This window comes from Dipodomys spectabilis, unplaced genomic scaffold (assembly GCF_019054845.1).
Source record: "Dipodomys spectabilis isolate Male_0828 unplaced genomic scaffold, ASM1905484v1 ptg000157l, whole genome shotgun sequence".
Lineage (NCBI taxonomy): Eukaryota > Metazoa > Chordata > Mammalia > Rodentia > Heteromyidae > Dipodomys > Dipodomys spectabilis.
Window position 1 is genome coordinate 4,810,707 of NW_024870834.1, and position 144,179 is coordinate 4,954,885.

The 144,179-nt window shown below is 42.4% G+C and overlaps 4 protein-coding genes across 5 annotated transcripts; 3 read left to right on the plus strand and 1 right to left on the minus strand.

Moving 5' to 3' along the window:
- Nucleotides 1-7,932: 7,932 nt before the first annotated feature.
- On the plus strand, nucleotides 7,933-17,768 carry Serpina6 (serpin family A member 6). The gene is made up of 5 exons (XM_042692773.1): nucleotides 7,933-7,987; nucleotides 11,168-11,797; nucleotides 14,054-14,324; nucleotides 15,669-15,816; nucleotides 17,514-17,768. Exons 2-5 carry the CDS (start codon nucleotides 11,185-11,187, stop codon nucleotides 17,697-17,699), a joined length of 1,218 nt encoding a protein of 405 aa, XP_042548707.1. The 5' UTR covers nucleotides 7,933-7,987; nucleotides 11,168-11,184; the 3' UTR covers nucleotides 17,700-17,768.
- A 6,221-nt stretch (nucleotides 17,769-23,989) lies between these two features.
- Serpina10 (serpin family A member 10) lies at nucleotides 23,990-33,175 on the plus strand. 2 transcript variants are annotated; one of them, XM_042692719.1, is made up of 5 exons: nucleotides 23,990-24,043; nucleotides 25,244-26,010; nucleotides 27,387-27,660; nucleotides 29,767-29,917; nucleotides 31,495-33,175. In XM_042692719.1, the coding sequence occupies exons 2-5, from the start codon at nucleotides 25,290-25,292 to the stop codon at nucleotides 31,684-31,686; spliced, it is 1,338 nt and encodes a 445-aa protein (XP_042548653.1). In that variant the 5' UTR covers nucleotides 23,990-24,043; nucleotides 25,244-25,289; the 3' UTR covers nucleotides 31,687-33,175. The 2 variants fall into 2 exon arrangements, with proteins under 2 accessions (XP_042548653.1, XP_042548652.1); XM_042692718.1 differs by having other exon boundaries at nucleotides 24,001-24,043; nucleotides 25,240-26,010.
- Nucleotides 33,176-33,713: 538 nt separating this feature from the next.
- Ppp4r4 (protein phosphatase 4 regulatory subunit 4) lies at nucleotides 33,714-109,380 on the minus strand. The gene is made up of 25 exons (XM_042692638.1): nucleotides 109,258-109,380; nucleotides 108,029-108,102; nucleotides 81,231-81,333; nucleotides 69,543-69,690; nucleotides 68,865-68,938; nucleotides 66,989-67,095; nucleotides 66,541-66,648; nucleotides 63,250-63,371; nucleotides 61,347-61,469; nucleotides 59,741-59,910; nucleotides 59,235-59,354; nucleotides 55,519-55,596; nucleotides 54,680-54,763; nucleotides 53,438-53,620; nucleotides 52,121-52,226; nucleotides 49,686-49,833; nucleotides 45,800-45,944; nucleotides 43,418-43,459; nucleotides 43,247-43,321; nucleotides 41,937-42,006; nucleotides 41,446-41,526; nucleotides 40,639-40,732; nucleotides 38,688-38,758; nucleotides 36,366-36,510; nucleotides 33,714-34,677 (listed from the first exon to the last, which is right to left on the minus strand). The coding sequence occupies exons 1-25, from the start codon at nucleotides 109,378-109,380 to the stop codon at nucleotides 34,659-34,661; spliced, it is 2,613 nt and encodes an 870-aa protein (XP_042548572.1). The 3' UTR covers nucleotides 33,714-34,658.
- A 31,095-nt stretch (nucleotides 109,381-140,475) lies between these two features.
- Nucleotides 140,476-142,091, plus strand: LOC122118738 (interferon alpha-inducible protein 27-like protein 2A). Its single transcript, XM_042692664.1, has 4 exons — nucleotides 140,476-140,574; nucleotides 140,655-140,684; nucleotides 141,328-141,489; nucleotides 141,934-142,091. The coding sequence occupies exons 1-4, from the start codon at nucleotides 140,568-140,570 to the stop codon at nucleotides 142,074-142,076; spliced, it is 342 nt and encodes a 113-aa protein (XP_042548598.1). The 5' UTR covers nucleotides 140,476-140,567; the 3' UTR covers nucleotides 142,077-142,091.
- The last annotated feature ends 2,088 nt before the right edge of the window (nucleotides 142,092-144,179 follow it).

A 144,179-nucleotide genomic window follows, 5' to 3' on the forward strand; every position in this document is an offset into this window, starting at 1 on the left:
AAATTCTAAACTAGTAATGGGGAGAAACAGTTAAACATAGGGAAAACATTAATGAATTTAAGACTAAAAACCAATGCAAAGAATAAATAAGAGAAAAAGTGGATTCTCTGAAAAAGTAATTAAGTTTAATAAGTCTTTAGCTCCTTTGATGAAATACAGGAGAAAAGAGACTCAAATAAAAAAGTTAGAAGTGAAAAGGGAGCTATCACAATGTATTAAAAACAAAAAACAATGGCTCATGAGGAAATATTTTGAAAACCTATAATCAAGTAAGCTGGTCAGTATAGAAGATATAGATTGATATTTAGGTAAGTTGACTCACCAAAACTGAACCAAGAGGTACAAGCTATAACAAGTAAAAAAAAAAAAAAAATGGAAGCAATAATAAAGAAAATGTCTAGACAAAATAGACTAGACCTTCAAAGAACTAACACAAATACTCCTCAAACTTTTCCACAAAATAGAAAAAGGTCATTCCATCCACGGACGATCATACCCAGAGTCCTTCTGAGCAAAAGGCTGGACTACAGGGGAGAAAAATTCAACAACCAGTTACAGTCAAATACCCTGGAAACTCATTCTATTGAAGGGTTAAAGTTTTGAGGCAGTGACCACTTGTTGCTTGTTTCTAACAGATCAACACGTGGTGGTAATCCAAACACCTGGTTGGTTGTGTGCCTTTATAAGACCTGCAAATCCTTAGCTCAGGGCTCTCCTCTTAGGCTCCGCTGTGTCGGGGTGTAGGACGAGGCCTGAGCTGCAGCCAATCTAAATAAAATCTGGCTTTTGCATTTCAGAATGTCTGACACTCAGTGGTCTTCTTGGTGGGGTCCTGTGACTTGGGCACAACATATTAGTGGGGGCTCGTCCGGAATCCCTCCAAAGACCGCCCCCAAGACTTCAGACTCCAAAGGTAAAACAACGCTGTCAAATTTGTCTTGTCCTGTCGTCTGTCTGTCCGTTTTACTTTTGTTTTCCTTTGTGAGGATGGCTGCTCCGATTCGTTTTGTGTAAAGGGTTGTCGAAGTGGACACACTTGCGCGACAACCCTGGAGGAACTGGGAGACATCCCAGATCCTCTTGGGGGGGGGGGCGGTTCTTGGAACCCCACCATGAGAATTGTGGGGCATGGGTCAGTTCAATGTTGGGCCGGAACTGACCAAGAGGGCCTCCTAACTGAGGCCCAACTCGACCACTGTGGGTCCACTCCTTCTGCTGTGGGGCATGGGTGTGGAACCCCACCGTGACAGGAGTCAGTGGACCAATTCGGGAAATCTCCACTTCATAAGCTTTTTTTTGTAACTGTCAGGCCTTTGTGTGTTTTGTTTGTACTGTTTATTGTTTTTTGGACTGTACGACTGATGGGACTGGAAACCATGGGCACCACTCCAGCTAGCCCCCTAGACTTACAAAAAGAAACTGAGAAAGAGGAAAAGAAAAGGTACCCCTCGGTTTTTCAGGGAGATAATTTGGAAGAAGAAATATTTCCTCCCCCATACTCCCCTTCCCAGGTTCCTTTTGCAGAACCTGAGAATGATCAAGAGGAGGAAGGGAGCTATAGAACCCTGGGCACCTGCCCTTAAAGTTTCTGGAGGGCCAGTCACTCGACAATGCTGTGGCATCAACCCCCCTTCTAATGCAGCTGTTTTTCCCTTACGTGCCGTAGGTCCTGTGGATGCAGATGGTCAATAGCAACTCCAATATTGGCCATTTTCTACCAGTGATCTATACAATTGGTGCACCCAAAATGCCCCTTTTTCTGAGAAACCCCAAGATTTAATTCGTTTGCTTGAAACTATTCTCTTTACTCATCAGCCCACTTGGGATGATTGTAGTCAGTTTTACAGGTCCTTTTTACCACCAAAGAGAGAGACTGTATCTGAGAGGCAGCCCGGAAACATATCCCTGGCCCCACAGGAGCGCCCATCACGGATCCTGCCCTGATCGCTGCCTATTTTCCTGAGATCCAACCAACATGGGACTACAATACGGTTGAAGGTAGAGAGCGACTCCTTGTCTACCACCAGGCTCTGTTGGCAGGTCTCAAGGTGGCAGCTCACCGATCTACTAAAATAACCAAAGTTTATGATGTTAAACAGGGAGGAAGTGAAAGTCCGGCAGCATATCTTGAGCGGCTCATGGAAGCTTTTAGTCATATTGACCCTATATGATCTTGAGACCCAGGAGTCGGCTCAGATGATTATGTTTGCCTGTATAAATCAAGCTGCACCAGACATAAAGCAAAAGTTGCAGGCTCTAGACAGACTTGGTGAAAAGTCTATTAGAGATCTAGTAGGCACGGCAGAAAAGGTTTACAATAAGAGAGAGACAGAGAAGCAAAGACAGGAAAGGAAGGACAGAGAAATTGAGCATGAAAAGAGAGACCGGGCCAAGGAAAAGAGGCCAGACTTGTTGGACTCACCACTATTGCATGCTGAGCATACCTGGTTCACAGACGGCAGCAGTTTCATTCGAGAGGGAAAAAGGTACGCGGGCGCAGCAGTCACCATGGACACTGAGATAGTTGGGCAGAAGCACTCCCCCAGGGAACGTCTGCACAAAGAGCAGAACTAGTGGCACTAACAAAAACCCTACAGATGGGAAAAGGGAAGAGACTAAACATTTACACGGACAGTCGGTATGCTTTTGCCACCGTGCATGTCCATGCAACCATTTACCAAGAGAGGGGGCTGCTGACAGCTGAGGGAAAGGCTATTAAAAACAAACAAGAAATTTTAAGCCTCATCCGGGCCTTATGGGAACCAGCAAATATTGCCATTATGCACTGCCCTGGCCATCAAAAGGTAAATAACTTGGCCAATCAGGCAGCTAAGGAGGCGGCCCTCCAGCCCAGAGCAGAAGTACTGACTCCAGTAGACCCAGGGCCATGAGCTTTGCCTCCTGAGCCTCAGTACTCCCAAGAAGACTTGGAGTGGATAAAGAAAATTCCCATGGCCTATAAACCCTCAGACAGAGAAGGAAATAAAGACTGATGGAAAACTGGTGAGGGGAAACTTACCTTGCCACAAAGCCTGGGCAAGGGGATTCTTAAAAGAATCCATCAGGTCTCTCACATGGGAACCCGAAGAATGCAGGACTTGCTCTGACACACGTAGAAGTAAAAATTAGGCAAGGAAATCAAAATTAAAAATTGTAAAGCCTGTCAGCTCACCAATGCCCCCAATCAACTGGTTACAAAAGGAGCTCGCCTCCATGGAGATAGGCCAGGTGTGTATTGGGAAGTAGGCTTCACAGAAATTAAAACTGGAAAATTTGCTAGTTTTTGTAGCCATCTTTTCAGGATGGGTTGAAGCCTACCCAACAAAGCATGAGACCGTGAACATTGTGGCAAAGAAGATCCTGGAAGAAATTCTACCCAGGTATGGCTTCCCATCCACCATCGGGTCAGACAATGGACCGGCCTTCGACTCCAAAGTAAGTCAGGGAATAGCCGCTGCACTGGGGACAGACTGGAAATTGCACTGTGCTTTTAGACCCCAGAGTTCAGGGCAGGTAGAAAGAATGAATCAGACTCTAAAAGAGACCTTAACTAAATTGGCCTTGGAGACTGGCGCAGACTGGGTATCACTCCTTCCTTTTGCCCTGTTTAGAGTAAGAAATTCACCCTATCAGCTTGGCTTTACTCTTTTTGAAATAATATATGGACACCCTCCACCCGTTATCCCTAGCCTTCAGACTGAATTGCTTGCTGATTTGGATGATACTGAATTTCTGTGTAAGCTTGACTATTTACAGCTGGTACATAAGAGTATGTGGCCCCAGCTTAGAGCATTATATGATTCTGCTTCTATTCCTACCCCCCATTTGTTTAAACCAGAAGACTGGGTGTTTGTTCGAAGGCACAACTTGAAATCTCTGGAACCACGGTGGAAGGGAACTTACATGGTGCTACTGGCTACACCTACTGCCCTTAATGTGGATGGCATTGCTGCTTGGATCCACTGCTCCCACGCCAGACCGGCTGACCCCTGGATGACCATGGGGAAACATGGGAAGTCTCCAAGCATCCTACCCAACCACTCCGCATACGCCTCAAGAAAAGAAAAATGAACTGATTGTTATTGGTATTGTTTATGGCTAAGGTCAGAGAGGGACTAGAAGAACCCGTTCAAGATCGAAAGCTGTTGGAGTTTAGTTTGGGGCCAGAGCCACAAGATTGTGTCTCAGAACCATAAGTCAAGGGGGGGAATGAAGGGTTAAAGTTTTGAGGCAGTGACCACTTGTTGCTTGTTTCTAGCAGAGTAACACATGGTGGTAATCCAAACACCTGGTTGGTTGTATACCTTTATAAGACCTGAAAATCTTTAGCTTGGGGCTCTCCTCCTAGGCTCCGCTGTGTCGGAGTGTAAGATGAGGCCTGAGCTGCAGCCCGTTTAAATGTCAGAGTGTAGGATGAGGCCCAAGCTGCAGTCCGTCTAAATAAAACCTGGCTTTTGCATTTCAGAACATCTGACTCTCAGTGGTCTTCTTGGTGGGGTCCTGCGACTTGGGGACAACACTATGAAGTCAGCATTACCAGACAGAGATGTACCAAGAGAATTATAAACCAATTATAAGTGACAAATATGTTTGCAAAAACTCCCAATAAAATTCTTACAAAAATATCCTATACTGGGGCTGGGAAGGTGGCTCAGTGGTAGAGCACTTGCCTTGCATGCCTGAGGCCCTGGGTTCGATTCCTCAGCACCACATAAGAAAAAGAAAAAAGCCAGAAGTGACGCTGTGGCTCAAGTGGTAGAGCGCTAGCCTTGAGCTGAAGAGCTGAGGGACAGTGCCCAGGCCCAGAGTTCAGGCCCCACGACTGGACTATATATATATATATATATATATATATATATATATATATATCCTATACTATGACTAAGTCAGTTTCATTCTAAGAATGCAAGAATTATTCTATATAGGCAAAGCAATAAATGTAATACATCACATAAACAAAACCAAGAACAAATCCCGCATGATTATCTCAATTCATATAGAAAAGTCTTCTGACACAATTCAACATCCTTTTATGATAAAAGTTCTGAAGAAATTAGGAATAGAAGGGGTACACTATAAAACATCTATAGCTAACATGATACTAAATGAGGAAAAGTTGAAGTCTTTTCCTCTAAAGTCAGTAACAAGACAAAGATGCCCACTCTCTTCATTCTTCTTCAATATAGTACTAGAGTTGCTACAGAACAATAAGGCAGGAGAAATAAATTAAAGGGATTCAAATAGAGAAAACGGAAATCAAATTACCCCTATTTGCTGATGACATGATTCTGTACTTAAGTGTCTGTCCCTGCAGACTCCATCTAATACCTCTACAATAAAAAGTATAAAATCTTGAAGTAATTAGTATCTGCACAACAAAAGAAGCAGTCACCAGAACCCAAAAACAACCCACAGAAAGGGAGAAAATTTTCAACAACTATTTAACACAAGTATTATTATCCAGAACATACCAAAAATTCAATAAATTAAACCACAAAAGAATAAATAATCCAATTTAAGTGGGCAAACAAACTGCACAGATAATTCTCACAAGAAGAAATAAAAATAGCTAATAAAAATATGAAGAAATGTTCGACATCTTTAGCCACAAAGGAAATGAGATTCCATCCCATCTGACTCAGAATGCCAGCCATCAAAACAACAAATAATAAATACTGATGACAATGGAGAGGGAGAGAGAGAGCGCATATGGAAAATGGAAAATATGGAATAAGTGGTATGCCAATTCTAGTTAGACAATAATTACAACAAATGTAAATTGGTTAATTTTGCCAATTAAAAGACAAAGATCTTCATTTGTGTATAGTAAAACTAAATCCAACAAAATATTATGTAACATACTCTTCAAACAAAAAGGCCCAGATAGCTTAGAAATAAAAGGAAGCAAGGGTAAACAAAATAACCAGGAAAATAATGTCAATATCAGATAAAATATACTTCAAGACTAAAGGGTGCCATATGAAACAAAAATATAAGAGATATAAGGACCCCACAGAGGTAAAAATGATCAAAAGTTTGTATGATTTAGCAAAGTCTCAAAGAAAATCAACCAATCACTGACAGAGGAAGAAATAAATGAACAATTGTGGTTATAATTCTTTAAAATATTTGTCACTGAAAACTACAATTTCAAGTAAAATAATTTAGGTATGAAGAATTGAATAAAATAATCTCAAGTTATTATATATATGCATACATGAGTATTGACATGTATATATTAAACAGGGACTATCCCCTGAAATTTTTATGTGTGTATGCTGGTATGGGGACTTGAATTCAGAGCCTGGGTGATGTCCTTGGGCTTTTTGATCAAGGCTAGCACTCTACTATTTGAACCACATCTCTACTTCTGGTATTTTGTTGGAGATAAGAGTCTCAGAGACTTTTTGACGGGGCTGCCTTTGAACCATGATCCTCAGATCTTAGCCTCCTGAGTAGCTAGGATTATAGGCAGGAGCTATAGGTGACCAGCGAGATGAAATATTTTAATTGGAATATTTTTATAACTATAATACAAACATTTATCTCAAGAGATTGTAGAAAAATAAAATAAAACTAAGATTTAAAAGATTAGTAATAAAACTATAAAAAGTAGTACTAAAACTATAAGCTGGGTCTTTGAAAGATTACAACTGATCTCCAAAGTAAGATATCAAAGAAAGAAGAGAAAGTAGCAAATAAGATATAGAAATAAAGAAGGGAAACTCACTGATATAAATAATAATTGAAATGTTATAATGAAGAGCAGTATAGATACTTCATCAGCATTTAATCTGAAAATCTAGATTAAATAAATCATTAACTAAGAACTCCAAAATTGGCTTAAACCTTAGAAAACTTGAAAAGACCATGAAGTGTTAACAGTGCTCACCAGCTGTGGGTCCTGCTCCACCTCTTCCCATGGAAACAGCTGTCACCATGGTTGAGAAAGAGGACTCTGCCAACCAGTGAACAGTACCAGACTCTGGCTTCTGTGATCATTCCATCCAGGGGACCATCATACCCAGAGTCCTTCCAGGCAAAAGGTTGGACTACAGGGGAGAAAAATTCAACTACCAGTTACAGTCAAATACCCTGGAGTTTCAATGGACACCTTTGTAGCCTCAATAGACAAAATAAAGAAAACAGAATTGATCAAGAAAAGAAACAAAAGAAAGGGAGCAGTCTAGTAACTAATTTGATAGCCCTGAAATAAGGCAGGCCTGAAGCCCTTTCTACATTTTGGAACTCTCATTCAAGAAACCAAATAAACACTTTTATGCATTTATTCATTTTTTGCTTTAGAATACCGTGTCTATTTGCAGCAACAGACGCCATGAATAAATGGTGGGGAAGGGCAGTGTGTTACGTTCGGAGTTGGGTGGTCTTGGATTTGACCCTGAAGATTGGTTTAGTTAATGCACCCCAGTTTCCTTATCTAGAGAAGAGCGAGGGTAACAGTCCACTCATAAAATCAGGGGAAGCTCTTGGCTGGTATAACCCCATGTCTGTCTCTCCTACCAGACTAAGCCCAGCAACCCCTGAGGGCAGGACCTCACCTGCATTGTCCCCTTCCAGAGATAAGCACTTGGTTTTCCACAAAACAAGCAAATGATATGTATTTTGCTTCTTATCAAGGGCATAGGTGACTTCTCTGCCAGCTAGCAAGGAGCAAACACAAGCACAATTTTTATTAAAAAGTAACTCATATATCTAGCTGGATAGAGCTAATGAAAAGGAAAAACTTTCAGAGAAAAGTTAGTTTGCTTTATTTACTCATATTTGGGGGGGGGAATTCCCATTAGTTAATGATTGGGGTTGGGGACCACTGAATGATGAAGGACACTGTCCCTTTGTAACCATTAACCAGCAAGGAAGTAGGCAAACAAGATTTAGCAGGGGCATCCCAGCCTACTTACTGTACACAGGCTGGGATCCCAAGCAGCAGGACCAAGCCAGTGAGAAGACCCTCAGTCCACTCAGAACGGTGAGTGACTTCTCTGTGCCCCATACCCCCTGCCCCTGCACCTGCTGGCTCTCCAGAACAAAGCTCTGACTGCAACTGGCTGACTTGTTTGCTTTTTCCAATGGAGTGCTGAGCATTGGGGCAGCCAGCAGTGATAAGAGGTAACCCCGGGGAGCTCTTCCCAGGTCCTGGGGTCTGCAGGGTACCAGCTGGAGTTTTGATTTCCCCTGATCTTCTGCACTGCAGAGGGCTGGGCCTGAGGGCTGAAGCTGAATTCCAGCCTCTTGCACTGCAAGGCTGAAGCTCCTAAGCTCTGCCAGACCAGGGCAGGCGAGGCTGAGAGCTGACTTAGACTGGGCAGCAACCTGAGGCCACCCAGAGGGCTGCATACCTGGCACAGGACAGGGGTCCTGCATACTCCTCTGCCACAGATTCTTGGGGTGACCTGGGACAAGGATGATGCATTTAGAATACACTCTGTGTGCATCCTACCACATGTCCACATGTTCTGAGGCCTAGAGTTCTGTAGAACCCATGGGTTAGAAAGAATAAACACAGGGCTAGGAAGGTGCCTTAGTGGTAGAGTGCTCGCCTAGCATGCACGAAGCCCTGGGTTTGATTCCTCAGTACCAGATAAACAGAAAAGGCTGGAAGTAGCACTGTGGCTCAAGTGATAGAGTGCTAGCCTTGAGCAAAAGAAGCTCAGGGCCAGTGCCCAGGCCCTGAGTTCAAGCCCCAGGACTGGCAAAAAAAAAAAAAAAAGTAAACGCAGATAATCACTCCATAAGTTACCTCAGGCAGGAGGGACCAAGAGCCAGGAGGACATTCCTAAAATGAAACACACGAATAATATTGAGACTGTTTTTTCCTTCGGCTGGCTCTCTAGAGCTAGGCCTGGGTTGTTCCACCTCATTGCTATCTGTTTCTCATCAGTACCAGGGGTCCCAGATGACCTGGGAAGGGAGGCCTTAGCCCAACGGCAGTGCGCCTGGTACCACAGCAGTCTTATGAGGCAGAGGGATTTGATTCCCACCTTGGAAGATAACACAAGGGGGAGGCTGGGATCCGGCCTCTGATCTCCCAAGAGATAGAAGGAAGGAAAGGGGGGCCCAACTTGGTCTTGGCCTTATGTCACTTGGGGTCCTTGTTCAAGAGAGAATTACAGACACATGTGGCAGTGACCAGAGCTGAAACAAAGATGATCCTGGTTGTGACACAAGCAGAGGCAGAGAGGACAGAAGAAAGACGGCTGCAGGCAGTGGTGAAGCCCTTGAGTCTCAAAGACCAAGAGGTGGTGATCCAAGCCAGGAAGGAAGTGTGCATCAACAGAAGAAGCCACACGAGGCAGAGCCATAGGAAAGCTGTCTGTCTCCAGATCTCAGCTCACCCTAGAACAGAGCTCCACACTGGGGAACTATAATAATTTACCCTGCTCTGCCCTACCCTGCCCTGCCCTGCCCTGCCCTGCCCTGACCTGACCTGCCCTGCCCCGACCTGCCCTGCCCCGACCTGCCCTGCCCCGACCTGCCCTGCCCTGCCCTGCCCTGCCCCGACCTGCCTGTCTTGCAGTAAGATGAAAGTTAAATGTGACAAGAGAAACCCTAGGTTGCCTGAGACTTCAAGTGGTCAGAATTAAGGTTGGCGTGGGACTGTCATGAGAGTTTCTTGGGCACATCAGAGGGGCTCAGGCCCACTCTGTGGGAACTGGGGAGCCTACTACAAGCTCTTTGGCAGGAACTTTGGAGACAGGCTGCAGAGAAGAGATTGGAGGAAGCACAGATTCAGCATGGGGGGCCTCTAAATCCTAGGAGAGAAGCCAGGATTGCCAGTCTTATTTTACACTGGGGAGACTGAGGCAGAGCGCAAATAGCCTGCCCCTTGTCATCTAGTTTATAAATGACCGTTCTGGGATCCGAACACAGCTTCTTCTGCCACAAAATCCAGGAAAACGAAATGTCCCAAGGACCCAGAAATGCAAGTCAGAAACCAGAGCTGGAGAGAATCCATGAAGGCAGCTAGGCTCCTGGGGAGTGGGCGGGTGGGGCCGAATGGGCTCCAACTTCATTGACACAACTAGAGTAGAGAAGATAGCAGGTCAGAGAAGCCAGTGGGGTGGTTACCTTCCTTTGGAGAGACAAGGAGAAACACAGGAGTGGCGGAAATGTGAAGGGAGGCACACAGGGAACAATGGAAGAGGCCGGAGATCGACTCAGGATGCTTACATGCAGCTTGGGTTGGGAACATGCCAGGACAGGGCCTCCCACATATTCTAGGAAGACTGGGGCACCCACTTTCCAATCATTAGTAAGGAGGTTACTATCAAAAAATATAACACAAAAGAAAAGACCTAAGCTTGATGATTTTATTGGTGAAGTCTACTAAACATTTAAGGAATATGTACCTATTATCTCTCAATGTTGCCAAAAATTTTATATATATATATATATATATATATATATATATATATATATATATATATATATATACATCTGAATATATATGTATGTGTACATATACATGACATCTGCGTCCTTTTTTTTTTTTTGGTCAGGTGGTGGGGCTTGAATTCTGGGCCTGAGTGTTGTCCCTGAGCTCTTCTTTGCTCAAGGCTAGTGGTCTACCACTTTGAGCCACAGGGCCACTTCTGGTTTTCTGATGGCTAATTGGAGGTAAGAGTCTCATAGAACTTCCTGCTCAGGCTGGTTTTGAACCACGATCCTCAGATCTCAGCCTTCTGAGTAGCTAGGATTCAGGTGTGAGCCACCAGAACCCAGCTCTTCCTCCTTTTCAAAGGACATTTTGGGTCCAGGATTCTTGATGAACAGTGGTTTGTTTTTCTTTTAGAACTTGGATTATTTCTGTTCGGTGGACACTTAACTTTTCTGCCTTTCTAGTTGCTAAAATCAGGTAAATATTATTTATTTCCTGAATGTTCTGGTGCCGGAGAAGCGAGAAAGTATAACTAAAGTAACAGATCCACATTGAGTATTAAGTAGGCATTTGATCAATCCCTGGGAGTATAAATCACATCTTCCAATAAGGACACTAAAGCCCAGGCCTTGTTATGACTTGTCCCATTTCACACAGCGAGTGTGTAGGAAGGAAGTGAGGCCCAGGTGGGTTTTCTGATTGCCTCCTGCAGACTCATATCTTGATGATTCAGGAATCACATTACCTAACTAGCATTCTTGATTTTAGCAGGGCCTGGTCTTACCGCAATGCCATTCACCCTGTGTACCTGTCTCCTCTGGCTCTCAACCAGTGGCCTCTGGACCATCCAGGCTCAGGACCTCAGTGCCACTATGAGCACCAACGGCCCTCACCGGGACCTAGCTCCAACCAATGTTGACTTTGCCTTCAACCTGTATCAGCGCCTCGTGGCCTCCGCTCCTGATAAAAATGTCTTCATCTCTCCTGTGAGCATCTCCATGACGCTGGCTATGCTGTCCCTGGGGGCATCTGGCCACACACAGACCCAGCTCCTCCAGGGTCTGGGCTTCAACCTCACCCAGACATCAAAAACTGAGATCCATCAGGGTTTCCAGCACCTCCATCGTCTCCTCGGAGAGTCAGACACTGGGTTGGACATGACCATGGGGAACGCCTTATTCTTTGACCAGAGCCGCCTGGAACTACTGGAAAAGTTCTCAGCTGACATCAAACACTACTATGAGTCAGAGGCTTTGGCCACAGACTTCAAAGACTGGGACGGAGCCAGCAGAAAGATCAACAAGTATGTGGAGAATAAGACCAAGGGGAAAATTAAGAACATATTGTCAGACCTGGGTAGCCCTGCCTCCCTCATCCTGGTTGACTATGTCTTCTTCAAAGGTAACTCTCCCCTCCGGACCCCTATCTCAGGCTGGCAAGGCCTCGCCCACCAGTGCCAAAACTAGCACAGCTGTCCCAATCCAAGACATGCTTTGGGGCACACTCAGCCATGGGAAGCTCCGTCTTCATCACAGTACATCTGGGAAAGTGTGATTATAACATTTGGCCAAATTCAGATGGACACTCCTTAGAGTTGAGCGAATGGCTTGAGTTCTAAGAAGCTGCTCTGAGGCTCACTGTGGTAACCATGAACAGCCTGGCTGTCTCCTGGCCTACAGATATCACCCAAGCAACACAAGCTCTGACCCAGAGACTACCAATCCAGCCTCCTCTGGGTCAGAGTGCCCTGCCCTGGCATCTTTCTGACATCCCCAAAGCATTTTTACACACCCCTAACTCAGCATTTCCAGGCAGCTCTGGCCAGGGCCTTCCCTGACCACCTTCAGCTGACATCAGTTGGTACTGGGTGTTCCAAAGTGCTGTTCATAAACATGGCAAGGAAAACTCATCCAAGTCCCACAGTCCAGAGCCCCTGGCAGACCTATGAGGAAAATCGCCTTGGGAACTCCACAGGCATTTGTAATTGTCTTATGCATCCTCCTTCACCATCACCAATAATGATTCTGATCGGGCAATTTGGAGATACCTTATTCCTGAGACTAAAACTCAACTCCCTCCTTTACCCCAGTGAGTCTCACTGAGGGGATTATTACCACCATCACCCCAATTGTACACACACTCACTTCCCAGGGACACGAGATGATGTCTGGGGTATTTTGGATAGTCACAGCTGAGGAGGGGGATGGTATGCTGTTGGTGTTCACTGAGTAGGGACCAGGCCGGCTGGTAAATATCCTACTCACAAGCACAGGACAGCCCCCCACAGTGACAATGACCCCCAAATGATCATTGTGCCAAGGACAGGAAACTAATCTGGAGTCCTCTTTTCTCTTCTCTACTCTCCTGTCTCAGCATTGTTCCCTTTCTCAAAGCTCCCAACAGATACCACACACACACACACGTATACACACATACATGCATGTACACACACACATGTGCACATGTGACACATGCACATCTGCATATGCATGCACACGCACACACAGGTGTACACACATACACACATACTGCAAACACATGAAATTCCCCTCCCCCCTGGGCCTCCACGGAGGCCTGCAGAGCCTCCTAATCTCACTGGAACACCTTCCCACAGACTGGACAGCTGCACACATTTATTAGCTGGCATTTCTGGAGGACAAAAGTCCCCCGTGGGTCACAGTGTTTGGAAAGAGCTCAGAAGAGGCCCCTGCAGGAAGCACTGCCATTCCACAAGCTTTGGCTCAGCCTGAGAGCAATGTCCTTCCAGTCAGAACTGAGCAGGGCTGCAGAGTCCTGAGAGCAATGTCCTTCCAGTCAGAACTGAGCAGGGCTGCAGAGTCCTGAGAGCAATGTCCTTCCAGTCAGAACTGAGCAGGGCTGCAGAGTCCTGAGAGCAATGTCCTTCCAGTCAGAACTGAGCAGGGCTGCAGAGTCCTGAGAGCAATGTCCTTCCAGTCAGAACTGAGCAGGGCTGCAGAGTCCTGAGAGCAATGTCCTTCCAGTCAGAACTGAGCAGGGCTGCAGAGTCCTGAGGCGCACGTGCGCACGCGTGCACACACACACACACACACACACACACACACACAGAGCTGAATGGCAGCCATGAGTATGTAGCCTCCAGAGTGAGGGCTGGGGAGTCTGCCGCCCTGGCGAACCTCCTCTCCTGTCTCTGCGTTCAGCCGGTGGGGACCAGAATGCCCTCGTTCCACGTACTAGGGGTCCACAGGCTCCTCCAGGGACTGGTAAGGGGTGTGAGGAGGAGATGGAAGAGATAAACCAGTCCCCCACAAGAGTCCCTTCTGGTCCTGACCGAGGACCTGGAGTTCCAGGTTTGACATCAGCCACGTCTTCCAGCACTCTGATGTCAGGGAGCCAATGCCCACCAGTGGGAGCCATACCCCTAACATCAGGCCTAGCACTCTGTCTCTCCCCTCCTGTGTGTCTGAAGCCAAGCTCAGAAGCAAAGCTCATCCTCAACTCCTCCACAAAGCTGAGGATGGAACATGCTTTAAGCCTGCAGGATTGTGACCTCTTTTTGGACATTTCTGGGGATCCAATTGGGTGTGCAAGAGACTCCCAGGTAGCTCATCCCAAACTGTGCTCTTTTGCTGGTCCTATAGAGCTGACTCCTGCTCCCTCTTTCCCACCTCTTCCCAGGCATATGGTCATATGCTTTTGACCCAGAAAACATCAGAGAGATGGACTTCCATGTGAGCGACACGGTCACAGTGAGGGTCCCTATGATGTTCCAGACAAGCACCATCAATTACCTCCACGACACGGAGCTCCCCTGTCGGCTGGTACAGCTGGACTACGTGGGCAATGGGACTGTCTTCTTGGTCCTTCCAGAGCCGGGACACATAGACACAGTCATCGCCGGGCTAAGCCGGGACACGGTTGAGAGATGGTCCAAGTCCATGACCTATCGGTAAGCCCTCAGGTGCTCTCGGGAAGCTGGGCAGGCAAAAACCAGATGCAGCTGGTCTTCTGTCAGCACTCACTGTCTTCCTGTCCACCACACCCCCATGTAAGATCCCCCCCCCCCAGCCTCCCACAGAGTTACAACGGTCAGTCAACACAGAGGTCTCTGGGGGATTCCACAAGGCAAGGAGTCGGTGAAAGAGACACAGAAGAAGGTATCTGTGCTGATAGACGAGTGGTCACCAGTGAGCTCCTTCCTCCAAACCCTAGCCCAAGTAAGGGCTAGTTCAGGGAAAGTTGGCTGAAGATGTATTGGTGATGGAGAAAGCAAAGAGGGAGAGGGACAGGGGAAAGGGAGAGGGGCGAGAAGGAGAGGGAAAGGGAGAGGGAAAAGAAGAGCCTCTCCCAGAACGACCCACTTCTTCCAACCAAGCCCCACTCCTAACAGCCAATCAGCTGTGAACTCCAGAATGAATTTATCATTGACCTCATCCACACCACCAGCCTACGGCTGAGCCTTCCACACCTGAGCCTTCTGAGGGAGAACTTCACGTCCTAACAATAACACTTTCCTACAGTCACGTATCTCTCTTGTCTTTGACTCTTCCTCAACTCCTTTATGGATAGTGTGGCTCAAAGCGGGCACCGCTCGGTGGCCTGGCTCCAGGCTAGGGCCGAGGGCTGCTTTCGCTAGCAACCAGCTTAGGATTGTGAGCGATCCCAAGCACTAGAGAACTCAGGTGCTTTTTCTGACATCTTTAATGTCAGGATTTCATACATCTGTCAGCCATGCATTCCCTCCTCATCCACCCCATCCCGGTGTGAACTCACTTACCTTTCTTCATGCTAGATGACATCAAGTTCCTAGGGACCCAGCCCCTCTCGGCCCCCAGAGGACACAAATGAGCTCAGCCCTGTGTGCCAGGGCAGGGGCAGGAGGGGAAAGAACCTCAGCACAGGGGCGCAGCGGTGGACCAAGATGGCAGCTCCCAGCTGGGTGTTCCTCTACCCCTTTGTTTCTAGCAGAGGGGTCCTCAGGACCAAAGGGACTTCGTTACCAGCCATTGCCTTCAGTGCTCAGTGCTCCAGCTGCATTACAGGTGGAGAAACTCAAGAGAATCACCTGAGCCAAAAGAATGGATACTTCAAGGCCGTCATGTTGGAGGAGGAAGCAGCTCCTGCCTCCTACCCTGTCCCTTCCGTCCCCAGTGAGCAGGTGGGGCTGCATGGGCCGAAGCTGGAGGAAGTATACAAAGAAGCAGGCATCTTGCTGGGAGGCCTTGGCTCTTCGATGTCAGGTCTAGCCTTGGATTGCCTAACCTCGTCTCCCTGCCCCTCTCTCCCCCAACAGTCTCGTGAACGTGTACATCCCAAAGATGTCTATCTCTGGCACCTACGACATGGGTGGCGTGCTGGCGGAAATGGGCATCCCAGACCTGTTCACTAGCCAGACGAATTTCTCTGGGCTCACTCAGGTGGCTCCACTGGAAAGATCAAAGGTAACTCTCTTGGGAACCCATCTTTTGTTGCCTTTTCTCTAAACTCCATGGTACGCATCATAACAATAAACAGCATTGAGCCCCTGGGGAACAGATCCAGGTCCCTGGCTGAGAACCCAAGCCCAGTCCAAGCCCCACCATCACAGTGGAGCAAACAGAGGTTCAACAAGGAAATCACATCACCCACGAAGCTGGGGACCAGGGAAGGAAGGCCACGGCTGGAAACCAAGGGTGCAGAGGCAGAACTGTGAGCCAGCCCTTGCCTTGTGTTTCCCTTAGTCACTCACTTATTAGCTGGGCACCGTGGCTCATGCCTGTAATCCTAGCTTCCCAGAAGGCTGAGGTTCAGAGGATAACAATTCAAAGCCAGGCTAGACAAAAAATGTCCGTGAGGCTCCAACTTTAACTAGCTAAACGGCTGGAGGCACAGTTCAAGTAGCAGAGCACCAGCTGTAGAGAGGGCCAGGCCTTGAGTTCAAGCCCTGGAACATGCACTTTAAAAAAAAGTAAGAAAAGAACACATAGTAGGTGCCAACCTGCATAAGCCACTCAGATGTGGCATTGCCTTTTTTTGCCTAGGTTGGTGGCTGCCATGCATCTTATCAAAGCCATAACTGTCTTCTTTTCTCTTGTTTTACTTTGAAAAGCAAGAAAGGAATATATTTGAATCATAGGGAAACCAAGGCCAGCTGCCTTGTCAGATGGTGGGTTTGTCCCACTTTCTAAAATGAATCTTTAACTCCATGAAGAGCTTTCCCATGCTCACCGTGCAAGCAAATAACAGTGCAGCACTTCCATTTAACCTCGGGTCTGTGGACTTAACACGCCATTTTTTCAACATCCACAGCTGGGAGTTCCAAACCCAGCTGCTAAGAGCCTCAGAGTCTTTGCTAAAATCCAGACTAGGGGAGGTTTCTTGCCACATAAGCATTATAAGCTACAGTATCACTGCAGTTTTGTTCCACTTGGTCTGCCCAAGTCTTCAGTACAACCCAGTGAAGCCTTTGTGTAGATTTCAAGATTCCTTCTACCTTCAGTCACAGGAGGAATGTCCAACAACCAAAGATTTGCATCTCACCTTCTGCCTTGGCTTATCCATTTAGGCCCAAGCATGAGGTTCTTTTGTTTTTGCCAGTACCAGGATTTGAACTCAGGGCCTTGCGCTTACTCAGCTTGCATGCTCGACTGGTGTTCTACCATTTACAACAAACTTCTTTCATTTTTCCTGATTATTTTGAAGATAAATTCTCTTCTTTTCTGTGTAAGCTACAAACTTCCTTCTTGCAGATCTCAGCCCCCTGAGTAGCCAGGATGACAGGCAGGCGCCACTGGCACACATCCCTCCTCCCCATCCCTTCCTGCCCCCCCCCACCCCCAACACAGGTCCTTGTAGAAAGCTCTATCCCTGTATTTCCCCAGGATGGTGGACAGAGCGGGAGGCCTCTCCCAGCCTGGGATGTGGGAATCAGTTTCCAGGAAGGATGGTGATGCCCATTGCACGGATCTCTGTGTGGTGAAGGCAGACTGACCCTGCCAACTCTGGGCGGCCTCAGTGCAGCCCTGGGTCTGGCCCTCACCTTGGGGCTCCCTCCCTCATGGACAGCCTGCCAGAGACCTTCAGTGTCCATGAGACACGGTGCAAACAGTCCCTGATACGTGGCCCAGACTCACCTCCTGCCCCCGGTTTGTTCTAACAGGTGATCCACAAGGCTGTGCTGCACCTCAAGGAGAAAGGACTGAAGCTTCCTGTCCCCAAGAAGGTCACTAAAAACCTGGCCACTAAGTCTCCCACCTTCATCCTCAACCAGCCCTTCCTCATCCTGGTCTTCGATGATTTCACGTGGAGCAGCCTGTTGCTGGGCAAAATTATGAACCCCATCTGACAGCCTCCCCTCTCCCCCCCCCACCAGCTGTCTGACTTTGGGAGAGGGGGAGCCTGTCCCCCATCTCCTCCAGTGTCTCCCCCATCTAACCAGACTCATCCTACCTTATCTTGTAATAAATAACAGTTTATCTTGTAATAAATAACAGTTCAAATCACAACACCCGTGCACTCCACAGATCTGGTGTCTTAGACTATCTGAGCTGTCATAACCAAGTACTGAGTTTTGCACAGTTTGGGGGGCTGGAAATGTGAGATTGAGGTGCTCACATGATTGGGGGCTCTGTGGTTCCGTTGCTGGTTCAGAGATGGCACCTGCTCACTGTGTCCTCCGATGGCAGGAAGAGCAGAGAGACCCATCTGGGGTCTCGTTTATCAGGACACCAGCCACCTATCTCATGTGTGAGACCACCTCCAGAGGCTCCGCCTCCTGATGACATCACATAGTCATTAGGCTTCAAAGGAAATACAAGAGACTGTCTAGGAGTACAGGTGAGCACTAGCTCCGGGATTGTAAGAGTCTTATCTCCAAATAACCACCAAAAAAACCCCAGAAGTGGAGCTGTGACTCACGTGATAGAATGCTAGCCTTGAGCACAAATGCTCAGGAGCAGTACTTGCGCCCAGTTACCCCCCCCCCCAAAAAAAAAAGAAAAGAAAAACTGAAAAACCAAAATTGCTCCTATTCTACTTCCTGTTATTTATTATTTCAGTTTTTATATTAAGTCTTTGAGCCATCTGGAACTCAGATTTAATGATAAGAATGATTTCAACTCTGTCCTTCAATTGCTTATAAGACAAATGTCCTCAAACATTTTAAATAAATCTTTTAACCCAATCTGTTTTCCCATTAATTTTGTGTGTATGTAAATGCTGGGGTTGGTGCTTGAAATAGAGACCTGGTCACTGTCCTGGATTTTCCTGCTTTAGCCTGACTTTCGTATGAGTGATTTTGAAACTATCTCATAATGAGAAAGAGTTATCGAAGAATGCTTAAGAATCTAGAACCATTAAACTACATAAAGCAATTGCATTGACTTAAAAAAATTACTGACAGAATAGACCAAAAGCACTAATTTCTCCTTAAGTCCATTATTATTTTTAAAGACTCAAATGAACTTCTGCTTGGCCCCTGGGTACTAGTAGCTGATCCAATATGAATTTCATGAGCATCTTCCTGATGTACTATAAAATCAACAGTAGTAGGGATAAATCCCCAAGCACTCTAAAGCTTCACCATGCCATTATCCCCTAGAGTTGATGCATCTTTCAAAAAGAAAGGAAAATGGCAAAAACAATTCTCAAAAAATGAAGACTCAAGACAAAAGCTGAGAAAAAAGTATCACCTTCATTAAATAAATAAATACAGAGAATTTCAAAGATATCTCCAAAATATAAAAAAACTGATCAAACTAAAGATAACAACACATTTTGCAATCAGTTTACAGCAACTCAGCTCCAAATCCTACCCTCTTCGTTGAGACCAAAAGTGGGGGCGGGGGTTGGGGGTGGCTTGTCAACTGTTTTGGCTTCACCGTTTGGCAGTGATATGAGGCTTTGTCAGTAGAGGGCGCAAGAAAGGCATTGCAGGAGGAAGAGGTTTCACCTTCCTGTTCAGGCCAAATAAGACACATACACAAAAATAACTAGATCATAAGTCATAATATACATGATATAGAGATGGATAGATAGACAGATAGATAGATAGATAGCATGCATATGAAAAAAAATTGAATACCTTTCTAATATGTACATTTATACCTTCCTAATACACACACACACACACACACACACACACACACCTGAGTCCCAAAATCAGTATCTCACTTAAATAAGAAAACACTAAACAAATATATTTCCACTAAGTATTGTATTGGGGTTATTTATTTTAGACAACATATTTACACAAAAGAGGAACGTCAGAATTGAGGAAAAAGTTATTTTTAGATGACATGATAATATACCTACAGATACCTACCAACATGCAAATTAATGACAACATAAACTCAATTCATTAGAATATCAGGATACAGACTTAATGTTAGAAAAAATAACCTTCATATGCACAAATAACAACTAGCTAAAATACAGGGGAGCTGGCTATGGGTGGTTCACCCCTGTAATGGTAGCTACTGAGATCTGAGGCTCATAGTTTGAAGCCAGCCTGGGAAGATATAATAAAAAGACTCTTATTCCCCACTCACCAATAAAAAGCTGGAAGTGGAGCTGTGGTTTAAGTGGTAGAGGACCAGCCTTAAGTGTAAAAAACAAAAAACAAAGCTAAGCAAGAGTGAAAGGGTCCTGAGTTCAAGCTCCTTCTACACCAAGAGCGTGTGTGTGTGTGCGCACACACACACACACACACACACACACACAAAGGAAAAAATATAGAATAAATATATATGTTTTCCCTATCAGAAAGAAATACAGGAAGAAGAAACCAGGGGGAAAAATTAAGTGATGTTGAGAACAGGAACAAAAAATGAACTTAATCAACAGGAAAGAAACTTCAGAGCAGCTTCTGATGCCTGCCTGTCAAAAGCAACTCAGGGTGGAGTCATGTTTCCATCCTAAGAGGAAAAGGAAGCTTTCATGCTGCCTTTTCCTTGTGAAAGCTCCCTGCCGTGTAGACATGATCGCTGATAGTCAAGTGTCAAGTCCAGAGCCTGGAACAACCGGCGCATGAAATACCTCTGCTCTTTTTGGAAAAATGTTGTAGTCTTTCTTGCTTCCATTCGGGGATTTTTTAACCACCAAAAACAAGGAGCGACATTTAGGGATTTCACATCACTATTACAGGCATCTGGGTTGGACGGGTATCGTTTTCTGGAATCCTGTTTTAACTGTTAGACGGGGAGCCTGTTAGGGAAGCTCACTTAACCCCAGCGGGGCCTCCGTGCAATGAATCTCCAGAGCCAGCTCTGCAGCACCACCTTGGGGCTCCCTTGTGCTTGTGCTGTCACAGCCAGCTGTGGGGTGCTGGAGGGTGGAGATCCAGGGAGTATTTAACCACAGAGACCTGCTGAAGGCAACCACGTGTTAGAACAACACAGAAGGCTGCCCAGACTCATGAGACAGATTCTGCCAGAGCTGTAGTGGAGCTGGAGCTGCTGCATGAGCAGGCAGAGCTGGGCTGTGGGGATGGGGGTTCTCACTGCTCAGGGCTACCCATGACTCTGGGGAAGGGTGTATCTATGTCATATTGCTCCCCCTTTTCTTTCCAGCCAGGCCCCCACTTCCAACCTAGAAGTGATTTCTCACAATTACAGGCTCACACCTGTAATCTTGGCTGCTTAGGAGACTAAGATCTGAGGATCATGGTTCAAAGGCAGCCTTGGCATACAAATCCTTGAGACTCTCATTTCCAATTAAGCACCAAAAGGCCAGACATGGAGCTGTGGTTTAAGTGGAAGAGCACCAGCTTTGAGTGAAAAAGCTAAGGGACAGTTCCCAGGCCCTGCATTGAACCCCAGTAGTTTTTTTCTTAAAGCAAATTATTTTCCATCTATGTCAGGGAGCTTTGAAAACAAATAATAGAACCAGAGTCAGCTCTGATTTTGCCTGTCCTTCTACACCAAAACTTTTGATGGCTCCCTATATCCCCAGATCATAAAACCCCATAGGAAAACCATCTTTTTCTTCCTCTCTCTGTGTCCCTGTGCCCACTTTCCTGCCTTCCTCCTTGCTCCCCAGAAATGTCGTTCTGAGCAGCTTGCCTCCTTCCCAGGTAAGAGAACCGAATTTGCAGTTGAAAATCTGCTATTATACTAGAGCTTAGGAAACACAACACTTGGTTCAAGGCCAGACTGGGCATAGATCCCATCTCAATTAATATGTGAGGTGTAATGGCAGATGTCATAATGGCAGATGTGTTATTCTAGCTGCAAAGGCAGCATTAAGTAGAAGGATTGAGGTCCAAGGCCAACTGCAAGCAAAAACACAATACTCTATCTGAAAATATTTTTTTAAGATATTTGGTTCAAGTGGAGATCATCTGAATAGAAAACAAAATATGCCACGTGTTATGTCAGGCAGGTGTTTCTTACCTGGGATCCCTGCATTCCCTTGGCTGAGGTAAGAGGACTGCTGAGCTTGAAGTTGCATTTCATTTTCTTTGTTTTGTTTTTTATTGTAAAAATAGTGTACAGAGGGCTTACAGTTACATGAGCAAGGTAGTGAGTACATTTCCTATCGAGCATTGTTACCCCCTCCTTTGTTTTTCCCCTACCATCCCTTCCCTCCCCACCTCCCCAACTCCCTCGCCCCAAGTTGTAAAGTTCATTTTCTACATAGTGTCTTGTACATCTCCTTGTTACCATGGGTCATCCTGTATCCTTGTTTCAGCATTTTGTTATTTCCCTTCCCCTCCCCAAATTAGAAAAATGTATATACAAGATGCAGGACATCGACATCAAATACAGTGAAAACAGGGGTTATAACGTGGGGGAAGAACATACAAGAGAAACAAAAAAAATCACATAGTACATTTTAGAGACATTAAAAACAATAGCAAGAAAGAAAAAACAAGTTGTGTCCTTATCTTGGGGTTCACTTCACTTAATATCATCTTATATGGTTATATGTACAAAGCCTTTGACTTTTTCTTCTTGTCTTCGACTTATACTAGTTATTGCAAATAAGAGAAACCATGGGACCTATGTTTCTTTGGGCCTGGCTTACTTCACTTAATATAATTTTTTCCAAGTCTTTCCATTTCCTAACAAATGGGGCAATGTCATTCTTTCTGGTGGAGGCATTTCGTTTTCTTGAGGTTGAAGTTGAGTTTGATTGAAGTTTGAAGCTGATTGCTGAGTTTGATTGTTGAGATTGAAGGATGCATCGTTAGACTGTCTCAAAACACTAAAACCAGATGAAATAAAAACATACATAATGCAAAATAACCCCCCAAACCCATCAATATCTCCATTAAAGGGCCAGACTTCCTAGGCTTAACTGCACCTGACCCTTGCCTGTGCTCCTGGTAGCCATCCCTCCTGCCTGTCCATTGTGCAATATGTGAGCAACTGCACATGGGCAGAATAGCTGGCAACTCACCCAGCCAGACCTCTGCCAAACGGAATCACCATTTCTCTTGAGACTTGCAGAAGTGAGAAACATCTTGTGACCAATGACTAAAACCAGATGTGTCCCAGAAGGACCGCCACCTGCATGCAAGTGCCATCCCCAGTGCACCACCCATGCCCCACACAAGTCGCCCCTCAGGCAGCCTCTGACAGAGTGTCCTTGACAGTGACAGTCTGCCGTCTTCCAATCAGCTAGCGTGTGTTAGTCAAGTTCTCCTCCTATCACCAGATGACCTCTGCCCTGACTGGCTTCCATTGTACAGCAAGCAGATCAAACCTTTGCATGATGACCACATCATCACACAGGGGCACCTAGATATGTCATGTCCAAATATGCATTGCTTTTTCTCCGTTTTCTTCTAGTATGGCATTGTTCTTTGTAAAGTTTGTGGTAGGTAATATTACATTTACCTTCCAAGGTAATAAGGGACATAGGACAAGAGTTTTATAAGAAAGGGAGTCTGAATGCTGTGGATCACACCTGTAGTCCTAGCTACTCTGGAGACTGAGATCTGAAGTTGGAAAACAGCCAGGGCAGGGAAGTCTGTGAGTCTCTTATCGCAATCACCAAAAAGCCAGGGATAGAGCTGTGGCTCAAGTGGGAGAGTGCCAGCCTTAAGTGAAAATGCTAAGAGACAGTGCCCAGGTCCTGAGTTCACACACACACACACACACACACACACACACACACACACACACACTCACAATTGGTCTGAAAAATTGTGTGCTAAAGGATCTCACCACTTAGACACTAAGCCCTTGAGCAGTGAGTGCGCATGCTGGGAAGCTACGCTCTGGTCTGCAAGGCTTTACTTTGTCACCTGAGATCTGCTGCCTGTCCCCCCATTGGATAGACAGTTGCGTGAGATGGGAAACGAGGTCTCAAGCACCCCAGGAGCCCCACCCAGTGCCCAGCGCCGATTGGTGGCTGAGAAGCCGCTGCGGGGGAAGCAGTTTCTTCTCCCTTGCCACTTGTCCTAAGCCGAGAGCCACATGGGGCGGCTCACCTGAGGAAGCACCTCAGGGAAGCAGAGCGGGTCCTGCTGGGGTGGGGTGAGGAGAACTGGGGGAGCCTGGAAGCCTCCTCCTTCTTCTCTGGTTTTCCAGAAACGCCATCACTTCCCCACAGAGTGTTAATCAGTAACCGTGTGAAGGGAATCACACTTTGGAATAGCAAATATTTGCTGGAGGCTTTGGGCTTCTGAACTCACACTTTCGTCTCTGGTCTGAATGATCTTCCAGCTCTGGAGTCACTGTGCGGGTAAGAGGTGGTGGGTGGCAGGACCCTTTCCTGTCTGGCTGGGAGGGAGGGAGACACCTCTGGGTGGACTCCCAGGTGCGGGGGGGGGGGGGAGGATTTGCCAGACAGTCCAGTCTCAATCCTAAACCCAAGCTGAGGCTGGGGGCAGGGTGGGCAGCACCCCGTAATAAACGACAGAGACCAGACTTGGCATGCACTCTACCTCTGCTTCCAGCCCAGAGGCCAGAGGTACACAAGCTGGGGTAGCCGCACAGGGCAGCATGGGAGACACCTTAGTCCAAGGAATGCTGGGTGTGTGTTTACTGGCAGAGGCCTAGAGGACAGGGGGTGGGGATCATTCAGTAGGCAAGCGCAGAGACTACAGGGTGTGACGGCAGTCCCACTCCATACACTGAAGATGGCACTCGCAGGAATGGTGGCGTCAGAATTAAGCACCTGGGAAGGGGAAGGTTCAGCCAGTGTGCTGGTGTGACTTCTGTGACACCGAGAGAGGCAGGTAGCTCTGAATTCAGAAGTGTGCCACTATTGGCCTAATTTACAAAGGAGAACTGAACATGGTCGCGCAATTGTCCTTGGGCTGCTGTGACAAAAACATGAGTCTGGAGGTCTCAGGCATTCACAGCAGCCTTTCACCATTTTGGAGGTCCCAGGTCAGGTGCCAGCATGGTTGGGGCATGGTGAGGACCCATTTTCTGGTTTGGAGGGGACAGAGGAAGGCTCTGGTCTTTTCCTTTTAGTATAAGTTCACACCCTCATGTCTCCTCTAAACATGAAAACTGCTTCAAGGCCCTACTTCTAATACCACTACACTGGAGGTCCGACTTCTACTTAGAATTCTAGGACATAGCTAGATATTCCCTCCATGTCATTAATGAGGACTTCTACTTAAGCAAACGAGCCAGGTCCTGAGTTCAAGCCCCAAAATGGCCCAAAATGATGATGATGGTGATGATGATGATGATGATGATGATGATGATGATGATGATGATGATGATGATGGAGGAAAAGGAGTCAGGGATCGTGAGCTGCCCGAGCGCTGAGCAGGGGAGGGGAACGGGATTAGTCCTGTTGGCTCTGGAGGGTTTCTGCCTGATGCAAACTCTTGGGGTCCCCTCAGAAAGGAGGTTGGTCCCTAAGGCAATGTGTACATGGCATGAGGGTGACCTTAAGACAGCTCTGCGGTCTCTTCTGCCCAGGAAGACTCACCACCAAAGGGAAGCAGTCCTTGGTCTCCGGAGCTGGCCACATGCAGGGGATTTCCAGCCTTCTGCTCCCCATCCTCCTGGCAGAAGTGTGGCCAGCGCCCAGCTTGGCCCTCAGCCCCCATCTGCCAGAGGACCCGGCAGGTCTGGAGGCTGTGGAGTTCCAGGCTTCTGGGAACCAGACCTGGGGGGCGTGGCAGGCTCCCCTCAGTGACCACGAAGCTGGCGAAGCTGGCGAGGAGGCCTGGCTGAGGGCCGGCCTGCAGCAACTCTCCAAAGCGACCACAGACTTCGGGTTGGGCCTGCTGCGCAAGCTGTCCCTGAGGCACGACAGCAATGTGATCTTCTCGCCATTCGGGGCGGCAGTGGCCCTGGCCAGCCTGATGCTGGGGGCCCAAGGGGAAACCCGAGCCCAGGTGGAGAGAGGGCTCTGCCTGCAGGCCTTCAGCCAGATGGAGCCCCTCACCCTGCCCACTCTCTTTAAGAGGCTCCGGGAGACCCTGTCCAGGAACCAGGAGCTGAGCCTCCACCAAGGCAGCCTGGCCTTCATTCACAAGGATTTTGAGGTCAGAGAGACCTTCCTCAATTTATCCAAAGCGTACTTCGATACCGAGTGTGTGCCTACAGATTTCCGAAATGCATCCCAGGCCAGGGGACTGATGAACCATCACATCAACAAACAGACCCACGGGAAAGTTCCCGAGCTCTTTGACCAGATTAAGCCTGAAACAAAATTAATTCTGGTGGATTACATCTTATTCAAAGGTACTTCGATACTGTTCTGTTTCCCCAAAGCCATACAATTCTGTCACTCTCTCTTCTTTTTTCCTTGCTCGGGCCAGCATACTCTGAGACCCCCAGCCCTCCTCTCCTTAGAATTGTGCTCCTTAGAATTGCCATACCAACCCCACCCAGTTCTCTTCTGATATTTGGGAGAAGCAGCAGAAGTGTAAGGTTATTTGTGTATATGGGCGGGGGGGGGGGGGGGGGGGAGCTGTACCAAATGTGGAACTTGAACTCAGGGTTTGGGCACTTTCCCCTAGTTTTTTTTTTGTTTCTTTTTGTTTTTTGGGGTTTTTTGCTCAAGGCTGGCGCTCTACCACTTGAGACACAACTACACTTCTAGCTTTTTGGTTACTAATTAGAGATAAGAGTCTCATGGACTTTTCCACCCAGGATAGCTTTGAACCATGATCTCAGATCTCAGCCTCCTAAGTAGCTAGGATTACAGGCATGAGCCACCAGTGCCCGGCCCACATAGTCTTTTGATTTAAATTTTTTTTTTTATCTGAAAGACTGAGGATTGCAATTTTGCTTCTTCAGTCTCTGTGAACCTGGAGCAAGGGCCAAAAATCTCCTTGGATTTTTAAGGAAGTATATGCACTTGCTCTTGCTATAAGGCCGTGTGATCTAATGAATGTGAAGTACTCAACTGCCCTTGGGATGTGCTAGACACCACATCTATCTGAACAATTGATTTTCTTGATCACCAGCACAGCAGGTAGAACACAGGCTGCTGTGAAGGACGGGGGGGGGGGGGGGACGGGGTACATGGTCACAACACAAATGGTACAATCCAATGCTCCCCTCCAGGCCCCAGGGCTCCAGCTCTGCCGAACAGGACACAAGCAGAGATCTAGCACCAGGAAAGCTTGTGGTGGGGAGCCACTTTGCAGACATCCAGACAATGCTCTGTGTGGGTCATCTGCCCACCCGTGGGTGGTCTTCCCTGTGTGGTAGTGGAGGTGGCGGTAGCGATAGTGGTGGTGGTGGTGGGGTGTGTGTGTGTGCAAGGGCTCATGTCAGAATGACAGCGAGGGACTCTCACGTGGATGGGGCCATCTTCTCCAGGCCTAGGTCAACCATCAGGAAATGGGAATGAGTGGTTCAGGTCCTGATGGTGGTGAATAAGCCATCAGGACACGTGTCCTGGCACCTTGGTGTGTGATCCCCACGAGGATTACGGGTAGACCTGCATTTTGTTATCTGGGGAAATTCCTTTGACCTGAGCCAGGGTCCAAGCCAATGTGCTTTTCCTGGCTGGGGCAAAGGGGAACAGAGCTCCCTGCCCTGTGGCTGGTGCGGGACTCGTGCTGTTCATGGAGGCTGTTTGCTACATGGCTCTCTACTGGCTTGTTCAGGGAAGTGGCTGGCCCCATTCGATCCTGCCTTCACCGAAAATGATGCTTTCCACCTGGACAAGTACACGTCAATTAAGGTGCCCATGATGTACCAGGCGGGCGAGTTTGCCTCCACTTTTGATAAGAATTTTCGCTGTCACGTGCTCAAGCTGCCCTACCGAGGTAACGCCTCCATGCTGGTCATCCTCATGGAGAAAACAGGGGATCACCTGGCGCTGGAGGACTACCTCAGCTCAGACCTGGTGGAGACGTGGCTCCAGAACATGAAAACCAGGTATGCATGAGCCTTGCCCACACTGACACCGACTCAGGCTAAGCTCCCCATCTGAGCCTCTCCACAATCCCATCCTATGCCATCTCCCACCATCGCAGTGAGCGCCGAGCTCCCGGGGGCAGGGCCAGCACTGGTGCTATCTCCAGTCCATCCCCGCATCAGCTGTGGTGCCTGGCTGGTTCATTCACTGAGCAAGTACTTACTCCTTCAGCCCTATCTACACATGCTGGGAATGCAGCAGTGAGCGAGTCAGCAGAAGCCCCCACTGCCCTCTTTTAGTGAAGGCAGACAACCAGGACAAGGCCAGGAAGAGAGCATGGGGTGCTGGCAGAGGTTGGGGGGCTCACTAAGGAGTGGTCAGGAGCATCTATCTGGGAGAGGGGTGTTGAAGGCAGAGGTGAGAAGGTTCTAGGACCAAGTGTGGGGTGGGTCTGAGGAGCAAAGTGGCCAGTGTGGACACAGCTATTGGCGAGGAGGTCAGAGAGGTCAGCTCCACCCCTGGGCCTTCCCTTCCCCAGCCAGGACTTGGGCTCTGCTCGAAGGTTCTGAGCAGAGGTGCACCATGATGTGACCAAAGAGTCCCACAAGTTCCTGTGTTGAGAATAGACACTGGAGGAGGCAAATAACAGCAAGGAGGCCAGTTGGGTAGAGGTCAGGAGGCTGCTGGGAAGCAAGACCATGGCTTAGATATGGGGCGGTGGTAGAAGTGGAGTCTGGGTGTACAAGGGAGGTTGGCAGAATTTCTCACTGACTGGGCACAGTGAGGCGAAGGGTGGGGAGAGGGGGGGAGAGTGAGCCGTCCTCATCAAAGGTGATTGTAAAATTTTGGCCTCAGCAATAGGAAGGATGGATTTGCCATTTGGGGGGAAGAACGTGGGAAAGAACAGGTCTGAGGTATAAGTTTTGAAGAGTTTAGTCTTAAATCTGCATCAGAAATATCTGCTACACATCCAAGTAGACATGCCGATTAGAGTCCAGCCGAGGTCCAGGCTGGCGCTATGAATCTGGGAGTTAGGAGCATGAGAGTGGTGCCAGTTTCAGGTGTGAAGCAGCCAGGTAGGGGGTATCTGTGTGAGAGCCAGACGCCCAGCCGACACTCAGGTGCTTGTCTAAGAAAGGAGTCCACTTCTTGGAGTGTAAGGAAGGCTGTACATTCTGAATCCTGCCAACTTGAACCTAGCCACAGGCTCCCGTTCAACTAAAGGCCCTGCTGTTGGTTTTATCTGTTATTTTTCTCCAAATGTTTAGCAACTAGCAAAGGCCCTCATACATAAGGCCTCACAAATATTTGTTTAATGAATAAGTTCATCTTCAGGACATCATGTCCCCAGTTAATAGTCCATTCTGACTGCCTGGCCCAACCATGCAGTGAGACAGTACGAGATTCCCATGACTGGGTAGGAGCCAATTCCTATTTGTGAAGGGCGGACTACATGCCAGGCTTTGTTCTATGAACTTAGCATGCGTGCATTGCTCTTCTGAACCACCCTATACAACTGTTCTTGCCATCTTTGGCTATATTTTACAGAATATGAAATTGGGACTTCTTAAAGATTCATTTTGTTATCAATTAGTTTCCATGTTTTATTTTTGAGACACAGAATTCATCCTTCCAAACATCGTATTTTGAGAGAATTCCAAAATAGAAAATAGGTGACTTCAGAGCCTTGCTGGTTACAGATGAGAGAGGTACAAGTCCCATGGATCCCCATGCTTGTCCTTCCCCAGGACCCCAGGCTTCTCCTGGGGACTGAGCAGGCAAGCCCTGGGTCTGGGAAGGGCGTCCTCCAGGCTGTAGGGATGCAGGGAGCAGCTATTGAGTTAGTTTTTCAAACAAGGAGAAAATAAAGAGTGGCACTCTTAGCTCCAAAGTCTACAATTCATGGAATGAGACTGGAGCTGGGTCACACAGGCTGCTGTAATAATGCTTTATAAAGCCGCAAGTATTTCCTATGAGATGGAGGTAGGAAACTGTCCCCAGCCCACTAAAGGAGACTCCAGAATGGAAATAATCTCAGAGGAAGGAAGGAAAGAAAATGTGTCCTTTTTGGTGTTGAGAGACTGTGGCTTTGCCTACGTTTCACGTCCTCTGTCCTTGAACCCCAGGAAAATGGAGGTTTTCTTTCCCAAGTTCAAGCTGGACCAGAAGTATGAGATGCATGAGCTGCTTAAGCAGATGGGAGTCAGAAGAATCTTTTCGTCCTCAGCTGACCTCGGTGAACTCTCAGCGACAGCCAGAAATCTTCAAGTGTCCAAGGCAAGTCAGGGTCTGCACCAGGGCCCAATCCTAAGCATAAATGCCACCGAAACCAACAGATATTTTGCAAATCATTTAATTTTCATAAGATGTCTAGTTGTAGTAATTAAATCCCAACTATCTGAAATAGCACCCACCCAAGTTGGGTGTTTTGAGAATTCCAAGCCATGTTTCTAAACCACTCTTCAGGGCAGTCTCTCCCTCTTCTCACCCGATGCCCAAAACATTTACCCCTGCAATGAACTGGCTTACCAATTCATCATCACCATGTAGGTTGAAAGGCTCAAGAAGAGCCCTGCAGACATGACCAGACCCATACTCATCCCTCCTAGATCTCCTTTTTCCAACACCTCTGCAGACTACTTCCCTGGCTTCAGAGAATCTGTCTCTGACTCCCACTAGCTTCTTCATAATGCTGCCCAATCCACATGGCTGCCTTGAAAAAATATATTAAGTGGTATCTGCTACCCAACTCATCTCCTTCACTGTCCTACTTCGAGCTCTAAAACTACTACTAACAAGGTTAACTGATTTCCACACGTGTACCTTGTGCGATGGGACTCTTGAGCTGGGATGATGGCCTATGTTTTGAGTCTTTTGACTTTACTTCTGGTGATCAGGGTAAAGGCAGGTCATGATTAATCTTGGGGGTAGCTCATGTCAAGTCAGTTCTGAGGGGACTGTCTATTGTCTCTGTAGTTTTGTGCATTGCTGGAAACTAGTTAGCATAACGGTACCAATTTAAGTAGGACTCACTAGCGTAGACTTGGCCTGCACCATCCAGGGAAGGTGAAGCAATCCAACGGGACAAGTCTGTAAACCTGCTGCAGACAGCCTCTGCTGAGCCCCTGGGAACCAGAAGCGAGGTGCTGCTGGCTGACAGAGGATCCCCCTGAGCTCCAGACTGAAGCCATTCACTTGTCTCCCTGATAGTTCTGGGAAATAAACCCTTACCCAGGAAATGAGAGAATTCCCAGGTATCACATGCTGGTATTCTCATCTCTCAGACTCATCGCAAAGGTACATCATCCACATCACATCAGATTCCTGTACCTTCCAAATAGACAACTGGAGTCTGCATAACAAGCAGACTCGGGAAGGAGAACCAGGGCGCTGGCACTCAGGCCAGCCTCAGGGCAGGCCTCAGGGCAGCATCAGGGTTTGCTGCCTTGAAAGACAAACCACTCACTGCCTGTCCCCGCCCAAATCCTGCCTGAAAGAAGAAAACTCAGAGGACTCAGACCAAGGCAGCACCACACACCTTCGAGGGGACCCAGAAAACTTATTTATTGAGCACAGCACAAAGCATATGCTCCATACATATTTATTAGAACTCTGCTAGCCAGAGTCCCAGCCCCAGCCTGATGCACAGTATACTCCACATACCCCATTTCACTGGGTCTCTGCAGCCTCCTAGGACTGTTTTAGGTTTCTGAGGCAGTCCCTGGCATACTCTCAAGATGGGTCCTGCACCTAAAACCTAGGAACATGGCCAGGTAGGTGGGGCCACTGTGCAGAATTGTCAATTACCTCTTTTCACTCCACACAAATGACCTTCCCATCGTCTCCTTTCCTAGGTCTTACAGCAATCAGTGATTGAGGTGGATGAGAAAGGCACAGAGGCAGTGGCAGGAACGCTGTCAGAAATCATGGCATATTCCATGCCGCCCATCATCAAGGTGGACCGGCCATTTCACTTCATGATCTATGAGGAGAACTCCAGGATGCTCCTGTTTCTGGGCAGGGTGGTGAACCCGACTCTCCTTTAACTCAGATGTGCGCTCTTGAGCGCTCAGTGGGGGAGCAGGGGGTGGGGGGAGAGGAGGTGCTGAACCCTGCAAGGCAGGTGTTGGCACTGGGTTGTGGAGGGAGAACTTGCGGCCCATGTCCAGCTCGTTTGGGCTATCTTCAGAGTACACAAGCATTTTATTGATGTGTATTTATAGATATTTGTGCAGTCTGCTCAGCAACTTTAGCTTGTTCCTAGGAGCCTTCATTAACTGAAGCCTAGCTGGGGAGAATCTTTGCCTTTCTCTGCTGTGCATATACCTGGACTACAAGAACTGCAGGTCAGAATATTTCAGGATAAAGCCTTTGGGGGAGATGTGAACATTCTCCCCAAGTCATGCTCCCCCGCCTTGGTGCAACTAAGGGTTCACATTCAGTCTAGAATTACATCTTGTGTTTTACTTCAATCTATTATGGAATTACATCTTGCTGATCAGGACTGGGAGAAAATTGCTATAATCAGTCCTGATTAAAGACTCAGGCTCAATGATGCACATTTGCCATGGTGCATCCAGTCACTCAGTATAGGGGAGGAATATTTTAAATATGGATAAAGAAAACAAAGAAACCTATTGGAATTGTTACTGAAAGGGGGATGGGAGGCAGAAGGAAAGGACATTTGGTAGGAAGGATGGGTTTGATCAAGGAACATTGTAAGCATATATGCAACCAACACTGGAATTTCGGTGCACAACTATTATATGCTAATAAAAATGGTTCCCTGCTGTGGTTAAACAGACCAAGCAGGACTTTGTCTAAGATGAAAGGGAAAGTTTAAGATGAAAGGGAAATAGTGACGTGCCCCTCTTGTCCCCTTTGCCAGGCATTCTTAGGAGCTAGTCATCTTCTGTCTCAGAAACAAGAGTATTTAGGAGTTAATCCATAGATTCTTGGATAAAGGTACCTACGAGACTGTATTGGCTAAATGCCTACCTGCATTTTTGTCTGTTGCTATCTAAATGTAAACATACCTAACCTAAAGTTTCGGTGCAGGGTGATGGACAGACATTCCTGTGACTCAGATATATATAAGCTCTCAGTGCAGGAGGTGCTGGACACTGCAAGGCAGGTGTTGGCACTGGGCTGGAGAGGAAGAGTTCGCCCTGTGTCCAGCTAACACTGTGTCCAGATTAACACAACATTAAATGAGTGTATTAAATTTCTGCTGTAAGTGGAGATCTATGGGTCACCAATTTATTTTTCATTTCCTATTTATCTGTCCTTATGAGTATAATTTTAACAACTACTTTAAACATTTTATAAGTTACCATGTTTGTGAAAAAAATCTGAAAGTAATTTTGATTAACTGTGGTCATTGAAAATTTAATACTTAAGCAACTGGCTGTCCTATACTGTTGAACTTTGTAATTCATGGTGATTATTCTCTATCAAATCACTCTACCCTTTCCCACATGCATAGTAAGAACATAAAGCTTGTAACTGTGCAAAATGTATTATTTAACAATCAAACTGAGACTGCTTTATTTAACAGTAACAGTCAATGCTGATTGCAAATCAAAGGACTGGAGAGAAATGCAGCTTTGGTGTCCTACTGTGCACCACAGAATTCCCAGCCACAACTACATTAAATTCCACATTACTGATTCTAGTAGAAAACAGAGCTTAAATAGTTAAAATCCAGACACGTGTGGAATTCCTCTAAGCCAGACACGTGTGGAATTCCTCTAAGCGCGATGGTTAAGCTTCTCCCAACTACTGAATCTGTAACAACTTACCTGGCTGTCCTCTAATGAGGATACTGTGAATGACGGAGGGTTCCAAAGAGGCCGAGGGGAAGAAAATGGCATAGAAAACTCTCACTAAGTAACTATTCTCTGAATAATTGTTAGCTGACATAAAAGGAGTAGCCTAACTCTCTAACTATAGAATAAAATGCAGGGAGGTCTTTTAAATGTTTTTCACAAACCCAGGTATCTCATGAACCTATGTTTATTTTGTGTAAATTCATTATCCATTTCACATTATAAAAAGTGACCACACACGCATATGCATTCACAAGTCAGATCATCTTTATCGTACATCAATATATTTTAAAAAACAAATATTTCCTAATATTAATATAGTTATATGCTGATTGCATTTTGAAATAGAGAAGCTGACAATAGCTTCATACAGTATATCTCAAGAACTGACATTTTAAATTAACAACTGTATTTGTTCCACAGGCAAATTTTGATGGAAAAGGTAGCATCAGTACAAATGCTGTCAACATAGCTTAAGCATGATAGCTTGCAATAACAGCTGATTCCGACTAGATTTATCACTTTTATTTCAGTAAGGACAAATACAACCTAAAGCGTAGATGGAGTATTTATAAAAGAAATTGTTGCGGGAAACAAAGAAAATCATCAATCTATTATTTTTAGGTATTTGTAGCTCAAACTTCTTGGAACTCTTTGCAAGATTTTTACTGCCAAATCTAAATGTGGGATGTCCGCAGTCACACCCGGCCACTGCAATCGCACGAGTGAGAAGACTGCAGAATCTGTTCAGTGTGACTGTCCCACTGGGCTCCAAGAGCCGCGAGAAAGGCAGAACCCTCCTTACCTCCCCTCACACCCAGTGAGGGCAATCTCAGCTGATTTGGACTCTCATGCCATCTCTAACTGCTAAACCCTAGAACAACAAAACAGCTCATTTCCTGCACAAAGGCAAGTTTGTGTCCACACACATACCCCAAGCTGTTTTCTGTTACACTGCACTGTAACACTGGAATTCTGTTACCACATTATTGGTTAAGAAACATAATTCATACCTGCTAGGGAATCTAATTCCAAATTTGGTAAGTTTAATATCGGCTGCCATTATGTCTCTTTTCTCATTCTTTTTTTAAAAAAGAAAAAAATTAGGAAAGTCCATCCATTGCTTTGGCTTTGTCCATCAATCCTATCATCTCCAGTGGTCTCTTTGCCTCCTCCATCAAGAAGCTGAGTTAAGATTTCCTGGACTTTCTGAAGGAGAGAAAGAAAATAAAGAAGAGGGAAAAAGGGAAGAATGGAAGTAAGTAGGGAAGGGAAAAGGGACGGAGATAGGCAGGAAGAAAGGAAGGGAAAAGAAGACATGAAAAAATTTATCAATATAATGTTTAAAGTAAATAAATATATAAACAAGCTACTTTGAATAAACTTCATATATGAGAATCCTGGTTAAGAGAAAAAAATTATGTTAAAGATACTCAGAGTTATTTTTAAATGACAAAAATATCTCTGCCTGACATAATATTTAATTAACCCACAGCTTTTCCTACCTTTTTTTTTTTGGGTGGGGGGTCCGGCTGTGGGGCCTGAACTCTGGGCCTAGGCATTGTCCCTCAGCTCTTCAGCTCAAGGCTAGCGCTCTACCACTTGAGCCACAGCACCACTTCCAGCTTTTTTCTTTTTGCTTATGTGGTGCTGAAGAATCGAACCCAGGGCCTCAGGCATGCAAAGCAAGCGCTCTACCACTGAGCCACCTTCCCAGCCCCCTTTCCTACATTTTTAATTGTCTAAACACAGTGGAAATTGTACAGGTCTAATTATACATATTCCAATCATCTAGCCAAAAAAGATGTAAGACATAATACACAACTGAATGTCTTTATTGTTTCTAAATGCCACATGTGTCATTCTGGCTTATTTATTTTTCTCTGAAAAATATTATAAATATTCCGGGTGGGGAAGCAGTTGTTTTGGCTTCGTTTTTGATGCTGGTCCTGGGCTTGAACTCAGGGCCTGAGCATATCCCTAAACTTTTCTGCTCAAGGTTAGAACTCTACAACTCTACAAGGCCGGCCACAACTCTGCTTCTGCTTTTTGCATGTTTAATTGGAGATGAGAATCTCATAGAGTTTCCTAACCTGGGATGGTTTCAAACCACAATCCTCAGATCTCAGCCTCCTGAGATTGTAAGTAGGATTATAAGTATGAGCCATCAGTGTCCAGCAATTCCTAGGTTTTTTTTTAAACTTATCTGCTAGGATCTGGGGACATGCCTTGTAATCCCAGCACCCAGGAGGCTGAGGCAAGTAGACTGAGCAAGCCCAGCCTAGGCTATATTGCAAGTTTGAGGCCAGCTTGGGCTATATAATAAGACCTAGACTCAAAACAAGTGGAGGAAAAGAAGGGAGTAGGGCAGAAAGACAAAAGAATGTCTATGACTATAGTTAGATATGTTTTCAAATACATCAGAAACCAGAATCTCAAGTTCTGATCAACCAGAGGTTCGGGAAGTCTATGAAAGAGTAGATCTGTAATTGGAGGTTGTGCATTCTGGCTGAATCATTTGTATGACTTGCCATAGTTTATGATGATATCCTTGTAAATGTTTAAAAAAACAAAGACTTCAGTAATTCAAACAATATATATTATACAGAAAAGAACCATGAGAAAAGAGAATAGAAAGCTTTATGGCTTCACTTCAAGGCACACTGTAGTCGGTGCCTAGGTCCTGTTTACTGAACTCAAAACTCTGGGTTCAATGTCTGTGCCACACATAAATCAGCTCATATATACTCCCTAATAAAGCCTCACGCAATAATGACCCCTGCAGCTCATGTCTCCCAGCACAGATGTCTTCTATTCTTGGGGCATCATGTAAGAGGGAAGCTAAGGCACTGAGGAGGCAGAGGTCAAAGCACTCAGCAGCATGCACTGTTACTTACAAGGTGGCCTTCCGAGGTTGCACATCCTTACTTCCACCACTCTTTGCATCAGCGCTACCTGTCCCCCGGGAGGTACTTGGTAATTGGGGATTAGGAGAAAAAGAAGGTGGGACACTACTGGCACTTCGAGTCCGGAAGGAGTCATCTGAAAGGAATGCATGTAGAGAATGAAGCACATTGAATATGCCAAGAAGTTAGATGAACAGGAGCATGATTTATATACAATAAACGACACAGAGTTAGTTTTTGGCAGGGATATATTCCCACGAGGCTATTGCTACCCTTGGTGCTCCACTGAAAACTCTGTCTTCCTACCTCCTCCCTCATTAAACCACTAGTCACCTTAGATTGAATTTCTAAAATTTTATATAAAGAGAATATTAGAATTTTTCACCTGGCTTCTTTTATATTATCAGCATAACTGAGATTGATTAGTATTAGTTATAACAGAACTTCCACTCCTTTTTATTTATAACTAGCACTGTATGGATATGCTAGAATTGATCTATAATACTGTTTGGTAGATATTTGGATTTTTCCAGGTTTCTTACAATTCTATACCATGCTGATAAGAATGCACATGTCTAAGCCTATATGTGGATCTGTTCTAATGTTCTTCAGTGAATGCCTCAAAGTAGAATTGCTGCATCATTAAGTACGTAGTTATCTTCAGAAAAGACTGTCAAAGTACTGCTCAGATTCCTTTCTTTCTCCTTTCCTCTTCTTCCTTCAAACTGCCTTGCTCAATTCTGACAGCAATGTATGGCAATGCTAGAGAGCTCTGCATCCTCCCATCGACCTTGTAGACAGTGCTCCACATCCTCTCATTGACCTTGGAGACAGTGCTCCACATCACCTCATTGACCTTGGAGACAGTGCTCCACATCCTCTCATTGACCTTGGAGACAGTGCTCCACATCACCTCATTGACCTTGGAGACAGTGCTCCACATCCTCTCATTGACCTTGGAGACAGTGCTCCACATCCTCTCATTGACCTTGGAGACAGTGCTCCACATCACCTCATTGACCTTGTAAAGTGTTCTATATCCTCCCATTGACCTTGTAGACAATGCTCCACATCCTCCCCTTGATCTTGTAGTCAGTGCTCCACATTATCTCATTCACCTTATAGACAGTGTTCCACATCACCTCATTGACCTTGTAGAGTGCTCCACATCTTCCTACTGATCTTGTAGAATGTATGACAACCTCTCTTGGACCTTGTGAAATGATCTACATCTTCCCTGTAGCGTGCTCCGCATGCTAGCACTGGCCTTATAATGTTTCACATTCTCAAAATGTCCTTTATTCATAGACCTTAAATTTCAACATCCCTAACAATCAGTGATGTTAAACAGCTTTTTATACACTGACATGTGTATCTCATGCAAAGTTCAGGTTAAAAGTTTTGTCCACTTTAAAATTAGTTTGTGTGTGTGTGTGTGTGTGTGTGTGTGTGTGTGTGGTTTGTGTGCGTGCGTGTGCACACATGCATGTGTGCATGAGTACCTGTCCCAGAGCTTTTGTGCTCAAGGCTGGAGCTCTATTATTGAACCAAAGCTCCACTTAGGGCTTTTTGGAGTCTAATTATAGCAATATAATATTTTCACTGTCCTAAAAGTCCTCCAAGCTCTATTATTCTCTCCTTTCTCAGTCTCTGCCAAGCACTGATCCTCTTACTGCCTTCCATGGTTTACGCTCTCACAAATGGTCTTTAAGTGGGTCACGCAGTATGAATTCTGAACAGATTAGCTTCTTTCATTTAGTAACATGCATCTAAGGTTCTTCTATGTGTTTTTATGGCTTGCTAGCCTATTTGTTTATTTATTATTGTTCATGGTTTTTTCACACTAAATTGCAAGAGTTGAATTCCTATGACAGAAAGGAATTTGATCAGAGGCTAAAATGTTTACAATGTAGCCCTTTACAGAAGCTTTGGAACTAACTTTCAAGCATATAAGATGGTAAATATTTAGCTGTAAATGATGTCTTATGAATTCCTATTGTTTTTAACTTCCTTACAAATTACTGAAAATAATTTCTGTCTATGCCTCATCTGGCCCACAGACTATAACAAAACCACCTTACCACACAGCTTTGTCCATCTTTTATCTTTTGTAAATATTAAGCTCTGAGTATTGACACAGTGGAAATAATACAGTTAAGGATTTACCCTGTTGCTAAGGGAAAGCTTAATTTCTTAAGTATTTGATAAAGATATATATTTAGAAAACTACCATGTCTAGAAAAAAAGTCATTTAAAGCAAACAGAATTTTATTCAGCACAGTCACTTTTGCAAGAGTGTAGGCTGCGACTCACCAGGTAGTGAGATCACGCTGGTCTTCGGCAGCACAGAGACAGGAGGGACGTAAGCTGCTGGGGAGCTTTTACTAGAAAACAATGACTTCCTTTAAAAATACAAGAATACACTTCCTTCAATTTGTCACCTTATACTTCAGGTGGTCTAATCATTTTTGGTTCATACTTTACTTATAAAACATACTTGTTGCTTTCCTTTTTTAGTATTTTTTTTACATTTCATACTTCAAAATACTTTATTCTATACATTAAAAACATTTCCTTAAAGCTTTGTTTCATCAGAATTACAATTTTCTTTTGCTATGCAGCCAAGCCAGTAAAACAGGTAAAAATTTTCCTGGAAAGCACTTATCTTTAGTTATAATCCCTTTTTAAAATTGTTATTAAAATGGTGATATACAGAGGGATTATATTTTCACGAGTCAGGAAATGAGTACATTTCTTTTTGTACAATGACACCCTTTCCTTTACTCTCTTCCAGCTTTTTTTCCTTCCATCCCCACCCATATATGAATGTATAGTTCATTTTCCACACATGTCTAGTGAGTACCATTGCTACATTTGCTCACCCAATGTCCCTCCATTTCTGTGCCCCCTTGCCCTCCCAAAGACAGATAAATGAACAGACAAGACAAAAAGAAAAAAAAAACACAAAAACCCTCTTGTTTCCATTTCTTGGAGTTCATCTTGATAAATATTTTATATGATCAGAGACACATAGCCACTGCACCTTTGTGTTCCTCTCCTAAGAAGTCCCTTCTGGGGTCCATAGGATAGAAACTCCAGATATACTAGCTGACTGAAACAAATCTAGAATAAGTTGTCATTAATATAGGAAATGTTTTTTATTTAACACATTGTCTTGGGGGAAGGAAAATAGTACTTTCAAAGACATTCATGTTTTCTTAAGATTACTTTGGTTGTCCATTGACATGCAGCTGTTAAATACCATGAATGTACAACACATATAACAAATCATGGTAATTTAAAATGCTTCTCACAATCTAAGGTATATCATTTTGTTTCCTAGGCCAAAATAGGAAGCCATCTGGGCACTAAAGGCTCAGGCTTGTAATCCTAGCTACTCAGGATGCTGAGAACTGATTATCATAGCTACAGTCCTGCCCAGGCAGAAAAATCTATGAGACCCTTTATCTCTAATTAAACACACACAAAAAGGTCAGAAATAGAACTGTGGGCTCAAATGATAGAACACTAGACTTGAGTAAAACAAGCTCAGGGACAGCCTCACCCCTAGTGCTTAGCTCAAGCCCCAGGACTGGAACAACAACAAAAGAAGCCAGATATTAACTGATTGCTAGGTACAATATGTTGCACAGTAAGGCCTGGCAGGGTTACATCTCGTACAATTAGAAGTGAGCTTACTCTAGAAACATGCTGCGGTTTTTTTCACTGACATAAATAACGTGGATGTCACACTCATTGCCATTTAGAAGTTAAGTGGCACATGTGATGGCCTATGCTCCTCATAAATGTTGTGTGCATTCTGTCATAGTTTATACAACACCATGGCAATATTCTTCCTCGAATGTCAGGCTACCTATGTTTACACAAATGGTAAACTTTTCTTTTTTTTCCCCCAGTCCTGGGGCTTCAACTCAGGGCCTGGGCCCTGTCCCTGAGTTTCTTTCCTCTATCACTTCAGTCACAGCACCACTTCTGGCCTTTTCTGTTTATGTGGTCGTACTGAGGAATGGAACCCAGGGCTTCATGCATGCTACGTAAGTACTCTCTCACTAAGCCACATTCCAAGCCCAGACTTTTCATTCTTTAACCTAACAATCTTTATATTAAAACATTGGACAAATTACTAGCCTATAAAAATGCAAGATTAAGTCTGGTTTAAAAATAATGTAAATATTTCATTAAAAGAAAGTACATATAAAATAAAAAAACAAAAAAAACAAAACACAAACAGCTGACATCATACTTAACACACTTCTCTAAGTTGCCATATTTTGCATGAAAGCCTTGATTATTGAAAGACTGGCTTCGAATCAATTTGGATTTCTTTATTTCTTTGCCTAGAGTAATAAGCAGAAAGAAGGAAAATGCAAGTGTTCAGTTCATGCTTGGCTGCCAGCTTCTCCAGTCCTCTCCTTACCCCTTCCCACCCAAGCCATTTGCAGTAAACCACAACAGCCTAAGCAGGCTGGAGTATCTCTCACCCACACTACTGAAACAACTCATGGCAAAAGGCTAAAGACATTCTAGAATAACATATCTCATCTATTCCCTGAAATAACATTTTTGATGATTTCTTTTTTTATTGTGAAAATACTGTACAGAGGGGTTACAATTACATAGTCAAGATAATGAGTACATTTCTTATCAAGCATTGTAGCCTCCTCCTTTGTTTCCCCTTCCCATCCTTTTCCCCTCCCACCAAAGTTGTAAAGTTCGTTTTCAACATAACAACTTGTACATCTCATTGTTGCATATTTTTGCCACTCCTGGGGCTTGAATTCAGGGCCTCAGCACTGTCCTGAGCCACTTTGTGCTCAAGGCTAGTGCCCTAAGCCACAGCGCCACTTTTGGCTTCTTTTAAAGTAATTTATTGGAGATAAGTGTCTCACAGACTTTTCTGCCCCAGGTTGGCTTTGATCCGGAATCCTCAGATCTCAGCCTCTTGAATATCTAGGACTACAGGTATGAGCTACCAGCACCTGGCCTGGAAATTACTTTTTAAGAAAGAAAACAAATCATAAAGCAGACATGAAAAGAAGCCACTTCTTACTTGTTGATGGGGTGTTAGAAGATGGTCCAGGAACAGAAACAGGGAGGGCCTTGGGCAGACTTTGTGTCTTAGTGTCTCTGCCTAAAACAAACTGTGTTTTAAGTTGCATAATTTCCTGAGTCCTACATTAATGTCCATAAATACAAAACATAGAAAAATATGAATCCCGCTCTCTAGTTAAACAGCACTCTATTTCAAACAGCCTTATTTGTCATTTCTGTATTTCAGTTTTATACAGTGAACAGTTCCACAGTCTTATAGCTGGCATCAAGCTTTCCTTTCAAGGATCCGAGTCCCACACAGATTCCAACCATTTATTCCTGCCATCTATATCACAATAAGCAGGCAATTTTCAAAAGCAACTTTTGAAAAATGAAAGGAAGTGAAGCAATTTTCTCCAACAAATTAAAAACTCAGTATGGTCTTTCAGAATACAAGGACACAACATTGGTTCTGTAGCTAAGTGCTCAACAACCAGGAAAACCACTTACGTTTCTTCTCAAAGATTTTATCATTAGAGGATCTCCCGTCATTCTGTTGTTTCTCCTTCTCTAACTGCTCCTGCAATGAAAACAGGGTTTTCATATTACAGGTACAGCTTCAATAGATCTGGGAAGCTGTTCTGAGAGGAATTTTTAATTTTTTAGAGATAAAAACATAGTTCATAAAAATATCTTTAAAAAGTGGGGTCCCCATACTTGTGTCTAAACAATTCAAGGTTCAGAATTTGGATTTGTGGCCTGACCTTTTTGGCATTGCTGTATAATGAGGCTTTAATTCTTTAGATTGTTTTTATGGGTTCCCAGCAGTATAGCATTTGTATTATTTCAGTTTCTAATGGAAAATGGCAAAATATTTTTATTTAAAAAAATAAATTGTCTATTCTGTATATTTAAAATGCTATTAATGTATAATATAAATTATGTGAATCCTATCAAACATTTAAGGAAGAAATGAAACTAGTTTAAAAACCTCATCAGAAAATGAGAGGAGAGAACATTACCACCATAACGTATTTGTGTCTGATGAGACACAGTAAGTGATAAAAACAGAATTATAAATTAATTTCACCACTGAGTCTTTGAAAACAGATGAAAACTCTTTAACAAAAACATCCGCCAGAAATTCAACAGTTGAGAAAACAAACACATCATCATGGGTAGGTTTATGACCTATTACAAGACTGGTTTAAAATCCATCACTGAATTGATGAATACAAAGAAAGCCAACTATCACTTCTAGATATGCAGAAGAAAGGTTCTGACAAAATTTAACAATGATTCATGAAAGGTGTGAGCAAACCAGGAAGGAACATCCACCATCTGATAAGGGACATCTACCTGACACCTGCTGATGCCTTGTAGCTAATGAGAAAAGAGTCACCTGACTCTCTCTCTCTCGATGATCAGTGAAGTGTAAGATGCCCACGTAGACCACTTTGACTCAACTGTAAGTCTTTAAGTGCAGTGGAGGCCCCTCCTTATATATGTTTAATCTTCCTGATGTTAAACTGCTACTTGTCCAAAGGGGTCATGCCATGGGTTCCCACACCACATACACCATATATTAGTCAGTCAGTGTGATTATGTTGCTCAATTGTGTTTGTGTAAGGCTCTCAAAGGTAGATTTTGTTCCTGTTCATAAAAAAACAGATTTCAAAAAACTAAAATTGTTCTAGAATTAGCCATTTAAGAAAGAAAATAGTGTGATATTGAAAGAAGTTATTTCTAAGTTTTGTAACAAAGCACAGGCAGCATGTACTGGAAAAGTGTATGTGTGTGTGCACATGAAAACAACATACCATCTCCAAAAGAAGTAGCTCTTCTCTTTCTTTCTCTTGATCCAACAAATCTTTTTCATAAAATTTTTTCTGAAACTGTTCAAAGTTGAAAATGACATTGTCATACAAGTAAAGACTTCCTGCTGACTCTGAAAGATTACTTTCAATATAAGATAAAGAATGCATACTTACAGCATCCATAGACATTTCCATTCTGTCCAACTCTAACACAGTCTAAAAGAAAGGTTTTATAATTATTCAGCCAGCTTCACAAAGACACTCCTTTCTCAGAGATGTTCAAAGCAAAGACTATCTGGGAGATTTAATTAAAAACTTTAATCTTTAACCCAATTCTATACAAACTTATAATCAACTTTTACATATTAATGTCATGATCCCATTTTAACTTTCAGATGTTCTTAACAAGTCTAGAAGCATATTTCAAGTACCAAATAACTAAGAACCCCCAGTGTCAGTCTTTTTTCAACAGAAATATAATGTAGTTTTTGACGTTTTAAAAAGTTTCACGACTAAGTATATATGAAACAAACTATCAACTGGCTTAAAATGCTTAGTTTGCTTCCACAGAAAGTATTTACCATTGTGACTTTCCAGCCAACAGAGAAGGCTTTGAACTCTAACAACATGCTCTCAATGTTTTTTCTTTCAGAACACTGATCTGAAGCAATACACTGATCTGATTAACTATGGTTAATCAAATCCAAGGTTCTATGACAAAAGACAATACTTCTAACATTTATTGCACTAGTTTAACTCCTATGATCAAAATAAATTTATATATTCATATGCTCAAAGATGTCTATTACAAACAGATTTATCTGAAGCTTTGTTTCTATTTTGACATTTATTAGAAATTTAGAATTTCGGGCACCAGTGGCTCATGCCTGTAATCCTAGCTATTCAGGAGACTGAGTTCTGAAGGTTGCAGTTCAAAGCCAGCCTATGAAGAAAAGTCCATTAGACTCATCTCCAATTAGCCACCAAAATAAGCTGGAAGTACAGTTGTGGCTCAAGTAACAGAACACTAACCTTGAGTACAAACTCACAGGGACAATACCCAGGCCCTGAGCTCAAGCTACAGGACCAGCATACACACACATATACAAACAGAATTATGGCAAGTCTCCTTTTCAAATTAAAAGTACTTCCTAAATTAAAAGGCTGGTTAGAGCAAGCTTTGTGTAACCTCCTCAAGGATTTCACATGAACACCTCAGTTCTATCTAAAGGAAACTATAAAATGTTTATGGACTTACTGACATCATGTGAAATGAACTTAAAAGTAAGAGCTATACTCCAAAACAATCCACTGTGGACTAATAATCCATTAACTTAATCATGTCATTAGCGTAGCTTTTTATGGAGGTAGCATTCTTTTGGAAGAATAATTAACTCTCATACTTATATTTTAGCAAGTTAAAATAATTGTCTAAACTTCCATATTTAAATAGTAAGTATAGAAATGTCTGTTAAATGTGTGTGTGTGTGTGTGTGTGTGTGTGTGTGTGTGTAGTGTTGTGTTGTGTGTTGTGTTCAGATTTCTAATTATTTCTATTAAGGAAAGAACACCCATTTTAGTAAAACAAAATTATACAACTTAATAATAAGCTATCAAATCATTTTATAAAAAGGTTCCATTCTCATAACAGATACTACATAATGGCATCTAGGGAAAAAAACACAAAAGAAATTCACAGATTCTCTTTTTTTCCTCTCATCATTCATGCTAATTTATTCATAAATAAATGTTTAAAACTGCATTTTAAAATTCATAACCAGATTCATAAAAGTGATCTCTTAAATTTGACTTGATCTTATAACAATACTAGTTAATACTTAGCATAGTTTTTTAATAAGTATTTCAAGGTTTGATATCATTAACTTTACTAGTTTCACCATTTTAGTTAATATTCCCAAACAATATCTCTGGATAAGATCTCATACCAAAATAAAACAAAACAAAATCATAAAGGAAAACGTCAGTGTCTGGTAAGAGAAGTGTCTAGGGGTAGGGACTGAATCTCTGGTTAGTCCTGGCTCTGCCCCTTCCTAATTCCACACTTTTGAATAGTCAGACTACTGAACTAATTCTAATTCTAGGGCTCTTCCAAGACTGTTCTGACAAAATGTGACTTTCCACACTTTACCAGCCAAGTTTTACTGGGTGACCATCACTCAAGTAAAATCAGGAGAGTTATCCATCGAGTCGTGTTTGTGAGTTGCCCAACATGTGCCGAGCTCTCCTCACATGCTTACATGTTAGCAATAAATCTCTGAAAATGAGCTTCATATTTAGCTGAAGCACACATAACCCAAAGTCAGTTATTATTCCTTACTGCTCTTCTGAAGAAATAAATGTGCTTTAAAAAAAAACTGGGGATTGAACTCAGGACCTTGAGTTTGCTAGGCAGGTGCTCTACCACTTGAGTCACTCTACCAACCCAAAACTATAAATATTTTAACAGCATGGCAGCATGTTATTGTTAAGGCAATAAAGCTACAGCTAACACTATCCTGGTGCAATAACACACCCTGCCAGAGCAGAAGTACTTACTCTCTTTACAATGGCCAGAACATCTTTATCTTTTTCTTGACACAGGAGTTTTCTCACACACATTTCTAACTGCTGAAGAAGATGTTTGTCTGCAGGAATCTTCAGAGTTGATTTCACTTTGGGCAACAGGTAGCAAAGTTTCATTCTGTATTTAGAGTGAATTTAATAACCAAGAATAATCGTAGCATGAAACTGCCAACCATTCAAGTTTTAGATAGCCCAGGACTTCATTTAGTTATACAAAAATACTTGTGTAGTGTCTATGAATGGGCTAAACATTCATTATTCTGGATACTGAGGCACAGAAATGAATCCAATGTACAAAGTTATCTGCTCTGAGGGACTTTTCATTTCAGTACAGGGCATAGAAGAGAGAGTAACAAGCACATTTCTGTCAACAGTGGTAAGCACTGTGGAGAAAATCAAGGGAAAGATGAGACGTATTAGAGGAGGTGAATAGACCTTAAAGCAGGCATTGAGAGAGGAGTCAGAGAAGGCTTCACTGAAAACATGACGTTTAAGTGAAGTCCTAAAAAGGAAGAGAGTATGCGGATAGCTGGAGAAAGCACTTGGGGCAACAGGGGAGCTTGCCTGATTGTTCCTTACTAGCAAACTGGTCCGCATTAGCAGTTAGCTGTTATGGCAGAAGAAAGTAGCAATGCAATTAGCTGGAAACCTCAGGGTGGTACTAAGAGAAAGCTTGTATAGAGTTCTGAGGGCCACTGTAAGGAGAACAGCTTCTATTTTGAGTGCAATGAGAAGCATTGGAGAGTTCAGAACAGGTAAGTGAAGTGATCTAGTTTAATTTTGTGTGTGTGTGTGTGTGTGTGTATGTTGTGTGTGCGCTGGTCCTGGAGCTTGAACATAGGGTGCTATGCCTGAGGTCCTTTTGCTCAAGGCTGGTACTCTACCACTTGAGCCACAGCTCTACTTCAGGATTTTTCTGCCTGGGCTAGCTTTGAACCATGATCCTTGGATCTCAGCCTTCTGAGTAGCTAGGATTGTGTGTGAGCAAAATTAACTTTTAAAAGCATTATCTGTCTGTTGTTTTGAGATTAGGCTGTATGTGGTCAAGGGCTGAAGAAGAGAAACAACAGGAAAACCCCAAGAAAGAGCTGAGTAGAGGTGCGGGAAGAGTCTAGGTTCTGCTTCTCTCTTGTAAGCAACAGGATGTGCTCAGGTTTGGAGGTAGAAAGACAGAAGGAAATAAAGGTTTTGACCTGAGCAAGTGGGAGAATGAACTAGTTACTTACTAAACTGAAGAATGTAGAAGAAATTAATGCAGATTAGGAAGATTCAGATTGAACTGTACATGGATGAAACCTGAGGTATCAATGAGACATTGAGTGAAAATGCTAAGTGGCAGCTGGCTCATGAGTCTGTGTACTGGAAGCTAGCCTAGTTTAGGGAGGGATGCTGTGTGCCTGTTTATCTTATACAGCTGTGTTCATTCATCATATTTTCTCCAGATTATTCTCTTCTTTTCTGTTTTGGCAAAAATTGAGGCAGTTAAGTCCCATTCTAAGAACTTCTCAGGATGCTGCCTCAGCAAAACCTTCAGCTGAGTTTTTTATAGATTTTTTTTTACAGAGAACAAAGAAAGGTTTATTGCCAGGAAAGAGCCGGCAAGACCCCTTCTCACAAGGGAGAAGTGAGAAGAAGCATCGGCTATTGTCTGAGGTGACCTATATAACCTAAATGGTTTAAGAGGGGCTAGATGAGGCTAGGAGGCAGAGACCCTGGTATGGATGTGAGGGTCAGGGGCTTCATCATGGCAGACTAGGATTTATGGCTGCAGCTCAAGTAATAGATAAGGGGCCCTGCAGCTGCTCAGACCTGAAGGCCACTCTAAAGGGCTCTTGTGATAGCATGTGATTTTATACATCCAAAAGGGTGAAGAAATTCCTCCTCTAGAATTTTCAGCACTGTACAACAAAGGCCTCAGTTTCCCCAATGCTCACCACGGATACTGGTAACATTTCCTCCAATAGGAGGCCCAGTTCCCCTAAAGAGAAACTATCTCATTTCTGACCACTGAGGAGAAGGCTTCTCTGAACACCATGAGAGTATTTTTAGCCTCAACAGTGCCTAAACGCAATGAATTTAAATTTTAAACTCTCACTCATAGAGGAACGAAAACATTAACAGTCTTTAGACACTTCTATAGAGAAAAGGAAAATATATATTCCTCAGAACTTTAAAAAAACATTGATTTATCTCTGTGAGATGCCAGAGCCCAGAAGATCACAAAGTCCTTGAGATTAGGGACCACAGCTTTTTGATCAACTAGACTCTCTATATGATCATATTAATAATGTCAATTCCACTTTCTCCTGATGCTAGTACGTGTCCAGAACCTGCCAAGCTGGCTTTGACTTTCCGCTATCTCAACCTACCAAGACCAAGGCTCCAAGATAGCATTGTACTATTGATAATCATCAATGAAGAGAAGTGAAGGATGGAAGGTGGGATATCAAGATATGTTATAAACTGAAATTAAGATGAATTTTACTTATAAACTGACATGTTGAATGGTAACCCCCTTGTATAGCTACTTAAAAATATTTTTTAGTAAGGACAAGTGGGGTCTTAATTGCTGCACTATTTACATAGCCAGGATAAAGAGTCAACTGAAGCATCTACCAACAGACCACTAGAAAAAGTAATATTGTATATATACACAATTAATTATTATTCAGTTAAAAAAAAATGAACAGCTGGGTGCCAGTGGCTCATCCCTGTAATCCTAGCTACTGGGAAGGCTGAGAACTGAGAATCACAGTTCAAAGCCATCCCAAGCAATCAAACTTGAGAGACTTTACCTCCAATCAACCGGCAAAAAGCCAGAATGAGAAAGGTGGCACCAGTAGTTGAGTGCCAGTGAGGAAGTTGAGTGAGGATGGGAAAACTCTGAGTTCAAGACCCAGTACTAGTACTGGGACCGCAGGAACATGAATGGAACAAGGAGACATTATGCAAACATGTAAAGGTAACATAGCCAAGCACAGAAAGACAAGTAATGCACATGCTCAAATGTGGAAGGTTAAAAGTTGGGGTCTAGAAATAAATGAAAATACTAGTTACTAGAGAACATGAAGGGAAAGTGGATTTAAGAATTTGAAAACAAGTCAGGTGCTGGTAATCCTGTAATCCTAACTACTCAGGAGGCAGAGATCTGAGGATCTGAGCCAGCCTGAACAAGAAAGTCAATGATACTCTTATTTCCAAATAACCATCAAACAACAACAAACCCAAAACAGAATAGAGCTGTGGCTAAAGTGATTGAGAGCTAGTCTTGAGTAAAAAAGCTCAGGGACAGTACCCAGGCCCCGAGTTCAAGCACAGGATAAGAACAAAACACACACACACACACACACACACACACACACACACACACACACACACACACACACACACACACACACACACACACGGAATTTTTTCACTTTATTTTTCTACCGATTAATAAAGATTTTTACAAGTATTTGTTCTAATAGATAAAGCTAGACTTCAGTGACTCATACTTGTAATCCCAGCTACTTGGGAGGCAAAGATCAATAGGACTGAGGTTCAAGGCTAGCCTGGACAAACAGTTCATCAGACCCCATCTCGATCAATAACTGGGCATGATGACTTGCTCTTGACATCCCAGCTATACAGGAAGTATTAACGGTAAGCTTATATCCAGAGCACGAATCTGATATCCTATCTTAAAAATAATTACAGGACAAAGGGCCAGTGGTGCATGTGGCTCAAGTGGGAAACTCCCTGCCTAGAAAGCAAGAGGCTCTGAGTTAAATCCCTAGTGGTCTCACACACACACACACACACACACACACACACACACACACAGATTATCAAATATTTTATGGGAGTGGCAACATACCTCACATTTGCTACTGGGTCGTGTGTCAGTTCAATAGCAGGTAGAAAAAAATATTTACAGAAAAATGACTTGGAAAAGATTTCTATGATAAATTCACAGGTATCCAAAAAGCGGAGTCTATTCCAATAACTTTTTCCTTGGCCCAATTCTAGAAAGAAAAACAAAAATATCACAAGTTAAATTTTCCTATGTTCTATACACATAATATCTCATTTAAACCTGAAAAACAGTCCAATGTGATACATGTACCTATCTCTTCTAAAAGGTAAAAAAACAAAACTAAGATTCAGAGATCAAATTCAGATCTATGCAATTTCAAAATCATTTTTTTAAACCACTTTCTTACTCTTAAGAATGCTTTGAGGTCAGATGATGGGCATACATGTGACCTCACCTTCTTAGGGGAAAGAGATCAGAAGAATCTCTATTTTTCTCCTATCAGCCCAAGAGAAAAGTTAATGACAGCCTATCTCAACAAACAAGTCAGATATGATGACACATGTCTGTAACTCAACTACAGCAGAGACATAAAGAGGAGGATTCTGGTCTGAGGCCAGCCTGAGGGAAAAAGGATGAGATGTTATCTAAAATAATAACTAAATCAGAAAATAAATCAAAGGTTAGAAATATGGCTCAGATGATAAAATGCTTGCCTAGCAAGTTCAATGCCCTGTGTTTAAAAGAAAAAAGTAGACAATGTCATATCTAAGCATAATTATTGGCAGTAAATTATATTAAATGAAGTAAGCCAGGCCCAAAGGAATAATAGGTCCCATGGTATCCCTTACTTGCAATAACTAGTATATGTCTAGGACAACAGAAAAGATCAAAAGCTAAGTACATACGCCCATATAAGAGGATGCTAAGCGAAATAAACCCCAAGAAAGGGACACAAGAGGTTTTATCTTTGTTGCTGTTGTTTTTAATATACTTATAATGTACTATGTGATTTTTCTGTTTCTTGTGTATGTCTTCCCCCATGGTATAACCTCTATTTTCACTGTATTTGATTCCGGTGCCCTGCAGCTTGTATATACATTATCCTAATTTGGGGAGGGAAAGAGAAATAACAAAATGCTGAAATAAGGATACATGTTGACCCATTTTAGCAATGAGATGTACAAGACACTATATTGAAAATGAACTTGGGGGGGGGGGCCAGGGCAGAGGGAGGAGGGGAGGGAAGAGATGGAAGGGATGGTAGGAGAAAAACAAAGGAGGGGATAAAAATGGTCAATAGGAAATGTACTCATTACCTTACTCATGTAACTGTAACCCTTCTGTACAGAATCTTTATAATAAAAAATATATTTAAAAAAAAGAAACGAAAAAAATCAGGTCAATATTTAAAGGATAATTTCCTCCTTTTTTACATAAATGTTCAAAAGCAAAATTATTATTCAAAACCAAATAGAACCTTTCAAAATAAAACTTATTCTAAATGTGAAGTTCTACAAATAGAAAAATAAAACTTATTGAAAGAGACAACAAAAAAGATGAAAATAATTTGAGCATAAGTTTTTAAATACAATTTTAGAAAAATACTCTGACTTTTTTTGATAAGTGAAGATCCATGCTCTAATAATCAGAGTCCACTGCTGCCCCGCTGGGCACAGCATGTGTGCAGTGATTGCCACATTTACTCAGCAGATACAGGCCATGGCTTTAATTCAAGAACTGACATTTTAATGATTGGGGCCTGCATTTTAGCCTCATAACAAATCTGTACTTGTTAATTGACTTCAATTCATTTATTCCATTTACATATTTCCTATTCCCACCTATTTCCTTCTCTCTTTTTTCAATCATTTTTAAATTATCTTTAAATAGTTATACAAAGGGATTTCAGTTCAACATGCCAGTTTATGAGTACATGCATCTTGACCCATGTCACTCCTTCCATCATTCCCCTCCACACCTCTCCCACCACCACCCATCACCTCAAGATTCCATTTTCACATATGTACATTGAAAACTATGCACGTATTCATCCTTTCTCTCTTCATTCACTTGCCTTCCAAGTCCCCTTAACCCAACGCTTGAAACCCACCAGGGCTCATCAATTTCATAACCACATACTGTCAACTGTACTCCAGGAAGAAAATCCACATTCAGTTAATTCTACTAATACTGAAAAAAGAACTGTAAAATTAGTGATCAAATTCAAATATAGTCTATTCACATTTTAGTCCCAAATGGTAAAGGTAGAAATTAGACTTTCAATACAATTTACCTATCATAATTTCTTAAGTATTGGAATTATCAAAAGAAGGTTCTATGTAATTACTTTCATTCATACCACAAAACTCAAATAAAAGTACACTCTAGACATTTAGGGACCCCCAGAAAAGTGCTAAAAATACAAGTAGGTCTAATTAAACCCAGCTGGATCGGTAACTTTCTCTTTTTCAAAATAAAAGACAATGATTACTTACGTTCAATTAATTTTTGAATGACTTCATGTCTCTGATCTTGTTTACGATTATACCGTAGAAAAATGCACAGAGTTCGTGAAGCTGCTTTCTGGACAGGTAAGACATTCTTAAAGAAATAATAAAGACAATTAGGCTAATCTAATATAAATCCAATGACTTGTCATAGTCAGTTTTAAATTACTGACTAAACAAGAAGTGTAACTGCCTTCCCAGTCCCTGTACTTGTGCCCTGCTGGATGTGAGTCCTTAACTTAATGTAAATCCTACCAGACATCATATTACAAAACTAATATAATCTGGCATAGTCATTCAGATTTGACTCTTTTCCTCACCATGACATCTTAAAGCAGCATTCTCCTCAAACAGTTCAATGCCATGCTTTCTTGTCATTCCCTAGATGTTGTCACTCATTCATTTAATTCTATCTGCTGGAACAGGTCACATGTCTGTTACATCATCAAAAATGTGCCACTTGTAAATCATACACAGAGATCACATGACCAAGGACACTCTTTACATCTTCTACCTTAATATGGCTCTTCAGCCTCAATGTCCATCACTGAGATCGCTGGTCCATGAATGATACAAAGAATTTAGAATCTGAACAATTCATTCTCACCAACATTATAACTTTTTTTTTCTTTCAAATTTCTGTCATGTCTCTGGGCAAATCTCAATCCTAAATGAATTCAGTTGTTTCTACTGGTTGAGATTCAAACTGTGTATTAAGAGAAAAAAAAAACCTCTCAACCAGGCAGACAGCTGAAAATGCAGATTGTTAAGAGTGGAAATGCTAGCAATACAGTGCTGCGGGTATTCAGCATGAGGACAGTAGTGACCATGTCCTCTCCAGTCCACCTGAGCTATTTCCACTATGTTGAGCACTATGCCAGTAGCCTTATATGCACGATGGGCAGGTGGGCAGAGCTGGTCAGGGGAGAATGGGCACTCTGAGGTGACACATGGCTGTGGCAGACAGAAAGGACAATACAGCAGAAGATCTTTGGCAGCTGAGATCATTGGGTCCTGCACCAACCTTCCTCTGGAAAAAAGCTATGTCAAATTTGAGAAGTCTGTCTACACTCCCCCTGGTAATGCAGACACAAGGGGCAAACAAAGCTGTGCCTGTTCACCTAGCAAGGGTAGGATGGTCAAAGGGAGACCTCTAGTCCCCTCCTCAGAAACCTGAGAAGCCATTCTTCTAAGCAGAATGGGAGCAAGTAGTTTGTCCTGCTATTTTGAAACTGTGAAGAATTTGATAATGTCAAATCCAACTGCAAGTTCAAAAGAATCAAATGAAAGGTGTGAACGGCTCACATTGGTCATCATGATGGTGAGCATTCTTTGTAGGAATCGGTAATAGATCTGATCACTCGATATGACATGTGGCAGACAGGCATACTTCTGCAGCAGCTTCTCGTGAGTTCTCCACTTCAGAGAGGCTGCCGCCCGCTGCTCGGCAGCGGTGAGAGCTGGAATCAGGTCAGGAAGGGAGGTCAACTGCAAAGAAACATCAAAAGGACCAACAATGACTAAGTAAATCAGCTGCAGGAGGGGTTTCAGAGGTTAAAAGGTGTGTTTGTTATCATCAGGAAAAGTTATCTGGTGAAAATTAAATATTTTCTTAAAATTCCTAAATAAACTTCCAAGATTCTTAGAATCAGGTTTTTAGAGATTGGATTCATCATTCTTCCATGTATGTTGATTAACACTGCAACTGTTGTAACTAAAATTTGTTATATATCATATTATCAACAAGCTTTGGCCTAAATTCCTAACCTTTTAAACTATTTTTTACTCTTAGAATTATCATTAATTTCAAAGACAATAAGTAAGAACTATGTAGCATAACAATTATTAATGTAGGAATTGTAGAGGAAATTTAAGTTGTTCCAATGCTTCTACAAACACATATTGTGCATCAATCACCACTTATCTATCACCTATCCATTATTTGTTTACTGTAAAAATAACAAAGTTTATCAGTTTAAAAATATTGTACTTGAAAATTACTTTATTTTTGAGATTTTGAAATAATTTGCACACTTCATTTTATTCACACATACGTGAGAAACATTAGAAATTAGAAAACAGAAGCATGTTTGGCTTTCTGTACAGTTAGCACCACAACACAGCCAGAGCTAGCAGCCCCTTGCTCCTGTCCAGAAAGTTTCATTCCTTCCCACCTCCTAGGGAAATCTGGGTGGGAGGTGCCTATGCCTTGGCCTTCTGATTCCTCAGGGACAGGAAAGGAATTCAACAAGAGCTTACAGTGGTTCAAATAATCATCAACATACCATGGTGACTCTTCCCAGTAAGGCTAATAGGCAGCTGGGAACCCCCACCTACCATTTATGAGTTCTATGGGGACACTCTTTCCAGTAAGGCTCACAGGCAGCTGGGGAGCCGCACCTGCCACTGGCAGGCTGGATGCTCATCACCCCAGGCAAGCACCATTTTACATGTTTCCTAAACATTATTCCATTGATTCTTCACAATACCCTGCTGGGTAGGAAATGCTTAGGAAATTCATAATCATTTAGGAGAGATAGGATTTACCTTATTCTCTTGCACACTGTTTTCTCCAACAGTGGACATGAGCTCCAAGATTTCTGGAAGATGATCTATCAGAGCATCTAGAACCTTCAATAGAGATAGTGATTACTTGTATAGTGACTACTGTTTTTCTAAATAAGTTAATTCCACATGTTAGTTTCTACATAGAAACAGTATTATTTACAAAACATTTTCTTACTCTACTATCTTCTTACTGGAAAGTCTTAGATTTTGCTTTGATCAGTCTACTTTGAAAAAGAGGTTGGTGTCTAAGTTGATCTAATTTGGTGGAAGTTGGAGCCAGTGATCTACCTAGCTAACAAGCTTTTGAAGGGGGTTCCACATCAGGTGTATGACACGCTCTGGCAAGCTAGTAGTCACACAGAGGAATGGGATGTCCTAAATCTAGCATCAAAACAAGAGACTTCAACATCTCCACAAGTATATACTAAGAAGTAAAATACTCTCCAAACAATGCTAAGAGGAAAAATGAAAATATTATGCATAATTACAATTTTATGAGTAAAAACCTTTATACAGAAAAATCTAACATTCAGTAAAAGAATAAAAACATAACATAAAAAGTAGTGAATGGAATTAAAGATATCCTCTTGTCTGTTTTCTTGGTACTGTGTAAATTTTCCTTAAAAAACAAATGTCTATTTCCTTTTTAGAACCGAGTATACTTTCAATCCTAATTTTTAAAGATCTTCCCAATACCCAGTATATGATACAATAGTGTACTGTTTGAAGCTTCAGGGTAAATCAGCTCAAAGAGCCCATGCAACTCACAAGAAGTTTGTACTTAAGTTATAAACTAAAAAAAGGTAAGAAGATATTACCTCCAGTGATTCATCTTGTAATAATGTTATCAGCTCTTTATGTATTAGATATACTCCAGAATTCAAAAGTTTAGACACCTAAAATACAGCAATAAAACCTCTCAGATCTGGAACTTCAGCATTAAAACTAACACAACTTTGTCGGGTACTTCCAAAATAAAAATAAGCTATAACATAAGCATATACTTGGATTTCTAGTCAACTCAATGGTATAGTCAGCTTCATTCATCTTTTTCACATAACATGCTGGAGTATGTGGACAGGAAATGTGGAAGATCACCAAAGTCATAACTTCTCTATCACAAGCAATAAAAAGCCCATGAAACTGGGTGCTGGTGGTTTATGCCAGTAATCCTACTCAGGAGGCTGATATCTGAGGATCACAGTTCGAAACCAGTCCAGACAGAAAGGTCTCCATGAGACACTTATCTCCAATTAACCACTCAAAAATGGAAGTAGAGGGGCTGGGAAGGTGGCTCAGTGGTAGAGTGCTTGCCCTGCATGCCTGAGGTCCTGGGTTCGATTCCTCAGCACCACATAAGCAAAAAGAAAAAAGCTGGAAGTGGCGCTGTGGCTCAAGTGGTAGAGCACTAGCCTTGAGCTGAAGAGCTGAGGGACAGTGCCCAGGCCCAGAGTTCAGGCCTCACGACCAGACCACCCAAAAAAAAAAAAAAAATGGGAGTGGAGCTGTGGCTCAAAGTGGTAGAGCACTAGCCTTGAACAAAAAGGAGCTTGAGGACAGCCCCACAACTACCACCAACAACCAAAAAAGCCCATGGATGCCCCCATTTCTCATTTAAAAGTCTGAGGACACCCCAGTACACAAGTATTTATTCCAGTTCACAGCTTCCCAAACAAGGCAACTTCTACAGAAGGCCTACAGTGATGTCAGAGTGATACTAACTCTCAAGGAGGTAAAACAAGATCCTCCTTATTGAAAATTCTAAACAGCATGAGAGGAGCTGGGAGAGACCAGGATAATTCAGCTGTCTTTTGAGAATAGTGCTTTTTCCTCTCCAAACAAACAAAGAGCCTAAACTGGGGAAATTCACCAGTTTCTGACTCACTGTTGCATTCTTCTTTAGCAATTCTGGGGTTTGAACTCAGGGCCTTGCCACTGCTAGGCTGGAGTGATACCACTGAGCCAAGTTTTACATTGTGTTTTTTTTTTTCTTTTTTTGGTTGGTCGTGGGGCTTGAACTCTGGGCTTGGGCGCTGTCCCTGCGCTCTTCAGCTCAAGGCGAGCGCTCTACCACTTGAACCACAGCACCACTTCCAGTTTTCTAGTGGTTTATTGGAGATAAGAGTCTCACAGACTTTCCTGCCCGGGCTGGCTTTGAACTACCATCCTCAGATCTCAGCCTCCTGAGTAGCTAGGATTACAGGCATGAGCCACCGGCACCCGGCTTACATTGGTTGTTTTTATGATAGGGTTTCACTTCACAGCTGGGCATGCACCTGAGCTATGATCTGCCTGCTTTAGACTTCCCCTCTCCACTGAGATCACAGGTGCACCCCTCTGTGTCCAGCATCCTTCCGTAGAGACAGAGTCCCTTAGACTTTTCTGCCCAAGCAGGCCTGGCACCAGAATTCTCCAGAGCTTAGCCTCTCATGTTGCTAGGGATGGCAAGCATGTACTACTACACCCAGCTATGGGTACAAGAGAGGTCTAGGAAACATTTCTGCCTTGCTGGCCTGAAACCAGCTTTGCAGGTGTTTGGGATTACAGGTGTAAACCACTGGCACCGTTTCTCTGTCAACTTAAAAAAAAATTTAAACCATAATAGGTTTAAGTGAAATTTTATTTACCAAAAAAATAAGAACGAAGTTAGAAAATTGTAAAGCAATTCTGATAATCTAGTATTAACACTAGATTAGAAGAATTTAAATCTACCAGTGGATTTTCATTATTTAATGGCTAAGTCAAAAGAAAGCTTTCATTTTCATGTTTAATATTGTTTTTAGTCTATCTATACAGTATGACCATGAAGATGGAAACCAGCCAACAAGGAAACAAGTAGACCAGTGATCCTCAGTTACTCCTAGGAGATAAATGGTGGGGGGGGGGGGGGTGAGAGAGAGAGTGAACTGGGGTTTGAACTCAGGACCCCGTTATTGCTCAGCTGACACACAACCAAGTGAGCCATGCCTTCAGCCCTACTTTTTGCTGGATGGAGTCTCACAGACTTTTCTGTCTGGACTGGCCTCAAACTACAATCTTCTATATCTCAGACTCCTGTTTAGCTGGGATGACAGTCATAAGCTACCAGTGCCCAGCTTATGTTTCATATACTTATGCATTTGAATACGTCCATTTACATGGTGCTATATGATATCCACTATAAAACATATAATAAGGAATGTGATAAAAGTCAACAGAAAGTCTAGCATTGTCTAAATACTGCGTTTTTATGCAACTAACAAATAGTTGTGTACATCATAACCAGCCTAAATGACACTTTATCCTAGAGACTGATGGGCAGTACTTTCTGCCCTTTCCCTTCTTCCAGAAGCAGATTTTTATAGGTATGTTTATGAAGATGATGTAAGTATGCTTCATTGAAACTACTTTAAGTAATTGTACCATTTCAGAGGAATATTTCATAGATGCTGTACAGTGTAAAAATATTTTTATCCATATCAGAAAAAATGGTATTTTGAAGGAGCAAAGAATATCACTCAACAGCCAAAAGAACCATAAGTGCCATTTATAATGGTGCTGCAAAGGTCCTGATACTTCCAGCTAATCCAAAAGTGCTGTGACATGGGAACATAGTACAAGGAGAAGGAAATAGTCTCACTGAAAACAAGATTTTGCTGCACTACTTAAAGGAAATATTTTGTAACGCTAATTATGAAGACATTTTTTAGGTGAATGTCTTGAAATTGGCAAGTTTCAGGTGATAGTGTTTGCTGTAAGTACAGCATCTGTGTGCTCCTCTGTTAACCTTAGAAATGGGACCCACATTTCAACTTCAGTAGTGAAAAAGTTAGTCACACCCATCATGAAAGTTTAAATTTACTTTTAAACAAAATTATGGAAAGAGGTAATAGCTGAATCTAAAAGCTATGCCCATAAAACACTGTTCATTTCTAGTAAAAAAATTACTAAATGCAAACAATCTGTTTCTCCAAGTTTATTTGTTCCAAAGCTGACACAGACACAGTATAAATACTACGAAGCATATAAAAAGTCTATTATGAGCCAGGCAAGGGGGCTGTAATTACACCTGCAATCCTATCTCTGAGAGAATCCTAAGAGTAAGAGGATCACTGCTGAGACCAGCTCTATCTGAGAAATAACTAAATAAAAAAGGGCTAGGGCACAGCTTATGTATTTAGAGTACTGGCCTAGCAAATGTGAGATCCTGAGTTCAAACCCCAGTACTACCACAAATGAAACTGATTTTTCTCCCATATCTACCACAATATCTGGCTTAAGGTAAGCACTTATTTTAGATATGCTGAACAAATAAGTTAATAAATGAACAATGAACACAATGTGTTTATGCAAATGGATTCTATAAACACACTAAAAAGGAGAAAATTATGGGAGTTTCTAAGGTAAGTTTTAGGACTAGGATATGAAAAAGGTATGGAATCTATATCCTGTAACAAATCTGTAAACTGAGGAAACAAATTGTTAAAAAAAAAAAAAGTATCCAGTACATAGAAAATTAGGCAAATGTACAGCAATATCAGTTCTTTAGACTTACTTCATAAAAGCAAATAGCAATAGTGTATCTGACTGGTACTTCAGGGTCATGACAAAGGCAGAAGAATGTAGAATAGAGTTCCATGTGGAAGTTTTTAGGATCAACAAAAACAATCATGGCCTGGTGGAGGTGGGAGGGAGGAGATGAAATGGAGGAGAGAAAAACGTGCATCAATGCCTAGTATTATAGTCATTTTACTTTCACTGAAATCAATGCCTAGTATTATAGTCATTTTACTTTCACTGAAATTATATCTTCCAATCGCAATTTAATCAGAAATCATTTTGGCAGATCTAAATGCATGCATATTTTTCTGATTCCTACATAGACAGAACCATAAATTCCACAGAACCATAAATTCCACTCAGAACCTCTGATACATACCAGATATAAAGTTAGGTAAACATCACGTGTCAAATATGGCAATTTTTAATGTGACTAGATTTGTCACAGACTTTAAAGTTATAATCAAAGTGCTCAGTGATCATAAATATGTAATTTATTACCGGTAAGTTATAAGCACAGTTCTTTCGTACTGAAGTGTACTTCTTCTCCTGCTCTAGGATTTGGGGTGGAACCTGGCTTTCATTGTGTCCATTTTCTTGTTGTAAACCCAATGTACAAAGTTTCTTATAAAACTCCAAAAATCTCAGGTGTTGATCTGGAGTAAAAGTTCCTAAAACAAATGTGAAGTTTGTGTTGAACATTTCAATTGAAAATAAATAAGAGAAAATCAAAGTACAACATAAATGTGTTTGGAACCAATCATTTAAAAAATGATTACAGGCTGGTAATATGGTCTAGTGGTAGAATGCTTGCCCTGGCATGTAGGAAGCCCTGGGTTCTACTCCTCAATGCCACATAATCAGAAACAGCCGGAAGTACACTGTGGCTCAAGTGGTAGAGCACAGAGAGGCTCAAAGATAGTGCCCAGTCCCTGAGTTCAAGCCCCAGGACTAGCAAAAAATATTTTTTAATTGTTACAGATAGTTCATAAATAAAAGCAATAAAAAGAGAAGAGCTATGATGGAGAAACCAGGTCATATTGTCTCACCCTATGTTCATTTTAATAATATTTAATGTCAATTTTACTTCTTACTTTTAGTTCTTTACAAAGCTGACCAATTCTTCAAATGTATCTGCTTAGGTAATATTTCCTGACTGAGTAGCAAGGCATGAACAGTGTAACATAACTATTCCTGACCAAGTCTGCAGTTTGAAGCAAACAAGTCACTACAATAATAACACTATGGCTATTTATACATATTATTATTCATTTATAGGAAATATTCTAAAGTTTCATGCAGAAAAGATTTATGAATATGTGTCTCAAAAGGTTTAAGGATTGAACCTGAAAGACGGAAAAGTCCTGGGACTTGAACTCAGGGTGTAGGTGCTATCCCTGACCTTTTGTGCTCAAGACAAGCAATCTACCATTTAAGCCACATCTCCACTGCAGGCTTTTTGGTTGAATGGAAATAAGAATCTCACAGACTTTCCTGTCCAAGCTTGGAACTATGACCCTCAGACCTCCTGAATAGCTAGGATTACAGGTGTGAGCCACTGGCACTCAGCTGAAATCCTAGGAATGGCTCCATGCTCATCAACCATGTTAGGGGGTTAGGGACTCATAACATACTGCAAAATATTTTTCAACTATTGACTAAATATTGGAAAGGTACATAAATAAAAGTATGTTACTCACAAGATTACAGTTAGCTAAGAACTAGACAGTATGTTCAAAATACCAGGGCTCAGGGGTGATATATGACTCTAATGGTCTTAACAATGAATGACAATGAAGGGCATGTTTACTATGCACTCACATATACTAATCTTCTATTACTGTACCCCCACTCACATGCTGGCATGTATAGAACATCCACAAATTTAAAGGGCCACACTTCCTTTCATGATGCCATTATCTTTCCAATGAGTTCTCTCAGTGACAAAGTCATTTCTCAGTGTGCTCTAAATTACATTTTCAAAATTCTAAGATTTCTTGAGACTTTAACATATCAGAAGACAGACGTTATAAGGGGCTGAAGTTCAGTAGCTAAATTATTTTGAAAAAGTTATTAACTTTCTTGAATTTCTTAGCATATATCTTACCGTATAGTCCATGGCATAGTTTTCCTAAGTAGAAAGATAAAGAAACAAGAATGGATTCATCCGCTTTGAAAGATTTTTCACAAAATGATTTCACTAAGGGAAGTATAGTTTGACTTCTGTCATCTGAAAAACAAAACAATATATTCTTTAGCTCCACTGGGCTACTCTATACATGTGAAAAACAGTTCATACACAGAAATTCGTATGTTAGCTTCAAAGTAATGGAAAATATTTGAAAACAGTAATGATGCAGGTCAAGTGGCAACTGAAGGAGAAGGAAGGGATGGAGTAGGGGGAGACATTATCAAAATATGCTAGGCCTGGCTCAAGTAACAGAGCTCCTACCTACCAAACTCAAGACCCTGACTTTGATCCCCAGTACCATCAAAAAATTAAGACAAGGTTCTGAGTCACAGCAGGTCCCAGGAACTTTCTGACACGTCCTTATATCATCTCTTGGCACGCTGCAGCTTATACTCACTGGATAATTTTTTAATTGAAAACAAGCTTGTAACATAATCTGTATATTCAATTCTATTGCTTTTACTTCTTACTTTTAGTTCTTTACAAAGCTGACCAATTCTTCAAATGTATCTGCTTAGGTAATATTTCCTGACTGAGTAGCAATATTTCTCTCTTTCAAATCCTCTCCAAAGTTCCTATGGTTTTCTTAAATATTTAGAAATATTTATTATATTTATTACTGCTCATTCCTATTATTATCATATTTCAAACCAATATATTGTTTTATTACATGACATTCATCCAACATTTGCTGACTTGTAGAAAAAGCATTGAAGTAAGCAACAGAAATTGAAAGGCAAATAATAATAAATAGTTCCAGAACTTGAGAAACAAACCAGCAAGGAAAAAAAACACTAAAAATAAAAAAGTAAGACAATGTGATGACCATTTTAATAGCTGGCCAGGGCAGAGATCTGACAACTTTTGCAGACTATCTGTCCCAACTACTCAACTCTCACTATAGCACCAAAACAACCACATACAACAAACAAATCAAGCATGGTATGTTCCAATAGACCTCACAGATGCAGTACAGGGCTGTCTAGGACTAAAGGTAGTAATTTTCCAACTCTTGGTATGTGGTATTTGGAAAGATGTCAGGGACGAAACCATAGTTGAACTGGGCACAATATGAGAAGAGAAGTCGGCTAGAGTTAAAATAGAGGAATGGGAATATCAGGGAGAATGCTAGTAGTATAATGGTTGTCACAATTGCAATGCTACAGCACAGACACAGGAGGAATGGGAAAGAATTGGAAGAAGGAAACCCTGGGCAGGGCCATGGTAACAGCCTACAACGGTATTGTAGGTAAGGAGGTCAAAGGTAATGCCAAACTGTCAGTTTTGTATGGAGCCTGGGGTGTCCCCAGTCAGTAAAGAGATTCATTAAATCACATATCATGCATTACAGTTTTTACTCCTTTGGTTCATCGTGTTATTTAAATGATTATTCATAATTACAATCCACATTGAATAATCTTTAGAGACTCTCTTAATTCCGATAAAATGTTAGTAATACCTGCGAATGTAATTTGGCAACTTACACAACTGAGTCTTGATACTGACTCCTCCAACTTTCACCCTATTAAGATGATTATATGTTTACTAATAGATTAAGTGCATACAGTCTAGGTACATTCAGTAGAGCAGTTAGTTATTTTTGTGACTTAATTCATATAACACTTAAATATCATATGAGACAAGTATGAAATGTGGCAAAATTAGATGCCATGAAGGTAAAGTTAGAGCACTAGATGCCAAATAAGGAAGACTCATCAAAGGAGAGATAGAGAGGCTCAACATTATCATTGAACTAAATATACCTTATTCCTTATCAGTGAAACAAGCATATGGAAAATATTCTTTCATAAAGATGTACCTGTATCAAATATGTCAAGCAGGTTAACCAAAGTTTCAAAAGCTGCAAGTCGTACACTGCTGCCTTCATCCCTAGACAGCTCTATTAATTCAGGGAGCACCACACTTTTTGTAAGTTCTGTCCTGCACAATAAGCGAGAGAAGAAAAAAAAAATCAAATTAACAAACCTGTAATAAGAACTTAAAAACATGTGACCTGGCTAGGTGCTGGGGAAAAAAAACACATAAGAAAGCATCATGATATCTTTACCCTGCAGGAGCCTGCAGAATGGTTGGGAAGACAATACAAATGTAAGAAATACTAATAGTAACTTCATAATGATGAAATCAGTTCTACTTCCCCTACTGTAGTATCGCCTATAGAGATTTTAGATGCCTTTACAGAGTTGACATTAAACTTTATAAATTGTACTATCATTTTCTACTTTATACAACTTCAAGAAATGATAAATCAGAAAAATTCAAAAAAACTTTAAGAACTGGCTAACCAGAAACATTTATCAGTAATTGTAGAAACTCAAAGCTTTCTGACCTAGATTTTAACGCATATATTTCCATTCACCTAAAACATGGCATTACAATAATTTCTATATAGAAGAATGATATTCCACATTAAATGTTTTACCTAACAAATTGAAATGTAACTGCTTTTAGGAAATATGTAAGATTTATAATATAATCACAAGTGTTTCCACTCATTTCCCAGAAGATAAACAGGAGGTCTAAGACATGACCAGTTTTCTTGGAATCAAGATGGAAGACCGATTCATAATTGACATAGATGTCTGCAGAGTACAAAGAAGTCGGCAGCAGATTATTTCTTCAGTCCTCAAATCCAGTTCTGGAGAAGTTTTCTTCCATGGTGACTGTGTGATGTTCTGTTACATGACATGATCCTTCATCATGGATATCAGCTATCCACATTTAGTCCATTCTTCCCTGACTACACTAGCTTTCTCTAGCAATTTCAAACAGTCATCTTCTGTATCAATGCATCTTCTGTATCAATGACTGCATACTCAGTCAGTTCCTGTTTACTATGTTCTTTTGAATTTTTCCATTCCATTTTTAATTTTTTTGGGGGGGGGTCTGGTCATAGGGCCTGAACTCTGGGCCTGGGCGCTATCCCTCAGCTCTTCAGCTCAAGGCTAGCCCTCTACACTTGAGCCACAGTGCCACTTCCAGCTTTTTTTCTTTTTGCTTATGTGGTGCTGAGGAATCGAACCCAGGGCCTCATGCATGCAAGGGAAGCACTCTACCACTGAGCCACCTTCCCAGTCTCTCCATTTTTAATTTTTAAGAAAGTATTTCTTAATTTAAAATAGATTTATTAAAGTTTTCCTCTCAACAACTTTGTCATCATCATAAAATTCTCAATCTCATTTTATATCAGGGAGATTTCAAAGAATTTTTTGGGACTGGTCACAACAGCTCCTGATAATCCTAACTACTCAGGAGACAAAGATTAGGAGGTTCAGTTCAAGAACATCCTGGGTAAAAAGCTGGTGATGCTCAAATGATCTGGTCATATAATACCAGCTACAATGGAGGCATAGGTAGAAGGACTGTGATCTCAGGCAGATTCAGGATAAAGCAGGGCCTTATCTAAAAAATAACTGCAAGCTAATTTTAAAAAATAACAAGCAAATGGGACTGGAGACATGACTCAAGATGTAGAGGACAGACATCACAATGCCCTGAATTCCAATCCAGGGACCACCAGTGGAAGGTTTTTTAAAATAAATCATTCACTAATTTTCTCTATTAGAGCACATCTTTAGCTGCTTGTCTTGTGGATTGTTATTTGAGGTGATGTGTGCCTATCTTTAGGTCACTGGGGGCATTACAGTGGACTTTACCCTGTTCTTCCTCCTCTTTTTCATTTCAGAGCCATGAGGTGCAGGCCTTGCCATGTGCTTCCCACCACAATGGGTTGCCTCATCAACAGCCCAAAAGGCAGAACCAACTATAGGCTACATCCTCCAAAACCTTTTCTTTTCTACAAGTTGGTAGTTTTAGATATTTGTTTCAGTATGAAAACAGAACTATACAAGTAGCAATCAGGTATCAGTAGTTTTTTTTTCAATGATCGCATCATGAAGTCCTGTAGTTATGCTCATAATAGGACAGAAGAATTCAAAATTAAATAAATGTACATATGATCAAGAAAATTAGTTTCTTGAATGGATTCTAACCAAGCTAATTTGATTCTTCAAAATTTTGCTTTTATAAATTAGACCTTAATATACATATATGTCCTAAATATACATCCTAAATTTATTTTCAGAACACTAATTTGAACACATTTAACCCTCTCATTTTTGACAGTAACAAAATGGCAAAAAAAATATTCAACGTTTTGATAAAGTGATGAAAGTAACAGTATGTTCTACCAGTTTCTGGTCCTGACCAATAAATACAGATTCAAGCAAGGCTAATAATGCTCTATACTGATCTAAACAGTGTCACTGAGGCTTAGAAGAACAATGGGGAAAAAAAGGTCTAAAACTCCGATGCTTCAACTGCTTAAATCCTGATTAGTAAGAGTGGCTACAGGGCAGTATCTTGTGCTTAAGCACTTGTGACATTTGAAGTCACAATAGGCTTAAATATCAGCTCAACTTTAAAAAAAATTAATAACAGTATAAAAGGACATTAAATCCACCATCCTAGTTTGTGAAATAAAGAACCAGATAAAAACCAGTGTAACTTTGAAAAGAAGAGGCACATATGTTTTCTATAACAATTTAGAGTCCAGAAAAGATTTCCTTAAATATACTTAAACTTGATATGATGTATGATTTACAGGAGAACAGACTGCCTGCCTGAACCTCTCCTACCTGAACTCCACAAAGAGCAAGAACAGCTACAGTAAGGGTGGAAGCCTAGAATTGTACCAGGATACAGAAAGGTTTCCAGGAGAATAATCTCACCTGAAACACAATTACACAGCCAGAGAATGACCAGCCAAAAGAACCGGTGACTATATCCCAAGCATGGCTTATACTGGAACATTTCCTTTCTTGGATCTAGGCATTTGGTATAGTAACCAAATAACTGAGGTGAGAAGGAAAGACGTTAATATGAATTGAATGTTAACACCACGCTAAGTGCATTGCCTTTTATCTCCTTGAATCTCCTTGAATCAAGAGGTTCTTATTACAAACATTTTGGGAGGTCACATAAAAAGATAGCTTTCAACAGCATGCTTTCATGGAAAATAGGGCCAGGATATATTTGTCTGTCAACCCAGAAATAATACTATGGCATAAGGAACTGAAGGTACACTTACCCAATGCCTTGAGCTATGGTTTCTAATTGCCGACACATACAAGATCGAACTTCATATTCTACATCTTGACAGAGTGATTTTACCAGGGGAAGTATTTCTCTTTTAATACTGAGGGAGGAGAGGAAAGAAACATTTAAATGTGTGAATGCTTTATATAACAATTAACATTTTTAAGCAATTATCATCAAAATCTTAAATAATTTTACTAAAAATACACTTTAAGGCTCTATAGTTTATAGTGCATATATGTTATTAAATTGAGATGCTCTATCAGTTACTTCTTAAAGATAACATGTATGATTGCTATATAGTTAACAATTAGATTTGTATTATTCCATACAACATGAAAGTTTAGCTATTTTAACCATATAGAATTCCCAAGAAGAAAGAAGTCTATAATTAAGAAGCATCGCTCCTAAGAAGACAAAAAAAATATATGGATACTTACGTATTGATATCAAATTTGTTGGTGAGCTTTCCCAAGATTTTGCAACTAACTAAACGAGACTGGATAGTTTGGGAAAGCTGTGCCTTGGAGACAAGTGGATTCAAAATCTGAAGGGAAAAATTAGAGAACAAATTTACAAAGGTTTGTATGTTATCACTGATCTCAGCTATTTTCTTCAAGGAGTATTTTAATGTTGTAAGTGATTTTAGAACTCCTGAACTGCAGTCTGAGATACATAGCTGTTCATAACCTAATCACTTTATGTTTCTTCTAGGCTAAGGTAAAGAAAATTATAAATGATAAATTAATAATTGGAGATCAGCATAAAGTAAAGCTAATGGGGAATTTTACAATGATGTGAATGCATGCAAAGTATAATTTGAACATTTTCAACAGAAAAAAATAAATTAGTTAGTTGTTCCTTTAACTTCACTTTTATTCCCTATAGACTAATTTTAATATTTGGATAAGACAGAAAACAAATTGTCTTTAGGCAATCCTGTCATTTGAAAAAAACATTCAAAGATAGCACTGTATCACATATATTAGGCACTCAAAAACCCAGTGGCATAACAGTCTGCCAAGAGCTGTGAAGATCAATCTAATTCTAGTCCTTGCTCCTTACCTTGTCCAAGTAACCTTGCTATTTCTCACCCCAGGTTTCTCATCTACTCAACATGGACATCAGAATACAGTTCTACTCTTCCATGGACTCTCATATATGGGTCACATGTTTCATTTCTTCTCAACCAAAATGACTGAATGAATAAATGTAATTAAAGCAAAAACTCTGAAATATTTTTTAAAAATCTTAAAAATTCACTGTCTAAAGTTAAGCCACAGTACACTGCATACCACCCTTCAAAATATACAAATAACAAATCTCTACATTATGTTTAGCATGTAAATATGCTAAATTCTAGGGGATGGCCAAAGAATGTTTGTATAAATTTGCTTTATATTTTTCCTATTCTGTCATCATGGGATAGATATACTTAATAATAATGAAAGTTAAAAGGCAAAAACAAATTGGGAATAATACCTAGCAATAATACTTGCAAGTATAACAAAAGACTAAAAAATAATGATAGGGGTGACATTGACTAAGATATGTTGTACTCACAAACTAACATATGAAGTTGAAATTGCTTTGTACCACAATTTAAAGATAATTGGAAAAAAAGAAAGACTGACAACTGTAACAGATAAATGGCGTGTATAAACAAAAGTTAAGGGATAGGATTAGATAATTCTAATTAAAATGAAATCCTATTTTTATCCCATCTAATCCTGGCAAAAGTCCCAGGAAACAGCATTATCCTATATCCTTAGTTAAGAGTTTAAGAACCTTACTGCCCTCTAACGCAATAGTCAATTTTCTGGAAGCTACAGTTTAAAAAATTGTCTGGAAAAAAGGCAAGTTCTATAGAGATGTTCCTTAAAGTTTTGTAAGAATAAAATTTAAGCCTAAAAGCAGCCTTAAATAAGTAAAATAGTGTGCAGTGACTATCAGTAAGTTAAGAAAAGAGAGAAAAATAATGTCATAAATAGATTCAATATTATCACTAACGTGGCAAACAACAACCATATATAAAGGAAAATTTGAAAAGAAATACATCAGGATTTGAAAAGTAGGCAGATATAGAATCATGATTTGTTTCTTCCTTCTATTTTTCAATTTTTTTATTGTTTTTATAAAAGTGATTTACAGCTTCAATAAGTCAGGTAATGAGTATATTTCTTTCTGGACAGTGTCACCTCTTCCTTCTATTTCCCGTATAAGTCAAATTCCCTACAAGGCTCATATTTTGTTTTCACAATGGGAAATATATTCCTTTTAAAAAATATTTATGAAAGAAATGGACAATAAATTTACCTCATGCCGTAGAGTTTCCTTGGGCAACACCTCTATCACAGACAGAAGAGTTTCCAGCCATGCGTTGCTGACACCTGAGAAACATAGGTACAACAGGCCCCCTTAACTGTCTCATTGCAAATACTATTTCAACTCACCCACTAGTAGGTGCAGCAGCACTCAATGATGATGTAAGAGCAGCATTTTTATACCATTCTGAGTTTCTCTCGTTTTTATCTTAGCTAACATTTAGAAAATTTTTAACTTGATGAGCTTGAAGGCGATATCCTGACCCAATGTATGCTGCTTTGTTGTAGCATTGTATGTATACATGTGTAGAATTAAAAATCCAAGAAAAGTATACAATAAATCAAAAGATGAACTACAGAGTCTTTAGATTTACAGGACAATGGATTTTGTGGGCTTTGTAGAGAGATTGCCATGACTACTTTAACTCATGGCTCAGCTCAGCCATTAGCCTGGCCTCCTTGAGATTTCCTCAGCAGACTCAAGACTGTAATCAGCCAGGCACCAGTGGCTCATCTGTAATCCTAGCTACCTAGCAGGCTGAATTCTGAGGATAGAAGTTCAAAGCCAGCCTGGGCAGGAAAGTCCATGATACTCTTATCTCTAATTAACCACCAGAAAACCAGAAGTGGTGCTGTGGCTCAAAGTGGTAGAGCACTAGCCAGCACTAACCGGTATCTCTGTGTTCCAGGTGCAGGAGAATGATCTGCAGGAAAGAGTGGGCATAGGTGTGGACTGGCACTGATTCTTCCTGCAGGATGGTCAGGAATGACACCGCAGCAGTTAATTGCATTTCCACGCTGGCAACATGCAGGACCTCCTGTACAATCAGAAAGAGTTTGCTGATCACAGAATGAGAGGTCAGGACATTATTTTCAAAAATCTCAGGATACAGAAACTAAATACAGTCACATCCCACAAATTGCCATTTACAGCCTTTAAGGAGATGCATTACTTGTTATTTAAGAGAATTGTATTCATATGTCTAATTAGGAATACATTAAGCCACAGAAATCTTAAATGCTTAAGAATTTAGGAATAAATGAAAACCATAAACAGTGTATAACCCTTCTAGTCTGTTATTGATACTATGCAGATGTTCTCTCAGTCACAATAATAATGACAAAGCTTAAGACAATTGCATGTGTATACTTCTGCTTCAGAAATAAACACTGTATGTTCTACTATAAGGAGGAAGAAACTAGAGAGGGCAAATATAGTTCCCTTCCAAACAACTGATAAGAACACAAATCACCATGCTGAAAACCATTTCCATCAATCCCCATTCACCATGTAATGAATTTTAAAATACATATCCAAATTTAAAGTCTACATTAGAATAGCTTTAATATGTAAAAAGTCAGAAAATAACTATGTTGGTGAGACAGAGGAAAAGAGGAAGAGAGAGTGTGTATGTGTATGTGTATGTGTATATAATATAAAGGCAGCTAGAAAGCATTTTTGTTCAATTATGGAAATTCCTCTTGTCCATTTCATAACTAATACAATAAAGTTACTAGAACATTATGATACTGATAGTCATAAAGTTCCATTTCTATGCTCTCAGGAAAATTAATCTGTATTACTTCCTTACATGTAAAATGTGAATTGTAGCACTATCTCTGTAATGATTTTAGCCATTTAAACAGCTTTTATATGACTTGCTGGCCCAGCCTATTGTCTATAATAAACATTTAATTAGTGACCACTAATTATCTTGTTCTATGCTACTTTTTTCTATGCTACTTTTAAATGTCTAGTAGGAATCTCACCTTATACACATCTTAGTCTCTCCCCTAAATCTGTTCTTCCTGTGGTCTTTTTCATCTCAGTAAGTAGTAAATTACAATCTGCCATTCTAGCTATTCAGTCCCCAAACTTTAGGGTCATCCTTAGTTTCTGCCATTCCTTCACTGGTCCTAATCACTCCTAAAGGAGTGACCTTCAACATAGATCTAGAATATGACTACATGTCACCTCTACCTTTACCACTCTTTTCCTAGCCACAATCATCTCCCTCCTGAACTTAATAACCTTTACCTATTCTGATCCTAAGACGGCCCCTCCAACAGCAAAAGAGATTTTCTTAAGATCAAAGACAGACCATGTCATCTTTCTGCTCAAAATTCTCCAATGTCTTTTCTTCTCACTAAAATCAATGTCCTTTTAGTGACTTTCAGGATGTGTTCTTGATTCCTACCTAGCCAAGATTTCTACGTAGTGGCTCCATGAGCTCTCTCAAGCTATACAAATAACATATTTTCAATGACTACTCCCCACCTTATGACCTTATTTTAAACTAAAAATGACCTTCTATAGCCCAGCTCTTGACACATCACCATCATCCAATACACAGCAGTTATTTGCTTGTGGCCTATCAAACACTTAAACATGACTGGGAGAACTGTTTGTTCACTGTTGTCCCACAGGCATGTCACAGGCATTTGGTAATTTCTGAACGACCAACCTCTCTTACTCTTTCACCTAAGCTATTTGCTCTTAGTGTTGTCTCCCCACTTCTCATACCTCCCAAAAGATGGCATCAAGATATTTTTGAGGTGAGTCCTAAAGATTGGGGATTGGCAGTGATAAAAAATAAAGCAAATGAATGTCACAGACAAGCATTCTCCATCTTCTTTCTGTGGTGTCTACAAGGAGCTATTCCTTCCGCACTCTGCCCCAACATCTTACCATGAATTGACATCCCATACCCAGACTCGTGCCTTCAGTATCTAGTCATCACCTGATGACTAGATACGGGAGACAACATGTCTAGTTTTACAGCAAAAGAAACATCTGAGCCATTAAGTATTTTGCCAAAGGCCAGTGCACTAACAACTGTCAACTCTTCATCTTAACCTTTTCCTTTCAGGAGTCAAACACTGCCTTCTTCCTCTCCAACCCTTCATGTCCATTTATCATGATTAAGACATAATCTAACCCAGTCCTGAGTCTTCATGGGGGGAATGTGGGAGACCTGGAAGTGGATGTTGCTGTAGTAAATATGAAAGACTATGGTGAACTACAGAGAGTCTATCACATATATGGGTGGCTTGGCTTGGTTCTGAGCTTTTGAATCATATGCACAAATGTTATTCTACCAGTTTTTTTTAACTAATAGTCAACTGACACATCCAAGAATTCTTGGCTGAGAGAAAAAGAGAAGGAATGATAAGGTATAAAAAATTGGTCTCTGAAACCCACCTTCCCATCTCCCTTGTTTTACTGTTTCCAGAACAAACCTTTGTTCCATACTAACAATTTGGAATCAGAAAACACTTTTAAGATATCTGATGTGGCCAGTATATATCGCTTACAGGTTTCAGAAATCAAATCTTTTATTTAGAAACAGAAAGGTCTTTGAAAAAAATATGTATAGATATTAAATTGTGAGACCACAGTGCATAGTCCAATTCACACAAATCCACTGTTTTAAGTTCCAATAGCTGTGTTCTGCCCCCTACAGTCATTAGTCCTGGGTTTGAACATATGCAACAGGAGGCAAAGAAGAACATGAAGAAATCTTCCACTTTATTCTTCTTATTGTGACTTATTCTTGACTTCCACAGCAACATTTACCCCAATTATTTTGCACTTAATTTTCGAGAAATCCTCAACTCTTATCAGGATTTGGATTTTTCTCTTGTTGTGCTGATGTCAACATCTGGAACAGTCCACTGTTAAGAAACCAGCACAGACTAAGAAATCAGTTGATATCTAAACATGTTTTCTGAAATGCAATACAGTAAGCTTGATACTTACCAAAAAGTACTCTCTTCCACAGAGCCACACTCTCTGGACACACATGTGAGATCCGTACTCTCTGGGTAAATATGTGTGCATCCTCCCGGACCTCGGAAACACTGAAAAGTAAATTCCTCTATTGCCTCAGTGCATGCCTGCGCCAGTTCTCTCTCCTTTCACACACTACCACATCGTGAGCAAACTAGCCTCAGCTACTCAGAAATAAGACTTCTGATGAATGAGATGCACTTCCAGATTGAGAAAACTATACGCATTCAAGGAAGGAAAATGAGCTAGAGATGTCTGGGTTTAAAACTCACTCTTTAGTTAGCATAACTGATGCAAGAAAACATCTTGTAAACAATGTAATAGCACCAAGGGAAATTGCTCTGTCTCCAGTGAACCTGCATTATACCCACCAAAAAAAGATGCTTCTCTTTACAACACATAGTATAGAGAAGCATTATATAAACCAGTGGCTATTACAAACAATTGGATACATTGAGTTCATATATACTAAATTAATCTTTTTTGGAGGGGGTCCGGTCGTGGGGCCTGAACTCTGGGTCTGGGCGCTGTCCCTCAGCTCTTCAGCTCAAGGCTGGCACTCTACCACTTGAGCCACAGCACCACTTCTGGCTTTTTTCTTTTTGATTATGTGGTGCTGAGGAATCGAACCCAGGACCTCATGCATGCAAGGCAAGCACTCTACCACTGAGCCACCTTCCCAGCCCCATACTAATCTTACTGAAGAAAACTAGAAAACACATTTGGTAAAAAGCTCAGGTAAAAAGGTAAGGGAGCTCTAAAATCACAAAGTACGTTTGTGTATTTTAACATCACTAATTATTTCTAAATAACTGGAGTTTAAAATTTAAATACTGAAGAACTAAGATCTTCCAATATTGAGGTAGTAAAGAAAACAAATGTGAAAATTTTCAGTAATTATCAATGAGTGACAGCTCTTTTTGTTATAAAATTGTAAACTTCTAAGACTTTAAAACCAAATTAAAGATGGATAATTAGAAAACGTGGACCCCAAGACACCTTTAACAATTCACTGTGACGCATCATCCTCTTCTGTGTTCCTCTCACATTCCACACCAAACGATAGGGAAAAAACTAGTTGTGAGCACAGAAAATCAAGTTGAGAAGGAAATACAACGTGAGCAGTGAATAGGAATAATGAAGGAAATGTCTTACCCTTCGTATGTCTGTATATATTAAAATGAGCAGTGAAATGCCACTGGACAATTAACATATACTCAAGAAAATGAGTGACAAGATTAAGGTCCTATCCAGGTTGTGGGTACTAGCTGGAGCAGAAAGGGCGAAAGAAGAGGGAGAAGAAAGGTGCATAGTGTCAAAGTACTTTATGTATATGTGTAAAATACAGCAATAAACATTTTTGAGGGTTATGGAAGGTGGGAAGGGAGATGAGGGAGAATGACAGAGCCTAAACAAGGTATATTATTTACATATAAGGATATGTTAAAATAACTCCCCATACAGTTTATTAATGCTAATACAAATGTGGATAAAATCAGTTTCTCAGTGATTAAAAGAAGGTTCATGAGGAGGTACACAGAGGAATATCTTACAGAAAAGCCCTTTCTATAAAGGATGCAATGTCCTGCTATGCAAAATCATGAGGTTACCAAAACAAATGAATCTCAATACAAGGGTTTTGAAATTGCCTCCAACTATATTACTCTGCTAAGTCATTTTTACATTCAATAAATGAGAATCATGGATAACTTTATTATTTAGGCTTAAAACAGAAAGGAGCAATTTAAAATTTCACAAAGAATATGTGTGCTTATGAAAGAATTATCTACTTGATGAAAGCGATAGCTATAATTAACTTTTTCAAGTGATTTATAAAAAGTTGAATTACTCAAGTGTTTTCTGAAAAAAATGTAAACTATTTTCTGGAGGGAAGAGAAGCAATGCAAAGCCTGGCAATTTCTATAAGTAAATGGAAATAGGGCTGATTTTTGTGTCAGTTATTACACTTTGGCCTTTCAAACTCTTCTAATTCTATTGAAATAATGTAATTTTAATTTCTTTCACAGTTACTTGTTAAGCACCAGTATGATGCTACAGACTCTACGAAATCGCGGGGGGGGGGGGGGGGGGGGGGGAATGGGTCTTTACCTTTGAGTGACTTCTTCTAGTTATGTACAACCAAACACTTAACAAAAAGAAATAGTCACGTGCTTACTTCACTCACTGTACAAATGTGGGAACTTGGCAATCAATGGGCAGGACCTGCAGCAACCTTATGCTCTAACACTGCAAATTCTGTCATTGAAGTTGTGAAAAGACCTACAGATGGTGTAAGACAATGTAAGAGCATTGAAACTGAGCTCTAAGGTGTCCAGGCTTCACTGAGAAGAGACAAGTGGCCTATGGGAAGAGGAAAAAAATAGCTAGACAAAAGGTGAGAGAGGAGATAGGAAAGCAAAAAGCCAAAGAAAGAGAGTATTCAGAGAACTGAGTAGAAAAGGCCTGCAGACAGAGAACTGAAAGATCAAGCAGGGTGCCTGGAGTACGGGTGGTGCCTGGAGTATGGGGAGAGAGTGTTGGCTGAGTGAGACACACAGCTACAATGATGGATAGCCTCAGACACATTAAGCAAGAGAAGACATGAATTGTTTTAAATCCTAAGAGATATTGTGCTGACTATAAAGTTGGAACTGAACATAAAGAAAGGAGGATGGTATGGAAGCAAAGCAGAAGATGAGGCTATCTGGGAAAGCTATTTACCTGACCAACCTTCACACAGCTTAGACTAGAATGGAGGCAGTGCAGTTAGACAGGAACAGGAGGACTCAAAGATATTGAAGATAACATAAGTGAATGAATAACAAAAGAACCAATGGTATCAAGGGTGGCCCCCAACTCTGGCTTGGCTTGTGTGCACATCAGGGTAAGACACTGGAGCAAGCCTGGGAGTTGGGGAAGTCCCTATGAACTCAGTTTTGTACCTGTTAACTCTGAGATCCCTTTGAGACATGTGAGTAGAGATGACAAGCAGAAAACTATATATACAGTTCTGATACTTTGGAAAGCTCTATAAGTGAGATTATGCAGATGACAGTTAAAGGCATAAGCACAGGGGATTACCACTATTGCAAACACAAATTCACAACACTATATCAACCTTTCCTTTCTTTTTTTAATATATATTTTTATTGTAAAGATGCTGTACAGAGGGGTTACAGTTACATGAACAAGGTAATGAGTCCATTTCCTATTGAGCATTGTTACCCTCTCCTTTTATTCCCCCTACCATCCCTTTCCTCCCCCCTGCCCCCCACCCCCACCCACCCCCCTACCCCACCCCACCCCCCCCACCCCACCCCCGCCAACTACACACACACACACACACACACACACACACACACACACAGCTAAAGTTATAAAATTGGTTTTCAACATAGTGTCTTGTACATCTCATTGTTACCTTGGGTCATCCTGTATCCTTATTTCAGCATTTTGTTATTTCCTTTCCCCTCTCCAAATTAGAAAAATGAATAAAGATGCAGGACACCAGAATCAAATATAGTGCTCTACCACTTGAGCCACAGTGCCACTTCCGTTTTCTGGTGATTAATCAGGGAGATAAGAGTCCCATGGACTTTCCTGTCCAGCCTGGCTTCAAACCTAGATCCTCAGATCTCAGTCTCCTTGCATAGCTAGGATTATAGGCATGAGACACCATTACACCCAGCTCAACCTTTCTTCTTTTTTTTTAACCACTACTCTGTGTTATTTGTCTCTCATTTATTTTCCTTTTTGATTCCAGTTCTTTCATTCAGCTTTTTCCATCTTCTGTTAGTTTAGAAGTTATGTGCCCTTTTACTTTTCTTTCTGTTAATGACAACAAAGACATGGTATCACTATACCATCTCAAAACCACTGGATTCTCTCCTTTTTCTCCACTCAGTTTTGTTTTGATTTGGATAATTTCTCTCTTCATGATCACTGATCTTTCCATATGTGTCCAAACTTTTAATAACCCATTAAATAAGTGCTTTATCTTTACTATCACCCTTCTTATTTCTAGAATTTCCATTTGACTAAGTTATAGTACAGCTCTCTGTTGAAATGACCTATATAGCTATGCATTTCAATTCTTCCATCAGACCTTCAACTTATTAATCAGTTCTTTTAAATTATTTAACATGTCCTGTGTCTTCTGATATTAGATATCTTGCTTTATGCAAAACCTATGTCTAGAAATTTTTATTGAATGCTAGATGTTCAATGAAGATGGATGTAACACTATGCTCTGAAACAGACATGTATCCTTTGTGAGGCTTGCTGTATTGCAAGCTGAACAATCCTAACTCAGTAGTTTGTCTGGGTTTGAGTTTCTTTTCTGGTACGGTCATCTTTAGGGAAAAACAGATCTCAAATTCCTCCACCAGTGGGCAACTGTTACTTTGTGCAGCCTGAGGAAGGTCAGAGGATTTTCCTCAGTTCCTACTCTACTCTTGGCTTCCACATTCATAGCTTCCCTAATAAAATACTGCTGCCCATTACTACATGCTAGGGCTGATGGTGGAAGTAAGGAATTCTTGGTTATCTTGGATCAACTTCACCTAAAATAAAGCAAGACCACTAAGTTCAGGTCTTTTTCACTGGTCCTACCCTATGATCTTTCATCCTGGGGAGGGTGAGGTCTTCAACAAGGTTGTTTCTTCCTCTCACCCATTGGCAATAGACTCAGCTTCATATCTGTGCAGGTCTTGGGCCCAACATCATTACCTTCCTTTGCCTTTTTTTTAATGGGGACATATCTGATGGCATTTAGTTCCCACCCATAAATAATCCAGGATAATCTCCTTATCACCCAACCCTTAGTTTAACCACATTCTGAAAAGACCCCGATTTCCAAATAAGGTAATATTTGTAATGTATGGGGACCACAGCCTGTGGGAGTAGGACTGGGGAGAAGAAAACAGTATTCTGGTTATCTCACCACTTGAGTAATTTTCATGCAAGCAGCTAAATTATGACTGATTTTTTATTTATTTATTTTTTGTCCGCCATGGAGCTTGAACTCTGGGCCTGGGTGCTGTCGCTCAGCTAGCTCTTCAGCTCAAGCCAAGTGCTCTATCTACTTGAGCCACAGAGCCACTTCCGGTTTTCTGGAGATAAGAGTCTCACGGACTTTTCCTGCCCGGGCCGGCTTTGAACCATGATCCTCAGATCTCAGCCTCCTGAGTAGCTAGGATTACAGGTTTGAGACACCGGCGCCCGGCATAACTGATACTTTTAAAAGATGTCTCTGAGTAGTTAGCTCTAAGAGGCAAAGCAGAAGCAGTAGGTCCAGCATGCAGCTGTTGTAGTATCCAGATCAGATGACTAAGGTTTGAGGAGTAAAATTTCACATTAGAGATCTGCTGCAATCATGAATAGATAGTGGAAGAGTTGAATACTAGTTAAGAGGGAAAACTCAGGAATCAGGCTTCCTGGTAAAGGTTCATTATATCGCTTGCTAGAGTGGTGACTTGTCAAGTTATTTAACTTATTCCCTCCTCGGGAATGTCTGTTATAAAGCTACTGTCAGGATTCAGATATAATAATGTGTAAAATGGTTGATAAGAGTATAGTGTCTGACACATGTAAGACCTCAATAAATATTTACCACAGTTTTACTATGTGTGCCTGGCATTGTACGTTTTCCATATAATTTTATGACCTATATTTTTAGTAAGGGAAACAATGAATTGTATTTAATAATTCCACAGGTAGAAACTTTTTTCTGTACTAAAATAAAAAGGAGTTTCCTATGCTATTAGTGTAATTATTACCATTTTAAATTTAAAGGACTGTGGTATTTTAGAAATGTATCTTGCCAATCAAATTCTTTTACATTGGCATAATAGAAGTTCAAATCAAATATTAAACTCTGCATCTAATATTTCAATTTAATATATTATGAAGAAAGAAAACTTGATTAAATAAGGACCCAAGGAAAAAGTCTTTTTCAAAAGTGTCCTAGAGTTAAATCATAAAACATGAATTATAATTACTATATTTTAGTCAATTTAAATTGTAGATCAAGAGGCACTGAGTTCAAAATCAGTACTGTGTGACAACAAAAAAACCCACAAAACTCCTTTCCAAATTCTTAAATTTAACCTTGAGGTGAGCAATCTAATTGTACAACCATTCATTGCCCACTTTGTTAATAATTTAAGAAACAATGTAAATAAAATAGAATTACTTCAATTCTCATCCTCATGCTGTTCCTGCCATTTTTTATCTTAAATTCTTTCATTCCTAAAACCAGCAAAAACAGTCACCTATTTTTTAAAAGCCATTTTACAGTTAGTATATTGTAGCAAGGATGAAATACAAATGCAATAAAACAAACCCATCTACGGTAAAACTTATAATGCCTAAGCAGAATCTCTGACATCACCTCATCTCTGGATCTTTAGGATGATAGAATGATGGGTAGGGGGTGAGCTCTCCAAGATGCTTACAAGTGCAGGTATAAGGACAGGAAAGCCACTGGGAATAATTTGTTACATGATATATCTGCAGTTCATATCTCTAAATCCTTTCACAGTAAGCTGTTTGAAGAAGATCAGTATTTGTAAGTATTCAAATGATTTCCCCCATGAATACAACAGACTATCACCTAAGATACTAAAACCAGCAAAAAAAATGTGATTCTTAAGTCAGAAATCTGGAGGCAAATCTAATCCATTATAAAGTTCCATTCACTGTGCTCCTACAGATGTACCTCAGATGTGCCACCACTCTTCTTAATCATCTTAATCTAGGCTGCCATCAACCGTCAGAAGGACTGGTGCAGAAGGCCTAACTGGGCCACTCCAACTCCCTCTCAACACACTAACCAAAATGACCTCCATAAAACGAAAGTGGGATTAAGTCACTAACTTGTGCTAGTCTTCAAAGGTGAAATTTCCTCACTCCTCAGAATAAAAACCAAGGTTTGCATGCTCCATCAAAGACATTTCTCTGACTTTTCAACTCACACCCCACTCTGCCCCAGTAGATCCTAACCACACCTGCCTCTCTCTGTTCCTCTATGTTCCACTTTATCTTAGCCAGATGCTGGTGGTTCATGCCTGTAATCCTACCAAATCAGGAGCTTGAGATCTGAGGATCACAATTCAAAGCCACTCTATGCAGAAAAGTCTGTCAGATGCTTATCTCTAGCCAGCATAAAGCCAAGAAGAACTGTAACTCAAGTAGTCAAACATCAGCTTTGAGCCAGAAAGTGAAGCAAGAACATGAGGCTCTGAGTTTAGCCCAGTACAAGTACAAAAAAGAAAGACATATTAGAGATCAGAACATATATTAAAGATCTTTTGAAGGTCACTCTCATCTATGATTTTTTTTATTTTGGTTCTACTCAACATTTAATATGGACATTTAATATGCAAAACCTGAATTTAATACGCTTACTTATATTAATTCTACAGCCAAAAAGACCTACACACTTGTTCCTTTCTACTACTGTTTGTTTATCTGACGCTTCTGATGTCATGTTAACAAACTTAGGTAAGCTAATATTGCTGAAATTGAATATTAAAATGACAGTGTATGCTTACTCTCTTTGAAATTATGGCATAATTCTGGGGGGCAAAACAGATATAAAAGTCTTGATTCACTTGTGAATCACATGCAATGCCAAAATAATTATAATCATCACTGGAGCCAGTAAGAAATGAACACTGCCAGAACAGAAATGTAAACACCTTATAAAAATGTCATAGTACACCTGATCTAAATCACAACAGCTAAAAGCATGCTCTATAAACCCAAAAGTAAACCCAAGGACATATTAATAATTACAGTACTTAAACATATACAAATGATTAAAAGTTGAGAAAAACATTACTACCAAATGGAAAGCCAAGGCAAAGTTACTAAAGTTAGTAAATACTATTAGAAAATACTACCTCTATTAATATGTAACCTCTCTGACCCCTATTTGTATGTAAGCTCCTGGAGGACACAGAAACAGCTATCTGTTTTAAGGGAGTTCTTGTGAAGTGACCACTGCATAAAAGTGAAAATAAATAATATGAATTATTAAACATTTAACATGATGCATTATTGATTAAAAATGTTAAGTAGAATCATGTTAAGAAAGAATGTGATAATAGATAAAACACACTAAAAACAGGAATACTAATTCTGAAAGAATTTAGGAAACAATAAAATAAATGTGAAACTAAAATCGTGGTATGTATAATCAAACCTTTATTGGTGATTTTTTTAGAAATCACCACAGGACATTTATAAAGAGGATCAGTTAAAAATATATTATCATTGTGGCAGAAATACAGATTAATGGATTCATATAGATGTTAGTTAACAGAAGATCAAGTAATATTCTCTTTGAGAATTTTAAGAAAAATTAAGATGAACTAATTTTAAGAAAATAACTACAGAAATCTTTACAACTAATTTCTCTAAATATTTGTCACTCAAGATGCACATAGTAATACTGCCCCCAAAGCAATTATTAGGTACAAAAGATCAGCCATCAAAGCTCCAAATGTTCTCAACAATAACAACATACTACTGGAAGGAAATGGAAAAACATTTAATACAACTTACTCTGACTTTTGGCAAGACTCTCCGAAGTGTTTCAGTGGGATTCTGTCGCATCAAAACTGGAAGATTTGCAATCACACTTGTTCCTTGGATATCTTGACCAGCACTTACAAAGAAAATACAAATTTTAAATTTGTAACTATAAGCAGAATTCATGGCTTATGATTATAAAAAGAATGGATTAATTTGAAAACAACAACCTTTCATGACTTCCTAATAAGTGTTTGATGTATCATTGAGATATAAAAATAAAACTAAGAATAAAATTTCATTGAATAAACCTTTACAATTTATGAAGATATTAATTATGGTTGTGCTAAAGTGAGTCTCTATATGCATGTCCGAAATCGTAAAGTCTTGAGACTATTTTTAAAGACTTGTAACTTCTAGCTCATTTTTCCCTGTGATCTGTCACTTTGCTATACTTTATGAAAAATTTTATTATGTTAAAGTAATAGGCATTGCAACAACAGGGCTAGCAATAAAATCAACTAGACAAATCGTACAAGTCCTTTATTAGTACAGTGAAATTTCTTATTCTTCTAGGCTGGCGTCATGAGTTGCCAGAAATTTTGTAAAAATGCACTCAATATTCTTACAAGTCAGTAGGACATTTATACAATGCCTCTTTGACATACATTTAACAAGATGTTACCAAAATAAAATCTGTGTTGTCAGATGGCCTAAATACCTTAACAAAATTCCTGAAAAACTCGATTCTTCTGCAAATCTATTTCCATAATAAACTACAAAAAATTGTTTTTGAAATATAACCTAAGTAACTTGGGTTTATCAAGTAATTTTTATTTTTATTTTATTCTTTTTTTAAAAAATTGTATAATATCATCTTTAAGTAGTTGTACAAAACTGCTTCAACATATCAGCATCTTGATCACAGTCACCCTTTCTGTCATTACCTCCTCATTTCCCCCAACCTCACTCATTCTTCTTTCATTACTGGATCCATTTTCATATATGTACACAGAATACTATGACTATATCTGCCCACCTTTCCTCTCTCCATTTACCTATCCCTCCCTCACCTTGACCTACACCCTGACAAAACTTGTTCCAGCTTCCTGGTATTCATTTTGCTAAACTATAAGTTAGGTTCAAAGGCGTTATATCATTGGAGTGCTCCACTGTGCATGTCAAACTTTAGTTAATTTGTTGGTATATATGCGTATGTTTTCATATATGTTTATAACATTAACTAGCACATGAAAGAAAACATGACCTTTGTCTCTCTGAGCCTGACTTACTTTACTTAACATAGTTTTTCCAGGTCTATTTCCCTGAAAATGACTTATTATTGCTCCTTATGGATGAATAAAATTCCATTTGATCTTGAGATAGATAGATAGATAATCATATTTTTTATCCACTCATCAACTGTATAATATCTGGGCTGTTTCCATAACTTCAGTATGGTGAAAAGCTCAGCAATAAATATGGATGTACAGGTGTCTTTACAGTGTCCTGGCTTGTCTTCCTTTGGATAAATGCCCCAAGAGTGGTTTTCACTGGGTCATAATTCTATGTTAAGTTCACATCAGTAATCAATGGATCAGGATCACAAGTTCAAGACCAGCCTGGTCTAGCACTCTACTACTTTAAGCCACAGTTCTACTTCTGGCTTTTTTCATGCTTAATTAGAGGGGACAGAAGAGGAGGGGAGGGGAGGAGAGGACTTGAGTTAAAATATTTTAAAAGTTTTAGAAAAAAAAAACAGGAGAAAATCTTCTAGAGCTAGAGCTAGGCAAAGAGTTCTTCAATTTTGATACAATCTATAAATTAAACCTTATCAAAGTTTAAACCATTTGTGTAATAAAAATAACCTGGAAAAGAATGAAAAGACAAGTCACAGGCTGAGAGAAAATAATTTCCAACTACATGTTTGACAAAGGTCTAGCATCTACATTACATAAAGAACTCTTATAAGTCAACAGTAATAAGGCTGGATGTGTAGCTCAGTGATAAAGTACTTGTTTATCATGTACTCTGGTTTCAATCTAGAAGCCCTTCACCCCAGAGAGTATGGGATGAAAATAGTAATAAAACACATAAGATGACTAGGAAACCAGTAAGAGATATAAAAAGATAGGCTAGCATCTTTGGTAAGGATGCTCTACAGACTCAAAGTCAGCATAGCAAAAAGTGCTCAGTAAAATGATCCATTAGACAAAGATAACATACCACCACAATGAGGTACTGCAGTACCCTGTTCAGAATAGCTACAAGTAATAACAATGTGAAATGCAAATAAATGAGACTACTCATCCACTGCTGGAGGGAAGAATGTAAGCCAGTACAGTCACTTAGGGAAACACTTCAATAGCTTTAATAACATACATACTATATATGTATATATATATATATATATACACATATATATGAGATGTATAACATATATGTATACATATTAAAGGAGATGTATAATGTATGTGTATATATACACATGTATGTGTACATATACATATATATATATACACACATACATTATACATCTCCTTTAATCTGTGAATGCTTAAATATCCATAGCAGAGTGTTCCTCAGCAGTAAAGAACAAACTATCAATGTGTTTAACAACTTGAATGCATCTCCAAAAACTTATGCTGAATTTTTAAAATGCTGACAAAGTCAATAAAGCCAATAATTAGATTAATTCAAATCTAGCCAAAATAAGATATGGTTTCACAACCACTAGGATGATTAAATTAAAAACTGAACATGTAATGTTGGTGGGGAAAGGAGGAACTGGAACTCAGATACTATTGGTAGATGATAGTATAAACCACCTCAGAAAACTCTGACAATATGTTAAAAGGCTACACATATACTTACCAAACAACTCAGATATCCAGTCTCATTTACACAAGGAAAATAAAAGCATACGTTCACCCAAACACCTGAACACAAATGTTTACTAGCAAGTAAATCCAATTGTGATCTGTGTGTACAATGGAATACCAGTAGCAATTTTTTAAATGAACCACTGATACATTCAAAAGTATGGACATATTTCAAAGCAAGTATGATGAGTGAAAGAAGTCATAGTACTTTAGACATGAAACTCAGCAGGATCACAGTTTGAAACTAGCCTTAGGAGGGGGAAATATTAGTGAACCCCTAAAGGTCAAGAAATAATCTGGCTGTGGTGACACACACCTAGCTATGCATGAAGAATAAGTAGGAGGATCATGATCTGAAGCCAGACCCAGGAAAAAACACAGCTCCTATCTGAAAAAATAACCTAGATCAAAAAGGGCAGGAGGCATGGCTTGCTTAAGTGGCAGAGTACCTGTCCAGCAAGCACAAGAAGATCCTGAAATTCAAGGATCAGAAAAAGAGAAAAAGTGTGTGAGAGAGAGAAAATGTAAAGAGAATACACACTATCATATGACTCATTTGTGTAAAATTACAGAAATTGCAAACTGAACTACAGTGGCAGAAAGCAGCCAAGTTGTTGCTTAGCAATGAGTAAAGGAGAATGAAGGCTGGATTATGAAAGGGGCATAAGGAAACTTCAATCTATGATCATGATCATGGTGAAGGCTTCCAAGGTACATATATGTGTAAGTGTGTGTGTGTAGACACACAAATGACAAAAACTGGAAACACATACATATATATACATATACGCAGCACACACATATACATACATACATACATAAGTATATACAAGCTTGGTTCAAAACCCAACAAACTGTACATCTTTAAAACATATAGTTCACTGTATATCAATAATACCACAAAAGTTTGTTCAGAATGCAGTATATAAACACAAAAGAACAAAGGGCACCTAGAGAAATAGCAGCTATGAACAACACATCATGTTTGAAATTTCTTGAATCTTCCATAAAAACATAAATAAGGAGAGTTAAACAAAAATTAAAAACACACATGCAACATCTACACTGTGAGTGCTAAGATTTCCCACACAAACTAAAAATAAATGCCTAGATGGACAACAGCCAAAACTACACATAGTTTTGTATCCTCCCACAGCTGATGGGTTCAACGAGTACCAACTCTCAAAACTTCCAGAACAAAGGCCCACATGGAGAAAAAAGGCTCTGGAAAACTGAATCTGAACTACAGCACAGGAATAGAGCACAAAAATAAAACCAAAAACAAGGCTCATGTCACAGTGTGGGAGAACAGAACTAAGGAACTTCAGAAGGGAAGGCATCCTATTTTGAACACTATAGAAACAACCAAGAAGGGTCTCTAAAAATAGAAAGCTGTCCTGAAACATACCTTCTTCCTAGATTTAAAGATCATGATCCAATTTTTATTTTTTATTTTTATTTTTATTTTTTGGTCATGGGGCTTGAACTCTGGGCCTGGGCACTGTCCCTCAGCTCTTCAGCTCAAGGCAAGCACTCTACCACTGGAGCCACAGCACCACTTCCAGTTTTCTGAGTGGTTTATTGGAGATAAGAAGCTCACTGACTTTGCTGCCTGGGCTGGCTTTGAACCATGATCCTCAGATCTCAGCATCTTGAGTAGCTAGGATTACAGGCATAAGCCACCAGCACCCAGCTATGATCCAATTTTTAAGGAAAGAAAATAAGGAGCAGACTAATATTCTGAATAACTATGAAAGACAGACATGCCCACAACCACTAACAATAACCTACTATTTCTCTCCAAAAATTTAAGAAAATTTCTCTCTAAAAAAAATAATAAAATGCATGAGATATGAAAAGGATCACAGTAACCTTAAGTATGAAAATTCAAACAAGGTGATAATTCAGTAGAAAATTAGAAAATGACTAAACCAGAAAAGACAATGAATACAATAGATAATTCCTCAAAAGAAATAAAAAGTAAAAAGGAATTTTAAAACATAAAAATTTTAAAGGATTTGAAAGTGATCAAGATTTGTATGAAAGCAATAGGCAAAGAACCAATATAGTTAGTTAGAAAAGTAGTTTAAAGAAGAAAACCAAAGGAAAGGATTTTTCTAAATTAAAAAAAAAAAGTACTGCCAGGTGCTGGTGGCTCACACCTATAATCTTAGCTAGAAGGCTGAGATCTGATGATTGAAGCCAGCCTGGGGTAGAAAGTCCATGAGAGTCTTATCTTTAACCATTGAAAAAACAGAAACCAGAAGGGAAGCTGTGACTCAATTGGTAGAGAACTTACCTTGAGTAGAAAAGCTAAAGAACACATCTAGGCCCTGAGTTCAAATCCCACAGTACAGGCACAAAAAAAAAAGAATACAAATTTTAATCCTCATAATTTCTACCAGACACCAAAACTACAATACTACAATCAGTTACTATCTGGCCATTCAGCCATTCTCTTTCCCAAAAAGAGAAAGAAAGAGGGTTTGCAGTGGGTATGTGGTGGCATTATTAGAAGGGGAAGCAATTAGGCCTGCTGGTTTTCAGCTGGGAACAAGCAGCTCCTCCTCTTCCTTTTCCTCCTTCTCCTCACCCCCACCAGGGGAAGAACACTAGGGAAGTGCTTCTCACTTCAGCATGCATCAGCATCACCTCAGAGCTCTTTTTAAACTGAGCCCAATCCCAGACACACTGTTTCAGAAGGTCTGAGTGAGGCTGAGGTGTGAGAGACTGGTTTCTCACAAGTGCCCAAGTGATAGTGAGGCTGGCTGCTGGTCTGGGGATCTTCAGTACATGGGCAGTCAGCAAATCAGTACTTACAAACTCAATTGCTGAATGGCAACCCCTTTACACAACTGTTTAAAGATAATTTAAATTTTTTTAAAGAAAAAGGGAGGGGAGGAGAGAGCAGTTAGGCCTCCCCAGCTAGGTGGAAGGTGGCAGCCAATCTGGCTCCAACATAAAGAGAATGACTCAACAAGAAGCAAAGATCCTGAGCAAGAAGGAGGTGACTCAACAAAAAGCATGTGGAAGATGAGAGAACCAATTACAAGACTCCTCATGTCAACCCCTGGACCAAGTGGACCACCAGTACATGCTAAGGGGGGAGGGAACAAAGGACCCAGGACAGAGACAGCAGACACCTGCCTCCGGGACCCTTGCTTGTATAAAGAGTCCCTTTCATTGTTTTGTTTGCTGTTCCTTTCAGTTTCAAATAAACCTACTGTCTGCTTCAACACTTTTCCTGTCTTTTAGAATAAACTTGAGCCCTAGACAATATCTGAGGAAGAAAGGAGAGGCTATAAAATCATCACAATTTTTTTGGATTTCGTGAGTAGAAGGAGCCAGGCACTTATGGAGCAGTCTACTCAAGTGAGGCGGGCCATCTGATAATGGACTGCAGGCTCTTCTTCATAATAATGAAGCAAGAAAAATAATGTAGCAAGAAAAGGGAGGTAGAATAACCTGTAGTCTACTTAAATGCACATTTTAGGGAAGTGTGATGAAATCCGGCTGTGCAATGAAGTAGAATACTGAGAAGAGTAGAGGCTGACCATACAATGAAGTAGAGTACTGAGAAGAATAGAGGCTGACCATACAATAGAGTACTGAGAAGAGTAGAGGCTGACCATGAAATAAAGTAGAGTACTAAGAGTAGACCCAGCAATAAAGTGGAGTAGTGAACTCCCATGCTGGAAATTTCTCAGGGCTGTGAGCACACTGTAACCTCAGCTGACTTTAATCACAGCACAAATAAATCAAGTATGCAGGGCAAGTATAGATCTAGTCCACCATAACTAAATGGAGGGAACCTAACTATGATTGACTAAAAGAGGCAAGTATAAATTTTACTTTATTGCTATTTGATTGTGGTATATGCAATTTCTAAATAGATATTTGATCAATGTTGTACTTTTGAAACAAATTAAGCTTCTAAGACTTCAAAATCTACAAATTTCAATTGGAAAACCAGGCACAAGAAACCTTCATCATGGCTGTATCTTGAGCTGCATATTTTCCCCCCACTGCACTGTTTTCTGGTATGTACTCCTTTTATGGAATACTCAGAAATGCAAAGACACAAATTCACTCAGCAAACCACTCCTCCAAAATAGAAAAGAACTAGGCTAATCAACTAAGTTGTACACTAGTGGCTAAAAGGGGAAGAGGAGACAAATTATGAGTAGTTAAGTAAAATGGATTTAGGACAGCTATCTTTTAAATTCTAAATTAATTTTACTAATTATTTAATTCTCATTGGGAGATACACCCATTTTATAGAGATATTTATAGAATGCATTAAACCAATGCAAACAAATCAGTGAGTTCAAGCTTTGCTATAATGAAGTCTGGAAGTATTTATTGTTGCAAATTCTGTTGTCATAATGGTAAACATTCAGGTAAATAACTGATAGCTAGTTTTTTTTAACTCTAATCCAGACTGTTTAGTTGAAATTTTACATCCTCATTCCTAGCACACAGTAAAAGCTTCATATATTACTTACTGATTTGCCTCTACTTTGCATCACCAACTACCTGTACTGTCAAAGACTGGGTCTTATTACCTGAAAACACTCTATGTCTAAAATCTTAAAACTTTGTACTCTCCTTGGTTGGGCATGAACTCATCTTTCCAGTTTTCTATTGTCAAAGAATCCCAGTTTTCACCTTTACCACATTTCTAACTCACATTTCTCCCAGTTTTAATTTCTTCTTCACTAATCTTAAGCTTACTATTACTTCAGACTTAACTGATAATCTTATTTCTTCCATTCTCCTAATAACAAGGTAAAAATACTACTGAATACATTATATGCTAGGCATTGTGCTAATAAATGCCTTACTGGCATTCACCTTGCTTAATTTTCACAATAATCATATAAAATGAGTAGATACTATTATTGCCACCGTTTTATCTTATAAATGTAAAGATACTTTCTCAACTTATCCATCCCTGTACAACTCCAAAACCCATGCTGCGAGCCATGGCACTATGTGGCTTCCCTTTCAAACTATACTTCCAGCTAATATCACCAATTTCAAACCTATCCATCCACTTTTTCTACCCTACTCCTGCTCATAAGCTATGCTACACTACTGGAAAGAAAGAAAAAACTTGTATGATTAATTATACTGGCTAACGCTTTTAGAAACATAAGGTTATTAACAAAAGTTGGTCATGACCAGGCAAAAGGCCTGCACTGGCCATCTCCCTTGGTAAACTCCAGAGGACCCCACCCATCTGGACCCCATCCCTCTGGTGGCAACTATCACTAGGATGTAGAAGGAGCATCTCCCAAGTGACTCGGCACAAGGTTGGTGAGGGGAGGTTTCTGATTGGAGTTCATGGAGGCTTGCAACTGATAGAATTAGAGTTATTCATATGCAAGGTTGTACCATTTCTACTGTCCTTCTCCTGGCTTTTTCACTGTGCTCAGATTAGTCCTAGAGGTTCCTCTGCCCTTCCCCTCACTTACTGCAACATTAGACCTCAATGAAGGTTTCCCGCAGATTGTCAGAGGCTTATGATCTTTATCAAGCTAAGCTGAGTGGCAATCACCAAGAACAAGTGAAACCTGGAATCCAGACCCAGGGCCCTGGGCAGGACAGGTGGAAGACCGCTGAAGAATGACTCCCAGTACCTAAGACGCTGCCATTCCTATGCCATAAGCCCTCCACTCACTCAACAACTAGGAGGTAGCTGAAGAGTGTTACGTAGAGTAAACAGAACAGAAACAAGGCTGAGACAACATAGGACTTCTGAAGGTGGAAAACTGAAAATGGAGACAGCCCCAGTTGCTAGGTGAGCTCCAGAGGACCATCAAGGGTTAAGATGCCTAAAGCTCAGAAATTCTAACAGTAAAAGATATCAAGAGTTAAGGATACTGAGTCAGGAGCAACTAGCAAGCAGCAGTTGCAATAAGCTGAATACCTGGAGCTATATGTGACTGGAGCCATAAACCTCTAATTTTCAGAGCCATCAGCCTCTGGTACTAAAGGGCTCAGGGATGTCAACCTCAAGAGAGCTAATCCTTCCCCATTCATGATTTCCATCAACAGGTTAAAAGGACCCTCAGACATCCATTTTGTGTCACTAGAGATGAAATAGGTAGAGTTAAGAGAGCTAATACAACTGACTCCTTCATGTAGCCACACTGGAGAAAACAACTGTGGAACTTATTTAAGGTCAGCCAACTGTCACAATATCTCCACAAAGCAGGAATCTGATTTTTAGAGAAACACAAATAACTATTCATATAAATTAATTTCACACATGTACATTTTCTTCTTTAAGAGAAAGTCTGCAGTCATTATAGCTAATATCCATTATGTAAAAAATGAACTAGGTAAGTTAAGTGTAGGGATGGGAGGGAGAAAATGAGGGAGAATTATGATACTGATCAAGAAGTATTATACTCGGGCTGGGAAGGTGGCTCAGTGGTAGAGCGCTTGCCTTGTATGCCTGAGGCCCTGGGTTCGATTCCTCAGCACCACATAAGCAAAACGAAAAAAGCCGGAAGTGGTGCTGTGGCTCAAGTGGTAGAGCACTAGCCTTGAGCTGAAGAGCTGAGGGGCAGCACCCAGGCCCAGAGTTCAGGCCCCACAACTGGACCCAAAATAAAAAAAAAAGAAGTATTATACTCATAACCTGGCTTGTGGAATTGTAATCCCTTTGTATAACTACTTAATAATAAGATATGATCAATTTTCTCCTTGATATCTTATATTAAAATAAGTATTTTTGAAATGCCCATCATTTTCTTTACAAGTTCTCTATCAAAAAACAAAATCACAGCCAGACACTGGTGGATCACACCTATAATCCTAGCAATTTGGGAGGCTGAGATCTGAAGACTGTGGTTCGAAGCCAGCCTAGGCAAGAAAGTACCTGTGATTTTTATCTCCAATTAGCTACTAAAAAGCTGGAAGTGGAGTGATGGATCAATGGCAGAATACTAGCCTTGAGCAAAAGAAGCTCAGAGACAGTGCCCAGAACCTGAGTTCAAGTTCCAAGACTGGAATGTGTGTGCACACGTGTGTATACACACACACACACACACACACACACAGATTTACTGATATAATTGTTAAATTAAAATTGCACATTTTCAGCCAGGCTCCAGTGGCTCACGCCTGTAATCCTAGCTACTCAAGAGGCTAAGACCTGAGGATCATGGTTTTGAAGCCAGCCCAGGCAGGAAAGTCTGTGAGACTCTTATCTTCATTAAATCACAGAAAAAGCCAGAAGTGGTGCTGTGGCTCAAGTGGTAGAGTGCTGGCCTTGAGCAAAGGGAGCTCAGGGACAGTGCCTAGGCCCAAAGTTCAAGCCTAAGGACCAGCAAAAAATAATTTTTTGTTTAAAAATCACACATATTGAAGATGTACAATATGTCATATGTTTTTACCCTTTTTATCATAAACTAACAAATTATAATTGCATCTATTTATGAGTACAAAGTGATTGTGAATCTATGTCCCTAAATGTCAACGTTTTAACATACAGTGATTAAGAAAACCAAGCTAGCTGGGCACTGGTGGCTCATGCCTGTTATCCCAGCTACTCAGGAGGCTGAGATCTGAGGCTCTTGGTTCAAAGCCAGCCGGGGCAGAAAAGTCCATGAGACTCTTACCTCCAATAAAAACCATTAGAAAACCGGAAGTGGCGCTGTGGCTCAAGTGGTAGAGCTCACCTTGAGCTGAAGAACACAGGGACAGCGCCCAGGCCCCAAGTTCAAAAAAACAAGAAAGAAAGAAAACCAAGCTAATTCTCATAGCCATTACCTCACACACTTTCTGTGTTGAGAATGTAGTGGTTCCATACATAAGGACATTCTGTCACCAAGGGACCACAGATAGGATGATTTCACTAATTACAGCAACCAGCTTAGTTTTTATAAGGACACTTAATGATAGTTGTGCAATAACGTAATCTTCTCATGATTTAGTTCTCAGAATATGTCCTTGCTGTAAGTGATCTATGACTGTACTTAAAAATCTACTATTATACCAGATTTTAAAGTTATCCAAGGAATACTTAGGTATATACTTTCTCTAAGGAAATATAACTTTTAATTACACCACATATAATTCAATGTGTGAATGATTCAGATAAGGTTATTTATAGCTACATGTTGCCCTTCATCCCTCCCCTTTCTCTAACGTGTGTGTCAAGATTTTAATATGCAGTCCACAAGATGAGATCCACGTACTATTTATGTGGGACACATAAAGAAAGAGTATATGCTATTTTTTGAGATTACAGGTAATGATTTTTACTACAAAATAAGAGTTGATAAAGTAACAAGGTATTCTAATGTATATACTGCTTACCTGAACAAATAATTAAAGCAGCATATTAAAATATGCAAAATATTAACCTTAAATTTGTTTTACACAAACACTAGTCAAAAGAATTAGAGTTGGCTAGAATCCCTCCAGATTTTCTGCCTAAAGATAGCAAATATTTTTATAAGAAAATAGAAGAAAAGCCAGATGCTGGTGGCTTATATCTATAATCCTAGCTACTCAGGAGGCTGAGATCTGAAGATCGCCGTTCAAAGCCAGCCTGGGGAGAAAAAGTCCATGAGACTCTTATCTCCAATTAACCACCAGAAAACCAGAAACAGTGCTGTGGCTCAGTAGTAGAGCACTAGCCTTGAGCTAAAGAACTGAGGGACAGCACCCAGGCCCAGATTTCAAGCCCCATGACCAAAAAGAAAGAAAGAAAGAGGGGGCGTGGGGAGGAAGGAAGGAGGGAAGGAAGGAAGGAAGGAAGGAAGGAAGGAAGGAAGGAAGGAAGGAAGGAAGGAAGGAAGGAAGGAAGGAAGGAAGGAAGGAAGGACGGACAAGGGCTAGGAATGTAGCTTAGTGGTAGAGTGCTTACCTAGCATGCATGAGCCCTGGGTTCGATTCCTTAGTACCAAATAAATAAAAATAAATAGAAAAAAAGGAAGTAGTAGTGAAATTGACATACCAGCCACATGGGAAGTGCCAATGACTGCATGCACTGCAATCTGCACACTTAGCTAGAAAATCCTCCTCATTTTATTGTCAGAGTACAGAAAAACTAAATCATGTCCCCTCGGTCCAATAACTGGTTAGTGGCTGTGCTCCATGTTTCTCCAACAGGATTAAAAGAAAACCACTTCTTATCTATCTCTTGATGTCTCACTTTTTTAAATCAAGATTAGTTTCAAGACCAATTACATGAATATGTCCTTGTATAGTAAATAAGTCACTAGAGGTAAATAAATAAAATTCATACTATTTTGGAACATTAGAAATATTTTCCCTAGGGAAAAAAGGGCAGGAGATCACATCTATTTGTCAATGAAAGTACCAAAAAAATTTTTAAATATTTTCTTAAATAAAAACACTGGGATTTTGAGCACCACCCTGGTAGGTTTCTGATAATCAAGTATTACTCAAGTCTTGTGAATGTTCCTACTTGCTTAAAAACATTTAATCTGTTTAAATAGCAGAGATGAGAACAGATAAATTTTCAGGTGCTCCCAGGTTTTAACTGTGACATGAAGCAGATAATAGCATTATTATGTGAGATAAATAAGCCACCCACATTAAAGCTCTGAAGGAAATACTGGTACCAGAAACGTAGACAGCTGAAAATTAACATGAAAAGCAGAGAGACACAAGTTCAAAGGCAAGAGGTCCCAAGTACTTGGTGGACTTAAAGTAATAGAAGAATGACTGGAGTAGACAGAAAGGGGAAAAGGGATAGGAGAAAAAAGCATAGAAGGGTCATAGAAATCAAGGAAAGCACATAGCCATCCATGGACATCACTTCCTCCCCTCATCTGGCCATAGAAGTGGCCTCTCCCACTGCTTGGCCAAGTCCTTTCTGTGACTCTTTTCCCTCTTTAGACAGGTCCAGATGGCTCAAACCTATAATCCTAGCTACTTAGGAAGGTGAGGTCTAAGGACGGCAGCTTGAAGCCAGGCAATTAGACAAATCCTCAGACTCTATCTCCAATTAACACCAAAATGCCAAAACTGTAAGCCTGGCTCAAGTGGTAGAGGACCAGCTCTCCAAAAATTCCTCAGGAGAGCATGAGGCTTTAAGTTCAAGCTTTAGTAGCAGCATACATGCACACACACACCACACACACATACACACACACACACACACAGTCTACTTTCTAACAAATATAGTTCATGGTTGTACTTCCAAGCAAATATCATTCAAAACTATTACCAAGAGAACTTACCACCTTATTACCAAACAAATTCAGTTTGTAACTTACTACCGAGAACGTCTTTGAAATTTAACTCCATCAAGCGTCTCAGTCTCATTTTTCATACTTAAATATATAAACATTTTATTCTAGCCATAGAACTAATTCTATCCAAATATTTTTAAAACAAAGCATGTAAAACTCTCAAATATAACCCAACTCCAATGTTCTCAGTTCAGTAAGATAAAATACATTTTTGTTTTATCATACTATTAGTGTAACCAGTCCTTAATGAAAGATGGCTACTTTCCGAGTTACAAATATCTACTTCACACATGACCCTATTTTTTAAATAAGTTTTTTATTGTGAAAATACTGTACAGAGGGGTTACAGTTACATGAGCAAGGTAATGAGTACATTTCTTATCAAGCATTGTTGTCTCCTCCTTTGTTTTTCCCCTACCATCCCTTCCCTTCCATCTCCACAACTACAGACCCTTTTTTTTTTTAATTGTGAAAATACCATACAAAAGGGTTACAATTGCATGGGCAAGGTAATGAGCACATTTCTTACCAAGCATTGTTGCCTCCTCTTTTGTTTCCCCTTCCCATCCCTTCCCATCTCCCACCCCCGCTCCCCTCTCAACCCCCACTACCAGCCAAAGTTGTAAAGTTTGTTTTTCGACGTAAGAACTTGTACATCTCATTGTTGCAATAGGTCCACCTGTATTCTTATTTAAACTATTTGTTTTTTTTCCCTTCCCCTCCACAAATTATACCAATATCAAATACAGTGAAAGCAGGGGTTATACCATGGGGGAGGGACATACAAAACAACAAAGAAATAATCTTACAAATATGTTAGAAACAATCACAAGAAAGAAAAACATCTGAATCCTTATCTTGGGGTTCATTTCACCTAACATCAACGTATTTGACCTTTTCTGCTTGTCTCGGACATATACTAGTTATTGCAAATAAGGGAAACCATGGGACCTATGTTTCTTTGGGCCTGGCTTACTTCACTTAATATAATTTTTCCAAGTCTTTCCATTTCCTAACAAATGAGGCAATGTCATTCTTTCTGATGGAGGCATAGAATTTTTTAAAGGCTCTGAAACTTCATCTATCCAGGCAGTTTCTGTCCCACGGGGATCTCTATTAGCACCACCTACTGGACAAAACAAGAAACTGCCAACCTCTTTTCCTTTCCATAATCTCACCTTTGAAGATACTCAGCTGAAGCAACATGAAATTTTAAATTCTGTCAGAACAGTCCATCACATGACACACCAGTGAGAGAATATGAAAAATGTCACCTGAAGACTGTATGTGTTTGAATGTTATCACAAAGAGAAAAACCAAACTTCTTGATTTTTACAATAGCAAACTGACCTCATTAAAGGTATGTGGGGGGAAAATTAACCTCAATCCTTTTATAGTATAGACAAAATTTAACAGGAAATGGGTGGCAGATATAAAATCTCAAATGTTTTTCTCAGTCGTGGGGCTTGACTCTGGGTCTAGAAGCTGTCCCTGACTGACTCTGGGCCTGGGCGCTGTCCCTGGGCTCTTCAGCCCAAGGCTAGTGCTCTGCCACTTGAGCCACAGTGCCACTTCTGTAGCACTCTCACGGGCTTTCCTGCCTGGGCTGGCTTTGAACTCGCCTCCTAAGATCTCAGCCTCCTGAGTAGCTAGGATGACAGGCGTGAGCCACTAGAGCCTGGAAAATCTCAAATTTTTTAAAGGAATATATGAAAAGATCTTTGTAACCAATGTCCCAGAAAAGATTTATTTTTGGTTCTGGGCCTTGAACTAAGGCCCTCTTTTTTAACTCTTGTGAGAAAAGCTGTCTTTTCTGTCAGTGGGTTTCTTAAAAGTTCCTGCTTTGGGCAGGTTGCTAAGCTCTTGTTGATTATTTTAAGACAATATCAGCAAGAAAAGGAAAGAGGATAAGGTAGAATTTTTGAAATGTAAGGTTTTCATCTTAACTAATTGTTCCAAGATGGAAGAGAAATTAAGACACACATTGTTCAAGAAAGTAGCAGAGGGTGTGAGTATGTTTTGAGATTGCTTATGTTGGACTGCTAATCTTATCTCAAGTCTTTTCAAACTAGTCGATCACAAGCAGATAGTGAACAAGGAATAAAAGGGAGGAAGGGTGAGAATATGCAGTAACTGTAGTTAATATACACTACGTTAAAAATGAACTATGTAACTTTTGGGTAGGGAGGAGATGGAAAAGATGGGGGAAAGCCAAGGAAGGGGCAAAAATGCCCAAGAAGCATTGCACTCATAAACTGACTTAGGAAATTGTAACTCTTTAACTACTCAAAAATAACTACACAGAGAGAGAGAGAGACAGAGAGACAGAGACAGAGAGAAACACTAGGTGAGTGAAAGGACTAGGCATCAACTGAAAGAAAACACATGCAAAGCATATCCAACAACAGGCCCATGATGAGAACAGGCACATCACCAAACCAGACAATGGCTGCCTCATACACACAGGTGAGCACACATAATGTCAGCCCTGGTCAGTAGAAATCTCACACTACCCTTACTGAAGCACCTTAGAAGACTGAAAAGAACACATCTTACTGAGCACATGGAATCACTTTCCTATGCTTCTAGTACAATCACTCATGAAATGGATTTGCCAATTGGTAACTGTTAGCATACTTGTAATCAGCCTCCTACTCCTAGATGTTTAACAGTAAAGGAGGAAAGCGCAAATCCACAGATTTGTAAATGAATGTGTATGGCCCCAAACTACCCGAATGTCCACCAACCAACCAGTGAATAAACAAAATGTGTTATATCCAAAAAATTAAGCAATTATCAATAATAAAAAGACTATTGATGCATGAAAACTTCATGTAATTCAAAATAATTACGTTGAAAGAAGCAAGATAAAAGAGTAATACTGTGTTATTTATTTCTATACAACTTGAGAAACTGAAAGCTATCTATAGTAGTAGAAAGCCAATCAGCAAGAGGGAGGATCAGAAAAGGACAAGAAGGATGACAAAGGGATGTGTCCCTTTTAAGGGGTAATGAATTTTTCATTATTTGATTATAATAGTTTTCCAGACAGATATATATGTAAACAACCAAACTGCAATGTTTAAATATGCATAGCTTTTTAGAAATAAAATATATATCTTGCCATATGACTCACTACATTTGATTCTAAAGCACATTTCTAAAAGGTATGAAAATATGTCTTCAATCTAGGACAGGCAAAGTTAATCAACACTGACATAAAACAAATCAGTGGTTGCCTAGTGTTGGGTCAGGGTATTAACTGCAGAAGGATACTAGTGGCTTGGGAGGGGGTTGATATAAATGTTTTATATTTTGACTAGAATGCTGATCATATGGGAATATCCATTTGTAAATGCTCACCAATGGTGCACTTATTTTATTTCAACCACCTATCAATAAAATATTTTCAGAAATTAGAGAACAGGTTGGATTTAACAATCTAAAAAAAATCCATATGGACAGAAAAACTTTACACCTGCAAAAAACTTGCTCTATATCCAAAGTAAAATAAGTTCTGAATTACAAACAGATGATTTTTACAGATAGTAACCATTATACTTTACTGGACATACATACAATTCCCCTCTGACTAGAGGGAAAGCATATTATAAAGTATATTATTCACTAGTGTACAACAGATTTTACAATTATTTCTAAAGTGATTAACATATGCCAAGGTCATATGCAGGTAGAGCAGGGGACTATGAAGAACTAAGCCTGAGTCTTCTTTGGGCCTCCTACATCAATGGCTAGTATGATCCAAGAAAGGTGACTTAAATGATCAAAGATGATTTATAAAAAGATCATTGAACTTTACTCAATGGTTTAGTTTCCCTCCAATTCTTAGACTGCTATGATTATAATTGCTTAGTAGAATTAACACTAATTCTATGTCAATACTAAGAAGTCACAATTCAACTTAAGGCTGTAAACCTAGCAATATCATTCCAACATTCTACTGAGAACTAATAAGATTAGGATAAAACTTAAATCTTTCGGGGCTCAGCGGTAGAGTGCTTGCCTTGCATGCATGAGGCCCTGGGTTTGATTCTTCAGCACCACATAAGCAAAAAGAAAAAAGCCAGAAGTGGCGCTGTGGCTCAAGTGGTAGAACACTAGCCTTGAGCTGAAGAGCTGAGGCCCAGAGTTCATGCCCCACAACCGGACCCAAAAAAAAAAACCTTAAATCTTTCTATATCTCAGCCTAAGGATGTTGGTATAAATGAATTGTTAATGAAAATACATCTACATATATTTATAGTATACATACATGTATTATTTTTATATTGTTGCTATATACTTCATTCAACTACATGATTATTCATTTTTATATTATATTATCTCATTGTAGGAATTTACAAGTATGTTGAACAAATAATAAAAGATTTACTTAAAAGCTACCTAGCTCTCTTACAAGTACAGCATATTATTAAGCTCCAGGATTTGATAGCATATATGGGTCACTCTTACATTGTTGAAAATAGTCTACCTTTTATTTGTCCATTTTCCTACAGATCTCATGAGATCGTCCTACTTTCTACTGATTCACAGAGAGACTTTTGAAGCTCTAGTAAGTTGAAAAAAGAAACAAATGCCTCCCGCAGTTGTTCTCAGCACAAAAGACAAGGAAAAGATAATAGGAAATAACCTCCAAATCCTTAATAGGTAGGGATCTAGAACTTTTCCAAAATAGGGAATTCAGGATTTGCCAAGTACCTAATAACTGAATTCATACAGCTGAAATCCATTTATATGCTTCTCTTAATACTTGTCACAGTGGTTCCTCTGTCCAAAAAAAATGAAAATGAGGGGTGCCTGTAACTTCTATGGAGAAAGTCAAGTCATCTGGACATCATCTTCACATGGGATGACACCAGGCACTTGGCAAAAATAGGACTCCTTGTAATCACTGAAGTACAAGGAAGGACTGGACTGGTACTCCCAGAAACAAGTAAAGGACTACAACCTCTATCCACTGTATTTCTCATTCTCAAAGAAAAGCACACAAAATGTCTCATGTCCTAAAAGACACCAAGCCTTTTAAACAGGTGCCTAGTAGTATGAAAGTAATTATAAAGATGTATATTAACTCCCTTTCTTGTACGAAAAAAAATAGGTTAGCTGCTATAAGAAAATCATGCACAAAGAAACTTCCAAAGACTTCTAACCAGGCAGTTCAGAAGTGATACGTTAGAATTACATACTAGAAACTTATTTCTTTCATTTCCTAAAAGGTTATCAGCTGAGGACATGTATATGCATCGCTAGTGAAAGTAGAAATAGGTAAAAAGTACTTTAGAAATCGTTTATTAGCATCTTTTAACTAGACACATGAATATGCCATAACTAATTGCTGTACTTCTAGGAGGATAACTAAAAGAAATGTATACATATACTAAGAAACTATATGTTAGTGTTTGCAGTAACATTCTTTATTTTTTTTTTAAAAATCCCCTAACTAGAAGCTAAATTCCATCAACAACAGAATAAATTTCGATATATTTAATGGAATCTCATGCAGCAATGAAAATGAACAATCTTTTGCTTCATGCAGTATTATGGATAAGTATCCTTTTTTTCATTTTAAACAAAAGAAGTCAAGCACAAGAAAGAAAATACTGGGCCTCCCTCTATATAACATTCAGAATCATACAAACTTGGAGGGCTGGGAGAGCACTAGGGAAGGCCACTGGGTTAATCTATTAATATTCCATTTCTGAATCTAGCTGCTGGTCACAGGGGTAGGATCACATGTGCACATTCCTGTGTATATTCAAAGCTTGTTTGAAAAAAATAAAATTCTCTTCTAAGAATGTAAAGGGGAATAAAGGACATATTAGATCATGAGACCAGATTCAGTGGGGGCATAAGGAAGGAATACAGGGAAGAAAAAAAGATCGCAGGACATGCAGTGAAGGCCCGTCCTTCTCAGCTGTGAAGGTGCGAGGTTGCACTCTCCACACCCTTGCCAATGGCTCACCTGCTGGCTGCTCTGGAGAAGGCCTCATTTGTCCATTCTCACTAGGCCAGTTACCAAACCAAGACTAAGATGTTCCATTCTTGAACTAGTTCATCTCAAATTCCTTTGATCTTACAATTACTTAACTATTAAATATTACATAAATAATATATGAATAAAAAAAGAGTTCTGTGCAAACTAAGTCGAAACTTTTAGAAAAGCTCATTGAAAACAAATTGTCAAAGAGTATTTCCATAGCACTAGAGAAGAACAACTGAACTTGTAAAAGACTAGCAGAAAATCATAAAATCCCCACAGCTGTATCTCCCCTGCTTCACAAAGTTTCATCTGTGAATTTTCACTCAGCTCCAGACAAGCCTGATCTCTCATGGCTCTCTCCATCAAAATATTAGCAATATTATGTTAACATTTACACCATTTTTCTGATTCCCCTATCTTAATTTATGAGGGATTTAAAGACTTCCTACAATATCAGTAAAGAAAACTGGACAGGCAATGTGGGCCTTTCAAGATTGATCAATCTCTCTCTTTCTCTCTCTCTCTGTTATTCTCTGCCTCTGTGTAATCTCTTTCGTTTTCTTCACACACACACACACACACTTCACTAAAACAGTATTAAAATAGTAGCATCAAAAATGTGACAGAGTAAAGGATCTTAACATAAGCAAACAAAGTTTTCCACACAAATTTTTACTTTTGATATTGCGAGAGTTTTCCTGGTTTGGTTTTTTTTATTTTCATTTTATTTTTTTGCTTGAACTTGGGGCCTGGGCACTGTCCCTTAGCCTCTTTGCACTCAAGGCTAGTGCTCTATCACTCAAGGTACAGAGCCACTTCCAGCTATTTCTGAGTAGTTTATGAAAGATAAGAGTTTCAGAGACTTTTCTGCCTAGGCTGGCTTCAAACCATGATCCTCAGATCTCAGCGTAAGTAGCTAGGATTACAGGCATGACCCACTGGCGCCCAGCTGAGAGATTTTTAAAGCCAAAAGAAACAAAAGTTAGACAGTAGAAAGTCAAGTACTGGTGTTCCCTCACTGCTGCCCTCTTGGGTCTTACCACAAAAGAGATGGCAGAGCTCTCAGACCTGAGATGTTTAGTACTAACCCTAGCTTGCATAGCTCTGGGTGAGCAGAAATCTCACTGTTAGGGTCATTAGGGGGAGCACTTCTTTAAAAAAAAAAAAAAGGTTTGGGGGTTCCCGAACTAAAAGGTATTTTAAACCATGTGGGGAATGATGGCTTATGCCTATAATCCTATTCAGAAGGCTGAAATCTGATGACTGCAGTTCAAAGGCCAGCCCAGGCAGTAAAGTCCATGAGACTCTTATCTCCAAGTATCCACCAGAAAACCAGAAATGGAGCTGTGGCTCAAAGTGGTAGAGTGCTAGGTGCTAGCCTTGAGCACAAAAGCCCATAAGTCCTGAGTTCAAGCCCCACAACAGCAACAACAAAAATGTACTTGATTTTACCATCCCCAGAAGGCAATCACAGAATGTTTTATAACTCTCAGCACAAAGTAAAAAGTAGTTTCAAACAAGTAATTTAAAACTCACAACTGACTTTAAAAGAAACAGATGGGCTAGGTTTGCTAGCAAATCAACACATCACACGCTTAATATAAATACAAATATTGCTTAAGACAGGAGATCATTTGCAAGACAATATAAATTTGAGTCTAGGCACGGTGGCATATATCCTTCCTACTTGGGAGGTGGAGATGGTAAAGATTTCAGTTTAAGACCAACCTGGGCAAAAATGTTACCATCTCAACCAATAAGCCAGGTATAACAGTAGACACCTGTGATCCCAGCTATTTAAGAAGCACTGACAGGAGAAATTCAATCCAAGGCTAGCCCTAGGCAAAAATGACAGACCCCATCTGAAAAATTACTAAAACAAAAAGGGTATAGGTGGTGCACAAGTGTAGAGCATCTGCCTAACAACAGCAAAGCCATGAGTTCAAACCCACTTCCACAAGAAAGAAGAGAAGAGAAGAGAAGGAGGGGAGGGGAAAGGAGGAGAGGAGAGGAGAGGGAGGGAAGGAGGGAAGGAGGGAGGGAGGGGGAGAAAGAGAGAGAGGGAGGGAGGAAGGAAGGAAGACAGGGAAGGAAGGAGGGAAGGAAGAAAGGAAAAGAATGGAGGGAGGGAAAGATAAATTTGTAAAGCAAGATGAGTTATTATCATTCAGCTAAAAATGCTTCATTATAATTTGTGAAGATTCTAGTTTAGGATAATTATTGTTAGCAAAGGAAATTTCTAGGTAACTATCACAAACTTCCCTTGATATACTTTACTTGTCTGTTACTTTATTATTAGAAAGAAATATTGTTCTCTTTAAAAATCTGATATGTAAGCCAGGCACTGGTGGCTCATGCCTGTAATCCTAGCTACTCAGGAGGCTGAGATCTGAGAATCGAGGTTCAAAGCCAGCCCGGGCAAGGAAAGCCTGTGAAACTCTTATCTCCAATTAATCACCAGAAAACCAGAAAGTAGAGCTGTGGCTCAAGTGGTAGAGCACTTTCCTTGAGCTAAAGAGCTGAGGGACAGCACCTAGGCCCAGAGTCCAAGCCCCACAACCAAAAAAAAAAAACCCTCTGGTATGTACACTGAGCACTTAGGTAACCAGAAGGGAATAAGTATTAATTGTGTTCCACTGTGTGCCACATAACAGGGATTATATTTTCTACTTTACAGATGAGAAAATCAGGGCTCAAAAACCATAAATAACTTTCCTATGATCACAAAGATAATGAAGCCTAAGTCTGTCTGATTCTACTACCTATAATATAAAACAGCATTTTTGTCTTCTTACAGGCATTCATTCCATGAACAGGTATGTCTTTATATTACATCAAAGAACAAGAAAGAACTAAACAACAACACAAAATACAGCTTGTCTTCCAGGAGTTTATAATCTATTAAGGAAAATACATACATCCACATAAAGTTATGAACATAAAACAATGATTAATCACTTCTGGATGGACGCAGTCACAAAAACGCTGTAAAGCTGGGAGACGCCTGCTACCTATGTGGTCTCAACAGTTAGAGTAGGTCACAGGACAGATCCTGGCTGGTAAATTCTGGGCAGGTGGAATGAAAGGGTACTCCACACAAGGAAAGGCAAAGGTAAGGATGACCACAATGAATCTGGTACCATGGACAAACCAGCATGACTGCTTCAAATAGGGCCAGTCCCAGGGGAAACAGCCTAAATGTCCATCCACTGATAAAACATAGCACAGGAGACCCACTGCACCTGAGGGTTTGCTTTGTGAGGTTATCCATGGCCAGCAATGGTCAGAAAAGATTAAATGGAAAATTCCAGAAATAATTCCTAAATTTTAAACAGTGCGCCATTGTGGTGAGTTCTCATCATCCCACACCATCCTGCAGTGTCCCTATGCTTCCCCATGCTTGTGTCTAAGCACTGCAGTCCTTCCTTATGTTACGAAGTAACGGCCAAAAGCACAAGACAAGTGATGCTAGTAATTCAGATAAAAGAAACCAGAGACACTGTGAAGTGCTCCTTTAAGTGAAAAATAAAACATACACTAAAGTTGCTAAGACATATGTTAAAAAATATCTTCTATTGTGAAATGCTAGGAAAGGAAAAATAATTTGTGCTATTATGTGTCACACCTCAAAATGCAAATGTTATAGCCACAATGCACGGTGAGTGCTTAGCAAAAATGGGCAAAGCACTAGATTATAGGGCTCGGTACTATTTGCAGATTCCACATCTATTGGGTGTCTTGAAACATATCCCCTGAGGATAAGGGGGAAATGACTGAATACACATGTAATGGAATACTACTTTGCAATAAAAAAAAGTACTGCTGCATACAACAGTATGGAATGGTCTGGAAAACACTGTGCTAAGTAAAAGCAGTCAGTCACAAAGGCCACATATTATAATTCTATTTATAGGAATGGCCAGAAAAGAAGCTCCATGGAGACCGAAAGAAAACTCATGAGTGGTTCCCAGATACTGGGAAGATTTGAAAGAGAGACTTCTGGTGACTGCTAATATTATAGAATTTCTTTTTAGGCAGATGGGAATGTCCTAAAACTGATTATGGTAATAATCAGATACACTTAAAACCACTAACCTGGTGCTGGGAGGGTGGCTCAGTGGTAGAGCGCTTGCCTTGCATGCATGAGACCCTGGGTTCGATTCCCCAGCACCACATAAGCAAAAAAAAAAAAAAAAAAAAAGGAACATTAAGTCTTGGGCTGGGAAGGTGGCTCAGTGGTAGAGCGCTTGCCTTGCATGCATGAGGCCCTGGGTTCGATTCCTCAGCACCACATAAGCAGAAAAAAAAAGCCAGAAGTGGTGCTGTGGCTCAAGTGGTAGAGCGCTAGCCTTGAGCTGAAGAGCTGAGGGACAGCGCCCAGGCCCAGAGTTCAAGCCCCACAACTGGACCCAGAAAAAAAAAAAAAACACTAACCTGTGTTCTTTGAGTAGTAAACTCTCTAGAATGTGAATGACATTTCAAAAAAGCCATTTTAAAAAGTGAGGAACTAATGGGACATCACACTGCACAGCTAAGGGAGTCCCAGGTTGTCCTGAAGGCTAAAGAAGGGCTGTAAGACACATGAATAAAGATTTACTTAGTGAACAAACAGTATACATACTTAGGACTCTTCTCTAATAGAATTACTCACATATTTTGAGTACATTCCTAAAATATATGCCAAAATCACACAGAAGAGAGAGAACAGAAAAGATGCTGTGATATGACTTTGACTAAGACACAAGCTGTGACTATTAGCAAAGTTGTTTTGCTTCAGTGCTAAATGCCACAGATGGGTATATCAGCATCATATTTATGCAAAAACCAGAAATTCATCTGTGGTAAATTTTCAAGTACCATAATGTTCTAAACTTACTGTGAAAATTGCATTAATAAGTGACCTGTCATGCTTTAGGCTAAGATAATAAACAGTAATTTCTTTTTCATTGGATGACAGTACTCAGTATATAATGCTTTTTTAAGATTATGAATCCAATTTAAGTGCTATGAGAACCTCCAGTAACATAAAGCATTTCCTACTGGTACACATTTAACTCTAAATTCTAATTTATCAGAGTATTCCAACTGAGGTGGGGGTTTGGGGGTTGGTTTTTGAGGGGAGGGGGCAGTCCTGGGGCTTGAACTCAGGGCCTGGGGCACTGTCCCTGAGTTTGTTTTGTTCAAGGCTACCACTTGAGCCACAGCACTACTTCCAGCTTTTTCTGTTAATGTCGTACTGAGGAATCAAACCCAGGACTTCATTCATGCTAGGCAAGCATTCTACCGCTAAGCCACATTCCCAACCCTCCAAGACAGTTTTAATATGCAAAATAATAAAGCTACAGAAACAAACCTAATACACATAAGCAGAGGAATATTAAATATGCAATACAAGAAAAAGATAAAGCACTCAAAACTAAACCTGAAAATCACCAACAGATAAGAGAAATGAGAGTCCAATATTAAGTTCTCTAGCATTGGGAAGATTTTAGAAGTAGGCAGGGATAAACTGCATTTCAAACAATAATTCACAGCAAGAGAGCAGATAAAGCAGGAGGCTTTAACAGAGGCAGACTAGAACACATCTAAGAGACAACCAGCCCCCTCCCCTGAACCCCCAGCAGGCCTAAAGGCAAAACCCCACATGCTCCCAGGAGGTGGTGAGATGTTATAAATACAAAAGTAGAACTCTGCTGGCGACCCCATATACAACCAGACTAGTGTTCCTCTGCCTCCTGAAAGGTAGGTGAGCCACAAGAAACCAAAGGAGACATCTGATCCCTCCAAAACTCTCTTCTCTAAAAAGGGAAGGCCCAATCTATCTCTATAAAAGCTTTGTAAGTTTCAGATCTAAGTAAAACTTATGTTCTATGTCTGAAAAATAAAGAAAACTTAGAAGGCAGCTTCATTTTCTAACCAACAATAAAGGCAAACTGGAACACCAAAAAACTTTCCTAAAAAAGGCTTATCAATGATATCTAGAACAAGGTGTCTATATCACCAGTAAGTAGAACAATAGTCTCTGTTTCCAGCTGTACACCCATGTTTACACTAAAGGAAAGGGTTTAGTAGGAATAGCTAAGGGCTTATTTCCAATCATTAAGTGCTTCCTGTTCAGCTTATCCAAATGTTCATCAACTCTCTACCTACTTCCTTCCAGTAAATGAACTATGGAAAAGGCAAATGTTGACAGCTATTGTTCACCATTTTAAACATGCCTTTAGCAGGAAAAATACTTTCAAATATCACACAATAAAACTGGTTAAAAGTTAGGTCAGTCTCTAAGCAAACACCATAAAGTATATACTATTAATTGACAAGTGAATCATTTTTTTCTTTTAAATAGGGCACAGATGATCATCTACCATAAATGACCAATGTGGGCAGAGGGGATATCAAGATAAAGCAGAAGCACTGTATAGGAACTGCTGAAGGCACTCTCTGGTGGTAGGCATATTGATACTTTCTACCTAAGAGCTGAAACTCAAGATGCCACTAATAGGTTAAAGAACAGTTAAGAAAATGGAAGTCTTAGCAGTGGAATTCTTTAACAGAATTACTCAGTAAATACCATGGGGCTGAAATCATAGTCTAGAAGCAAAAATAAAACAAAAAACTAGCCAGTACCTGGAATTGCCTAACTAGGTCTAAGCAAAGGAGACAAGGACATAAGTAACATCAGCTTTTGAGGCCAGATTCTGAGAAATGAATGTGAAGAGCAATTTGTCAAAAAGGAAAAAAATGTGCAAATGAAAGAAAAATGGCAAAGAAAATATGCACAAAAGGCATTAGGAAAATTTCTACTTCTGAAGAATTTTATTTTTGTCAGTGGTGGGGCTTGAACTCAGAGCCTGGGTGGTTTCCCTTAGCTTTGGGGCTCAATGTTAGAGCCACAGCTTCACTTCTGGTTTTTAAACGGCTATTTGGAGCTAAGAGTCTAACCGACTTTTCTTTCCAGGATGTCTTGAAACTTTGATCCTCAGATCTCAGCCTTCTGAGTAGCTAGGACTGTAAGAATGAGCCAAAGATACCCAGCTAGAATTTTTATCAATATATTTATTAATGGTCACTGTATTCATTTTTAAGAAGTTAAATCTACAACACAATTTTAAATGATTCAGACAACAGTATAAATAGTTTCAATAATCATTTGCCATAAGCAATTCTAGAAGGCCTGTGAAGTGATTTGAAATCTAAATGACAGTAAGCTCAATTAAATTTTAAAAAATTTATAAAAACTCGCAAGCAAACCTATAAAGCTCATATAGGAAAAGTAGTATAATCAGGATACACTGAGCAGAAAAATCTGTATTTGTAGATTTCTTTTCTGTAAACACCATGTAATGTTCAAACTCTATAACAAACTTAAAAATTGGTGGGTACTCTTAACTCTTATCTAAGCTAATAGTAATATAAGCAAAAAAACAAAGCCAGAAAAGAAAGAAAAGGAGTTCAGTTCGAACCTCTGGTTGTTCTGCTCTTCTTCCTCCTCCAAGCAATATTCTATAAACTAGTTATCTTATCGATTTCAGCTCTGAAATTCCTAAGTTCGAACTCAATCTAATTCATAATTAAGTGCCATGCATTCAAAAGTACTCTCTCTGTTCAAGAGATGAGTATATCTGAGCATAAATAAAACAACATTCCGGAAAGCATTCACTTATTCCACAAGACTGAAAGAACAGCAATTTCACAAAGACTAGGAAATACCTGAGCAGATAAACAGCCCTTTCAATATCACTGAGGTCTTCATCAACTGTCAATCTTTCTATTTCTTCTGGTGTCTGTCAAGTATAAAATACAAATTAAGCACATGTTCAGTACAGAGCAATAAAAAAGTATCAGCAATAAACTAATCAAGGGTCTGATGATTCCAGCTACCTCAACCACAGAGGTCTCTAATTGGGCGATCTACTTTGGGGGGGGGGGGGAGCTGTCTGGGGCTGGAGAGTTGTTTTTACTCTTCTAGCTTCACGCAGCTTGAAAATCACGTCGTGGCTTCAGAAGCCTGCTAAAAATCCACTTCAAATGCATATATAATGCATGCATATATTATATACGTACATGCATATACACGCACTTCTTATCTCTAATACCCCAAGGCTTTCTCCAGCATTTTCTACCTCAGGAAATGCCAAAAGGGGGCGGGGGGGGGGGGGGTAAAGACTGCAATCTGGCGGGGGGTTGGGAAGGGAATGAACTCCGGGGTTGGAAGGAAATCAAGGATTGGAGACACTGCGGCAGGTGGGAGTGAGGCACGCTAAGGGAACTGTGAGGGGACGGGAAGAAGGGGGAGAGGTGGTCCCTACGCTAAGCTCGCAGGCCACGGAGCCCCTGGAGCCCGGGAGGAGGACTGCGAGGTGGGGGAGCAGAAGCGGGGGAGAGCGGGGTCCCGGCCGGCGTCCGGCCCGAGGGGCTGGAAGGGAAGGACACGCGGTGACTCAGGGATGGGTCGGGGTGAGCCGGCTTTGAAGAGCGGGTCCCGCACCGCTCTGGGGCGGGGCTGGGTGGGAGGCCGCGCTGCCCGGGGACGCGGGACCCGACCTCGACCCGCCGGACCGAAGGACCGGACTCTCCTCAGAGGACTGCGAGTGGACCCGGGACCCGAACGTGGGGCGGCACCACGGGGCGAGGGGCCGGAGCCGGGGGCACACTGAGGGCCGGGCGGCCCGGGGGGACGCGGGGGCCAGCCCCGTGGACAGGGCCCGGCCGTTCCCGGGGGTGGGCCGGGGGCCCCGGCGCGTCAGGGGCCAGGGCCGGGTTCCCGGAGGCCGGGGCTCCGACAGGGAGAGCGGCGGCGCGTCGAGGAGGGAGCGCCGGGAAGAGCCGGCTCCGGGGACCCGGCGACCGGCCGCAGGACGAGGGGCCGGCCGGAGCGGACGGCGGCGGGGGGGGGGGGCGGCCCCGGCGCCCCGAGGGGACTTCGTCTCGGGGCGCACCTTGAGGCTCCGGCGGACCGGCCTCTCGATGATGGTGAGCTCCTGCAGGTCCTCCATGTAGCCGAACAGGCTGTTCTGACCGAAATCCATCGCGACGCCGGCGGCGGGCGGCGGCGGATGCATGGACCGCCGGGCCCCGTCGCCGCCCGGGCCGGAGCGGCCCCGGGATGCCGGACGCGCGCAGCCCCGCGCCGCCCACTAGCAGGACTCCACTCCCGCTCTCGGCCGCGGGAGCCGAGCGTGCCGCTGCAGCCGGCGGGAGCTCGAGAGCCTCCCGCCGAGGGGGCGGGGCTGGCGGAGGGGGCGGGGGAGGGCGGGGCCAGGGGCGGAGAGCCGCCGCCGCGCCCGCCTCGGCCCCGCCCCCTCCCGGGCGCCGCGCGCGCGGCGGGACGCAACTGCCGTGCAACGTCGCGCCCTGCGCCCGCCTCCATCTGCCGTCGCCCCGCCCCTCCCTGCCCTCGCCCCGCCCCGGCCGCGTGCGCCCCGTGGCGCCTGCGCACAACCCGTCAGGGGTGGGGGAGGTCTGGTGGGAGAAGAAGGGTGTGGGAGGAGGGGGCGGGAGCTGGGCGCGACGAGACTGAGCCAATGAGAGGAAAGCGGGAGAAAGGGAGGTGGGTCGGGGGTCTTCCTCACCAGCGAGAATAACTTTCCATTCTTCCCCCAAGGGCTGAGCACGCAGACGCCCCCCTCAGCCCAGCCCCAGCTCTGGGGTAGGGGTGCGTGCCCTGATAAACCTAGCAGTCGGGACGGGGTGTGTACAGGCCAGGTAATGGGGGACAGGGATGTGGGGATGTTATGTGGTCCCAGACAGAGGGGCCGACGTTTGGGGAGAGGCAGCGTCCCCTTTAGCCGAGAAATGAAGTCAGCCTTCGAGGTGAAGCCTGGACGTGCTTGGCTGGGGCTGGTTGTCCGAGAAGCGCCTAGGGATGGGGAAGTGGTGCCTGGCAGGGTGGGTGGGAGGGAGGGAGCGGCCCTGCTCCCGGGGAAGCCCACCTGAGTTGCGCACACGCGGGTCGGTCACAAGTAGGAGGCAGGGGGAGGGAGGCTGAAGCCCGTTTGGGACCTCATGAGTTTGGTTTCCCACTCAATCCCTCTCCACACTCCTAGTTCTCTGTCCCCATATGTGTAAGATATGTCACATTGCCTCCATGTGTCTCTAAAGATCATAATGTCTTTGGTTGATGTGTCTTTTTGTATATAAATGCAAATTGTAAATGGCATTGTGGTAAGAATTCATTCTGTTTCCTGTTTGTTCAACATAATATATCCGAGAGATCCTCTTACTGTCGCTGTGACAAAATGTCTGAAAGAAACGACCTGGAGAAATCTTTATTTGGGATCACTATTTCTGTCCTTGGTCATCTGGCCTAATTGCTCTCAACCTTGGAAACAGTCTGTTAGGACAGAGGAAACTGTGACAGATGGAGACTCTTCATTAATGGCCACAAGAAAGCAGAGGGCATAAGAAGAGCAGGTAAGGTCCCAGGACTTCTTTAAGGGCATTCTCCCAATCACTTAAAAACCTCCCAGAAAGCCCCACCTCCTAAAGGTCCCACCATTTCTAGATAGCACCACAGACCATCAAGACCTAGCCCTTTGAGATGATCAAGGTATAGCGTCTGCATATATGTTCATGTCAAAATGAAACCCTCTTAATACAACTAATTGATGTTAATTAAAAATGTGGGGGGGGGGAGACGTGAACCACTTTTTATACACCAAGGCTTCATTAAGTCCTGGCAATACACATTGTGCTAATCAATTCCTCAAAAATGAAGTTAAGTGCCACTGGTCAGTTATTAGTTAGGCCTGTCCCTCACAGACCATAAAGAAGAAATGAAATTGCTGGGTCATGCAGTCTACTGGGCTTACTTTCAATCGCACCACCTGCCATGATGATGTCTGCCAGGTTACATTCCTACCAGTGGCACATGAAGAGGACAAGATTCCCAGCTCCTCATTTATATGCTAATGTCTGATATTATCCGATGTGCTAATTTATATTAATTAGTAAAGTAGGATTGCATTGAAATTTTCATTTGTATCCTCTTGATGATTGGTGTGTTTACTATTTTTCCATGTACACAGGCACTGAATTTTTCCTGCTTTGTGATTTATCTAGTTACATCCTTTGCTTCTTTTTCTGCTGGATTTTCTACTATTTTGCAGAGTGAATTGGAAGAATGTCTTATACATTCTAAATATGAATCCTCTGTTAGCTTTGGACATCACAAGTATTGCTTCCTACTTTATGTGTCCTGATAGCTTAGTTGTTGCTCACCTACAATGAATGAGAAATACTTAATTCTGGTAGTGACAAATGCACCAAATTTTGGCCTAGTGGTGTGTGTTCTTTTGGGTCCTATTTGGGATTCTTGGTTCACATAGTCACCTCCATTTTTCTCTAGCTATATTTTCACCTTTTACATTTAGGTTTTAAGTCAGCTGGAGCTCATTTCCATACAGAGTACTAGTACAACTATGATATTATTTTCTCTACACAGTGAGCCTGTTTTCCAGAAGCACCAACTTAACAACCCATCTCTTCTCCACCAATGTGTGATAGCATCTCTGGCATGTGCCAAGTCCCTGTAGGTACACATGTCTCTTTCTGGGCTCTCATTGCTGCTTTATTGGTGTAGCTGTTATTGTGCCAGTTCTGTGCTGATTGTATTACTATGGCTTAGTTACATAGAAGCCCCCTCTTATCTGTACTTTTACATTCTGTAGTTTCAGTTATCCACCAACAATCATATTCTTTCAAAAAAAACCCTAAATGAAAAATTCCAGAAATAAATTATTGCTGTCAGACACCGGTGGCTTATGCCCATAATCCTAGCTACTCAGGAGGCCAAATCTGAAGACCACAGTTCAAAGCTAGCCTGGGGAGGAAAGTGCATGGGATTCTTATCTCCAGTTAACTACCAAAAGAAAAAGAAAGGCAGAAGTGGAACTGTGACTCAAGCGGTAGAGTGCTAACCTTGAGCAAAATAGGTCAAGGACAGCACCCAGGCCCTGAGTTCAAGCCCCAGGACTAACACAATCATCATCATCATCATCATCATCATCATCATCATCTCTAAACTTTCACTTGTCATGATATCTCATGTCCTGTTCCCCTATGGGGCCAGATGTAAACCTCCCCATGCCCAGTTTACATGGTACATGAATATCTTCATGCCATATATGGTACCCATCCACTGGTCATGTAAGGTTATTCTTATTTTACTTAATATAGTTATTATTTTATCATTAATTATTAATCTCTTATAGTATCTAATTTATAAATTAAACTATCACAGGTATGTACATATGGGGGGGGACATAGTCTGAGGTTTTAAGGAGTCTTGAAATATCTCCTGTGGATAAGGAGGACTAATGTTTGTACTATTATCTAAGAGTAGATCTTCTCTATTCTTAATTCTTTTCTTTCAATGTTGTCTTTGAAGTTCAAAGCAAAAATGGTTAAGCATGAGCTCCACAGATAAAATCTGATTTTCTGACCCCAGTTTTAGAAGGGAGTAAAGACCAAAGCAGGCTTTCAAGTTGTCAGCCTTTAAAAGGTGGAAAAAGAAGTTTCAAAAGTTTGAAAATTCTTCCTTAGAATTCTCCCTTAGAAGGGAGTAGAGCCATACTGACACCTGGAACTTAGCCCAGCAAACACAATTTCATAGCTGAACATCAGTGGCTCTCCCCTGTAATCCTACCTACTCAGGCAGCGGAGATCTAAGGATCACACTTTGAAGCCAGTCCAGTGTCTGTGGGACTCTTATCTCTAATTAACTACCAAAAAAAGCTGAAAGTGGAGCTCAAGTGGTAGATTGCTACCTTTAAGCAAAACAAGCTCAGGAACAGTACCCAGGCTCTGAATTCAAGCCCCTGGACCAGCACTACACACAATAAAATTCTGACTTCTAACTCCCAGATTTGTAAGGTAATAAATTTGTGTTATTTTAAAGCCATCAAGTTGGTAGTAATTTGTTACTACAGCAAAAGGAAAGGAATGCCAGTATGTACATGAGAAAAAGAATTCAAATTTGATTTCTACCTTAGGCCTGACACAAAAAGCTAATTTCAGGTGAAAAAAAAACCCTGAAATATAAACACAGGGAAATTTGAGAGAAAAATAGACTAAAGTATGATATATTACAATGGAAATTTTCCTTAAAAAGAAAACTTTTAAGCTCTGAAGTAAAAAACTGATGAATGTAACTAAGAATTTATACTATTTCTAACTACTTTAAGAATTTATAGTTATCAGAGCTTGAAAAGACAAACCATAGACCTGGAAAATACATTTACAAAAAATTAGTCATAAAATAATTACTGTTAAAAAGCAAGAATTCTTTTTTAAAAAATTAGTGAGAAGACAACTAAGTAGGAAAATGGGACATGTGTGTGTATATAAACATTTTACAAAAGAATCGGCTATACAGCTATGAAAAACTCAACATCAGTTCTTCAGCAATAATTAATGAACTATTACTAGTTGAGCTTGCCCTTCGTTAACAAAATGGGATACGTAAATTTATACACCTACTGGACAAACAAAAATGTAAAGATCTGGCCCCATTTAGTGTTTCCCAGATGTTTTCAGATGGCAAGAAGGAGATCTTCTCACATATTATTAGTGGGAATGCAAATGGGTACAACCACTTTGGAAAAACAATTGGCATTAACTTGTAAAACTAAATATACAGCCAGGCAGGACTGGCTCAGACTTGTAATCCTAACTATTCTGGAGGCTGAGATCCTAGGATCATGGTTCAAAACCAGTCTGGGCAGGAAAGTCATGAGTCTCTTATCTCTGTTAAACCAGCAAAAAGCCAGAAGTAGAGCTGTGACTCAAGTGGTAGAATACTAGCCTTGAACACAGAAGCTCGGAACAGGGTCTAGGCCCTGAGTTTAAGACCCAAGAATTTCTTTAAATAAATGAATAAATCCTCTCTTGATTATGTTATCTTGGGTATTTTGTCACAGTACCAAAATTCTACTAGTATACTAGGGATACGGGGACATGATAAGCGAAAGAGGTACAGCCCCTCCCATCAAGGAGTACATGAAAAGTAACAGGTAAATACAGAATGCCCATAACTTCTCTAGTAAAGAGGCAGGGCATTTGGAGAGTCCTCCTCTGCTTTTGTATAAATGAGAAATTACCCTCCACTATGTTAAGCCACTGACACTTCATGATTTATGTTCCTGCCACATTGCCTATCCATTCTCACTTAAAAAAAAAAAAAAAAGATTGTAAGGCTACAAAACAGGGACCCAGTGGGCAATGACAGTATCTTGGATGAGACTTATAGCCCAGATTCAGAGTTGTGGAGGATGAGTAAGAGGGGAGAGGTGGAGGTCAGAAAGAGAGAGGCATTAAGGATGAGTCCAGAATTTGTTGGCTTATGTAACTGGACAGATGGAGCTTACACCCACCTAATGCTCTTTCCTTGGTATATTGGCCATTGTGGGCCAGTAATTGTTGGGGAGGAAGAGGAAATGCCATCCTGTGCCATGTAGAATGTGTAGCAGCACCCCTGATCTCGATTAGAGGCCAGTGACATTCTTCTCTCACACACACACCCCCACACATACACACACCCTGTTATGACCATGTCTTCAAATGTTACCCAATGCCCCTTGGAGTAAAATCCTTCCTTCTCCAAGTCATGCATAGAGAACCTCCTTCCTCTTTCCCTCACTTGTCTCACCTCACATCCTCATGTTCACTCCCTTGCTCTCTCTGCCTTCTTCATTCTGTCTAGCCTGCTTGCTCTTCCTTCAGCACCCAAGCTGGGATCTTAGTCTGAGTCGTGGAGCCTGCTGGCCACTGCATGGAAAGCTCTTCCCTTGGATTTTTAAATAATACCCTTGCATCAACTCCTTTGGGACTTAATGCAAATGTCACTTTCTTGGTAAAATCAACTCAGGATGCCTTTTAGGAAATTCAAATCCCACTGTATTCATTTGTAAGAGCCGCCATCACAAAACACCACAGGCTGGGTGGTTTAAACAACAGACATGTATTTTCTCAGAGTAGGGGAAACTGGAAGTCCGAAATTAAGGCATCCACGGGTTTAGTCTGTCTGAAGTTTGTCCTTTCAGTGTACAAATAGCCACCTTCAGAGTCACAAGACCTTGTTCTGAGAGCAGCCATTCCTATCAGTGTGTCCACATTTCCTCTTCTTACAAGGACGCTAGTCAGTTTCAATGAGAGCCAGTCAAACCTAATCGCCTTTCAAGGGCTCTCTAAAAGCAGTCAAAGTGAGGCTTGGGAGATTTAACCTTCAACTTAAATTCGTGACACCCATCATCTCCAAGGCCCGTGATGATCAGCCTGACTGACAATCAGAAATTTTACTTTTTCATCTTGATCGTGGTTTATATTCCAGCCCTCCACCAGAGTGCCATGCTTCATAAAGGCAGGGATTTTTGTCCATTGTATTCACTACTGCATTTGCAGTACATAGAGCAATGCCTGGCAAGCAGTAAATGCTTGTTAATGCTGGGTTTCAGTAATGAACAAGTGCAGCTTCTCCACTGACCAGCCAAACGATTGGGACAAATCATTTCACCTCTGTGGGCCTCAGCTCCCTCTGTCAAATGAGGGGATCTGGCTAGATAATATAGAGCAAGGATTCTATTTGAAGCTGACTGACAACTTCACCCTGGTTCTCTAGAAAACAGCCTAAAGCAAAACTGGGGTCCCAGTGCTTCACTGGAGGACACATCACTGGGCAGCAGAGTGGGGGAGAAGGAAGTGAGCCAGGGCAGGGTGAAAAGTGGATTTGGGTATACCCCGCAGCCAAGCTAGCCACACTTCGTTCATGGGCACCTCTGGACAAGCCATATACAGAATCTCCAGGCCTAAGCACATAGGTTTCCTCGTGCCTCTGCCTCCCGGGCTAGAATTAGCCCCTGGGTAATAACACCTGCCACCTGCAGTTTAATGGTTTCAGCTAGTCCTTGAAAGAGCCAGATCCCCAGTCCTCAGGGAGAACACTTTTTCCCATTCAGGAAGTGGGTGCCTGAGCATCCTGAAGGAGTTGGCCCCAGGCTTCAGGGAACTGAGGAAGAAGGATAAGTAAGACTCAATCCTTTTCCTTGGGGTCTGGTGAGCAGGAGAGGACCAGCTAGCCTATGATGTGTCCAGAACACCCAGCGGAGAGAGGATAAGTGAAAGAAACTGTAAGAGCAGTGGGGACAGAGATGGAGCTGGCTAGAAGCACTAATGGGTGCTGATGGTTGGGACTCGGGTGAACACTTGGGCGGGCTACCTGAGAGCTGGAAGCTAGATAGAACTTCTCCTGTGGCAGGTTGTGTGTGTGTGTGTGTGTGTGTGTGTGTGTTTGCATGCATGCCCACGCCTGTGTGTTCACATACCTGTGCATTAGTACTCAGTGCCTCACACTGTCCCTTAGATTTTTTTCTTCAAGGCTAGCATTGTACCCCTTGAACCACAGCTCTACTTCTGGCTTTTTGCTGCTTAATTGGAGATGAGAGTCACATTGACCTTCCTGTCCAGGCTGGCTTTAGCCTGCAATTCTCAGATCTCAGCCTCCTGAGTAAGTAAAGTAACAGGGAATGCTAGACCCAACCGTAGCTTGACCTCAAGACACTGTTCTAGCAAGGACCTTGAAGAGGGAACTTATCCGTTACCCACCAGGCATGTACTCCAGGTGGCCTAGGCCACGGTCAAGTCTCTGCTCTCCTCTACAGGGAGCCTGAGGACCCAGCTGGCAAAGGCAGCTGCTTCATTAGCCACTGGCAGTGGGCACTCAGCTTCACAAGCCCCCTCCCTTCTCTGGTGGCTGCCCACCCTCCTCTCTGCTTGTCACTTTGCACACTCTTCTCCAAATCGAACCACTCCTTCAGCTGACTTTATAGGGGGAGAAGGCATTGCCTGCCCCCAACCTCCTTCTCTGCGAGGGGGTGTTTTCTTCTGTGTGGGCCCTGGGTCAGGTTATGCCTCCCCTCAAGAGTAAATAGCTCCCTCCAGAGATAGTGAGAAGCTCAGAGCCTTTGTCTCCCGGGAAGCAGACTGCAGTACGTGAGTGTGAGTGTGAACGTGGAGAGGGGGTGTCTATAGAATAAAGAGGGGAGATGGGCCCCTGACTGTCTCTGCTGGCTGGCTGCCTGCAGAGGCAGCAGGAGGCTGATTATAGGGCTGGGTCTCTGGGCCCTGGATGTGGGTGCAAGGAGCTGTCAAGGTGGGGGTGATGGTTGCCCTGGTGACCGGGCTTGCAAGTGGGTTGGCCTTGCAGACAGAAATGCTAGGGGAAAAATTTAAACATATAAAAATATATTTATATATACATATATATATACACACATACATACATATATAATAATCACCTGTTAGAGATTTTTTTCTCTTTTCTTTCCTCTCAGTTGGAGCTCCAGGTGGAGGGAGGTTGTTATACATGCAGGACGGCATTACATGGTTGGACCCACCATTTCCTGTTCTGGTTCCCTGCAAAAACTCCACTGTGCCCCCCTAGTGCACTGAGCTGGCATAGCAGTCCTAACTAGTAGCTCTGGGGCAGGGCACTCGGTCACTGCCCCTCTCTAGGCCTTGCTCAACTCAGGTTCCCTCCATTGGCATCGTTCATGTCCTGATTTTCAGGGCCCCAAATACACACATTTGTAATTCAGCCAGGCCTGGCAATCGGCATGTTAGCCATCTGCCTACCACACCTCAAATACACTATACCTGCATTTCAGAACCATTGTCATCTGGCAGCCAGGACACCAACGTTGAGATCAAAGAGGATAAATTTTAGGCAGCTGACATGAACCCCAGTCCCCTCAAGAGAACAGTCATCATTATGAGCATCAGACAAGAGGAAGCCACAAATATAATCCAGTGTCTGACATACCAAGCAGGTCCAATAAACACTAGGTTTTTAGTTTATCGTTCTTTTTGAACCCACCGTGGTTCTACTATCCTGCTCATTTTTCCATCTGCTTGCTCTCCTCCAGCCAAATCTCACATCCACGGAAATGCTTTGCACTTAGCAAATAGAAGAGGCGGTCGTCTTCACAGCTGGGCCCGCACACCCGAGCTGCAGCTCCATTTAGTCGGTTACCATGGTGATCATAGCTACAACAACCTCTGTGGGGTAAAAGACCTCCTTCAACATCAGAGGGCCTTGGATATAAATGGTCATTTTACAGGGCACCAGGTGATAGAGGACTCTCAGCCCATCCTACCCCATGTCAGAAGAGACTGTGAGCTTCTAGAGTATAAGTACTTAGCTGAGTCTCCCTGCACAGTTCTAGGATTTAACATGGTGCTTGGCAAACCCTAAGTACTTGATAAATGGTGATCAAATGAATAGATTGAGCAGAGATCTCCTGCTCTTGATTCTTTTTAATAAACAATGAGCTAGATTTAGGAGAAAAAGATAAACTAGAAGTAAGACTCTGATATGGTTTGGCAATAGAGTCCCCACTCCCACCCCCAAGAAGCCTAGTCACTAATGCAATGTGTAGAGGTAAAGTTTGGGGATAGTGATTGGATCATGGGGCCCTGACCTAACCAATAAATCAATGCATTTATAATTGTACCAATACTGGGCCTTGAACTCTGGGCACTCTCCATTCATTTTTTGCTCAAGGCTGGCTCTCTACCACTTGAGCCACTGCTTCACTTCCAATTTGGACCTATAACTGGATGACATTATTGAGAAGTGGTGGAAACTGGGAGGAAGAGCCTAGTTAGAAGGGGTAGGTCACTGGAAATGGGCCCTTGAAGCATGCATCTTATCTTTGATCCTTCTCCGCTGTCTTGTGCCTCCTGGTTAACACAGGTGAGCAGCTTTCCTCTGCCACACCCTGTCTCCATGATTCTCTGCCTCACCAGCACAGACTCACCACAGTGGGGGCCATAGACCCAAACCTCTGAAACTACGAGTCCAAATAAACCTTTCCTCCTAAAGTTGTTTTTCCCCAGAACTTTGTCACAGCAACAGAAAGCAGACAAATATCAATACAGCATTTTTCACTGCATCTCTTCCTCCCCTATCTCCTTTAGGAAAACTGCATTTTAGCCCATTGAACTGGCGTTAATATAGGTCTCTCCTAGGGAAGTCAGATACTTCCTGTTTTGCCTCCATTGCTGGATCACACCAGTAATCCCAGTTACTTAAGAGACTGTGATCTGAGGATCATGGTTCAAAGCCAGCGCAGACTTTCTTTTTCTTTGGTCAGTTGTGGGATTTGAACTCAGGGCCTGGGCATTGTCCTTCAGTTCCTTTTCTCAAGGCTAGCATTCTACCACTTTGAGCCACAGCTCCACTTCCAATGTTTAGGTGGCTAATTGGAGATGAGCCCTGGGGACTTTCCTGCCGAGGTTGGCATTGATCCTCAGATCTCAGCCTCCTAGGTAGCTGGGATTATAGGCGTGAGCCACTAGGGCCTGGCTCCATGAGACGCTTATCTCCAGTTCACCACTAAAAAGCCAGGGAAGCTGAAAAGGAACCCAAGATCAATGTGCTCCACCCAGAGGCCACACTGCCCCTTTCATACTAAGACTTTCTTCAGTCACAGAAAGAAGACCATGATGTTCTATCAGACATCCACAGCCAAGGATCCCACCAGATACTTCCTGCTCCTGTCACTTCCATGCATTGATTTGCTCACACCCAAGAGGACAGCAGGGAAGGAAAAGGAAAGGATAGACACCCAGCACACCTTTACTTTCCACAGTGAGGAGCTGGGAGGTAGAAGGCAGCTATGTGTAGAAGGGAAGGAAAAAACAGACATGTTTGGTTTCTATAGTGTTTCCTCTGGACTGGAAAAAAAACAAAATGCATATGCATGTACACGGTACAAAATTGTGTAATTTCATGAGCCTGTCTGCTCCTGGTTGAAGCCTAACCTGGCTATTTAATTCTGTGTACATAATTGTGTACAAGCTATGCATTGTGTCATTTCTGGGATTCCACAAATGAATTAAATGAACTGTGTTTCAAGCTGGTGCTGCACAGCATAAAAATGTGTACTAAAGCTCATGCTAACCGTTTCCATTTTTACGTTTCTTATTGTAACATAAAACAAAAGTGCACAGGCCAAAAGAGAGGCAGTGGGACAAAGGAGAAATACTTTCTACTTTAGTGATTCAGTGATACTGCTTTTTGTGCCAGGAGCTGCCTAGAAAATTAGGTAGCCAGTCCTGATACCCAGCATGATGCTGGATCCTGAGACCACAGGACAGAAAGCAGACTGTCGCCAAAGAGCTCATTTTTCTTCTCTTATCCATTTGGGAAATGTCCCAGCCCTTCAAACAAATTAGATTATTTTTCTTTTCTTTTCTTATTTTATTTTTTTTTTTTTTAGTTATGAGGCTTGAACTCAAGGCCAGTGCTCTACCACTTTCAGACACAGCTCCACTTCCAGTTTTCTGGTGGTTAACTGGAGATAAGAGTCACAGACTTTCCACCAAGGGCTGGCTTTAGACTGTGATCCTCAGATCGCAAATAAACTATTTTAAAGGAGGGGGGGTAGTACTAAGGGTCTAATTCATAGAGTTACAGTCTAAAACAAAATAAGTAAATAAAGGTACATCCTTTAGCAGAACTATTCTAACGGTTAATATTGTTGCTTTTTTTTTTGGTCGGTCGTGGGTTTGAACTCTGGGCTTGGGTGCTATCCCTGTGCTCTTCAGCTCAAGGCGAGTGCTCTACCACTTGAGCCATAGCACCACTTCCGGTTTTCCAGTGTTTTATTGGAGATAAGAGTCTCACAGACTTTCCTGCCCGGGCTGGCTTTGAACCGTGATCCTCAGATCTCAGTCCCCTGAGTAGCTAGGATTACAGGCGTGAGCCACCAGTGCCCAGCCTTGCTGTTTTTAATTGCATAATATTATTAATTACATATTATTACTAATTACAGGTGGAACATCCCTAATCCAAATATCTGGATAAAACTTGAGATGCTCCAAACTCTGAGACTTAGAACTGACATAACAAAGCCAAAAATGCCACACCATGCAACTTTACTGCAGAAACGAAATGATTTAAAATATTGCACAAAATTACCTCCAGTTTATGTTTAGAAGGTATGTTATTTTTTTGTTTAGACTTTCATCATATCACTAATATACCTTACAGATATCCAAATATTCCACATACTAGGGGGAACAATCCAAAATCCAAAAAGTATAGTTTCCTACAATAAAACCCAAATGTATTTTTTTTCCAAATGCATTATAGTTACTGAGAAATGATTCCCAAGGGACTAGGACAAGGGCCGGTGGGGAGGAGGGAGGAGAAAGAGCATAGGATTTTATACCCATGGGTAAACTGAATCTCCATAACATCTGCCCTTTTGCATTAGGCAGTCCAGGAGGAATAGGGAAGGGAGCCTCGCTGACTCTGGCTCTCCAGTCATCCCAAGGTTGCTGCAAGGAAATTCTCCCACTCTGTGGCAAAGGGGGAAGGGAGATGCCCAAGACATGAGGGTACCAAGACTTTTAAAAAGGAGAGTGATGTGTAATATCCAGTATGGAGCTGCTTGCATTGCTGAGAGGAAAGGTCTCTCCTTTGCCCATAAATCTCTAATAAAAGTCACCTCCAGAGACCAAGCACTGTGTGTCCTGTGAGTAGGATTTTGGCACCATGATGAATGACTCTGTCTTTTTTTTAACATCTCCCAGTGTGTCTGGCACTTAGTAAGACGTTGATGATGCTCTAGTACAAAAGGAAGGAAAAACAGAAGAAATGTTTAAAGAACAGAGCAGAAAAGAGAGAGGTATGGCCTGAGGTATGCTCTAACTAGCACATCGGGTACAACTCAGAGAGACAGGCTATTTCCATGAGGGTGCATCCAGAGGGTGCAGAACAGAGAAACGAAGCCAGGCTTCTGCTCACTTATATGTGGAGACAGCTTGTAAATAGATGCTGCCACCACCCTAAAACCTCAAAGCACCCAGAAGCAAGCATTATGTCAGATTAGCTTCCATTCGAGATGCAATGGGCCAAACTGGGGTCTGAACTCCTCTATGGTTTCTCAACCAGCCCCACAGAGATCTGCGAGCTCAGCTGTCTTGGTGTTGGTCTAAGCAAACAGAGCCAGAGGCAGTCCGTTGCCACATGCTTCACCACAACACCCGCCAAGGCTCATTCCTGACTCACACCACTCACTGTTTCATAAGAGGGAGCAGCTCTGCTCCTCTCCCTGTGTCACCACAATAATTACTGGGAACAATAATTTGAACAACGAGAACTTATAATTCTCTAGCAACAGGCAAAAGTAGTATCATTTACTGAAAAATAATCTCCTGAGTTTTGGGTAACCGAAACCATGATGTACTGCTTTGGTTTGGGGCAGGCAGGAGATGTGGCTCTGAGTGAGATTGGAATCATTCATTCATTCAGTATATACTAATAGTGACATGGTGGGTGGTATAGACAGTGGTGCCTACGTTCTGAAGGAGGGCCTGCCAGAGAAATAACCATTTAATGCTGGGCATTGGGACCATGGTAACACATGTCACAGCTATCCAAGATCACCCTCCCTACCATCTTTGAGGGATCACAGACAAGAGTTTAAGTCTAAAACCAGGAACCTAGAAATCCCACACACAGGACACAGTGGTCAGATGTGAGGTTCATGAGGGGTCCAGGAAGAACTGAGATCCAACAGGACAGAGGAGGGAGACACAATTCGTCTATGACAATTCACAGGCCTTCCAGTAACCTCGTTTGAACTAGCCTATCATCCGATGTCTTGTCTGCCCTTCAAGTGCCATGTGGTCCTCTGGTCAAGCATGGACCTAGGACTTGATTCCACCTTGCACTAGGGGCACAAAGCCTGTAAGATGGTGGTGGCCTTCTCCTGGCCCAAGAACAAGAGGGGCACAAGTTTTCCTCATCATAACTCTGTCACCCCGTATGCTTTGTCCCAGAATCTGGAGTCCATGAGTCTGTTGGCCACTACCATCTCTCCAAATCTACAGTCACCCTGGAACCCAGAAAGTCTGACTTGAGGTGATTGCTTTCCCAGCTGTTGGCACGTGTTTTGGAAATCTCTTCTCTGAGGGAAGCAAATGATTTTGAGATAACTCAAAATTATTTTTCTCGACTTTCTTGTGGTATGACTGACAAAAATTGTTCATCTATAAGGGAATTAAGTCTCCCCTTTAGACACTTTTCTTACCTGTGTGTTCTTGGGCAAGTTATTTAATCACTCTGAGCCTCAGTTTCTTCATATATTAAAAAAGAAGTAGGAGAGGAGGAGAACGAAGAGAAGGAGGAGAAGAAGGAGAAGAGGAAGAGGAAGAAGGAAAGAAGAGGAGAAGGAAGAGCAGGAAGAGCATCAGTGGCTCACGCTAATCCTACTTACTCAGGAGGTTGAGATCTTAGGATCACAGTTCCAAGCCAGTCTGAGCAGGGAAGTCTGTGAGACTCTTTTCTCCAATTAACCAGCACACAAAAAAGCTGGAAATAGAGCTATGGCTTAAGTGGTAGAATGGTAGTAGAGCCCAAGCCCTGAATTCAAGCCCGAGGAATAGTACAAAAGAAAAATTTAAATCGAAAAGAAAATCGATGGGGGCTGGGAAGGTAGCCCAGTGCTAGAGTGCTTGCCTTGCATGCATGAAGCCCTGGTTTCAATTCCTCAGCACCACATAAGCAGAAAAAGCCAGAAGTGGTACTATGGCTCAAGTGGTAGAGCTGAGGGACAGTGTCTAGGCCCAGAGTTCAAGCCCCATGACCAACAAAAAATAAATAGACAAGCCAGATGCTGGTAACTCACACCTTGTAATCCTAGCTACTTGGGAAGCTGAGATCTAAGGATCATAGTCTGAAGCCAGCCCAGGCAGACAAAACCAAGACACTCTTATCTCCAATTAACCGTTTTTTTTAAAAGCTGGAAATGGAGGAGGTATGGCTCAAGTGATAGAGCACCAGCCGTGATCAGAAAAAGCTAAGCAAGAGTGCAAAGCTCTGAGTTCAAACCCCAGCACTGACATGCCTTTCCAGACTGTGGTGGCAACTAGAGGACACGGATATCATACCCCCGTCCACCCCCCCATCTCCCCACTCCCACCATCCCACGTGTATATACACACACAAGGGGAGCTCAATAATCATGGCCTCTGGGGTGCTCAGGACCTGAAAGGCCTCCTCCTTCTGACCTTCTCCTAGGAAGTTGAGTAAACACAACTAGCTTGTCAAAGTCAAGGGACAGAGGAGAGAGAGTGACTTCCTCCTCCAACCAATCCTGCCTGAACTGGCAAAGCCTTCTAGCTCCCCGTCCCTGCCTTCCTCCCTCCCTTCCTCCTCCTACCTGTCCCCTGCCTTCCTACTCTTCCTGGGGACGCACATAACATTCAGGTCCTGAGATTTTGGAAGGCTGCCTACCCCTCCTCTGTGGGCATTTCAGGTAAGAGCCACTCTACCCAGAGTCCAGCTCAAAGCCACCTCTCCCCACCCCCAGGATCCCTCACTCCTTCATCCTTCCTGACAGTTGTCTGGACTCCTCTGAACACATACCTCCTTCTGCGTGGCCTGTGACATAGGAGAAGCTCATAGAGGAACTCCTGTGTGGAGCAAGCACATGGGAAGTTCTTTCTGTTATCCTCCTTCCTCATCCACCTCCCATGCCACACACCTTCCTCAGGTCCTGCCCCTTGGGGTTGGGTTGGGTTGCAGGGGCCTGCATTAGGAGGCTTGCTTCCCTCTGCCTTCCTATCCGGCTCAGCTAATGAGGAAAGAGGCTCACCCACAGGACAAGGGACAGAAGGAAGGAGAGTCTGGGTAGTGTTAGGGTACATTTTCCTTACAGGTTTCTCTGTGGGGCTGCTAAGCACTGAAGCCACATTTTCCTCAGACTTCCTCCCCACCCCCAGACACACACGCACCCCACTCTCTCCCTTTCTACAACCTGGCAAGAAATCCTCTTAGCCCCTTCCACCCACTTCTGCTCCTCTACCTCTCTAGGTAATTTTTCAAATTATCCCAATATTTCTCAACTTTTCTTATCAGGCTCTTGATCAAGACACCTGGTTTTTTGTTTGTTTGTTTTGTTTTTATAAATGGAGATTTCAATTTTTTATTATCTTTAAGTAGCTGTACAAAGAAGTTCCCATTCTACAAAACAGTATAGGAATACAAAGGAAAGACCTGTTCTGTTTAGTTAGAAGTCATAGGTGAGCCCAGTTTCCTGAGATTCTTCTGGATATAATTTATTTTTAAGACTATCTTAAGTACAGGTAACTTTCCTTTTTTTTTTTTATCTTTTGTGCTTGTCCTGGTACTTGAACTCAGGGTCTGGGCACTGTCTCTGAGCTTTACTCAAGGCTAACACTCTACCACCTGAGCCACAGCTCTACTTCCAGCTTTTGGGTGATTAATTGAAGATTAAGAGTCTCATGGACTTTCTTGCCACAGCCGGCTTGAAACCTCTATCCTCAGATCTTAACCTCCTGAGTAGCTAGGATTACAGTGAGCTACCAGCACCCAGACAGATAAATTCTTAAGGGTTTTTATTAATAGGAAGTTCAATATCTGTGCAAATTTAAATACCCATCCTAGAGGCTCCCTATGAATAGGTCAGAGAACCCTGAGACCCCGAGGGAAAAGTTAGCCCTGTTGCCATGAATTCCCTGAAGACAAGGGCCCTGAGGGAGAGGTGGCTCAGGGGAGACTGGGAGGCTGTGGCCTTGGGGTAGGGACAGGGACAGGCCACCTTGTGGCCAAGCCTCAGGAGAAGAGAATTCTTTTGCCCCTTCCTCAAAGCTTCCACACTTCTCAGAGAATGGAGAATCTGCCCTCTTCAGAACAGTGAGCAGCATGGGGGCGATACCCAAGCCCAGGTTGCTCTGGACAGCAGTGGCAGATGGATGTGTGGGAGAGCAGCTCACTGAATGACAGAGGCCGCTTAGCCCAGACCTTGACAAATAGCAGCTGTGGACCAGATTTTATTTGACTTAAAAAAAAAAAAAAAAGAAAAGAAATAAGACATTTCTTGAACCTCATGGCTGCTCACCACTGGCCCTCCAGTCTCCCAGGGAAGGCTGGAGACAGTGGCTATAAGAGAAGGAAGACTGGACTCCCAGCATCCTGCGCAGTGAGAGGTGAGTAGCATTTGGAGGCCCTGTGTTTGCCTTCTGTCTCCAGTGGTGTTCAGACTAAGCAGAATTCAGATCATACAGAGGGAAGTGGTATCCTAGGGACAGGGGCACATGGTCTCCTGAGGCTGCATGGAGCAGAACTGAGAACAAACAACAACACATGTCATTTCAGTTACTATTATTTGAGGCCCTGGGAGAGACTGCCGTGAAGCTAATGTTACATGTGAGATGTATAAAGTGTCATTACCAACCACAGGAAAATCTCCAAATGAAAGAAGGATGTATTCCCCAAACCAATAAATAAGTGTTAGGGTAAGGAAATATCCCAATTATTAAAAAAAATAGCCAATGCCAAGCTCAAGTTTCATCTGGTAGAGAAGCGATATTGAGCCAAGTTCATTGGAGAAGAAAATGGACCTGTAGGGAAAATGATACTTTCATCTCCTCATGTGATTAACAAACATTTACTGAAGGCCAGAAAATAAACAAGGAGCTCTAACACAAGGCAGAGAGAAATGCCAGCTAAGAGTGGTCCAGCCAGGCACTTGTAGCTCACATCTGTAACCCTAGCTACTCAGGAGTCTGAGATCTGAGGATCATGATTCAAAGCCAGCCTGGGCAGGAAAGTCCATGAGAATCTTATCTCCAATCAACCACCAGAAAACCAGAAGTGGCACTGTGGCTCAAAGTGGTAGAATGCTAGCCTTGAGCCAAAAAAGCTTAGGGTAGCACCCAGGCCCTGAGTTCAAGCCCCAGCCCTAACAAAAAAAAGAAAAGAGTGGTTCAGAAAGATTCTGCCCTATACAAAGATGAAAATGGGTGTGTGGCCACTTGTTGGAATGTACCTTTCTCTGATGTCAGAGATTGGGTCTTTTGCCATGTGCACATAGTTGCACCAGTCAGCTTTCTGTTATTATGACAAAATTCCCAGGACAATTGAGTTAAAGGGAAGAAAGATTTATCTGGTTCCTGGTTTCATGCTTGGGACATGTAGTGGTACATCATGGAAAGGTGTGTCAGAAGAGCTGGGTCACCTCATGGCAGCCCAATGCAAAAGAGAGAGACCATAAGAGCCCAACATCTCCTTCATAGTCGCACCTCCCCCCCACCATGATCTGATTACCTTCCACTAGGTTCCACCTCTTCCCAATATTGCCATAGACTGGGGACCAACCATGCAGCTCATGGTCTTTGTGGGGGAGACACTCAAGATCAAGACTGTAACATTCTTGAATGACTCTGCCTCTCCATGGTTTGCTGCCCTATGCTGCCTACCCATGTCAAACTCAGATCCCAACTTGTGCTGGATCCCAACGTCTGGATCAGAGAAACCAGTGAGAGAGTAGAGACGAGAGGAGGGGTGGAAAAAATGATCAGGTCCATGAGGAGGCACAGAGGAGAAGCCCAGTGAAGCTGGGTAGCGTGAGGGAAGGAGGCCTCGGTGACCCCAGGTGTTTGGCAGGGGAGCTGGGTGAGAAAGTTCACCTCAACCCCTACATCCTCCTCAGACACCTGGAGGCTGAAACAGTCACCTGTGGGTTGGACCAATTGTTATTCTTCTTTTCTTGCCCAAGATCTGAATGCCTTGTTGCTTTTCCAAAGGCCCACCAGCTTTGACCTCAGATAAGAGCATGTGTCCTGGCTGATTGAAAATCTAGAAGTGGAGCACATGGCCTCCATGTCCCCTCCTTTTTTGAGGTCTTTCGGTGCCCTTGGCACAGCCCACAGTTTTCCTACACAGAAGTCCGTCATCTGTACCATCAGAGACCTCCTGGCAGATCGCAACAGCCTCTATTATTTCAATGGATAATTTATACGGCCCATTTTCACTGCCAAGGACAGCCCACACTTGATCCTGGGCAAGAAGACAGCCAGCATGGCCTTCTGGGAGGTACGCTCTCCACCTCCGGCCACGGGCAACTTTTCCAAAGTCCTCTACTTTACTAGGCCAGGAACAATGGGACCTCAGAATACTAGGACATCGCCACAATTTCAAGGCTGCTCTCTGAAGCAGTAGCACAAATGCCCTTAGACACCCAAGATGGTTTCCAGGTGAGCAGCATGAAGGGCCAGGCTCAGGGCTCCTGATTAGAAACCTGGGTTCCATCTCTTGAATATTGTCTCCTATCCAGGGCTTTACTCATACCACCCTAATTCTCTGCACTTCAGCCAGCTCACCTGAAAAGCACAAATGCATTTGCTCCTGCATATATATTTTTTTAAAGGCATAATTTTTAGCTGGGAGCTGATAGCTCACACTTGTAATCCTAGCTACTCAGGAGGCTGAGATCTGAGGATCATGATTCAAAACCAGTCTGTGAGATTCCTATTTCTGATTAACCAACAAAAAGTCAAAAATGGAGTTGTGGCTCAAGCAGTAAATGCCAGCCTTGAACAAAAGAGCTCAGGGACAAGACCTAGCCCCAGAGTTCAACCCTAGGCAGGACTGGTACATGTGCGCGCACACACACACACACACACAGCATAGCACAGCACAGCACCATAGATTGTTCTATGTGCCATTGCACTGGCATTACAGAAGAACTTGTTAGAGGTGAAGAATAGCAGAAGCCTCCCAGATCTCTTGATTTAAAGATAAGTGTGGTGCTCCCTCCTCTTTGACTACTCTAGGGACTGAACTCAGGGCCTTGCACTTGCTAGGCAAGTCCTTAGCACTTGAGCCACAACCCCAGTCCTGCTTATGGTTTGTTTTGCAGGGCTCAGACTATAATCCTCCTCCGGTGCCTTCCTGAGTAACTGAGATTACAGGCGTGTGCCACCACACCCCATCACAGAATCTGCTTTTTAACCAGACCCTCCCCTCCCCCAACAATTTAATGTGAGAAGCACTGCAGTATTTACTTGGAAGTGGCTATGAGGCAAGAACTTGTGGTTGGAGCCTTGAGCTCTTAGTTTGAATTCAGCTCTACCACAGAAGGCATTCATGATCTGGGGCAGGGGTTGCTGGAGTTTCCAATTCCTCCATCAGAAAATAATGTGGGGCTGATGTGGTCTGAGAGTACAGAATGGGAAGGAGAGAGCAGGCTGGGGTGGGGTAGGTGGAGGGAGCCCTTTCCCAGTGGGGTGAAGGGAAAGTAGGGGCCCAGAGTGGACTGTGGCCAGGTAGGAAACAGAGAAGGAGATAAGATGGGGCAGGAGGAAGGAGATTGGTGCTTCCTTCTGCCAGCCTCATTCTCCTCCACGCAACCCCTTCTGTCACTAAAGCCCCTGGGAAACTGACTGTGGGCCAAGGCACAGCAAATACTCAGCTCTCAGACCTCCAAGATGGCACCAAGAGAAGGGAGGTATTTGGTCTGCCCCATACCACAGAGTGTCCCTAAGTGGTACCTGGGGACCGGGACTGGGGTCAGTGAGCAAAGGGGGGGTACACCACAGTGAGCACAGAACAGGCCTGGCAGGCTGTCTCCCAGACACACGTGGCCTGCACCTGTGGTACGTCAGGGGTTCACTGTGCTGGCTTTTCTACACATCAAGCCCCTGGTTGGGACCGGAAGGCGAGGGGCTTTAACCTGCATTTCCAAATTCTCCAGCACTGCCAGCAAATGACTCCTCTCAGGCACTCAAGGCATCGTGCAGAGAGAGGGACTGGAATTGCTAGGATTGAAGTGCTCCATTTCATGGGTTTAAAAATACCAACTTTATAGGTCTGTGGTGAGCATTAGTGAGATGGTGTGCGGACCCCTCCTGGCACAGACTTGGGGTTAGTCTCCTCCTCCCCCACCGTTTTCCAGAAAGATCGAAAGCTTTGCCCTGGCTGGAAGGCCACTTCCTCAGCTGTCTAATGGCTTTGCTAATGGATCTTTCAGTCCTGGTCCTATGTGCCTGACTCACTTGTTTGGCATCTTCTTTACAGAATCAAAAAAAAAGCTCTTCTGTTTTTTCTAAGTACCAACAGCAGCTTTACCCCTCTGTACTTGCCATAGCTGAACCCCGTCCCCTGGGGAAATCAAGTGAAAGGGGTTCTCTCTAAGTGGGAGCACTTTCAAAGTGAGACCATATGCAAATCAGCACGGAGAGTGAGCCAGCTGATGATTTGCCAAGCACTGCCCGTTGTGTGTGGTGGATGGAATGACCTGTCTCAAGGCCTTTCCCTGCATCCACACACCCTTGTAGTGGCTGCCTCATGGCCCCTGTAGTTCCACACCCTGGCTTTGGGACTTGAGCATGCTCAATGGAAAGTGACAAGGGCCAGGGGAAGCCTTCAGGGCCTCATATGGCTTTGCCTTCCTCATCAGAAGGATTCTACCAGGGTGGCAGCTATAGAACCACCTCAGCTGACCCCACACCTCAAAGCTCTCCAGCCCTGACTGCCACCTTGCCATGCCCTGCCTGGATCATCAGACTCACAAAAGAATTTTAAAGATTGGGTGACACCATTGCATTTAAGCATGGTTCATTGTGAAGCATATCTTGCCTGACCATGATGTGTAGCCCATGTGTCAAAAGAAAATGGGAGCCAGGAGCCCGTGGCTCATGCCTGTCATCCTAGCTACTCAGGAGGCTGAAATGTGAGGATCTCGGATCAAAGCCAGCCGAGGCAGGAACGTCTGTGAGACTCTTATGTCCAATTAACCACCAGAAAACTGGAAGTGGCAATGGGGCTGTAGTGGTAGAGTGCTAGCCTTGAGCAAAAGAGCTCAGGGATAGTGGCTCAGGCCCCAAGTTCAAGCCCCACGACTGACAAAAAAAAGGCAGGGAATAAAATGGAGGGGAGGAAACAGGCGAGTCTTTCCACAACTCCCTGATTTGGGTTCTGGATGTGCGGATGGTTCCAAACTACTTGGGCTTGGCCCACCCTCCTTCCCAGGCTGTGGACGCCAGCCAGCCAGACTCTGGAAAGCACAGCAGGTGCGTGTGCACACTGTGCACACTGAGGGGGAGCTGACCTAACATCAGGCAAATGAGAACTTGTTATCTGGAATTCATTTTCCATCATGTGGGTTTTTTAAATGGGCAAATGGGACACTAGGTCACCTGGTATCTGGCTGGTACCATGTATCCCATACTCCCCCAGGACAAGGCTCCTGATGCTCTCCTCCCTTGCTTGTAAAGTGGCTGATGTGCAGGAAGTGTGGATAAAATCCTCGTTGAGTGGATAAATGAACTCCACTCTGAGACAGGCCTAAAAATGCCACTGTGGAGTCATGAGAGACTGGCCCTAAGAATGCTGGATGGTCTGCCCAGTGCTCCAGGATGAGGGGAATGGAAGAGAGACTGAAAACAAGCTGGTCCTACTGCTGGCTGAAGGCTGCTCCTACCCAGCACTGCTCAGGCCACAGTGAGGAGGCTGTGCTTGTGGATGGCAGCTTAGGAGAAGACTGGACAGAGACCTTGTCAAGATGCCTCTATGTGCTCCTTCCTTGACACAGGATAGGAACGGCACTCTGGATGTGCTTGAGCCTTCCCTAGGCTTTGCTGCCATTTATCATGGATTCAAACGCCATTTCTCAATACTCATGTCTCTATGAAAAGTGAGACAAGCCCATGTGTCAGTGACACAGGAGAAAGGATTTATATTGTCGTTCAATATGCGAACACCTGGGCAGAGTCCCAATCAGGCAGTGTCTCTCCCTGAGCCCCAGAGCCCCAATGGCCAGCTGAGGCCCTCTCCACCCTCACCACACCACAGTTCCCCCTCGAGACCTCTCCTGCCAAGAAGAACAGACTACGCCCATGTCATCTGACAGCTCTGCCTCATGGGAGAGAAAGGATGGAGACTCTCCAGAGAGAACAAAACAAATGGATGAGAATCTACACCATGGCTCGAGGCCCCATTCTTCCCACAAACACATTTCAGTGACTGCCAAGAACCCTGTCCTGCACACTCCAGGGAGTGTGTGTGTGTGTGTGTGTGTGTGTGTGTGTGTGTGTGTTCAAAGTTCTGTATTGCTCTTGCAGGCTCTCAAAGTGAGCACTCAGATCTGATTTGGAGGAAGAGTAAGAGGGGGGCCTTAAACTCAGGACCACTGTGCTTTCCCTTAGCTTTTTTTTTGTCTTAAGACTGGCCACTTAAGCCACAGCTTCACTTCTATCTCTTTTTTTTGCTGGTTGATTGGAAATAAAAGTCTCGCAGACTTTCCTGCCCAGGCTGGCTTCTTAGAATCATGATCCTCAGATCTCAGTTTCCTGAGTAGCTAAGATTATAGGCATAGTGACAGCTGATTCTTAAAAAAAAAAAAAAGGATCACAACACAGATAAAATTCTCTAGGTCTGCTTGGCACCAGAGGCTCACGCCTATAATCCTAGCCACACAAGAGTCTGAGATCTGAGGACCGTGGTTCAAAGCCAGCCGGGGCAGGAAAGTGTGTGAGACTCTAATCTCCAATAAACTACTCAGAAAAAGCCAGAAGTGGTGCTGTGGCTCAAGTGGTAGAGCTACTAGCCTTGAGCACAAAGAGGCTCAGGGACAGTGCCCAAGCCTTGAGTTCAAGCCCCAGGACTGGAAAAGAAAAAAGTCTCCTAGTAGTCTCTACCTAACTCACAGCCAAAGCCAAAGGTCCTTCTGCGCCCCCAAGGTCTACGTGCCCTCTACACAGCCTACCTGCTCAGCCTTCCCTTCTCTGACCCTTTTTATAGCCCACGCTATAGGACCTGCCTCAGGATTATTGTACTTTCTGGTTTATCTAACAAGTTGCTACAGGGTTTCCTCTGCTCCCTGAGTCCCTTCAGGTTGTGACCAAGTCCCACCTTAGAAGACAAGGCCTTGAAGACTGAAAATGTCTCCTCCAAAATGTACGTATTATCCAAGCGGTCGTGTTGTTCATGTGGTCCTGTTAGGAGGTGTGGCCTTGGAAAGTTCCTCAGGCGACAGGGGCTCCTTCCTGGTGAGTGGGGTTAGCCACCCTTACAAAAGGGCCTGGTGGGGAGAATTTGCCTCTCTTGCCCTTCTGCTTTGCACCATGGAGGCTGCAGACTTGACTAGATACCAAATGCTGGTGACTTTCCCTTGGATTTCCATCCTGCACAAATGTGACATGAATCTCTACTCATCAAGAATCCCCAAGTTTCAGGTACAGACTCAGTGCTGGCTGGGTTAGATTTGCCAACTTCCATCCCCAGGAAACCAGACTACTTACTGGGGCCAGCCTGCCACAGTGTTTGCAGTTCCAGATATTGTCACAAGAGGGCACTCTGAGACAAGAAGCACATTCTCCCAGGCCTCGGATAGCTGTAGGTAATTTATAGTTTAATGAATCTCTCTCTCTCTCTCTCTCTCTCTCTCTCTCTCTCTCTCTCTCTCTCTCTCTCTTGCACACACACACACACACACACACACACTTGCTAGGCAGGTGCTCTACCATGTGAGCCTATGGATTTCTGGTCTGGTTGGGTCCTAGTGAGATGTCACCACTAGGGAGGTTGGGTGTGACAGGGCATAAATACTATGTTCACAATTTCCTGTGGGTTTATGCATGTTTCAAAACAAAAATGTTTTCATAATCCAATTTTATGACTTTAAAATTAGAAAACTGAGCAGTACTGAACAAGAAAGAGCAGCATGGGGAAAGGCATCCAGATAGTTAGAGGGACTCCAGGAGGGTCCGCTGAGAATGAATCTGTACATTCATGGAAGAACAGTAGCTGGAGACATGCAAAGAACCATCCGGACATGGAGATTCAGAGGAAACCATTCCCAGGGCCCCCAGGGAGCTGGGAGTGGTGCCTGTTTCCTCCAACAGAGGAAAGCCTCTCATGCACTATCCAAGTTGTCTAGATACTAAGAAAAAATAATTCTCCAACCAGTTCCTAGATTAGGATTCCTACTCCAGTCTTGTCACACAAGGTATAAAAGATACAGAAGGGCTTCCCTGAGTCCCAGAATGAAACTAAAGAATATAAAACTATCCAGGGAGCAACTTGATACCCATATGTTTAAACAAGAAGCCTCAATATGTACTCTACACACCACACCAAAGCTCAGGTCAAAAGAAACTATAGCACTAGTGTAAAATACAGAATTAAATGTCTATAGGCAAGCAAAGCAAAGGTAATTTGGGATTTGGTGGTGAATTTGTAGGTTCAACACCAAAAGCACGACACCCAAACAAAACAAATTAATGATTTATTAAAAGGAAAAAAGCTGTTAACTCTTCAAAAGTTAAGAAAATAAAGGCCAGTTAAAATGAGGAGAAAAATATTTGTAAATCACAAGTCAGGTAAGGGACTGATACAAAAATACAAATAATTCTTCAAAACCAACTACAAGAATTGGGCGTGAGCAACTCACACCTGTATCTTAGCCACACAAGAGGATCAGCGTTGAAGGTGAACCCTTGGAGAAAAGTCTGAGACTATGTCTCTAATTAACCAGCAAAATGCCATACTGAAGGCATGGTTCAAGTGGTTGTAATGTCAGCTGTGAGCAAAGAAGCCAAGCAAGAGCATAGGCCCTGAGTTCAAGTCCTACTGTGGGCAAACATACTCCAAAAAAAAAAAAAATCAACTATTGCTGGGCGCCAGTGGCTCACACCTGTAATCTTAGCTACTCAGGGGGTTGATACTTCAGAATCATGGTTCAGAGCCATCCTGGGCAGGATAGTTATCTCCAATTAAAAACTAGAAAACCAGAAGTGGCTCTGTGGCTCAAAGTGATAGAGCGCTAGTCTTGAGCAAAAAAAGCTCAGAGACCTAGGCTCTGAATCCAAGTCCCATGACCACCCAACCAACAAACAAAAGTCAATTATCAGAAAATAAGCGACTTCATTCAAAAACAGTCAAAGAGACATCTCGCCAGAGAAAGTACACAAACTAGATAGGCATGCAAAGATTGTGTTGACAGCTTGGGGAAGGGTTGCAGAGCAGCTGGAAATCCACCCACTTCAAGGCTGCAGAGCTCCTATGGCCAGCAGCAACTCCCAGTACCTAAGAAAAGCAAGCTTCTCAAGCACAGAAGTGGACAACTGACCCTACCCTTGCCTTAACCCATAACAACTTGTGCAATAAAACTATGAGAGACCACACCTAATTTTCCTGGTTACACTGAGGATCAGGTTCAGCACCCTGACAACACTAGCAGGTATGTGGTTATCAAATGGCTTCAATCCCAGTCCAGTGGCAAGGAGCTGTACCTGAATCGGCCATACTGCGTCCTTTCTGAGCACTTGTCTTTCAAATGAAAGAGAAGTGGGGAAAACTCTCAATGTCTTGGCCTCAGATGCACAAATCTCAGTAGAAGTCACAGTATGAACTGGGTAACATAACTCCTCCAAAATAGGGAGACTCCACAAAACGGAGTCTAATACAAGGGAAGTAGATGAAACACCAAAAAATGGAAAAGAATGATAACCAATGTGGTGGCACAAATTAATAATCCCAGCTACTCAGGGACAAAGATGGGAAAGAATACAGTTCAAGGCCAGCCTTGGGGGTCTGGGGAGAGGGGAGAGAGAACACTTCAGTAAAACTTCCATCTGAACAAGCTGGGTGAGGTGGTTCACCATCTGTAATCCCAGCTCTATGAGAGGTAAAGGTAAGGATTGGGGATCAAAGCTAGCACCAGGCAAAAACACAAGACCGTATCCAGAAAAATGACTAAGAACAAAAAGGACTGGGGACATAGCTCAAGTAGAAGAGCATCTATCTATCAAGAGCAAGGCTCAGAGTACCTCAGTGCCACCAAAAACACAACAAATATTACTATTAAAGAGGGCACAGATAACTCCAAGAATTCAAAGGGTATGCAAATATACTACTTAAATTGAAACAATGCAAACATCCAGCTGAATACAGGAATGCCACACAAGATGAGGAATTCAGTAAAGATATCGAAATCAGAGTGGGGGGGAGGGACAAATTGAAATTCAGATAATTAAAAGTTTCATCAGGTAAAAGCCTAAAGCCTAATCAAGACTGGATCAAGCTGTAAATTAGATCAAAACATTGAAAATAATAATACAAAGTTTGCAAAAATGTGCTCTGGTATGCCATGAAAAGACCAAACTTATGAATCATGAGCCTAGAAGAGATGCAAGCTGATAGCAAAAAAAAAAATTCAACCAATAATCAGAAAAGTTCTTAAAACTTGAGATGGACATCCAGGTAGAGGAGGCTTTTAGGATACCAAGCAGAAAATAAACTCCCATTTCACGAAAGTAAGTAAGCAAAAAAAGGAAATAATAATGAAAGCTGTGAAGCAAAGCATCAGGGAACTTATAAAGGCAAACTTATCGGAACAGCCATTTCTCAACAGAAACTAAAGCAAGGAAGCATGAAATGGTCATCTTTCAGGCACTGAACAAATGTAACCGCCAACCTAATTACTGTGCCCAAGAAACCTATCTTTTTTCATGATTGGAAAAGCCAAAACACTTCCATAGCAAAGAAATTCAAATTCATGGCTACCAAGCCCACACTGAAAAAAATACTGAACCAGGAGAGAAAAGAAAGAAAGAAAGAAAAAGAAAGGAAGGAAGGAAGGAAGGAAGGAAGGAAGGAAGGAAGGAAAGAAGGAAGGGAGGGAGGGAGGGAGGGAGGGAGGGAGGGAAAGGAAGAAAGAGGAAGGAAGGAAGGAAGGAAGGAAGGAAGGAAGGAAGGAAGGAAGGAAAGAAGGAAGGGAGGGAGGGAGGGGAAAGGAAGAAAGAGGAAGGAAGGAAGGAAGGAAGGAAGGAAGGAAGGAAGGAAGGAAGGAAGGAAGGAAGGAAGGAAGGAAGGAAGGAAGGAAAAAAAAGGATCTTTGGTAAATCTCTGTCTCTCAACAGTTCCAGAAAGAGGTTTGGGGCCCTCATGCCATTCCCCACCCTGAAGCGTGCCTCTGGGGAGCCAGGGCCTCTGGGGGCCTTTTCTCCCCATGTATCTGAACTTGGTGAGCACAGGATAGAGGACATGGATGTGTCGGTTTGATGCCTTATCCGCTTTGGAAACTGTCATCTGATATACCTGTCAACACAGGAGTAAGATGTTCCCCTCGAACCTTGAAATTACTTTGAGTTATCTATAGCTCAATCTGAGAAAGCAGAGAGAAAGCAGCTTTCATGTCCCTGCAAAGTAACATAGGCAGTTGTGACCATAAACCATATGTGAGCAGTTATTACCTGTAGCAAAGTTAGGAGGAGACTTAATGTCCCTTATCTGCATGGCCTCAAAAATAGTAAATGAATCCACTGAAAGCTAGAAGGTTTCTTCTGGTTTCCCTCAGTTACATCCCTTCTCAGTGATCAAACTGTGGTGCCTCACCCAAGTTCTGCCTATGGCTCTGTAACTCCAGGGCCGTCCTTGTTGGGTGCCTGGGACCAGCAGTGAGCAGCACAGGAGTCAGTACTGGACCAAGGCAGGCCTCCAGGAGGACCTTGGAGGTCCCTTTGGGATACAAGGCCTTCTGAGTCTTCACTGGAACTTGTGGCAAAGGTCGCAGAGGGCCCTGGGCAGCAGGTGTCCCGAGTCTGTCCCCACAGCCTCAGAGTGGATCCACAGATGGACAAGACACAAGGTGCTCTGCATTTCCAGGTGGAAGATTCCACTTCCTTACCTGGAGTCTTAGAATTTTAAAACAAAGCAGAAACTGCCCGCTGATGCGGGCAGGGTCATAAATGGCTGTCAGAACAAGGCAAAGAATGCTAGCAAACAGACCATCACTGCAGCATCAAGACCGCAGCTCTCTGGGAAGCCCCCTTAGAAAGATGTGCTAGTCATTATCATATCCCAGAAAATGTGGCCCATTCCACTAGCTGATCAGAAACCCAGAAGGCTTTCAGCAGTCAGTTTGTGACCAGTGATGAGGCTGGCTGGCCATGGCACAGCAACCTGGAAAGGATGCCAAGAGGCACTGAGCACTTGATGTGCCAGAATTCCCTGTGCACATTGATAAACAGGAAGTTTGCCTCAATGCCCTGAGACAGCATGAACCAATCACTGATGTATACTAGAAAGATGTAAATGAACTATTTGAACCACCACCTTGAACTTGGGACAGACAAAACCCCAGTAGTGAGGAGAGACCGGATCCAATCCTCAGAATCTGACACCAAGAAATGGATCTGTTTCCTATAGACTGTGAGGAAACACAGGAAATACCATAAATAAGTCTACTTTTGAAAAAAGTAAGTGAAGATCATTCTAGCCTAACCCTCCTACTCATTAGTTTGACATATCAACGGAACAGTTTTCTACCAACTCGCTTAACAAGGTCTAATTCAAAAGCTTCTCACATTTTCTAAATAAATATCATTGAGCCAAGGTGGTAGTTCATGTTTACTGTCTTTTCAAACTCCTTGAAGCTGGGTGAGTGGCTCAAGTGGCAGACTGCCAGTTTAGCTAAGCAGGAGGCCCCAAGTTCAAATTCCAGAACTATTAAAAACCAAAACCAGGACTGGGAAGATGGCTCAGTGGTAGAGTGCTTGCCTTGCATGCATGAGGCCTTGGGTTAAATTGCTCAGCACCACATAAATAGAAAAAGCCAGAAGTGGCCCTGTGGCTAGAGTGGTAGAGCACTAGCCTTGAGCTGAAGAGTGGAAGGTCAATGCTCAGGCCCAAAGTTCAGACTCTATGACCAACAACAACAACAAAAACTATGCTGAGAGTTGTTTTGTTTTGTGTGTGCTGGCACTGGGGCTTGAACTCATTGTCCTTTAGCTTAAGGCTGATGATCTACCATTTGAGCCCCAGCTCCACTTCTGGCCTTTTGCTGGTGAATTGGAGGTAAGTGTCATGGACTTTCCTGTCTGGGCTGGCTGCAATCCTCAGACTTCAACTTGCTAAGAAGCATATTTTTTCCCTTGCTCATACTAAGCTCTTGTGCAGAAGTAAATTTTACTTTTACCAAGGTCTTGGGCTATTTCTACACATCACTCCAATATCCCAAGACATTTCCGATAATACCCTTGAAAAGAAGGCTGGTACACAGAATTATAGCCCATCAACAGAAGGAAAGGTGTGATGCTAATTAATGTCCTGCTGAAGTTCTGGAAAGAGATAGGGGCAGGCACTGGAAACTGTGTGTGGGGTGACAATGGAAAAGCCTCCAGCTTTGTATTTACTGGAAACGGGGGGGGGGGGGGGGGGTGGGGGTGGGGGGGGGGGGAATGGATTATTTGGTACCTCAGCTGGTGTTCCCTGACTGTAAATGCTGCTTCTGCTCAAAGGTTGGCTTTTTTTGGGGGGGGGGGGGTCCGGTTGTGGGGCCTGTACCCTGGGCCTGGGCGCTGTCCCTCAGCTCTTCAGCTCAAGACTAGCGCTCTACCACTTGAGCCACAGCGCCACTTCCGGCTTTTTTCTTTTTGCTTATGTGGTGCTGAGGAATTGAACCCCAGGGCCTCATGCATGCAAGGAAAGCGCTCTACCACTGAGCTACCTTCCCAGCCCAGGTTGGCTTATTTTTTATGTAAATTAGACCTCAATAAACTTGGCTTTAAAAAAAAGTCTCATTGAAAAATACTAAATCAACTTAAAAGAAATCTAAATGACTGGTTAAATAAAAGGGGTAACTTAACCGGGCATTAGTAGCTCATGTCTGTAATCCTAGCTGCTAAGGAAGCTGAGATCTGAGACCCATGATTCAAAGTCAGCCTCAGGCCTGAAAGCCTGTGAGACTTTTATTTCTAACTTGAGCAGGCACAGATGCCCAGGCCCTGAGTTAAGTCCAGGAGCAGCACAGACATTAATTATTTATTTAGTTAAAAAGGAGCAATTTGCTAAGTCCTGTGCACAGTGTCAGTGGAAGGGGTCACATATTGCAGAGTGACAGACATGTAATGGAAGGGAATTTGTTTTGTGTGCTGGGGGGGGGGGGGTAGAGGGTGGAGGGGAGGGGAGGTGTAGGGGGGTGCAGGTCAGGTGGAGGTGGGGGGATTGTGGCCAGGCTTGATCTGGTCACCTGATGTGGGGACAGGGCAGAGGACCTAGGATGGAGGTTGTCAAGCCCAAACAGGGGTGGATATGCTAACCCCTGGCCCTCCAAACCCGGGCTGTGACCAGGGGCAGGTCGGGGGTGGGGGTGATTGGCTGGGGCTGGGGGGGGGAAGGGAGGAGGGAAGGAAAGAGGAGGGAGGGAGGGAGGGGAGAGAGAGGGAGGGAGGGAGGGAGGAAGGGAGGGGAGAGGGAGGGAGGGAGGGAGGGAGGGAGGGAGGGAAGGAGGGAGGGAGGGAGGGAGGGAGGGAGGGAGGGAGGGGAAAGGGAGGGAGCCAGCGCAGGGCGGGGCACCTCGGGACTGGCTGGGCCGGCTGCGGCCGGCCGCACAGTCGCTTCATCTCTGAGCAGCTGGGAAGTGGACCCCTCGCCGCCATGAAGAGTGAGTCCCTCCCGGCCGGCGGCCCACGGTGAGGAGGGGCTTCTAACACCCCACGGCTCACTGTCCTCCTCTCTCCCTAGAAACGGTGGTGTCGGCTGTGATCGGAGGAGGTTTGTCCCCCCCCCCCAGGATCTCCCCGGATCCAGCCTGCGCCCCCCACCCCAACAGCTCTTACACTGTCAGCTGGGGGGGAGTGGGAGGGAGGGGGAGGGAGGGGAGGGGGCGGTGCTGCCCCATCGGCGCCCCCCCCAACAGCTCTTACACTGTCAGCTGGGGGGGAGGGGAGGGAGGGGGGAGGGAGGGAGGGGGAGGGAGGGGAGGGAACGGTGCTGCCCCATCGGCGCCCCCCCCAACAGCTCTTACACTGTCATCTGGGGGGGAGGGAGGGAGGGGGAGGGAGGGGAGGGGGCGGTGCTGCCCCATCGGCGCCCCCCCCAACAGCTCTTACACTGTCATCTGGGAGGGAGGGAGGGGGAGGGAGGGGAGGGGGCGGTGCTGCCCCGTCGGAGCCCCCCACCCAACAGCTCTTACACTGTCATCTGGGGGGGAGGGAGGGGAAGGGAGGGGAGGGGGGCGGTGCTGCCCCATCGGCGCCCCCCCCCCACAGCTCTTACACTGTCAGCTGGGGGGGAGGGAGGGAGGGGGGAGGGAGGGGAGGGGGCGGTGCTGCCCCGTCGGCGCCCCCGGACCCCAAGGTCCTGCAGCGGGCAGCAGGTTCCTCCCGTCCTCCTCCCGTCCCCTCTCCCGCTGCAGCCCTGGCGGTGGCTGCGGTGCCCGCCACCCTGGGAGCCCTGGGCTTCACCACGGCCGGGATCGCCGCCTCCTCCGTGGCCGCCAAGATGATGTCTGCGGCCGCTGTCGCCAACGGGGGCGGCGTGACTGCCGGTGGCCTGGTGGCCACCCTGCAGTCGGTGGGTGAGTGTCCTGAGGGGGGCACAGCAGGCCAGGGCCCCCTAGTGGGGAGGCCTCCGTCCTGATCAGAGCTGTCCAGGACCCTTGGCCTCCCCCTTCCTTGCTTCCTTCTGACTCATTCTGACCTGGGGCTAGGATGGGGGGTGGGGGGGGCTAGCCAGGAGGGAAGGGGCCCCACCGGCCTGTTTGGCTGGGGCAGAATCTCTGGGTATGTCCCCACTCTTCTCTGGCCCTCTGTGGCCTCCTGTGGGAAAGTGGGAACCTGTAGATTTGGGGGGGGGGGTCTATCTATCCCCACAACTCCACACCATCTTCCCAGCCACGGTCCAGCATCTTCTGCCCAAAGCAGAGCCCTGGGGGCTTCAGAACATCAAGGGGAGAATTCTAGGGGATCTTTGTGCATCTCTGCCCACTACCCCCTATGCTCATCCTCTGTCTCCAACTCAGGAGCAGCTGGACTTTCTGCCTCGTCCAATGTCCTTCTGGGCTCTGCCGGGTCCGTGGTGGGGGCTTGGTTGGGACGTTCCAACAAGAAACCAGAAGAGGAGGGTCCAGAGGAGGACCCCCCATCAGAGGAAGTTAAGAAATAAAAGCCTGGCTCTGTGTCTGCTGTGGAATGTTCCTTGTCATATGCTCAAATGTTCCTTTTCCTCATAAATCCCTCTTACCACAGATACTCCAGAGACTTTGGCTGGGGGAGGGCCCCCAATAGACTCATTCTCAAATCTTATTATCATCAGTTTGAGATTCTATAATCTGGAAGTCAATTTGCTTCCTGGAATGCAGACTGGGGGCAGCAAGGAGAGAGTTGAGCCAGTGGACTGTAACTAGTTCCACCCGAAATAACCCTCAAGGATTCTCAGTCTAGGACTAAAACAACAACAGCAGTAGCAAGCATGCCCAAATAATCCTTAGAATCAACTCTGAGGCGTTCTTTACCCTCCACAAAGCAGTCAGGGCAAGCCTGTCTTTGAGGAGCAGATTGCTTGTCTGTGCTGAGTCACAGGCCCTGGTTCTACCATACTATCACACAGTGTGCCTTTTTTTTTTCTTTTTCTAAATGCCATTTGTTTTTTTTTTATCTTATTCCAACAAATGAGATTTCTCTATGGCTATTTAAAGTACTTCAGCGGTGCCTTGGGACATCTGTGGGGACTCAAAAGGAGAGAAAACAGGGTTTTGAGGTCACCGCCTTGCCTTCCTCCGCTAGTTTGAGCACTATGGAAGTCATGTCACCTTCCCCCCTCCCCCCAAGCCTCCTACCCTTCACTCAACTCAGAATCCCTTTCCATGCCCACTGTCTTCTAGAACCTTGAGGCAGCCACTTTGGCCCTTTAGGTCTCTAGATGGACAGGAAATAGGACCAGCTGCTACTCTTACTAAAAGGAGGGAGAGGACTAGAGACAGACAGCAGGGCTTACACCAGCTTCCTTTCTATGTCTGAGCCTTCCTGCATGTCCATGGGCAGCCCGGCCATGGAAGGGGAGACTGTGACTTAGCTGAGCCCCTCCATGGACAATCCCTCACTGAGTTTCAGAATGGCTGGGGACATCCCCAAGAGACCTTCAGTTGTCCCTTGGATGTTGGCTTGCCTGTTTGAATTTGGTCTGGAGATTTCTTTTTCAGGAGAGTGGCTAGGGAAGCTAGTCCTGCCCTGATGGGATTCATGGATGTTAACCATGTGCCTTTCACGTGGTACTTCTTTTATCCTGGAGGATGTCCTCATGCCTAGATGTGCAAATCCCCTTATTGGGAACATGTCTCTATGGAAGGATGCCCTTGAGGCTCTTGCCTGGCCCATACCCAGTTAATCCCCTCAAAAAACAGCCTCTCTGGGGAGCTCTCATCAGGGAGGAGCTGTCAGCTGAGAGAAAAGGAGACAGCTCTACCAAACTCATGAAGTAACAGAGTACTTTGTTCCTCACAGACCCCAGAGAAGAAAGGGCAGGAGGTCCTTCAGGGCCACAGGACATGGGAGCCACCTGCCCCCCCCCACTCCCCTGGACAACGACAGGAGAAGGAGAGCAAGGATTCCAAGCTGATTTCCCCTGAGGAGTTCAAATGGACAGCTTTAGAGCAATCAGGCAGTCTCCGATAGCTGTGACAGAGGCAGTGTGGCCATTCTGCACAATCTGCGCAAGGTCTCAGGACAAGTGGGATGAGCCACTAAGTACATTGTATCCAGCTGCTCCCCAGGGAAGTAGTCACCAGGAACAAGTTATCGAAGGCAGATATCTAGATGGACCACTGAGAGGAAGTGGAAAACAGTAAATGGAGTCAGGAGCAATTGGTCCCTATTTCTGGTATAAGAACATTAACTTGGACTCAGAGGTGGCTCAGTGGTAGAGTGCTTACCTTGCATGCATGAGGCCCTGGGTTCTATTCCTCAACACCACATAAGCAGAAAAAGCCTGAAGTGGTGCTGTGGCTCAAGTGGTAGAGCCCTAGCTTTGAGCTGAAGAGCTGAGGGACAGTGCCAAGGCCAGACCTCAGGCTCCACAAACAACAGAAACAAACAAACAAAGAACATTAACATATATAACTTCTATATTTTATGTTGCTGAGGCAACAGAAAACATGTCCTATACTGGCTATATTAGTCACACTTAACCATCACCAACCATTCCCATCCTGACAGAACAACTAAGCAGAGGATTCATTCCATGGGCAGCTGGCTTCATTGCTTTGGGTCT

Coding starts and splice junctions, on each gene's coding strand:
- LOC122118738 (XM_042692664.1), top strand. Junction 140,685..141,327: donor GTCGGCTGTGATCGGAGGAG/GTTTGTCCCCCC, acceptor CTCCCGCTGCAG/CCCTGGCGGTGGCTGCGGTG. Junction 141,490..141,933: donor GGCCACCCTGCAGTCGGTGG/GTGAGTGTCCTG, acceptor TCTCCAACTCAG/GAGCAGCTGGACTTTCTGCC.
- Serpina10 (XM_042692718.1), top strand. CDS start 24,013: ATGATCTTCCAGCTCTGGAGTCACTGTGCGG. Junction 27,661..29,766: donor CTCCAGAACATGAAAACCAG/GTATGCATGAGC, acceptor CTTGAACCCCAG/GAAAATGGAGGTTTTCTTTC. Junction 29,918..31,494: donor GAAATCTTCAAGTGTCCAAG/GCAAGTCAGGGT, acceptor CTCCTTTCCTAG/GTCTTACAGCAATCAGTGAT.
- Serpina6 (XM_042692773.1), top strand. CDS start 11,185: ATGCCATTCACCCTGTGTACCTGTCTCCTCTGGCTCTCAACCAGTGGC. Junction 14,325..15,668: donor TCCAAGTCCATGACCTATCG/GTAAGCCCTCAG, acceptor CTCCCCCAACAG/TCTCGTGAACGTGTACATCC. Junction 15,817..17,513: donor CTCCACTGGAAAGATCAAAG/GTAACTCTCTTG, acceptor TTGTTCTAACAG/GTGATCCACAAGGCTGTGCT.
- Ppp4r4 (XM_042692638.1), bottom strand. CDS start 109,380: ATGCATCCGCCGCCGCCCGCCGCCGGCGTCGCGATGGATTTCGGTCAG. Junction 67,096..68,864: donor AGGAAACTCTACGGCATGAG/GTAAATTTATTG, acceptor TTTTCCCTTCAG/ATTTTGAATCCACTTGTCTC. Junction 42,007..43,246: donor AGCTACTTCTTTTGGAGATG/GTATGTTGTTTT, acceptor TTTTCATTGCAG/GAGCAGTTAGAGAAGGAGAA.